We start from the raw sequence: 144,179 nt of genomic DNA, 5'->3' as shown, positions 1-144,179 counted from the left end.
GGAAATACAAGATTCAAGCAAAGAGAAAGTTTTCTAAGACTGCAAACTAAGCTGTTACTGTAACACTATTTCTTGGGTATGTCTATTCACTTCTTTTTATTAGATAATTTTTTTAAATATCGCATGATGTTTCAATTACATTAAGAAGCACCTGAGGTAGGGGATTTTCCATGCACTTTTTATCTTCCCAAAGTAAAACTCTGTGCCCATTAAACAATAGCTCTCTATTCTTCCAGCCTTTGGCAACAACCACTTTACCTTTTGTTGCTAAAAATTTCACTAACTAGGTACTTAATATGAAGAAGATCATACAATATTTGTCCTTTTGTGACTGACTTATTTCATTTAGCATTAGATCCTCAAGGATCATCCATGTTGTAGCATGCGTCTGAATTTTTTTTGTGTTTTATGGTTTTAATTTCCGTTGAATCCAAACTAAAACGAACTCCAAGAACCAATGAAGTCAGCATGACAATATGAATCGGGGCCCCAGTGAGAAAGACCTGAGAAGAGGAAACTCAGGCGGATCAGAATCAAACACTTAGAATTAGATAACCACCTTTTCATATTGCCTCCTCAAATCTCTAGATTGGCCACAGAGGTTCTGTGTTCTGCTGTGCTAAGGGAAGCAAAGTTCTCCTATATGACACTTTTTCTTTGCAAGAGAGAAGTTTTCAAAATGTACTGGACTCTTGTTTAAATTTTTGAGTCCACGTTTATCAAAGAAAAAAGTAGATACTTCAAATGTCAAAAAAAAAGTTATGCTGTGCCCTCTTACATACTTTGCCAAACCAAGTTTGCTTAGAGTACAGTTTCATTCTCACAGCATACACACTCTTGTCACAAGTTCAACTTTCCGCTTGGCTTCAATGAAGTCCTTTGTAATATTAGAAGTAAAACTTCCAGAATGAAAGAGAGAAATCCTAGTGTGAAAGGGACTCTGACTCTGTTGTCTCTTCTTCTTCTCCTCCTCCTCCTTCTCCTCTTCCTCCTCCTTCTCCTCTTCCTCCTCCTTCTCCTTCTCCTCCTCCTCCTTCTCCTCCTCCTTTTTCTCCTCCTTCTCCTTCTCCTCCTCCTCCTCATCCTCCTCCTTCTCATCCTCCTCCTTCTCCTCCTCCTCCTTCTCCTCATCCTCCTTTTCTTCCTCCTCCTTCTCATCCTCCTTCTTCTCATCCTCCTCATCCTCCTCTTTCTCATCCTCCTCCTTCTCCTCATCCTCCTCCTCCTCCTTTTCCTCCTCCTCCTCCTTCTCCTCTCCTCATCCTTCTTCTCCTCCTCCTTCTCCTCTTCCTCCTCCTCCTTCTCCCCTTCCTCCTCCTCCTCCTTCTCCTCCTCCTCCTCATCCTCCTTTTTTTCCATGAAATTCTCTGGGATTATTTGACACTCCAAGCTTTTAGCTTTTATTTAGAAGCTCACAATCCTGGAGTTAGAGATGAGTTATCTTTATCCAAAGAATTTTAAAGGCCATACTACTTCAAAAGTAACAATAGCTACTTGTATCAATTATTAATCAATTTTATTTATCTGTTTGGAACACTTGCATATCCGAATCTACTTGGAGCTTGTTATCTTAAGCTACTAGACAATGATAACACACACACACACAAATAAAAACAGAAGAGATACATGAAATGAGTAATCAAAAATAAGGATTATATTCTGGAAATCCCAAGTGAATATTTTGGGCTTAAAATTCTTCTGCAGAAATTACAAAGAGTAAGATTTTATTCCCATGAAGAGGTAAATAGCTTGCTTTTCTCACGTGTAAGTGTATGAAAAGTCAACTTGAGGAAGCATAAGCATTTTTCCAAAGTTGTGAAAAGGATTTGAAAGAATCATTTAAAAAATGCAGTGTACTAAAGTCCAATTAGTTATAAACAGAAAGTCAAATGACTTGGGGTCAAATCCCAGCTCTTCCACAAACCTAGATTTGTAGATTTAGGGTAGTCATATTACTGAGGGCCTTTGAACATTAGCTCTCCCCGCTTATTTCTTCATGGAACAAAATGAGTAAACTGAGGTTGGGTCGCCATCCTATAAATGGTTGAAACAGGATTTAAACTCAGATAATCAAATTCCAGTGGCTGAGTTCTTAACCAGTAACCTTTAGTACAGACATAAATAGCCAATTGATCTTTTTACGAAGGTGCAAAAATAGTTCTATGTGAAAAAGACAGCCTTTCCATAGATGGTGCTGAAGCCACCAAATATCCACATGGAATAAAGTGAACCTTGATCTTTGCTTCATACCAACCACAAAATTAACTTAAAATGCATCATACACCTAAATATAAAAATTAAAATTCTCAAAATTCTAAAAGAAAATAGAGAAGAAAAATTGTTGTGACTTGGATAGGTAAAGGTTATATTTAGATAAGATAGTAGAAGCACCAACTATAAATTAAAAAATTGAAAATTTGTATTTCATCAAAATTGAAATCTGCTACTTTTCAAACAATACTGTTAAGAAAATGAAAAACCAAGCCACAGACTGGGAGAAAATATGTGCAATACATTTCTCTGAGAAAATTCATAATGAATATATTTGATAATTCATATAGCTCAATAAATTAGAAGGCAAATCAATTGAAAAATGGGGGAAAGTTTTGAGCAGCTTTCTTTATTGAAGAAAAAAATAAATCGCCAAACAGTACATGGAAATATGCTGAACATCTTTAGTTCTAAGGGAACTGCAAATGGAAACTTCAGTGAGATACCACAGGACAATAGCTAAATTTAAAATATGGACAATACCAAGCATTGGAGAGGATGTAGAACAATAGAATGCTCATTCATCATTGGGGGAGGGTAAAATTTTACAAATGTTTCAGAAAAGTTTGTCCTTTTTTTGTATTTTAAATTTTTAGTTGATACATAATAATTGTACATATTTATAAGATACATGTGATATTTTGATACATACATACAGTGTGTAATAATCAAATCACGGTAATTGGGATATCCATTATCTCAAACATTTATCTTTTTTCATGTTGGGACTATTCAAAATTTTCTCTTCTAGTTATTTTGAAATGTACAAAAAATTATTATTAACCCTAGCCTCCTTACTGTGCTACAGAACACTGTAACTTATTTCTATCTAACTGTAATTTTGTACCCATTAACCAATCCCTCCCTATCTTTGCCTCCCCTATTCTTCTTCCCTGCCTCTGGTAACCACTATTCTGCTCTCCACTTCTACGATATCAATTTTCTTAGCTTCCACATATAAGTGAGAATATGTGGTATTTGATTTACTGTGTCTGGCTTATTTAAATTAACATACTTTTTTCCAGGCTCACTTATGTTGCCACAAGTTAAAGGATTCTATTATTTTCAATGCTGAAAAATATTCCATTGTGTATATATATTACGTTTTATTTAACTATGCATCTATTGGTCAAAACTAAGGTTGATTCCATATCTTGGCTATTGTGAATAGTGTTGCAATAAACATGGGAGTGCAAATATCTCTTTGACGCACTGATTTTCTTTCCTTTGGATACATACCCAGTAGTGAGATTACTGGATCATATAACATTTCTACTTCTTAGTTTTTGAGGAACCTCCATTCTGTTTTCTATAATGGCTATACTTATTTACATTCCCACCAACGGGCGTATAAGGGTTCCCCTTTCTTTGCAACCCAACCTCACCAGTATTTTTTTTTCTTTGGTCTTTTTTATAGTAGCCATTTTAACTGGGGTAAGATGATACCTTGTGGTTTTGATTTTCATTTTTCTCATAATTAGTCATGTTGAATATTTTTTTCATATGCTTTTGGCAATTTGTATGTCTTCTTTTGATAAATGGCAACTCAGGTCATTTGCTCTTTTTTTTTTTTTTTTTTTGAGACGCAGTCACGCTCTGTCTCCCAGGCTGGAGTGCAGTGGCGCGATCTCGGCTCACTGCAAGCTCTGCCTCCTGGGTTCACACCATTCTCCTGCCTCAGCCTCCCAAGTAGCTGGGACTACAGGCACCTGCCACCAAGCCCAGCTAATTTTTTGGCATTTTTAGTAGAGACAGGGTTTCACTGTGTTAGCCAGGATGGTCTTGAACTTCTGACCTCGTGATCCGCCTGCCTCGGCCTCCCAAAGTGCTGGGATTACAGGCGTGAGCCACCGCGCCCAGCCCATTTGTTCATTTTTTAATCAGATTATTTGGTTTTCGCTATTGAGTTGTTTGAGTTTCTCATATTTTCTAGATATTAATCCCTTGTCTGATGGATAGTTTGCAAATATTTTCTCCCACTCTGAAGGCTGTCACTATGCTCTGTTGCAATCAACAGAGCTTCCTTTACAGTGTAGAAGCTTTTCAGTTTGATGTATTTCATTTGTCTATTTTTCCTTCTGCTATCTATATTTTTCAGATCTTACCCAAAAATATTTGCCCAGACCAATGTTCTAAAGAGTTTACCCTTCATTTTCTTTTAGTAGTTTTATAGTTCTGGGCACTACATTAAAGTTTTAATCCATTTTGATCTGATTTTTATATATGGTGAAAGATTGGGGTTTAGATTCATTCTTCTGTGTTCATATAGACATTGTTTTCCCAGCACCATTTATTGAAGAGACCGTCCTTTTTCCAATGTATGTTATTGGTGCCTTTGTCAAAAATTAGTTGGCTACAAATGTGTGGATTTATTTCTGGCTCCTCTATTCTGTTCTCTGATTTCTGGGTCCTCTATTGACCTTATGTGTCTATTTTTAGGACAGTATCGTGCTGCTTTGGTTACTACAGCTTTGTATTATATTTTCAAGTCAGGTAATGTGATGCCTCCAGCTTTGTTCTTTTTATTCAAGATTGCTTTGGCTATTAGGGGTCTTTTCAGTTTCATATGAATTTTAGGATTTTTTTTCTATTTTTTGGGGGAAGATTGCCATGTTATTTTGGTAGAGATTACATTTAATCTGTAGATTGTTTTGGAAAGTATAGACATTTTAACAATATTAATTCTTCCAATTCATGTCCTCTTAAATTTCTTCCATCAGTGTTTTACTGTAGATATCTTTTATCTCTTTTGGTTAAGTTTATTCTTAGGGCTTTTTATAACTATTGCAAATAGGATTGTTTTCTTGATTTCTTTTTCAGAATGTTTGCTATTAATGTATAGAAATACTACTAAGTTTTGTATGTTGATTTTGTCACTTGAAACTTTATTGAATTTATTTCAGTTCTATTTTCTTGGCAACATCTTTAGAATTTTCTAAATATAAGATTATAACATTTCCAAATAAGGACAATTTGACTTCTTCCTTTCCAGTTTGGATGCTCTTTATTTCTTTCTCTTGACTAACTGTTCTGGTTAGGACTTTTGGTACTATGTTGGTGAATAAAAGTAGTGAAAGTGGGCATTCTTGTCTTAGAGTAAAGGCTTTCAACTTTTTCTTATTCCGTATGGTAGCTCTGGGTTTGTCACATATGGCCAAAAGAATACATATTTTGAGGTATATTCCTTCTGTACCTAATTGTTGAGAGTTTTTATTATGAAGAGATGTTGAATTCCATCAAATGCTCTTTCTGCATCTATTAATGACCATATGATTTTTGTCCTTGATTCTGTTGATGTGATGTATCATGTTTATTGATTTGCATATGTTGAATCACCTTTGTATCCCTGGAATCAATCCCACTTGATCATGGCATATAATCTTCTTGACGTGCTGTGGAGTTGGTTTGCTAGTGTTATGTTGAGAATTTTTGCATCTGTGTTCATAAAAAATATAGGCATATAATTTTATTTTGTGTTGCCTTCTTGCCTAGTGTTTGTAACAGAATAATGCTGGTTTCATCTAATAAGTGTGGAAGAATTCTCTTCCCTTCAGTTTTTTAGAAGAGTTTGAGAAGAATTAGTATTAATTCTTCTTTAAAAGTTTAATAAAGTTTAGCAGTGAAGTCTTTCAGTCCTGGACTTTTCTTGGTTGGAAATTATTTTTAGTACCGATTCAATCTTGTTTCTGATTATTAGTGTTTTCAGATTTTTTATTTCTTCATTATTCAGTCTTTGTAGGTTTTATGTGCCCAGGAATGTATCCATTTTATTTAGCTCTTTCAATTTGTTGGCATATAGTTGTTCACAATTGTCACTAAGGATCCTCTGTATTTCAGTCATATCATCTCTGATTTTATTTATTTGTATCTTCTTTTGTCTTTTGTAGTCTAGCTAAAGATTTGTTGATTTTTCTTTTTAAAAAATGAACTTTTTATTATGTTGACCTTTTCTATTATTTTAGTTTCAATTTTATTTATTTCTGTTTGGATTTTTATTATTCCTTCTCTGCTAATAATTTTTAGTTTGGTTTGTTCTTGCTTTTCTAATTCCTTGAGGTGCATTCATGAGGTTGCTTATTCAAAATTTTTCTATTTTTCTGATGAACGCGTTTGTTCCTATAAACTTCCCTCTTAGCACTAGTTTTTTCCCCAGGCTTTAAAAATAATCTTTATTTTTTAAAAGTTAACATGTGCATAATAGGAAACTAAAAAACACAAGAAGCAAAGAACAAAGCCATCCACAATCACAAGCAGTTTACAGCTTGATATGTCCTTCTGGGTCCTGTGTGTGTATAGACACAACATCCGATTTTATGGGATTGAGATTGTACGGTATGTATCATGGTTTTTCACGATATATACTAAATACTTACAATGAATATCATGAATATTTACCAATAAAAAGTCCCAAAGCTATAGGAGTATTTTGATAATCAAGAATACACCACACCATTGCCAGGCTCAGTGGCTCACGCCTGTAATCCCAGCACTTTGGGAGGCTGGGCAGATCACCTGAGCTCAGGAGTTTGAGAGCAGCCTGGTAAACATGGAGAAACCCCGTCTCTCCTAAATATACAAAATTAGCCTGGTGTGGTTTTGGGCACCTGTAATCCCAGCTACTTGGGAGACTGAGGCAGGAGAATTGCTTGAATCCAGGAGGCAGAGGCCGCAGTGAGCCGAGATTGTGCCACTGCGCTTCAGCCTGGGCGACAGAGCGAGACTCCAACTCAAACAAACAAAAATAAAATACATCACACCAACTTAATCTGTCGGAAAAAAGAAAACAAAAACATAATTCTGCCTTTCTTGGGGTAAAAATTTCATAGAAGACAAAAATGACAACATGCTTATAGATAAAAGCGTTGAAAGAGTTCAAATTAAAATACTGTATTCTCTTAATGCTCAATTTAAAATGAAACATAATGCAACAGAATATACTAAGTATGTTTCTAAGAGAATTCATTAGCAGATCTATACCATTAAAATATTAATAAGAATGTATGTTTCCACTGAATTAATTAATGTATTCCTATGGTACAACCACAAGAGATGCACATACCTCAATGGCTATTGTCAAAATGTAAATATGAAAACATCTGCATACATCTTTCCCTTTGTATTTGCTTCTGCCCTTCTGATGCCAACCTAATGAACAAATCCTTACACACACTACTCAGAGGCAGTTTAATAATTCTATGTCCAACACGTATCTTTTCTATCAATTATAACAAAAAAAATTTACAAATTGGTTAATTCACTAGCTCTACTTTTTTATCATACATTGTTACCCCAAGACATTTATAAAGCTTAGATGTTGCAAAATAATTAAATTTGTTCACAATACACTTAGGTGCTTTACTAACAATGCTCATATAGATCTACGGTTATTATCTGATATGGTTTGGCTCTGTGCCCCACCAAAATCTTACCTTGAATTGTAATCCCCATAATCTCCACATGTCAAGTGCAGGACCAGGTGGGGGTAATTGAATCATGGGAGCTGTTTCCCCCATGCTGTTCTCCTGATAATGAATGAGTCTCACAAGATCTGATGGTTTTATAATTGTCTGGCATTCCCCCTCCTTAAACTTCTTGCTGCTGCCCTGTGAAGTAAGTGCCTTGCTTCCCCTTCACCTTCCACCATGATTGTAAATTTCCTGAAGCATTCCCAGCCATGCTGAACTGTGAGTCAATTAAACCTCTTTCCTTTATAAATTACACAGTCGTCGGTATGGTTTTATTAGCAGCATGAGAACCGACTAATACATCATCTAAAACCCTCTTCTGTATGTAGAGATACTAACAAACAGCCCTTCCCTTCACTTTTCCTCTTTTCCCTTTTCCACTATCCCAGTGACTAAATATAGGACTACATCTAGTTCCAAGAGTTGGATTAACAAAAGTCACTCCCAGAAGACAGGCCTTCCCAAAAACCAGTGAGAAGACATTTATGTAGGAACTGTTTTACTACCTCTACTTTTAACATACTTTGGGGATTAGGACTTATTTATCCTTTAATACATAACAGTACTAACTAAAAGGCACATATACAACAATGGTTAGAACATCCGACCTAATCAAACTTACAGGCACGGAACACTTCTGCATGCATACTTTCTCCTCCCCTGACTTGCTGCCACCCAATAAACAGTCAGCATACTCTCCAAACATCAAGCTTAACAATTGCATTCCCAAGCACAACCACTCCTAGGAATTAACCAAAAAACTACCTCAGGGTGTTACTTTAGCCCTCTAGTTTTAAACTATGTTGTGCAATTTTAAGCATGTGAAAAGACTAGATATTTCAAATAGGACTTAAGTTTTCCACCATAGACACAGTAGCATTAAATAAGTGGTGCACATAACACAGGTTATATTTGAAAGTGTCTTCTAAATAAGAACATTCTGGCCTAGAACCCTTCCCCTTCCTACCTCTATCAACACAGTTGACAGGTATAAGCATTTGTAATGCTTAGACAAGATTTAACAATTTCACTTCTTTAAGTGTTTTTAAGAATAGTCTTTCTTATGAATTTTAAAACAAAATGTTCTCAATTTATTAGTTTACTAACCTCTGCTTTTGTCATACACTGTCAAACTCTTTAACATTTAGAAAGACTAGATGTTGTAAATTAGGATACGTTTGCCCATTTATATATACTATATACACAGCAAAGTAAAAGAAAATGTAGATACAAGGAACAGTGGTCAATTGTGCCTCACCATAAACACACTGGTGTAAAGGCCTTTGCACTTTCTTCTCCTCCTTCCTCCCTGTACCAGCACAAATAATGTGTACTGCTCAGAGGAGTGGTTTGATCACTTTCCAAGGGACAATATTTTATATCAAAAGGCTATCTATAAAATGTGGAAATTTACTACCTCTACTTTTAACATATTTATGTACTTCTAAATATCTAGAAAGACTAGCTGTTTCAAATAAAGACTTAAGTTTGTTTACTATATACACAGTATTGTTGAATAAACTACACACATGTAACAACTGTTATATCTGAAAGTGTTTTCTAAATAGGAACGTTCTGGTCTAGAATCCTTTATTTCTTTCAACTCCTCTCTACGAACAACCTGGTAAATATGGGCACATGTGTCAAAGCTGATGCTATCATTTCACTTCCTGAAGTCTTTTTCAAAATACAATCTTTGTATACATCTTAACATAAAATGTACAAAATGTGTTAGTTTACTAACTCTCCTTTTGTCATACATTGACAATCTCTAATATCTAGTGACTAGATATTATAAAATTAGGATTCATTTGTCCAATATATACAGTATATACAGTATAGTTAAGTTAAATAAAATGCACTGTCAAGGGCATTTGGGTATAAAGGACAATGGATAAGCTGACATTTTCTAGTACACACTAGCAAAATGCCTTTTGCAATTTCTTCCCTCCCATCTCCCTCAACCCAATGAACAAGTATAGAAAGTACACTGTTCACTGTTCAGAGGTGGATTAACAATTCTACTTCCAAGCACAGTATTTCTCGTCAGTTTTTTGGTTTTTTTTTTTTTTTTTGATGGAATTTCACTCTTGTTGCCTAGGCTGGAGTATAATGACGCGATCTTGGCTCACTGCAACCTCCACTTCCCGGGTTCAAGAGATTCTCTTGCCTAAGCCTCCCGAGTAGCTGGGATTACAGGCATGCGCTACCACACTGGGCTAATTTTGTATTTTTAGTAGAGACAGGGTTTCTCCATGTTGATCAGGCTGGTCTCAAACTCTCAACCGCCTGACCTCAGGTGATCCGCCCACCTTGGCCTCCCAAAGTGCTGGGATTACAGGCATGAGCCACCATGCCCGGCCTCCCATCAGTTTTTAATAGCTATTTATAAGAAGTGTTATTCTACTACTTCTACGTTTAAATGCATCAAGCACTTCTAAATATGTAGAAAGACTGGAAATTTCATATAACTTTTCTGCTATGTTAAAATTGCACATATATAATAATGGTTATAATCTGAGGTATCTTCTAAATATGACCATTTTGGCCTTGAACCATTCTCTCCTCCCTTCCTTCTCTCTGCCTTCAATCCAGTGGACCAGTACAGTATGTGTAATGTTAGAGATGTCTGAACAAATCTGTATTCAAAAGTCATTTACAGAAGACAAGCTTTCCTGTGAATTTCAACACAGTATATAAAATGTGCTAATTTGGCTGGGCACAGTGGTTCACACCTGTAATCCCACCATTTTGGGAGGGTGAGGTGGGTGGGTCACCTGAGGTCAGGAGTTAGAGACCAGCCTGACCAACATGGTGAAACCCTGTCTCTACTAAATACAAAAAAAAAAAAAAAAAAAAATCAAATTAGTTGGGCGTGGTGGCAGGTGCCTGTAATCCCAATTACTTGGGAGGCTGAGACGTGAGAATCCCTTGAACCCAGAAGGCAAAGGTTGTAGTGAGCCGAGATTGAGCCATTGCACTCCAGCCTGGGCGACAGAGAGAGATTCTGTCTCAAAAAAAAAAAAAAAAAAAGTGCTAATTTCACTAAGTTTAGTACTTTTTAAATGTATTCCATAGGTTTTGATAAATTGCATTTCCATTTTCATGTGTTTCAAAAAAACTTTAGTTTCCTTCTCAATTTCTTAACTCACTTTGTCAGTTTCTTTTAAAATTATCTATACAGGTTCATGACCCAGTAATATCAATTCTAGGTATTTAATCCAAGATAAATAAAAGCATATATGTCCAAAAAAGTATTGGACATAAATATTCATAGCAACTTCAGTAACAAAATAAAAAACTAAGGACAATGAAAGTAGGAAAGATTGTGGTATAACCCCATAGTATGAAATACTACTCAGAGACTAAAAGGAATGAGCTCCTGCAAAAACATGAATAAATTTCACAAATATTATGCTGAGTGAAAGTCAGACAATGAGAGTGCCTAGTGCATTATTCTATTTCTATAAAATTCTATAGTGATAAAATTGGATCAGTGGTTATCTGGGACTGGTAGGGGGCAGAGTGACCGACTAAAAATGGGCAAGAGGGAACTTTGGGAGCATAATGTAAATATTCTATATCTTGGTTGTGGCAGTGGCTACATGAGTTGATATCTTTATCAAAACTCATCAAACATGACACTTCAAAAGGATATGTTTTTACTTTGTAGAAGGTATACTTGGATCTTTTTTATATCCTTATTCAGATAGAATACCAGTATAGCAGCTCCTAGGATTTGTCACAAATGGAAAATGACATGTCATCTTCATTTCAAAATTACAGTTCTTAAATCTGGGGAGGAAAGCCAACACCCTTTTGGACCATGAATACTGCCCAGAGTCCATCAGCTACTCCGTTTGGAATTTCAGCAGTTTCACAGACACAGACTCCTGCAGGCAATGCTGCAGCATCCTGAGTTGATTCATTCACTCAGTGAGCCATAAAATATGAGACAATTTCTCACACTTTGCTTCATCATTTGCTGTTTTTCAGGCCAAGATGACAACGAGCCCAGCTGAAGCTGACATCCCAGCAAATTGCATGACAAATTGCAAAGACGACTAACCCACAACCTACTCTTCTGGAAAATACAATTTAAATAAAATAATTTTAAGTGATTTTCACCTGTTTTCAAAGTACATGATACAGTTTATAAGTATTAAATTTAAAAAAAGACTAAAATGTACTTAGTGACTTTTCATCATTATTGAAATAAAATTTTATCAATTTAAAATATAGAGAAATGAAAATATGTTAATTATTTTATGGCTTTTTCCCCTTAATCTTAAAATACGATTCAGAGGTAAAGTTGTATTTGTTTTGGCTCAACATGCATTATTTACTTCAAATTAAGTATATCAAAAAGCAAAAGTGCATGCTTTTAATATTTCTCTAGTAACTTAAAGCAGATTATCAAAATTACTGTATTTATAATCTTTTGTTTATTTTACAATGATTTATGAGATTAATTAACTTAAAATCAACTGTATCCACCTTCTGGAGGCTTTATGTAAAACAAATTAAATAGACATTTTAGGCATTGAACCATAATTTTCAGTAAGCATTTCTTTGGTTTACTAATGTTTCAAATAATACAGATTATACTTTTTTTAACCTCTGAAAAAGATCATACATTTTTGTGTTTAATAAAACTGCCATGGTAAGTGCTAAGGAACATTTATTCAGTGACAGTAAAGGTATTGAAGATAAGTATGTAAGATAGGATCCATCATCTTTATATATGGAGACAAAGCTTTTGCTTCTCCACCCAAAAGTGCACACTTTGACACAATTATACCTTCAAAAAATATCCATTTTATAAAATATAAATGTATTAGGTAAGCCAAAAATAATAAATTAACATGCAGTGTACCATCAGTAAGCAATAGGTAGCTGGCTTTCTTTGGCTTATAAACATTGAGATAGCCACACAAAGTAAGTTTAAGAACAATTTTGAGACCAAGGAAAAGCAGTGCATTAAGTATTAAGCATTTATCCAGGGACAGCAACATGCATGTTTTCAGAATGTTTCTACTCAGCTCCAAAGACACCTGCACCCTGTGGTAAGCAGGACTGGGATCATTGCAAGGCCCACATTGCGGACACCATGAAGGATCACAGACTCAGTGACCTTTTTGGCACTTCTCCAAAAGCTGTGTCAACATCAAAATGTTTTGGCTTTTCCCTTCATCTCTGCCAGAGAAAATAATAACTTCCTTTTAGAACATCTAGTTCAGAATGTAGGTTAATGGAATGCTTTATCTAAACCAGCCAAATTTTCTTTTTTCAGAATGAAACCGCAGAAGTGAATATGGTTTGGAGTTACTAATCTTCATAACAAGGAAGAAGGAAGTTTGGCAAATAAAAGTTCAAAGGGATTTTTGATGAAGAAATGATTTAAATCCCCTTATTTTCCCCTGCCAAAAAAAAAATTCCACACATATTACCCTTTTAGACCTCAATTATAAAGCATTTTATTCAAAAAAGTAAAATATATGTGCATATAACCATTACCTATCTACCCACCTCTGAGATTAGCTCTATTAATATTTGATTATAATTGATTCCAATCTTTTTTAATTAAAAAATACATAGACTCTAAAGTCCCATTCGCCAGTTTTCTCTCTTCACTATTCAAATCCTGTGATGATAGTATCATTCTCTTTAGTGTTCTGAACTTTTACCATAGATTCATGTTTCTCTATATAGTATTTAGTGCTTAACATCTACGTGAATGACATTGTACTGGATGTAGCATTTTGTATTCTTTTTTACTCAGAAGTATGTTTAAAGGTTTACCCTTGTTTAACCAGTTAGATTGAGTAGTTTCATTTTAACTCTATCATTGCACTGTTTATGAATTTTACTCCTGAGGTTCAATAGTTTTTGCTATTACCAACACTGCTTCACAAGCATCCTTATAGCAATTTCTTATGTACATGGTTGAAGATTTCTCTAGTGCAGACGCAGAAGGGATAATGCTGGGGTAAGTTCTGCATATCTTCAGCTTTCACTAGATATTGCCAATTTCCAAAGTTATGTGCATTTATATTTACCCCAGCCATGTCTGAATTTCCATTTTCCCATATCCTCACCAAAATTCAGTGTTACCAGATTTACCAGTTGTTGACCATCTGATGGATATGCAATGCTATCTCATAGTGGTTTAAGTTTGATTTTTTTTGATAACTAATGAAACTAAGTATCTATTAAGTTTCTGTGAATTGCCTATTCATATTCTTGTCCATTTTTCTATTGGAGTCTGGGATTCTTTAACTGATGAGTAGCGGTCATATTTTAGATACCTGTATATTCCAAATACTTATATATTCTAAATACCTACTGCAGATGAATGAAATTTTCACTGTGTTAAGATGAATGTTAGACTGTTTAGATGACACTTTGAATTCCACTGAATCTCAATAGAAATGTTTTACAATTTATTTTACATCTATCCGGAGTGTCAAGCCTTACTGCTCAATATTATATACATGTTCTCTTATTTCAATATACTTTCATGTATCTTTTTACTTATTTATCTCATAGAAAGGCAAGGTAGAATAATGTTTGACAGGAAAAATCAGACTTTGTACCAGACTGACACTTTCTAGGTTTGAATCCCAGCTCTGTAGCTTCCTAGCCATATAATAATGAGTACATTATATAAGTTCTCTTCACTTCAGCATGTTTATCTAACATAAAAAATAATAGTAATTACCTCATAGAGTTACAATAAAGGTAGAACACTTAGAACAATGCCTGGCACAGAATAAGCACCCAGTGTTAGCTATGATGATTAGTCTATAAAATTGCAATGTAATTTAGAACTTTTAAAAATTGTAGTTTTAATACAAATTATATTTAATAAAGGTATTAAAAGTAAATGCCAATAGCCTCAAAGTATTTTCTCTAAAATATTTGTTAATTATTGTTTTGATTTGAACATGTGACCACAAATTCTTTAAGGTGGAACTTAATTTCCAGCCCCTTGAGTGTGGAATACACTTAGTGACTCCTTTCTAACACATAGAGTATAGAAAGCCAATATAGTAACATTACAAAGAAGAAACTTGCCTGACAGCACTTTAACCACATGATCAATGTTAACATCACCAGTTAAAATGTAATGTTTTTATCATGTGCAATGAGAAGGGTGTGGGTGGCAAGCCACCCAGGCACCGAGGCAAGAGACCGAGGACGCGAGCTGTTCCAGTATAATAAAATATAAAACAAGAATAGTTATACCAGATATAGATCTTAGATATATGAATATCATTAATCATTAGTTTGTAGCAATTACTTTTTATTCCAATATTATAATAATCCTCACTCTATAATCATAACCTAGGAAAAGCCAGGCCATATAGAGATAGGAGCTGAGGAGACATAGTGAGAAGTGACCAGAAGACAAGAGTGCAAGCCTTCTGTTATGCCCAGACAGGGCCACCAGAAGGGCTCCTTTGTCTAGACATGACGCCAGTGTCTGGGAAGACGCCCGTTGCCAGGCAGACCATGGTCTAGCGGTAGCAAAGAGTGTCAAGGAACAACACCCGCTACTTAGCAGACCGGGAAAGGGAGTCTCCGTTTCCCTGGGGGAGTTTAGAGAAGACTCTGCTCCTCCACCTCTTGTGGAGGGCCTGACATCAGTCAGGCCTGCCCACGGTTATCCGGGGACCTAACTATCTCCCTGTGATGCTGTGCTTCAGTGGTCACGCTCCTAGTCCGCCTTCATGTTCCATCCTGTACACCTGGCTCTGCCTTCTAGATAGCAGGAGTCAATTAGTGAAAGTACTAAAAGTCTCTGATATGCAGAAATAATGGCGTAAGCTGTCTTTCTCTTTGTCTCCTCTCTCTCTCTCTGCCTCGGCTGCCAGGCAGGGAAGGGCCCCCTGTCCAGTGGACACGTGACCCACGTGACCTTACCTATCATTGGAGGTGACTCACACTCTTTACCCTGCCCCTTTTGCCTTGTATCCAATAAATAACAGCACAGCCAGACATTCGGGGCCACTACCGGTCTCCGCGCATTGGTGGTAGTGGTCCCCCGGGCCCAGCTGCCTTTTCTTTTATCTCTTTGTCTTGTGTCTTTATTTCTACACTCTCTCGTCGCTGCACATGGGGAGAGACTCACAGACCCTGTGGGGCTGGCCCCTACAGAAGGGCACTTTACCTCTGTGATAATTTTTCCTAAAATCCGTAACTGGGGGGTCAGACAAACCCAAATTGAGAGACGTTCTAGAAAATACCTGACCAATGCTCATCAAAAGTGTCAAGGTCACAATAGACTAAGGAATGAGAAATAAGCCAGGCATGGTGGCCCACACCTGTAATCCCAGTGCTTTGGGAGGCTCAGGTGGGAGAATTGCTTGAGGGCCAGGGGTTCAAGACAAGCCTACGCAACATAATGAGACTCTATTTCACACAAAAAATAAAAAATTAGCCAGGCATGGTAGTGTGCACTTGTAGTCTTATCATCCCTCAGGCAGGAGGATTGTTTCAGCCGAGGAGTTTGAGGCTGCAGTGAACAGAATCATGCCACTGCACTCCAGCCTGAGCAACGAGAGAGACCCTGTTTCCTAAAAAAAAAAGAAGATAGACAGAAAGAGAGATGATATGATATTAGTTTTGATAAATATACCATGATTATAAAAGATGTTAACATTAGACGTTAAGTGAAATGTGTATAAGTGAAGTCTGTACAATTTTTACAACTCTTCTTTAAATCTAATATTATTTTAAAATCAAAATTTAAAAAAAACAAATGCCTACAATACATTATTTTACTATTGTCATAATGAAGCAAGAATTTTTATAAGTAGATAAAAATACATAGATAACACACACTTAGGGAGGTTATATATCTTTATTTCCTGTATGTTTGGGGGCCCAGGATATTAGGAATTAAATTTACTGGGTATATATAATAATCCTTAATACAACATGAATTATCCAGAAAGACGTATCTACTTAAAATATATTTAGCATTTAGTTAGGTTTATTCCAAGTGAAAAGAGAAAATATAGACAATCTTTAATGCATTCTTAACTTTTTCTATATTCTTTCTACAACCCCAATGACCCAGACACATTAAAATTACTTAATTATTGTTTATTCCTGGATGTTAGGGAACTGAAACTTCTTTCAAGTTCTCAAAATATCTCCACATAAATGCTTGTGATATATTGCTTTGTGACTATATTAGTACAAAGTCACAAAAATAAATTCAGGAACTCAGAAAATCTATCCAAATTAACAAAGTATAGACAATTCACAGTGATATAACAATAATTTTTTAAAGCCTGCATAGAAAATTCAAGTGGAATATTTTTAGAGGATCATAAAATTTGCGATATTGTCTGAGATTCATTCTGAGGCACTCGGGTTGAAGACTTTAACATATGAATTTAGGAATAGGGGAAAAGTTTAGCCCCCAGCATAGTCCTTGTAGTAAATTGGTGCTATTTCGAAGCTTTCTAAAAATAGCATAAATTAGTAAAGTTGTACTAACTATTTATATTTCCAAAGTGGAAGACGATTTTGACAAATTAGCAATAAATACATAAGTCAGTGGGGGAAAGTTTTAAGAAACACAGTGTTTTACAACTGTTTCATGAAGAGTCACTCAAGATACCTTAATTATTATTCACTAAGTGATGTGTGTGGAACCAGTGAAGGCTCCTGAGTCAAAGGTCAGAGCTCTCCTCTCTGTGTTCCTGCCATACTGCTTTATTTTTATTTATCCTGTAAGAGCATGGACAACAATGATCCTACACCCTTGTAATACAGCACTTAGCACAGTGTTCACTGTTGGTGTTCAATAAATAGCACTTCTTTACTCTCACCAGGAGTCCCTAAGAAGAATGCATGAATTAATTTGAGGCACATTAACATCAGCTATTCAGACTGCTTCTTATCATGTGGACATGTGAGGTGGTAGAGACAATAATAGCTTGCACTACTGAATTAGATAAAACATATTTTATCAACAAAATGGTACATGCTCACCATTGTTTCTGAACATTTATTGACACACTTCTTTTTTGAGAGGAGTGGGTTCAAGATAAATTTTCTATTCTTGAAAGATAGATGATAGATAATAGATCAACATAGTTGATACATATATCTAAGATACAATATATAATATTTATTATATATCTTGTCTTCTCTATGGCCATACATCCTGAACACACCCAATCTCATCTGATCTCCAAATGTTTAAAAATTATTACATGCCATCATTTTGAGCAACATCCAGGTGATCTTACTGTGTCAAAAAGGGAAGAAAAAGAAATCATAATAAGGAACGGTGCAGACCTGGCTTCACTAAGGTGGAGATGGCCAATGCAAGGACACAGAGAAACCATCTCATGTATATGCCACAAGTAGCAAGGATTCCCAGAAAACGCATGAAGAAATAAAACTATCCTCCCTAATAGTTCTGTCAGCCTACTCATGAAAGCATGTCTTTTGGTAGTGAAGAAGAATATTTCCCTGACCCTTTCACAGGACTCACAACAGAGGTGCCTCATTTACTCAGTCAGCAGCTTTCAACTCTTGTGGGAGGGAGCACGCTATCAAATGAGGCAGGAACTGGATTGCATGAGCCCTGGAACCAGCTGGCTGCTTTGGTGCCAGCAGGAGCAAACTCCACTCACTTGCACCTGCTGTGTTCCACCCCTTTCAGGAGGGAGTGCACAGGTGAGCGAGTGCAGGAGCCAGGGCAAGCACATTTAGGCACTGGCAGGAGCAAACTCCATGTGGGCTTTGCAGCAGCATCAATGGGATGGTGCCTGTGACCCCTGAAGTCCCAGAGGACATGTTACAGTATTCTTTTAGCTCTCCCATCCACAGACAGCTAAAATGTTAATAGTTCAGTGGGACTTCTTTCTTTTCATGTGAGGTGGCTGCCTTCTGCCAGCGAGGGAAAAGGGCCAGTATGAAGCCTTTTGTATTCACACTTGTGGCTCCCAAGCTGTTGTCAGGTGTCCACGGAAAATGATGTCGCATGAATGATTTAAAGGATGGTAAATGTGGGAGATTTTATTGCCAATGAAAGTGGCTCTCAGTGGGAAAGAGAGCTGAAAAGGGGAAGTAATCTTCCCCTGAAGTCCAGCCATGTTCAGCAGGATTCTTCTCCAAAGTTACGTGGTCAAGCCATCCCTCTGAAGTCAAGCCACTTCTCTCCAATGTCTAGCTGTAGTCCCCAAGGTCCAGCTGCTTCTTCCCTCTGCTGGCTGAGTCTGGAGTCATTATAGGCACAGGATGGGGTGGGGCAGGGTCATGGGTGACTTAGGAAAAGGCAAAGTTCGCATGGGAAAACAGTTCTCACTTTGGCCATGGTCTCGGGCTTTTCAGCTTGAGGATAGGGCTTCACCAGGGACCTGCCCTTTTTTACCTAGAATTTCTCTGCCTCCTTTCCCCATCATTTCCCTTTTCAAAGCGGAACATCTCACTGCCATTAGAATACAGACAATGACCGATCTTAGCTACTTTCTGCTTACTGGGGACACTGTTTTGAAGAAAACAGTGGTCAGATTTCCCTCAGAGGTTTACCTAAGGGCCTCTGGTAAAAGGGAGCCATTGTCCGAGGCTCCAGTTACATGACCCTTTGGAATTTGATCGCCTTTAGGTGAGAAGAAACAAGTTTTACAGGGATAAGTTTGCATGGATCAAATATATGTATTATACAAAACGGGGTTAAAAGGAGATAATCTGGTGACAAAGTTTACAGAAATAAGAAGTAAAATATACTATTCCTTCTAGACACAATATTGTATCCTGCAGTATAGAACAGAATAAAGGTAAAAACAGCGAACATAGGCAAGACTATAAAGAGGATATCCATGGAAGTTTAACACTTATCTTTTGTAATTTTTAGCTTGAGGTCCCCAACCTCTTCATATTGGTACTTTGGGTACTCTTTGGGTTCATCAGCTTCCCAGGCATTTACATGGGTGTAATAAATTCAAGAATCTATTCCAGTGACCTATTGTAAAAGACAGGTGGCTGCTTTCAGGAGGTTCTCTAAAGTACTATCTGGTCCCAGGGCCTGTTTCTGCAGCTTCCTCCTGATCTCAGGGGCTGCCTGAGTAATAAATTTATCCTTTAGGATTAGTTGTCCCTTAACTGAATCAGGAAGTAGAGAGTTGTGCTTCACCAAGGCCTCTTTTAACCTTTCCAGGAGAGCAGTGGGATTCTCATCAAATACCTGGTCTATCATGGATAACTTAGAATAATTGAGAAGCTTAGTTCTAGTCCTACATAATCCCTCCATTATGCACACCTGAATGTGTCTCCTCTTCCATTCTCCCATCTTGTCAGTGAGATCCCATTTAGGGTTATCCAACGGTACTGCTTCTCTTCTAGTTGGATAAAGTTTGACCCCTTCCCTGACACTGTATGTAATAGAAAGCTCATTCCCCAAATCTCTCTGCCACTTGCAGAGTAGCCTGCTTCTCAGTGTTAGTCAGGCTTTGATTCAAAAGTAGCATAACATCTTCCCAGGAGAGTTCAAATACTTGAGTTAAGTTCTGGAAAGCCTCTATACATCTGTCAGCATCATGTGAAAACTTGCCAAGATCCCCCTTAATTGGCCTTAAGTCCTTTAGAGGGAAAGGGACCTGGATCTTACCAGGGACCAAATTCACCAGGCATCTGTTGGAGGGGCAAGAGTGGGACTGGGGCTTATCTAGGGTGAGGATTTCTAGGAGGGAGCAAACAGGAGAGATAAACTGGATAGGGAGGATGGGGTGGACCAAGAGGAGCAGGCAAGAGGGAGCTGGCTCCATTGCTAGAGGGGCCTCTGGGGTTCACCTCTTGTAGCCTTTCTGTGCATTGCAGAAAGGAAAATGATCAGATTATTTGGGGAATACTGGTCACTGGCTCTTAGCTGACATTCATTCCAGGGAACCCAAAATGCCACTGTGGTCCTCCAGTTAAAGTAGGGGCTTATGTAGGTCAGGTAATGTATGGAGTTTTAGCTAATGTCCCACTTCCAGTCAGTCCAATGGGTACCCAGACTCATCCTGTGGTTATTTCCCCAGTGCCAGAATCCATAATTCGCATAGACATACTTAGCAGCTGGTAGAATCCCCACATTGGCTCCCTGACTGGTAGGGTGAGGGTTATTATGGTGGAAAATGAAAGGCAGCTCAAATGGAAGCCATTAGAGCTGCCTCTACCTAAAAAAATAGTAAGTCAAAACAATATTGCATCCCTGAAGAGATTGCAGAGATCAGTGCCACCATGAAGGACTTGAAAGATGCAGATCCCTGTTCAACTCTCCTATTTGGCCCATACAGAAGATAGATAGATCTTGGAGAATGACAGTGGATTACTGTAATCTTAATCAAATGGTGACTTCAATTTCAGCTGCTGTACCAGATGTGGTTTCATTGCTTGAACAAATTAACACACCTCCTGGTACCTGGTATGCAATCACTGATTTGGCAAATGCCTTTTCCTCCCTTCTTGTCCACAAGGCCCAGCAGAAGCAAATTGCCTTCAGCTTGCAAATTGCCTTCAGCTGTCCTACCTCAGGGATCCATTACTCTCCAGCTTTGCATCATAATCTTGTTTGCAGATATCTTAATCCCTTTCCCTTCCACAAGATATCATACTGGTCCATTACATTGATGACATTAGGATGACTGGATCCAGTAGGTCATAAGTAGCAAACACATTGGGCTTATTGGTGAGATATTTGCATGCCAGGGGATGGGAAATAAAACTGACTGAAATTCAGGGAACTTCTACCTCAGCAAAATTTCCAGGGGTCCAGTGGTGTGAGACCTGTTGAGATACTCCTTCTAAAGTGAAGGATAAGTTGCTGCATTTGGCCACCCCTACAACCAATAAAGAGGCATAATGCCTAGTAGGCCTATTTGGATTTTGGAGGCAACACATTACTCATTTGAGTGTCTTACTCCAGCCCATTTATTGAGTGACCTGGAAGGCTCCTAGAATTGAATGGGGTCCATAACAGGAGAAGGCTCTGCAACAGGTCTAGGCTGCTGTGCAAGCTGCTCTGCCACTTGGGCCATATGACCCAGCAGATCCAACGGTGCTTGAGGTGTCAGTGGCAGATAGGGATGCTGTTTGGAGCTTTGGCAGGCCCCTATAGGTGAATCACAGCAGAGGCCTCTAAGGTTTCGGGGCAAGGACCTGCCATCTTCTGTAGATAACTACTCTTCTTTTGAGAGACAGCTTTTGGCCTGTTACTGGGCTTTGGTAGAAACTGAACATTTGACTATGGGTTATCAAGTCACCATGCGACCTGAAATGCCTATCATAAACTGGGTACTTTCTGATCCATTTAGCCACAAAGTGAGGTATGCACAGCAGCATTCCATCATTAAATGGAAGTGGTGTATACGTGATCGGGCTTGAGCAAGTCCTGAGGTCACAAGCAAGTTACATGAAAGAGTGGCTCAAATGACCATGGTCCCCACTCCTGCCACCCTGCCTTCTCTCCCCCAGCCTTCAGCGATGGCCTCATGGGGAGTTACCTATGATCAATTGACTGAGGAAGAGAAGACAAGTTCCCTGTTTGCAGATAGCTCTCCATGATATGCAGGCACCATCTGAATGTGGACAGCTGCAGCACTACAGCCCCTTTCAAGGACATTCCTAAAGGACAATGGCAAAGGGAAATCTTCCCAGTGAGCAGAACTTCAAGAAGTGTACCTGGTTGTGCACTTTGGTTGGAAGAAGAAATGGCCAGATGTCCAATTATATATTGGTTTATGGGCTGTAGCCAATGGTTGGGCCAGATGGTCAGGGACTTGGAAGAAGCATGATTGGAAAATTGGTGACAAATTTGGGGAAGAGATATGTGTGTGGACCTCTCTGAGTGGTCAAACACTGTAAAGATATTTGTATCTCATGTGAGTGTTCACTGAAGGGTGACCTTAACAGAGGAGCATTTTAATAATCAGGTGGATAGGACGACTCGTTCTGTGGATACCACTCAGCCTCTTTCCCCAGCCACCCTGTCATTGCCCAATGGGCCCGTGAGCAAAGTGGCCATGGTGGCAGGGATGGAGGTTACACATGGGCTCAGTAACATAGACTTCCACTCACTAAGGCTGACCCAGCTACGACTGCTGTTGAGTGCCCAATTTGCCAGCAGCAGAGATCAACTCTGAGCCCTCAATATGGCACCATTTCTTGGGGTGATCAGCAAGCTACTTGGTGGCAAGTTGATTATACTGGACCTCTTCCATCACGGAAAGAGCAGCAGTTTGTCCTCACTGGAATAAACACTTATTTGGGATATGGGTTTCCTATCCTGCACCAATGCTTCTGCCAAGACCACCATCTGTGGACTCACAAAATATTTTATCCACCATCATGGTATTATACACAGCATTGCCTCTGACCAAGGCACTCACTTTACAGCTAAAGAAGTGTGACAGTGGGTTCATGCTCATGGGATTCACTGGATTTACCATGTTATCCATTATCCTGAAGCAGCTGGATTGATAGAACAGTAGAATGGCCTTTCGAAGTCACAATTACAATGCCAACTAGGTGACAATACTTTGCATGGCTGAGGCAAAGTTCTTCAGAAGGCTGTGTATGCTCTGAATTAGTGTCCAATATATGGTACAGTTTCTCCCATAGCCAGGATTTACAGGTCCAGGAATCAAGGGATGGAAGTGGAAGTGGCACCACTCATCATCACCCCTAGTGACCCACTAGGAAATTTTTGCTTCCTGTTCCCATGACATTATGTTTTGCTGGCCTAGAGGTCTTAGTTCTAGAGGGAGGAATGCTGCCACCAGGAGACACAACTATGATTTCATTAAACTGGAAGTTAAGATTGTCACCTGGCCACCTTGCGTTCCTCCTACCTCTAAGTCAACAGGCTAAGAAAGGAGTTACATTGTTGGCTGGGGTGACTGACTCAGACCATCAAGATGAAATCAGCCTACTACTCCACAATGGAGGTAAGGAAGAGTGCACATGGAATACAGGAGATCCCTTAGGGTGTCTCTTAGTATTACCATGCCCTATGATAAAGGTCAATGGGAAACTACAACGGCCCAATCCAGACAGGACTACAAATGGCCCAGAACCTTCAGGAATAAAGGTTTCGGTCACTCTACCAGGTAAAAAACCACAACCTGCTGAAGTGCTTGCTGAAGGCAAAGGGAATACAGAATGGGTAGTAGAAGTAGTCATCAATACCAGCTAAGAACACATGACTAGATGCAGAGATGAGGACTGTAATTGTCATGAGTATTTTCTCCTTATTTTGTCAAGAACATGTTTGTGCATGTATACACTTGACTAAGAAAATATTTTCATTTTCTTTTTTTTCTTTATCATGTGACATAAGGTTTATTGACTTCATATCAGCATCTAAGTGTTATTAACTTTATGTAATAGCATTTGGGTTGGGGATTGGTGTGTTTCCAGTTGCAAAAGGATAGCTGTACTATGTAAGGCATAATTAAGACCTTATTATTGTCTTTATTTGAAAATTATGTATAATTTCAGGAGATGTATATGAGTTCAAGTTGACAAGAGGTGGACTTGTGATGGTTAATATCGAGTATCAACTTTTGATTGGATTGAAGGATGTAAAGTATTGTTCCAGTGTGTGTCTCTGAGAGTGTTGCCAAAGAAGATTAACATTTCAGTCAGTGGACTGGGAGAGGCAGACCCACCTTCAGTCTGGGTGGGCACCATTTAATCAGCTGCCAGCATGGCTAGGATAAAAGGTGGCAGATGAATATGGAAGGACGAGATTGGCTAAGTCTTCTGGCCTCCATCTTTCTCTCATGCTGTTTGCTTCCTGCCCTTGGACATTGGACTCTCAGCTCTTCAGCTTTTGGACTCTTGGGCTTACACCAGTGGTTTGCCAGAGGCTCTCAGGCCTTTGGCCACAGGCTGAAAGCTGTACTATTGGTTTCCTTACTTTTGAGGTTTTGGAACTTGGACTGGCTTGCAGATGACCTACTGTGGGACTTCACCTTGTGATCGTGTGAGTCAGTACTACTTAATAAACTTGCTTTCGTATACACAATGTATCATATTAGTCCTGTCTCTCAGAGAATCCTGACTAATACAGATGGAAATCACATTGTTCTGAATCGCATATCTGATGGCTGGGCCAAAAGCTCATTCTATCTAGTAAAATGTCTGCTGTTTGCAGTAAAACTCTTATTATTACGAAAAAAGATATAGGAGTCATGTCAAACTGTGAAAGAAGAAAGGGAAAGATACCATAGAAAAGTCTAGGGTCTTGGTTAATGTTCTAATGGGCAGTTGGGGACTGGAGCCCCTCTAAGGGCCTTCTGGCAACACTGAGTAGTGACCTTGGCCAGTAGCCTACAGTTGCCCCAGGACTTTATTCTGGTCTGACACGAAGTCCAGACCCCCATGAAGGTAAAAAGAGCCAACATTCCTTGCACCAGGAAGAGAGAGGTAACAGGGTTGCATCCTGTCCCCTGCAAATAGCATAGCTCAGAGGAAAGTCTGAGGACAAGAAATCTTGGAAAAGAAGTGAAGAGAAAGATCCAGCTGATCCGCATTTACTCACCCTTCTTACATATCCTGTATAGGCCCCCACATGAAGCAGGATATTTCCCTGACCCCTTCACAGGACTCGCAACAGGGGTGCCTCATTTACTCAGCCAGCAGCTCTTAACTCCTTGCAGAAGGGTGTGCGTGAGTGAATGAGGCGAGAACTGGATTGCAGGAGTGCTGGAAACAGCTGTCCACTTCAGTGCTGGCATGAGTGAACTCCACTTACTCAGACTTACTGCAGGAGGGAGCACACAGGTGAGCGGGCAGGATTTGGGGTGAGCGCTTTTGGGTACTGGCAGGGGCAAACTCTGTGCAGGCCCCACAGCAGCAGCATCTACAGGGGGATGCCTGTGACCCTTGAAGCTTCAGAAAGCATGTTACAGTGCTCTTTTAGCTCTGCTGTCCACAGACAGCTTAAGTTTTAACAGCTCAGTGGGTCCTCTGCCTTAGACAGCCTTTTGTATCCACACTTATGGCTCCCAAGCTCTTGTTCAGCATCCAGGAAAAATGAGGTTGCACAAACGAATTGAAGGATGTTAAATGTGTGTGATTTTACTGCTGATGAAAGTGGCCTTCAGTGGGAAGAGGAGCTGAAAAGGGAACAGGGAAGGAAGATAATCTTCCTCTGAAGTCCAGCTGTCTCCGGCAGGATTCTTCTCCAAAGTTATGCCATCAAGCTGTCCCTTTGAAGTCCAGCCACTTCTCTCTGACATTTAGCTATAGTCCTCAATATCCAGCTGCTTCTCTGCTTTGCTTGCTGAGTCCAGGGTCTTTATAGGTACATGATGGGGTGGGGCAGGGCCATGGGTGGCTTAGGAAAAGGCAACATTTGAATGGGAAAACAGGGTTATAAGTTCTCACTTTGGGCTGTGGTCTCAGGGTTTTAGGCTTGAGGTTGAAGCTTCACCAGGGATCCGCCGTTTTCTGCCCAGAATTTCTCTGCCTCCTGTCCCCATCAGTAGCTTTTAGACAATCATTTTACTTTAGGAAAAAGTAAAACATAAGACTTTCTATTGTGAACATTTTCTAAGGTTTTTGCTCTGATAAACATTGGCTTTTGTTTTGCCTGTAGAGTCAAACTTTACAAGGAATGGTATGCTGGAGCTGGCTGATACTATGTCATGAGAGCGGATTATCAGACATTCAGAAGTTTTACCAACCATTTGCAAAACCATTTTTAGCTTGAAAAACAGCGTAGTGAAAATATTTACACCAAGGAAATTGTCAAATACTAAAAGTCAAAGCTTTTATTTTAGAGACACTTTTGCCAGCAGGCCATTGTCACAGGTTTTGTCTTCTTCTTGTGGCAGTCATGAAAATGTACCTCTGGATCCCTGACTACAAGGAGCATAATTGACTGGTGGCTCTACACATTTTGCTTTAAAATTCATCATTACTTTTGTCCCAAGACTAAGCTTCCCAAGCATTGCTCCTAACTGATAAAGAAGCATGGCAGAATACTAACATAGACCGCTTCCGGGGAGACGCAGGTTTCCTCTAACAGGTGACTTGGACTCTATGATTCCCCAGTGACCTTACTGAACTTCCCCTTGAACTGCACTGCAGTCCAAGATGTTCCACCCAACCTACATTCACTTCCCCCTTCACTCAAGGTTAATCCCGCATCGTGGTCTGATGTCTTTGTCGGCCTCTCCCAGCTGCCTCCCCATTTCCTCTCACATACACTTACTTTAATAAACTTCTTGCATGCCTAATCCTATCTTGATGTCTGCTTCTCAGAGAATCTGGACCAACTCCCACACATACGTTTTCAGCTGCACCTTAGCTTAGTGTTTCTAAATTGTGACACTGCCCTGTATTTTATAATCCCAATGCTTTTCCACACACATTCACCCTCAATCCTATCCCCAGGTCCATGTTCCATGATGAACTGTCTTTCCTGTTTCTGCACATTCTATGCTATACCTCAGAGAATGTTTACTCATTATTTTTAAAAGATTTTTATTGAATGTAACACATAACTTAAAAGTGCACGTATTTCAATCTCAATAAGAGTTTTTACAAACTGAACTAGCTCCCATATCAAGAAACAGAACATTACCAGTACCCTTAAATCCTACTCCATGTTCCTTTCTAATCACATCCTGTGTCTCTAGGGTTACCATGGTTCTGACTTTCAAAGGCATACATTGTTTTTGCCTGCTTTTGTTTGTTAAGAAATTGAATCATGCAGCATGTGGGTTTTTGTGCCTGGCTCTTTAAACTCAACAATATGCTTGTAAGATTCATTAATATTTTTGTGTATAATTATACATAGCTATTCTCAATGTTTCTGCAATGCTATATAGTATTCCATTATATGATATATCATATTTGATTTATATTTTTTATTGTTGGCAGACTTTTGGGTAATTTTCTAATCTAGGACCACCACAGAGGGTACTGCTATTAACATTCTACTACGTGTCTTTTTAGGAATATATGTGCACATTTTCTGTCGAGTTTACATAAGGGACTTACTGGGTCAAAGGTAATGTGTATGTCTGCTTTGGTAGATGCAGCCGGTTTTCCAAACTGTATTATTTACACTCCTATCAGCAAAGTCTGAGAGTTCCAGTTGCTTCACATCTTCACCAATAGTTGGAACTGTCTGGTTTTTATTTCAGCTATTCCAATGAGTGTGCTAGTTGTTCATCTGCACACAGTTGAGTTGGTATTTAGATGGTGTCTTAATTTATTTTCTGTTGATTTATAAAAACTGGGTAATTTATAAAGAAAATAAATGAATACTTATCGTTATGAAGGCTGAGAAGTCCAAGGTTGAGGGGCTGCATCTGATAAGGGCTTTCTTGCTGGTGTGGACTCCCTGCAGAGTTCTGAAGCAGCACCGGACATTACGTGGCAAGAGGGCTGAGCGTGCTAGCTCTAGTCCCTCTTGCTGACCTTCTAAAGCCACCAGTCCTGGTCCTATAATAATCAATTAATCCATCAATACATTAGTCAGTCAATTAATTCATGAGTGGATTAATCCATTCATGAGGGCAGAACTCTCGTTACCCAATCACTTCTTTTATTTATTTTTATTTTTTTGAGACGGAGTCTCACTTTGTCGCCCAGGCTGGAGTGCAGTAGCTTGAGTTGAGCTCACTACAACCTCCGCCTCCCAGGTTCCAGCGATTCTCCTGCCTCAGATTCCCAAGTAGCTGGTACTACAGGCACATGCCACCATGCTCAGCTAATTTTTTATTATTAGTAGAGACAGAGTTTCACCATGTTGGCCAGGCTGGTCTTCAACTCCTGACCTCAGGTGATCCTCTTGCCTCGGCTGCCCAAAGGGCTGGGATTACAGATGTGAGCTACCGTGCCCAGCCATGTTACCCAATCACTTCTTAAAAGTCCCACTTCTCAATATTGCCACATTGGGGATTACATTTCGACATGTTTCTTCTTTTTTTTTTTTTTTCTTTTTTTTTTTAGAAGGAGTTTTGCTCTTTGTTGCTCAGGCTGGAGTGCAGTGGCATGATCTCAGCTCACTACATCGTCTGCCTCCTAGGTTCAAGCAATTCTCCTGTCTCAGCCTCCCAGGTAGTAGCTGGGATTACAGGCACCTGCCACCATGCCTGGCTAATTTTTGTATTTTTAGTAGAGGCGGGGTTTCACCATGTTGGCCAGGCTGGTCTCAAACTCCTGACCTCAGGTGTTTCTCCCTCCTCAGCCCCACAAAGTGCTGGGATTACAGGCATGAGCCACCATGCCTGGCCCAACATAAGTTTTAGAGGGGACAATTATTCAAACCATTGCAGATGGATTTCTAATGCCTGTGTTTCTGAACCATTATACCTTGGAAAGTGATTGTTATTGATTCTAATTTTTCTCTTTAATTAAGTTCTACCCTTTCTTTGAGTCACAAATATTATAATAGGATAAATAAATAAAGATAACAATAGTTTAGCTACCAAACATAGGGTAGCAGAAATGCTGTATTTATCCTACTCTTTTGTCCTCAGTCTTACTAAGACAAGAGAATAATCCAGGTGGTTCCTAATACTGTTGGTTTTACAAGTGGTTTCTCTTTCCAATCAAGCTGCTTGAGTTTTTTGCTATAAGAGTGTAAAATTAGCCATGTGTACAGTAAATGCATCCAGCTTTGTTTCCAAAAGGACTGAAATTCACTTTAATTTCTTAAATTGGATAGCAATAGAACCTGGAATCATGAATACTATCATCCCTCGCACTGGAATTTCATCTACAGAATTTAAAGACTTTCAGATATCGGTCTTTGAAATCTCATAAAGTGTCCCATTTCTGCTTTTTCTATATGATTTGATTTCAGATTGGCAAATGCAAATTCTGCATTTTGGCCAGAAACAGCCAAGAAAGAAAGGAAGGAAGGAAGGAATTTTTTAAACATTTTAAAAACTGGGGAAGTGTAGGTGTTTCTCATGGCAGTACAACTTAGTTTCAAGACCCAGGGCTATAAGATATGCAATCAGTCAAATTATTACAGACTAAGCTCTGCATTGGTCTCAACAGGTTTTTCCAAACAATTAGCTTTACTACTGGAGTAGACGTAGACTACGTGCTTGGAGAGAATTTTCACAACCATGTAGGAAGGACTATGTTATCAGTCTAACACATGTCACTCTTCCCAAGTGAGACACAAATGATTTATAACTTTTTGAGTTCCAACTCTGTATTTTCATGATTCAGTGCTTGGCAAAATCCCAAAAAGATGCATTTGCCTGAAGTTTCCAGCAAAGAGATTAATAGTTGTTTGTTGATGAATTCCTATGAAATTGATTTGAATGATTCTGGCAAGATTCTGTGGTGTAATAGAGAGGGGGCTGATTTTGGAACCAGACTTGGTGACAAAGGCATTACTACCTTTTAGAAGAGTAAATACTTACATGTACGAAAATAAGAAAAATTTATATGTAAAGCATCTTTGTCACTAGCTCTTTCCATTAATTCAGTGTTTGCATATGGTATCTGCCATTATTTACTCACTATTTTTACAGGAAAATAAAAAATAACTCTTGTTGCTATGAGCAGCATATACCCCCAGTGGCTGTGGCCTCCTTAGACTTTTAGAGAAATTTCCACCCTTTTAGAAGGACAAAAACTGGTCAGCAATACAGAATCTTGGGAGAATTTAAAGGTCTCATGATGACTGGCACCATGGAGTTAGGAAATGATACATTCCAAGCTCACTCAGAATGATAATATTTTTGAATTTTTATATAACATAAAATGCTTTTTATAGCAATATTTTTAACCGTACTATCCTTCTTTCCATAACAATCCATATCCAATAATTCCTAGCAAGGGAATTTCAGGAGAGATACGGAAATTTGCATTTCCTCGGAGGGCTTATTTGGTAATTGTGTCTTTTTCTAATGAGCTACTGGTACTTGGATCATATAACAAGCACCTATGAGCAAGGGAACAATCCCCAGATGGATCCTGGAACTCCTTGCATTTTGTTTCTCAATATTTTAATCCTCATAAAAATACATTTTCTTTAAAGTCTAGAACATAAGATAGTATAAATTCTGCAGATCATATTGGAAAAAGATCTAATATTACAAAAGTTTTAACACATATGGCACCAAAATCACACAAAACAAAAAAGAAAAAAAGGGTAAATTTGACTTTATCAAAATTAAATATTTCGTGCATCAAAGAACACTATCAACAGAGTAAATTTATATAATACTTTTGTGCATCAAAGGACACAGCAACCTATGGAATAGAAGAAAATATTTTCAAATCATGCATCTGATAACTGGTTATTATCCAGAATGTATTAAAAACTCCTACAACTTAACAACAATAAAAGCAACCCGATTTTTTAAATGGGCAAAAGACGTGGATAGATATTTCTCCAAAGAAGATATACAGATGACCAATATAAACAAGTAAAGTTGACTCAAAATCATTAAACACTATGGAAATTCAAATTAAAACTACCTTGAGATAACACTTCAATATCCTTAGGATGCCTATTAGAAAACAAAGTAATAAACAAAACAAACAAATACAAATCCAGAAAATAACAAGTGTTGGTGACAATGTGGAGGGAGAAATTGGAACTCTTGTGCGTTGCTGGTGGGAATGTAAAATAAAGCAGCATCTGTGGAAAAGTGTGATAGTTCCTCAAAAAAAAAAGAATTACCATATGAACTAGTAATTTCACTTCTAGGTGTACACCCAACATAATTGAAAGCAGGGACTCAGACATTTGGACATCAATGATCATAGCAGCATTATTCACAATAGCCAAAAGGTGAAAACAACCCAAATGTTCATCGATGGATAAATAGTTAGACAACATATGGTGTGTATATATAGATATATATATGTGTGTGTGTGTGTATATATAGATATATATGTGTGTGTGTATATATACACCATATATATGGTGTATATATATGTGTGTGTGTGTGTATGTATATACACCATATATATGGTGTATATATATATGGTGTGTGTATATATATATGGTGTGTGTGTGTATATATAGATATATATGTGTGTGTGTGTGTATACCCCATATATATGGCATATATATATGTGTGTGTGTGTATATGTATATACACCATATATATGGTGTGTATATATATATATGGTGTGTATATATATATATGGTATATATACACACACACACACCATATGTTGTCTATTTATCCATCAATGAACATTTGTGTTGTTATATATATATATATTTACAGTGCAATATATACATATATATATAATGCAATATTATTCAGCCTTAATAAGGCAGGAAATTCAAACACAAACTACAATCTGAATAAACCTTGAAGACATTATGCAAGGTGAAATATGCCAGTCACAAAAGGACAAATATTATATGATTCCACTTTATTAAGTATCTAAAGTAGTCAAATTCATACCTACAGAGAAATAGAATGGTGGTTGTCAGGGGCTGGGAAAGAAGGGGGAAACAGTTATTGTCTAATGGGTACAGAGTTTCAATTTGGGAAGATAAAAAGGTTCTAGAGATGGTTAGTAGTGATAGTTGCACAACAACCTGAATATACTTAATGCCCACTAAACTATAAACCTAAAAATCATTAAAATCATAAATGCTGTTATGTATATTTTACTATAGTATTTTTAGAAAGTTTTAAAACAATAGGGAATGCAGACGATGACAGATAGATAGAAAGATAGACAGATAGAGAAGTTTAAAATTATATAAAAATTTTCTAACCTGGATAAAAAAGGGTAAAAAACATGGATAGGGTAGGCTTCAATTCAGACTTTGCTCCTCAAGTTGAGAATCCACTTTAGCTTATCCAGCTTCCCTTTAATATACCTCTCCTATGTCTATTCAACATATAACCCTTCCAGAATATCTGCGACTCAGGATGCCAAGTTTCTTGTTTTTAGCGCTGAATAGAAGATCTTGAGGTTATTTTAGAAACAGACTAGAGGTCATTCTGAATAGTCAGAGGCAGACACAGTGCAAGGGGGCAAGTACAGCTAATAGTCAAGGAGGGGAGCCAAGGGTCAAAACCAGAAACCCAAACCCAGTTATCACATCTAAAGAATACATCAGGGCATGCAGTTAGGAGGAAACGAGAAATAGCGAGAAGCTTGGGTTGCCAAAACAGAGTGTAAGGCAAGAAAAGGTTGTAAGGTTCCAGAAGCTCAGCAGGCCACTGACTGGGTTGGTGGAACGCGGTTCTGAGGGAGTCTGATTTAGTGTTTGTCGTTTTATTTATCCTGCCACTGTTACCGCAAGAACTTCGTCAGACTCAAGCTCAGACTTAGCCCACCTATTAAGCCAATTACAGGTAGCTGGAGGAACATAGTAGAAATGAGGCAGTGACTAACAATTTATTCCCTTGATTTCTTTTCGTCTCTGTTTTGTTGCATTTCTTTTTAATCAGGCCTAATGTAAAATTGAAGAACAATTTAGCTTTTGAATCATATTTATTGAATAGCATTGTTGTATTTCCCAACTCTCCACCATCCCAGATACCAGAAAGCTAAAACGTGGCCTATGATACATATGGTCCAACATTGATTATCCAACCCTAATTGAAGGAAAGTAGCCACAAATGGAACCATGAACTTAATTAAAAGTGGAATACCTGTGGTGTCAGAGTTTACTATAGCAGATAAAACAAAATTCCTCTTAGGAGGATGGTGGTCCAAACTGGCATTCCACAGAATTTGGCTTGCCAAGTTCTGTGTTGTAAGATATTCTGAATTATTAGGAGACAAAGCAGACCATGTGTTGTCCAGTTCACCACAATCTCTACCACCTTCTGCTGATGGTCCTGAGCTGCTACATATTTTTTTCTAATATGCTCGGTTCCTGAATATGATTATATTATTATGGTGGATGGACCTTTGACATTTTTTAAAAAATAGATCCAGAGATTGGACAAGTTCTCAAAGACCAGCATACTCTAGTAGCAGATCTCAAGGAAGGCAAGACAAAGCTGTACCAATGTACGTGGTGATAAGTTTGGCACTGTCACTACCTAAGGCACATGCTCTCCCCACATCATCTTCATAGCCCATGTACCAGTGTTATCATTATCGCAGAAACTTGCAAATTACTACACACTGTGATTTTTTTTGTCTCATATGTTCACTTAAAAAAATAGACTTTTTAAAAGAACAGTTTTAGATTTACAGAAAATTGAGAAATTATTACAGTTTCTATATACCCCCACCCAGTTTCTACTGTTAGTCACATTTACATTAGTAGGGTAAATTTGTTACAACTAATGAATCAATATTGATAAGTTATTATAAATTAAAGTCCATACATAGATTTTCATAGTTTTACCGAATGTCTTTTTTATGGTCTAGGATCAATCCAGGATGCCACATTACATTAAGTTGTCATGTCTCCTTAGGCTCCTCTTAGTTGTAACAGTTTCTCAGAATTTCCTTGTATTAGATGACCTTGACAGTTTTGAGGAGCACTACTCAGGTATTTTGTAGATACCTCCCCATTGAAATGTATCTGTACATACTATCAACATAGTTTATCATTTATGATGTTGACTTTGATCACATGGTCAGGCAGTATTTTTCAGGTTTCTCTACTATAAAACTACTCTTCCTCCTTCCCTTTCCATACCATAGTCATTGGAATTAAGTCACTAGGCTCAGCCCATACTTCTGCAGTGCATAGTTATACTCCACCTCCTAAAGGGAGCATATCACAGAAATTATTTGGAATTATTTTGCATGGTAAATGAGACTGCAAATTTTAGTCTCTTCATAACAATTTATTTATTTATTCAATCATTTATTTAGATCCATTTGGACTCATGAATATTTACTTTATATTTTGGGTTATAATACTACTTCATTTTGTTCTCAAGTTGTTCCAGCTTTGGCCATCATTCTAGCTTCAGTTAGCTCCTGGTCCTCTTTGACATACCATCATCAATTTTTTAATGGGGATGGGGACACTCCCTTATTTTCTGGCGCTAGAAGATGTTCATGGATCATCTTGTAGATTTCTTGCCTCAGTCCTACACTCAGCTACACTCATTTCTTCAAAGGTCCCTCATTCATTCATTTCATTGGAAAATGATTTTAGATACCAAGATTTGGGTTCTAGTTGTGCTTGTTGCTACTGGAGTGCTATTACTTCTAAGCCCTCTCAGATAACAAAGGAAAGAAATATATGTGTGCATACTAACCCAACTATATACACATATCTACAAATATTTCTATATGTATCCACCTGTATCTATATTAAGCTAACCATGAATTCATACTGATGTGTCCAACTCTAATTCATTACTCAAATCATTTTATCTTCCCCTCCTTGCTTATCTGAAAATGCTTAGAGTAACAGTGAGAAACCTGGCTCCTACCATTAGCCATCAATTATTCAATTAAAATGTTTAGAATACATGTATAGCAGCATCAGAATTGTGAACCCATAATACGTTTACATGCCATAGATTTTTCAGGAGTCAAATATTCAAAAGTTAAATCTTTAAAAGCTAATGTACTATGTTACATGGAAATCAAGTGCAAAAATGGCATTTATTCTATTCCCAATACATACCACATGGAGTACACCACATTTAAAATCAGAGTCATGTAGTTTTTCTCACTGTAAAGTGAGGGGTCAGAAAACCTATCACACTGTGCATGGTAAATACATACGATTTTATATCTCAATTAAAAATATATGAATAAACACAAGGTTTTAAAAGATTTAGATAATAGGAAGGATATAGATGGAAACACATATAAACAGTTTGTATAGAATCTATGTGACATTACATGTGAAAGATATAACAAATTTTACTCAGTACATATTACTACTAACTCTTCTCTCCATTTTGAGATAAGGAAAAATGAGACAATTTTAGTTAACTAGGAGATTAGAAAGATTATTTTGGGAAGAAGTTTAGTGCTAGAAAAGGGACTTAGAAGTAGAAGTCATAGTCCTTTTCATAGCCGCACAGAAGCCTCTAAAACTAACCCACAACATAAGATGGATAAGATGGGTCAGGAAGATAGAAAAAGAAAGAAAATGCTAAGATTTTCCTCTCTCTTCAGAATAAAGCATTATATTTTACAAATGTCCTTCACCAACTCTAAGGCTCATTTAAGATTTACAAAAAGATCTTGGAATATGATATTTTTTAATATTCAGAAATTTTTCAATGAGCTCAATAATAACAAAATATTTCTTGTTTCCTAAACAAGAAAGTTTAGGAATGAGTTTTTCACAAAACATGACTAGCACATACTAAGGAAAATAAAACAAGTTGGGGAGAAGGATGATTCACCTACGTCATAGCAGAGCTGCTGGAGACCTGCAGAGAGGTGACTAGAAATGAGTTGTCTCTTTAATAACATGTTTCAAAATGGGATTCCTGTAAGAGGCATGGTGGATACCTTTGGAAGCATATAGAAAAAATAAATCTAAGCAGAAGTATCTACTTATAGAATAGTTTCCCCACAAATGCTTCATTTAGAGGAACACTAAAAATGAAAGTGTAAAGGCAAAGTAGCATGCAGTAAGTGGCAGATTAAATTAGGATCTAATTAGTGATCCTAATTTAGGATCTATTTAGATAGTGGAATCATATCACAACATGATTAAAATGTAAGGTAAACTATCCCCTATGAAATACAATTGCTTGATACCTTAAGTTTATTCTCATCTGTTGCACTATAATCTTTTACAAAGTTATTGGAACATTCATCCAGATACATCTGAAACAAACTTTGGGTGGAAACTTCTGTGAATGTTTTCATATCTTTGTTTTTCATCAAGAGATACCTTTGTGTATCTATTTAATTTAATTTTTATGGAATGCAAAGTACATAGAAATCCCTCTTTCTCCATTCATTGTAAGAGCTGGATTCTTTGACTTAAGTAATCATTTAGAGGATTCTTGATTTTCTGTTTTGAAAATCTTGTGAGATGGAATTGTCGATTTACTCTGATGCATTGGAAAAGTTTCTATCTGTTGTCTGTGTTTTCAGCAAACTCAGCTGATGGTTACCAAACTTGAGACAATTGCTATCTGGACGTCTTTTAAAGTGAATAATGGAGAAATGACTGGTTTCTTAGACTTTTTGTTGTTATTGCAGAGTTAGTACATTCTTACGCAATTTTCACTTGCTGTATTATTATCACAAGCCAAAAGCAAAATAATTTTTTATCCTTCTCAAGTTTTGAAATATAAACTGAATGTAAAAATAGGTGTATTGTAATAAAAAATTATTACTTATTTAACAAAATCTTGAAAATAAAATATTTTTGCCTAGGTACTTCAACTGATGAATCTATTTCTGGATGCATTTCTAGCAAAACAAATGTCATTTATGAAAATTCTTGATTTTGTATGTTGTATGTACAACATATGTATTATGGTATTTTACATGTAATGCAATTTTAGGGTGAACACTTTATTATCTTTATATATCTTTTATTTTGTGTGTTTCTGTATATTTAAATTCATGCTTCTATTCAGTAAAATTAGACAAGTGATTTAAGATCACACAAATGGATCAACGGTATGTGATAATATATCTTTCATGTAGTTTGTTTCTAAGGCTGGGTCTATACAAATAAATACATATTTGTATACATAACTATACATATACAACTATCTATATACATCCTTATATACATTACTATTATCATTGAAGAAAAATAAAGCAAAAAATGTTAATTCAGCAAATTGCTTGACCTTTCTCTCTCACTCACATGCTCACATTCTCCCTCTCTTTTTCATTTTTCCTTTTTTTGGCTTATTTACATGATGGCACATTTTCAATTTGACCTACTTGATTGCCTTTTAGATGGAATACTTCACTGTCTTGTAGACAGTGACAATATAGATGAGAAAGTAAAGAAATAATCTGGCATATTTTAAAGGTGATAAAGATGGAATTGAGAGGTAGTGCTTAAAAGTATTCATTATTAAGATACACTGAATTGGTACAGATATTCTCATTTTGCTTTTAGGGTTGGATACTGATGATATTAATATGATGTTAAAACCTCACATTAAGAGGTTTTGTTTAGAGTCAGAAGTTAGTTCTTTGATTCAATCTCCAAATGGCACGAAGAAGTTTCTAAGATTAAGCACTTTAGGTTGCTTTTGTGGCCTCCCACTTCCATCTGGAAACACCTCGGAGGAAGAATGGCATGTAGTGTTCACAACTCAAAATTAGGCAAATTGGAGTGCACTAGAAGTTTTCCATTCTAACTCTAAGCCCTTTAGAGCAATGTATTGTCTATTGTCTTAGCTTTAGCTGTTAGCACTTGTTCTGTTTCACGCCAAACTCTAGTCATACTGAAATTCTTTCACTTCTTAAATCATATCAAGCTCTTGCCTACACATTACTTTTTCTCACTGTCTAGACTCCTTTCCTACACATTCTTCTTCCCTTTGTGTGGCTAACTCCTACTCATGCTTCAGACTCTAAACGTTCTCATGGAAATCTAGGCTAGTTAGATTAGATAACCCCTGCTTGCCTGCTTCCAAATGTTAACCAAAGACCATGAGATCTGTAGAGGGAAAGGAGTAGAGCTTTATTTTTTATAATTTTTTTAAATCTATAGATTGGGGAGGCATGCTTTTTAGTACAAGTGGAAGTGTGCTTTCTGGATAACAAGGAGAAGGTTCAAGATTTTATGAAATGGGAAAATGTTACATATTGCTCTTTGAGAAATTTCATTAGCACTAGTAAGATTTTAAGGTTCTAGCAAACTCTGATAGGTAAGTGACAGCAGTGGGCAAAACTAGTCAGAGAGTTTGAGCAGCTTTCAGCAGTTAGATCAAACTGGTTTCAGGTTATAGCAGGCAGCTTTAGCTGCCCAGCTTGCAGAGAATTACATCTTTTGAGCAATGTTTTGTGCTGGGTGCTTTCCCCCCACCCCACCCCCTCCCTGGCCTCCCAACTCTGTTTTAGTTGAGTGACAAAAATGATCCAATTCATATGATCAACTTTCATGCAAATAACTTTGGTACATCTCCTAGCAATATTTTATTAAACTTACTTATTTCTATCTGTTTTATTTACTTATCAATGAGATACACAAGATGAGAAACTGAAAAATGGGAGTGGGACAAGGGATCTTGAATGTGAAGAGGAGAATATGGAAACGAAGATTAGGCAGAACCCTGAAGAAAAAGAAGCCCCGCAACATAGCAAGAGAAGAAATATAGGCAGGAAAAAATCCTCTTCTAAAGGGAAACAACGAAGTTGTTTCTAAACAGCGAATACCAGGTAGAATTTTCAGTTGGTTCCTACTGGTGTGTCACTTTTAAATCTTGCATTGATTCTATTATGCTGAATACCTATGTGTTAATATGCACTGGGAGTTATAAAAGAGACCAGAGAGATAATAGCAACTATAGGTACCCAGAGCAATTGTTAAGAAGCTAAATGACATAGGAAAAGCAGGTTGCAATGTGAACTAACTAGTGAGAAAATAAGAGAAGACTTTCTTCCTCACTCTAAATGTCCTATAGCATATTTTCTAAATACGAAAGAAAGAGGGAACCCTTTGTGACTTCAGATCATCTGGAATATGCAAACCTGATTAATGAAAGTATCTCAGCCTATGTCTTCCTTGCAGTCTTTAGATGTCTTACTAATACCAGTGTTTTCACATAGATTGATTGGCTTTGAATCAATTCAATAAGCCACCTCGTCTAACTCTTCCCGTCAAGGCTAACAGCTATAATTTTCTCTAAAGGCTACTGGGAATGAGACCCCAATGCTTTAATAAGAGTGTGTCTCAACTTGTTCTTCTTCAAAGATGTCTCAGATATTCTTGAACCTTTCACTTCAAGACAAATTTTAAAATCGTCTTGACAAATTACATACATAGATTTTGGAAATTATATTAGAACTTCATTGGATCTGTAAATTAATTGGGAAATAAGTGACATCTGTTTTACAAGATTTATTTCCAATTCATGCAACATGTTATATTTACCTTATTTTTAGGTTTCCTTTGATGACTTTTTTTGTAACTTTTATTTTAGGTTCCAGGGGATGTGGGCAGGTTTGTTACATAGGTGAACTCCTGTCATGGGGGTTTGTTAGACAGATTATTTCATCACCCAGGTATTAAGCCTAGTACCTAATAATTACCTTTTCTGCTCCTCTCCCTCCTCCCACCCTCCACCCTCTGTCTACTCTGTTGATAGTTTCTCTTGCTGCACAGAAGCTCTTAAGTTTAATTAGATATCGTTTGTCAACATTTGCTTTCGTTGAGATTGCTTTTGTTATCTTTGTCATGAAATCTTTGCCCACTCCTACGTCCAAGATGGTATTGCCTAAGTTGTCTTCTAGGGTTTTTATAGGATGATCTCCAATCTTGGGGATTTAATAAAGTATAATAATATTCTTCACACATTTCTTACACAGCTTTGTTAGATTTATTTCTTGTTGATTTAAATGATGATGCTAGTTTATATAGTATGCTTTAAGCTGCCTTTTCTAATTGTTCCTGGTATACAGAGAAGCAATTTGTTTTTATAAATTGTTTTCATACCCAGCAAAATTGTTTAAAGTTAATCAATTATCTTTATATAATCTTTTGAGTTCTACCTTTTATTTTTTTCTTTCCCAATTGTTACTTTTTAATATCTTTGTTCCTATCTTCCTGCATTGCCCAGGACTTTCAATAAAAAATTGAATGGAAGTGGTGATAATGGAAACCTGTTTTGCTTCAATTGTATATATTACTATTTTTAAATTAACTCTTAAGTCTTGAGTATGCTGTGATTTTTGTTTGTTTTATTGTAACTTTTATAGGTTTAAAGTAGTTTCCTCTCATTCCTAGAGGATTTTTTTTCTTTAAAATGATTGGATGTTAAGTCATATCCCAGGTTATTTCTGAATCCATTGAGATGATCAAGTTTTTTCTCCTTTACTACCTTAATATCATTTGTCAATGCTTGTGAGTTTCATTAATTGATCTTCAGTTATTTAAGTTGTATTCAGTTATTAAGTTGTATTGTTTGTTATGATGTATTAAAATCTTTAAATGTTTTTGTCTTAATACTGTGTTCTTTAAAAATTTTTGTAATGTGTTTTTATGAATGAGTTCTGATAAAATTGTGTGGCTTACTTATTTTTTTCTTAGTAGAAATATTTTAAAATATTGATTAATATGTCCTTGATTGTTATTGAATTCTATAGATTTTTTTTAAATTCTTGAGTTAGATTTGGAAATACAATATTGTAGAAATATGTCCATTAATCTCTTTTCAAATTTAGTGCTGTTAATCATAGTTTGTTTTATTTTCAATTCAATTTTATCAATTTTATTACTCTTTCAAAACAACCAACTTGTGTAAATCCTCTGTTGATGTATTAATGCTTTGCTCAGTTCTTTATTACTTTTCTATTTTTATTATTTTACTATCTTTATTCTTTTTTCTAATATAATCACTACAGTTGTAAGTATAAAATACTTACTAGTAATATTAAATTAATTTCATTAAACAGTTTATGTTTTCTATTGCTGCTAAAGAAAGTTACCATAAACTTTGTGGCATAAAACACCACCAATTTATTATTATAAATCTTAGGATTCTGAAGGTCAGAAGTTCTCAATCCAAAGTGTAGATGTGTTATGTTCTTTCTGGAGCCTCTAGGAGAGAATCCATTTCCTTGCCTTTCCAGCTTCTAAAGGCACCTGTATTCCTTGACTCCTGGGCTTTTCCCTGTAACACTTCTTTCCTTTCCATGATCACATCTCTTTCTCTGTATCTGACCATCCTGCCTTCCTCTTATGAAGACCCTTATGATTATATCAATTACATCAGGCCCATACAAATACTCCTGGATAATTTCCAATCTTGAAATCTTTAACATAATCACACCTGCAAAGTCTCTGGCTGTGTAAGGTAACATATTCAAAGATTTCACGGGTTAGAGCATGAACATCTCTTGGAATGCCATTACTCTATCAACTGCACACATGTTTTGATATACAGTATTTATATAATTGTATTCTAAAAATTTTTGAATTTTCATTCTGATTTTCTTTGCACAGATAATTTATTTAGAAGTGTTTATTGTTTTCCAAACATATGGGCTTTTTAGTACTTATATTTTTGTGGTTGAATTCTAAATGAATTGAAAAATATTTGGATGATGTGGTCTATATAACATGAATTCTTTGAAATTTGTTGAGACTTGTTTTATGCCTCAGAATGTGATAAATTTCATAAATATTCTATGGGCAGGGTCTGCTTCATGGGTGTGGGACCTGTATACTTGTACAGGGCTCATGTTCAGAAGGGTTCCATGCATGTGTTATTGATTTGCTATCACAACTGTTACTATTACATTTTTAATAATTTTTGAACACAAGTTCCTACATTTTTATTTTGCATTACACTCTTCAAATTATGAAGCCGGTCCTGTCAATGGGGACTTACACAACAATGTATATCCTAAAGTTGTTATCCACCATGTCTCATACATATCTCTTAGGTCAGGCTTGATAATGTGCTGTTAAAATTTGCTAAGCCCATGTTGCTTTCTGTCTTCTTGGACAATCAATTACTAAGAGTTTATTGTAAGTCTCCTATTGCAATGGTTTGTTTATGTGTTGCCTGTTCCTTCTAGTTATAAGAATGTATACATTATATATTTTTGATATTCTTTTATTAAGTGCACAAAAGTTTACAATTGACAAATATTCTGACAAATTGAACATATGCCAGCAAAAATACCTCTCAAGAACAAACTTGGAATTAAGCTTCCTTTGGACAACCAATGAGAAAATTTGTCTTCACCAGACCATCACTAAACTAAATTCTAAGGATGTCTTTGTGGCAGAAAGAAACTGGTATAAAAGGCCTGAGACATAACATGAGAAAGAATGGAAAACAAATGAATTGATAAATATTCAGGTAAATCTACATACCTACGTACAAGCAGACTTGTGGAGCTCTTAAAAAGAAGTGAACTTAGAGCTATCTATGACAAACCCACAGCCAATATCATACTGAATGGGCAAAAACTGGAAGCATTCCCTTTGAAAACTGGCACAAGACAGGGACGCCCTCTCTCACCATATCTATTCAACATAGTGTTGGAAGTTCTGGCCAGGGCAATTAGGCAGGAGAAGGAAATAAAGGGTATTCAATTAGGAAAAGAGGAAACCAAATTGCCCCTGTTTGCAGATGACATTATTGTATATCTAGAAAACCCCATTGTCTCAGCCCAAAATCTCCTTAAGCTGATAAGCAAATTCAGCAAAGTCTCAGGATACAAAATCAATGTACAAAAATCACAAGCATTCTTATACACCAATAACAAACAAACAGAGAGCCAAATCATGAGTGAACTCCCATTCACAATTGCTTCAAAGAGAATAAAATACCTAGGAATCCAACTTACAAGGGACATGAAGGACCTCTTCAAGGAGAACTACAAACCACTGCTCAATGAAATAAAAGAGGATACAAACAAATGGAAGAACATTCCATGCTCATGGGTAGGAAGAATCAATATCATGAAAATGGCCATACTGCCCAAGGTAATTTATAGATTCAATGCCATCCCCATCAAGCTACCAATGACTTTCTTCACAGAATTGGAAAAAACTACTTGAAAGTTCATATGGAACCAAAAAAGAGCCCGCATCACCAAGTCAATCCTAAGCCAAAAGAACCAAGCTGGAGGCATCACGCTACCTGACTTCAAACTATACTACAAGGCTACAGTAACCAAAACAGCATGGTACTGGTACCAAAACAGAGATATAGATCAATGGAACAGAACAGAGCCCTCAGAAATAATGCCGCATATCTACAGCTATCTGATCTTTGACAAACCTGAGAAAAACAAGCAATGGGGAAAGGATTCCCTATTTAATAAATGGTGCTGGGAAAACTGGCTAGCCATATGTAGAAAGCTGAAACTGGATCCCTTCCTTACACCTTATACAAAAATTAATTCAAGATGAATTAAAGACTTAAACGTTAGACCTAAAACCATAAAAACCCTAGAAGAAAACCGAGGCATTACCATTCAGGACATAGGCATGGGCAAGGACTTCATGTCTAAAACACCAAAAGCAATGGCAACAGAAGCCAAAATTGACAAATGGGATCTCATTAAACTAAAGACCTTCTGCACAGCAAAAGAAACTACCATCAGAGTGAACAGGCAACTACAGAATGGGAGAAAATTTTCGCAACCTACTCATCTGACAAAGGGCTAATATCCAGAATCTACACTGAACTCAAACAAATTTACAAGAAAAAAACAAAAACCCCATCAAAAAGTGGATGAAGGACATGAACAGACACTTCTCAAAAGAAGACATTTATGCAACCAAAAAACACATGAAACAATGCTCACCATCACTGGCCATCAGAGAAATGCAAATCAAAACCACAATGAGATACCATCTCACACCAGTTAGAATGGCAATCATTAAAAAGTCAGGAAACAACAGGTGCTGGAGAGGATGTGGAGAAATAGGAACACTTTTACACTGTTGGTGGGACTGTAAACTAGTTCAACCAGTGTGGAAGTCAGTGTGGCGATTCCTCAGGGATCTAGAACTGGAAATACCATTTGACCCAGCCATCCGATTACTGGGTATATACCCAAAGGACAATAAGTCATGCTGCTATAAAGACACATGCACACGAATGTTTATTGCAGCACTATTCACAATAGCAAAGACTTGGAACCAACCCAAATGTCCAACAATGATAGACTGGATTAAGAAAATGTGGCACATATACACCATGGAATACTTTGCAGCCATAAAAAGTGATGAGTTCATGTCCTTTGTAGGGACATGGATGAAATTGGAAATCATCATTCTCAGTAAACTATCGCAAGGACAAAAAACCAAACACCGCATGTTCTCACTCATAGGTGGGAATTGAACAAGGAGAACACATGGACACAGGAAGGGGAACATCACACTCTGGGGACTGTTGTGGGCTGGGGGGAGGGGGGAGGGATAGCATTAGGAGATATACCTAATGCTAAATGACAAGTTAATGGGTGCAGCACACCAGCATGGCACATGTATACATATGTAACTAACCTGCACATTGTGCACATGTACCCTAAAACTTAAAATATAATAATAATAAAATAAAAGAAAAAAAAAAAGAAGTGAACTTAAAATACCCAGCAACAATAGCCTATGAGCTAGAAGGTGGTTAAACGTAAAAGTTCCAAAATCCTTGTTTTTTGAGTAGGAATATAAAGGTAAATGTTGATACATTGGATTTGTTGAAACATCGATTGTTATTTTTCATCATTTCCGAAAGATTTTTGCCATTGTCACTTCAAATGTTGTCTCTGACCCTTTCCTCTCTCTTCTGCTTGTGACAATCCAATTAGACATCTATTAGAGCTTACACCTGTATCCTCTACGCCTTTCGACTTCTTTCTCCAAATTTCTACCTCTTTATCTCTCTTATAAGAATTCCAGAAGTTCTTTGGTTCTATTTTCTAGTTTTCTAATTTTATTTTCAACTGTGTCTAATTTGTTATAAAATTTATCCACTGAAATTTGTTAATTAAATAATTATGTTTTTACTTCTCAGAGTATTGTTTGATTTGTTTGCAAATATGCTTAGGCTTTAACCATATTTTAAACTTCTTTGCCTCACATTTATCAGTTTTACTCCTCAGTTACTGATAAGCAACTTATAATATGTACTCTCTTTCCTCTTTAAATGTCCAGCTATGCTAAAGCGCACAGACATACAAACCGGTTAATCGAAATCTGAAGACAGACTTATTAGCAAGATAGTATACAGTGGGGAGTTGAAAACATTTCCAACATTCTGTGGAGGACACTACTGTTTGTAACCTATTTCTGGAAAGGAGTTCTGTTTTCTAAAAATAAAAGTTTGTAATTTTCCATAAACAAAATGCTAAGGGGAAGCATTTATGTTTTCTAAATCAAAGTATAATTTTAAATATAAACAAAGAGAATCCCAATAAGCTAAAACTAAAAAAAAGACAAACACTTGATTACTTTGACAACAAATTATATTTTAAATGTTTCATATTTACTTTTATATTTCCATACAATCAGAAACAGTAAAAAAAATTTGGAGAGCACATAAAAACATCTTAAAGTTAAAAATATAAAGCCTTGTATTTAAAAATGCAGTCATTTAAATAATATTATAAGAATCTATTTGTACATAATAAACAAGTTTCAACCAGCAAGAAATTACTAATATTGACTGTGGAGTTTTGGCTGTTTTAATAGTTCTAACTCATTATTCCGTAATTCAACACAGCACTACCAACACAGCTGGCAATGACAAGACTGGGAGTATCAAACTAGGATTGTTAGTTCAATTAAAATTTCAGATAAACAATAATGTACTTATACTAAAAAATTATTTGTTGTTTATCTGAAATGAAAATTTAACTGGGTACCCAATTGTTTGTTTGTTTAATCTAAAAACCCTGATTGAAATTTATCTAATAAAACATCATTTAATATCTAAAATAAAATAAATTTACTATAACATCTTTATAACTATTCAATCAATGATTCATCTTCTATTTTTCCAAATTCTTGCACAAATATTTGATGCTTAAATAAATACATAAATAATAAATAGGTTAATAAGTTACACTTGAAAATAATTTATGTTATGATGAAAAAACTTAAAGTGCTTCCACATGTCCTCACAACATCACTGTGAGGTAAGATGGTGGCTAATACTTTTTCCACTTAGAAATAAAGGAGAAACCAAGGCACAGTGGAACAAGGACTTGTGGATCCTGGCTAGCAGACTAGGGTTGCCAGATTTAACAGAAAAAAATCCAGGATTTCCAGCTAAATTTGACTTTATGGCAAAATTTATTGTCCCATCATTTTTATGTGATGCTTCAAATATCACATTCTAGCAAACCCATTCAATTCCTGAAATTAAAGTTCGGATATTCTCTTGGCCCTTGGCCTCAATTTTGCTATTTGTATATTCTCCCGTGCAATATCTAGGAAAATCCTTATATTTAAAAATTATTTGTTGTTTTTTGTAGATTCAAATAAATAATACTTTACATATAAGTATGTTCTGGATATTTCATGGTACAATGAAAAACTATTCATTGTTTACTGAAATTCAAATTTAACCAGGAATCTTGTATTGCATCTGGCAACCCTACAACAGACCCACACAATACATGAAGTGTTGAAGTAGATTTGCTTGAAGTTTCACTGGCATCTTCACTGATTCTTGGATACCACAGAGAATGAATTTTTTTATGAATTCTCAGCCCTAAAATAAAATTAAAAATATAAAGATGAGCTATGTTTAATAAGAAGGAAAGTAGGGTTCTTGAAAAGTCAATATAGTCTTTGACATTCATGTGTTAGAAATGCTCTATATTCTCAACTATAAATAGGGAGATCAAAGAAATTATCATCTAAAATAGGACACTACTGGGAGTGACAAAGAACTTTACTAAGAGTATAGGACACAAGCTTAAACCCAGAATTTCCTGGGCAAACTATGTATGGTCTTTCTGGTCATGAGTACAACAAACTCACTATTGATGCTATTCCTTTTTTTTTTAACCAAAAAGGCAGATACCTAATGACGATTTTTAGCAACAGAAAGAAATTTATAGGCTGACTTTGGATTATATGTCTCAGGATAAATGAAAAATTTAAATTAAAAAATATATAACTTACCTCTTCAAAAACTTCTCCACAACCCTCTGCACCCAGTTTTCCTTGGGGTCCAGACAGAGCTCTCTTCCATCAGAAAGCTTTACACTGAAATAAGAAAGAAATGGTTCAGATTAATATTTAGTTTTTGCATTCAAATCATGATTCCTTAAGTCAGGCATAAAGTCTAAGTCCAAAATAACATTTATAGTAGTTGTGGAAGCTACCATATTTAAATGTCATGTAGACAAATATTTTTATTTTGTTTTGTTTCATTTACTACTGTAATCCTAACACCTGGAACTTTCCTAAATATTTCCACCTTCCTTAATTTTAAGTTTGCTAAAACAAAATATCTAATCTTTTTTAAAGTACTTACATAATTTCTGTGTTGGCGCAGTGTGGTCCACTCTCAATCACTCTCAGTTCTTTGATAAATTTGGGGTGGAAAGGTTTGGAGTATGTCTTTATGCACTGACATCTAAGTTCTTTAGCACTCCTTGGCAAAACTGCACCTGTTGGGGGAAAAAGTGATTAAGGATTGATTTTATCAACAGGCACAGCTCTGCCAGCTACTTCCTTTCTAATTCCAATATGATTATTTGGAGACTATGGAAGGCATCATGTTTCTAGTGAACTCATTCCTGAATATTCTCCTAGCCCTTGACCTCAGTTAGTTCTTTGTTTTAAAAAACAGTCATAACTGACAACATTGAACGACTTCCTATATAAAGAGTTAGAGTTCTTTTTGTACAATATCAACATCTTCATGGTATTTTTATCTGGTCAATATTGCATAATCCTCTGTGATACCACAGTGTTATTTATAGTAGGCAAGCTAAGACTCTCCAGCATAGAAATTGCCTTCAGAAAGAATTAACAGAAATATATAAATAAGTTATACATGCCTGGTCTATAATCAGGGTATCTTTAAACCAGACAGGAATTAATGACAAATCTGAGGCTTGTCAATGAAATACTACAAGGAGTGGAATTGTCTGAGTTACCTTGCTCAACTCAATATTAATACATAATATAGGTAACCGTGGTTCTCAATAGGACATACTATAAATTACTTATTTACGTTAAATATATGCATGCTACATGGTATAAATTATAAAAGCAGAATATCTATATTGATCAAACTTTATACTTTCCTAAGTGTTATATATAGTTTTTTCTAAATCTTCAATTTAACATTAATTGACTGCTAAGATTATATTCTGTTTCTGAATAAAAAGGATGTTTGTTACCAAAGCATCAAGAATAGCTTTGCTATCTAAGGATCACATTTAGACATAGGAAAACGCTGTAGGTCAGAAAGATGTGCTTACCTTCACACAGAGCTGCAGAAATCAGGAAGGCTGCCAAGAGAGCCACGGCCAGCTTGGAAGTCATGTTTACACACAGTGAGATGGTTCCTTCCGGTGGTTTCTTCCTGGCTCTTGTCCTAGAAGCTTGTGTGCTCTGCTGTCTCTGAAAGTTTGTGCCTTATGGAGTGCTCCGGTGGCTTTTTATATCATCACCCTACTAGAGAACTTATGCACCCTCATCTTTTCATTATGTCAGAGGAAATTCCACGATTTGCAACTGATGGCCCATCCCCTCAGGGCAAACCTGAGTCATCACACTTCCTATTTGTTCCTTATCAAATACGGAGTATGACGAAAGTTTTCTTTGATCTTTAAAATAATTTAATTTTAATATACATTTAAAATACTGAAGCTCCACAATTTGGTGAATTATCAATTGTATGCTTTTTTATTTCTAGATAACTTTATCATAGTACCATGTGACAGATATAGTACTAGAGTGGCAGGTGTTAGAACAAGATCATGGATGATTTTCTTTTAATGGCATAATTATTTTTTTTCAGTTAATTACAGATGCTATCATGATGGTGAAGATAAGCCAGCCAATCATTTTATTGGGGAGGTAATTTAAAATAAATCTTTTTCTAAGCATTTTAGAGAGTTTCTAGGAACTGTTACTGCTCTTAGGGGGCATACTACAACTTTTCAAAAGATTTAGTTTTCTAATGCATGTTAACAGAGTGAAGGGGCACATGTGCTTCACATAGAAATCAGTTCCACAAACATTTATGGAGTAACTTTCTGAGTAATGTGGGGGATCTAGAAATAGATAAGACTAGGTACTTGTCCTTAAAGAGTTTGGTCTATCAGAAGAAGAAAGCAATGTAAGGACTGACTATATAGCAGAATAGACAAGTGGTACTAAGACATTAATTCCAGTGGAGGCATAAGAGCAGAATCTTCCAAAGGCAGTTGGAGCAAGGCATTGAGGAATAGGAGGGCTTCAATAGAGGAAGATGAAAGAGAACAGCACATTCCAGATAGGAACAGTATTCAAGGCCACTCAAGTTGTAAAGTTAAGGTATGTTTATGCTCCAGAAAGTGGTGCACTGGAGCTGCTTGGTTGGGGTGGGAGGGAGGTGTTATCTAATGGAAAGTTGTATGCTTAGTGGAAAGAGCATCTGGGTTCCAACTCTGGTTCAGCCACTGTTGCTTCATGCTCTTTATCCAAGGACACCAAGTCTGACCTCTGAGGACCCATGATCACTAGCAAAAGGGATGGAGTGAGAAATTTCAACAAATCATAAAAAGGTGGCTTTATGTCCTAGTGTCCTGAAGAAAAGAATCCAAGACCTTTCTTGAAAGGTCTTGGATTCTGTAGATAAAGAGCACCAAGGAAGGGTTCTTATGATAGTAAAAGTCTGTTCGCTTCTGGGCAAGTACATAATTTATAAATAATTCACCTTGGTGTAACAGTTCTTCATTTTCAGAAAGTACGACAGAGCAGTGAATTTGCCCACACTGTGAACACACTGTGGAGGGGGAATGCCATTTTCAAATGCTTTCCAAAAAGGTTTGTCTGTTTCTGCACAATCATGTTTCTTTTTGTTATCTTTCTCCAACCAACCTAAGACTTGAGGATAAAATAATGCCTGGGTTACACTGAATTCTATAGCAAAGTAAATGTTTATTCTATATAATGTAGCTCCTATAGTTTTCAACTGTAGTATTTCAGAAACTTCATTATTCATTTAATATGTGTTGTTTATCTGCTAATGTCCCTTATTGTAGGAGATGTGAATGCTATGTAAATAGATATAGTACCTGACTTAAAGGACTTTGTTGTCTAGTGCAGAATATGGAAAATTAGTTACACAAGTAAGTAAAATACAGTGATGAGTGTTACAATAACAGGTAATTACAGGAAGTTCTGGAATCAAACAAACATGATCTTTGAGGCAGTTTTGATGAATGAAGGTTTTCTGAAGAAACAACATCAAAAGTGTTACCTTTATTGTTAATGAGGAGAAGAAAGACCAATGGGACTGCTTTGCTAGTACAGGACAGGAAGTACAGGACAATGAAATGTAGGCGAACATGGCCCATTTGGGTTTCTCAAACTATTTAGCATACGGAACACAGTGCATGGAGTGACAAGAAGAGAAAGCTTGGGCCGGATAGGTAAAAAAGACCTATATCTTAAAGAAAACTCCAAGTTTCTTTGCTTCAGTGATGTTGGCATGTTTAGCAAAGACACATTCTCATATGGACACAACCTGGCTTGACTGATTCAGTTCACTATCATTAAGACTCACTCATACAGCATCACTAAGACATTCAGAGTTCTGAGGATGTGCAAAGACTTCTTTGCTTTTCCCTAACGGTTGCCTTTGTATTTATGGTGAGCCCAACTTACATAGACACCTCGTTTTCCTCCTTATTTTCATGTCACTATATCTCCCTCTCATTCTCTTCTCATGGGCCCAACTTTATCCTGATATCATCCTTAAAGTTTGAGCTAATGAGGTCTACTTAACCTTGATGCTCACATTTTTTTTTAAGAATGAAGCCTTTCCAAGGCAAAAAGACCTCTTTTGCAAATGTTGTTCATCTCTCACAATGTAACCTTCAGTGCATTATGTCCTAGAACCCTCTCCATCAGAAGTGGGAATGGACAAAGATGAAGTGACTACAAGAGCATTGATTCTATCTTGTCTCACTTCTGTAAAGATAACCATTTGAGTCCTTGCATAATGAGTAGAAGGACTAAATGGGCTTAGGCGGAAAAAAAAAAGCAGGACTAAGTATCCTTTTTAAGGATATTCTGCTTTAAAATAGAGCAAAGTGGGGTACAAAGTTTAACTAAAGTGCCACGCTACACATAAATACAAATGTTTTGTCATCTTCTAGAGATGAATGCAAAGTGAGTTCATGAGACTTAACTGTTTATTTACGTCCCATTCGGCTCCTGAGCCATAAGAATCATTTGATGAGCAGAGACTAGCACCTAGATATCCTCATTAGACGTTGACGAAGTCTATCACCCAAGAAAAGGAAGAGTTCAAGAAAGAACAAAGACGGCCGGGCGCGGTGGCTCAAGCCTGTAATCCCAGCACTTTGGGAGTCCGAGGCGGGCGGATCACGAGTTCAGGAGATCCAAACCATCTTAGCTAACACGGTGAAACCCCGTCTCTACTGAAAATATAAAAAATTAGCCGGGAGCGGTGGCGGGCGCCTGTAGTCCCAGCTACTCAGGAGGCTGAGGCAGGAGAATGGCGTGAACCCAGGAGGCGGAGCTTGCAGTGAGCCGAGATAGCGCCACTGCACTCCAGCCTGGGTGAAAGAGCGAGACTCCCGTCTAAAAAAGAAAGAACAAAGACAAAGATGGCCTCTACTTTTCCCATATTAGTACATAACTCTTCCATCAAACTCCATGAAACTGGGTGTTTCTTGCCTATGCAAAATCATCTAAATCCCCTCCCACCCACGCCATAGGAATTTTAGAATTAGGACTTTTTTGTAAGCCTGAACTAAGTTGTAGTCATATAACAAAGCAAAATATGGTGGGCAAAATGTGGTATGAGCTTTGAAATGAAATGAACTTGGGTTTAAATCTTGTTCCATGGTTTATTAATCAGGAGATCTTGGGCAAGCTGATTCTATGCCCATTGTTCAACTCCTGCTGCTAAAATCTGAGATCCCGTCAGAGCTGCCTTTCTCAGTCTCAGGAGCAGTCTCAGCTCTCACCTGGGTTTTTTTCCCATTTGAGGAAATTAGTCCCAGCTCAACAATCCTCTAGGTTAAAAGAATCATAAACAGAATGCTTAACATATATTAGTGAGTTTGACTTACGATGTTGTTAATGTTAAGAGTCATAAACATAAACATACTGCCCACTAAAATTTTAGTCAATAAAAGTCAGAGTTAGTGGAAAGATTTAAAATATGTTCTCAGCTCTGTACTTTGTTTATGTGATAACTTGATCTTCTCTAGTACCGCAAGACCATTTCAGTTCCATCTCCAAATTCAAATGTCTCCAGTTAACAGTTTATAACAATACTGAGCAAAGTTGGTTCGTGTTGCCAAAAGTGTCCTACCTTTTAAAGAAAAATCTTGGTAATTGGAGAAGCAAACAGCTGAACACATTGGATTTGAGCAACACAAGTCAGAATAACTTAAATTTAAGGGTATGTATGGGTGTTGGAATAAGACAAACCTGCCTTCAAGCCTCACCCCTCCACTTATTATTAGCCAAACAATCATAGGCAGTTCTTTAATCTGACTGTCTCTCAGTTACCTCATCTGTAAAAATGAGAATAACACAGTTCCAAAGGATCACCATGAGAATTAAATGAGGAAACATAATGAAAATGCCCAGAATGGCACCTGGCACATTGGAGGTACTCAGTAAATGTCTGCATCTTTTTCCTCTAGACTATCACTTCAGTCACCCTTATCTTTTCCTGGAGTTAGAGCACCACATTTCTTTTTAAAAGCTTACCACTCAAAAAGTAAAGCTGTATTAACACAATAGATCTCTTAAAGCTTATGTCTAGATGCTTTATTTTCTTCCACTATATAAGCTTTCTTTTTTAATGCCTAACAATTCCATTTGCATTCACATGTAAAAAAATGTACTATAACCATTAATATGAATGCCATTTCTAATACTATCCAAATCGGTGGAGTTTGGAGTTTGAAGTTTGAAGTTTAGGTTTAGGGGAAGACACCAGTTGTGTAAACAGGCATTTATTAAGGACTTAGAAAGGCTAAGATCAGCCAATCTTCAATATGAAAAAAAAAAGTAAATATTTACTTGTAGCTATTTCTTTTCTTTGTTAAATTTATTAAAAAAAAAAAAGGGCTCACTGTGGTGGCTATGCCTGTAATTTGGAAGGCCAATTCAGGTGGAGCACTTGAGCCCAGGAGTTCAAGACTAGCCTGGGCAACATGATGAAACTCTGTCTCTACAAAAATATACAAATATTAGCCGGGCGTGGTGGTGCATGCCTGTAGTCCCAGCTACTCAGGAGGCTGAGGTGGGAAGATCACTTGAGCCAGGGAGGTCGAGGCTGCAGGGAGCTGTTATCATGCCACTGTACTCCAGCCTGGGTGACAGAGAGCCTGTCGCAAGAAAAAAAAAAAAAAGTAAAACAAAATTATGTGTAGACCTAATTTCTTTATTAGATTTATTCTAAAACACTTAGGCATTATTTACTCCAATGTTTACAAAAAAAATGTATCTTTGACATGGCAGTGATCACGTTACATGTTACTAGTATTTCTTTCCAAAAAAATAGGAAATGAGATCACTTGGCAAAAAGGGAAGTTGCTATGTTAGAAATGACTGAACTGATGCGTGCATTTAATTGTGTCTTGTGGTAAACAAGACTCACACCAAGCAATAAGTCAAATGACTAAGGGAAAAAAAGAAAAGTTTTCATGCTGATTCAAAGGTGGTTATGATTCTGTAGTGATATGTAGTGATGTTTTTCTTATTTTCTCAAAAGTTTCTTTATTATTTTGATCTATTATTTTTATAAATAGATGTAAAATTTTTAAAAGCTCAGTTGAGATAAAACTCTTAGCAACTTGAAGAAAGTGACTTAGGGAAAAAAAGCAGTTACTATGCTATAATTTCTATATTTTGTTTCTCACAACTCTCCTAAAACTTTTATTTTTAAAGTTTTTGTTTCACAATATGAGCTTCATCTTAACTGCATCTTTCTCCTCACTTTGGCCTTGGGGTGACTGAAGTATTTAAGACAAAGTTTAACCCACATAGACATTCCACATTGATGGATTCCATTGAAATGATGAGCTCTCCACCCATTTGTGTAACCATTTATTGATATTTGTCTCACCCACTTGACTGGAAATTCCACAAAATCAGAGACTACAACTGCTTTATTTAGACTGTGTTCCAGCTTCCAGATTAGTGCCTGCATGTAACAATGTTCTACAAACATTTCTTGAATGAAAGCAGAAATTTCCCAGTTCTTGCAACCTATCCAAACAAGAACAATGTCAACGAAAGAAAACGAAAATGCTTATCTTTGTTTTTGTTCTCCCTTGGGGACAATTATTTTATTTCCATGAACAGAGAAGAACTTAGCATGGAAAATACAGTTTTAGTTAGTGCTCTAATTTAGCAGTGGTGGATAGATAAAGCAGTAAACTGTGCAGCCAAACAGCAGTTTCATTCCACTGGTGAATTAACCATCCGATATCTTCTAGGCTCCTTGAAGGCAAGGGTAAGAAATAACAGGTTAGGATACAGTGGCATAAAGGATGGTGAGCAGCATGCGGGAAGTCCTGGCAACTGAAGTCCACCACTGGGGGAGAGGCTCTGCTGCTTGCTCTTTCCCATCAACTGCATTTCACAGAACTGTGGAGACTCCAAGGGACCACACACTGTTTCTGGAGGCCAGAGAGTGAATATAAATGGTGTTCTATAGGTTTTGTCTAATTAACGTTGACTGTGCTAAGACTAAAACAGTTTAGCTTCCATTTTAAGTATTATCTCAGTGGTTCTTAACCTTTCTTACTTTAACCATTTAAGTCTTTGAAAATATAATGAAAGTTTTATACCTTCTGCTCAGCCTCAAGGATGAATGCTGGCATGAAGTTTCAGGGAGTTTACTGAACTCCCTTATAAACCCCTAAGGGCTAAAATCAGTAAAGGGTAAGTTGGAGGTATTACATTTGACAATAATGAGCTAATCCTATGTGTACTACCTTTAAGTCAAATCAATTGAAAGAGAAGTGGCATTTTCTGAATGGTGCCTGCTCTTTCTGGATATGTCCTGGACAGAATTCAGAAAACGTTTTTTGAAGTTTTCAAAAGAGAAAGTGGAGATGGATAAGGAGCAGAATGAGGAGGAAGAGAACACTCATGGTATATAAAGGCAAGATTTGAGTGACCTTTCATATTCTTGTGACCTATAAGAGTAAGACCCAAATCCATCTAGAAAAAGATCAAAACTGAGTACTACTTTCAACTGAGGTAGCCTCCTTCACAAATCTACTGAAAAGCAGTGTCAATGGCAAAAGGAGGCTGAAGAGAAGGGTTACATTTTAGTTCTTCCATAATTCTCTTCATTTCCCCAAAATAGATATATTCAAGAAAAGCTACATAATTATTTCACATAAAAAGAAAACAAAATTAAAAAATAATTCAGATTGTGTATGAGTTTTGAGATACTGGCCAATCTCTCAGCATTCCTCAAATTTATGGCAAAATAAGGACATAAAACTTCTTTATCTCTTTCAGTATAACCTGGTGCCCCCAAATTGTCTGATTTCCAGATTTGAGCCCTTTTCATTTTTAGGTGGCTTATTCTCTCATCTAGCATTTATCTCAAAACTCATTTAGAATGTTTTTTGACTGCATCACCTTACTTGTCTATATTAAATCACTCCATGTGGTCCCTAAACCAGGAAGGAGGAAATCACCACTCACAGATGCTATTGGAGTTTTGAAACAAAGGAAAAGCTGTCTGCTCCAAACTTGCTGGATGAACTTTTTATGCACTTCCTTTCCCCCAAGAGTGGGAGGTGGACCTGGAAAACACAACTGGCACCATCTCCTACAAAGCTGGATATAAAAGCAAAATGGGAAGGGTGGGTGGGGGAGGTAGGTAAGAAATAACACAACCAGCCAGAAAAACAGGACCATGAAAGCACATCATCAAGAGACCCAAAGATAAATGAAGCAGGTACTAGAAAGCCAAGGTTAATGAGAAAAGTTAAAAATAGCACATTTCTTTTCTAGGTTTGACTTGCTTGGACTTTAGCAATGGGTATACAAAGTTCTCACTCAAGAATAATTGTACTTACAGAATCTTATTACTGAGTACTTCATGTTTTATTTTTGTAATATTCACAACAACCCTATATTTTAGTATTAAATATCGCCATTTAAAAGATAAGAAAACAAACTTAGGTTAAGTATTTAATAACTTGCAGAAGGTCATCCAGCAAGTAGGAAACAGAGTTAGGATTAGAACCTAAGCAGAGAGTCCAGAATTCTGTGCTGTCTCAGGGGGTTTCTCTCATGTGTCTGTAAGACTTACAGACTTTCCTTTGAGCACATTTATCTTCTTTCTCCCCTCCTCTCCTGCCAGATTAGACTTAGAAGACTGGAGAAGAGAATCTTGATTCAGTGAGGGGAGAGGGACATCATAACCCAGTAGAAGGACGAGTCCCTCCTATCGAGGCCTCAGGTTTTTCATTTGTAAAATGATGGGGTTTGCCTATACAGCTCTTCTGACTGTTTTATTACCCTGTAAGCTAAGGTATGTGAAATGGAGAACTTCCTCTGGGAAACTTGCCCACTTGTACCAGCAGAGGACACTTACCCAACTCTCAGATTTAGCAAAACTGTAAGAGAATATGTACTCGTCCTTCAATGTGGCTAACTAAACATTGCCATTTGCAAAGTTCTCTTCAACCAAGAGGAGAAGGGCATGGGTTCAATGAAGTAAGGAGCTGTAATTGGAGGCCATGGTGATGGTGTGCATTACCATCAGACGCCTATTCCCTGCCCCCAAGAAAAGAAGGAAGTGCTTCCTGCGCTCTTCTCTTGCCGACACTGTTTCCTCTTGCCTGATTTCCTCATGACTCTCAGACAAGTTGCAACCGTTTAACCTGTCGTTGTGAAACAAGTAATGTGGTTGGAGTTGGAAAAATACTAAGAAAAAAAAGTAAGAAAGAAGGAAATAAACCCAACTGATTTGCTCTGAAGCAAAAGCATCAAACTTAGTGAATATTGCTTGAAAATATATGTAGAGAGGCTTAACTTTCCCATCACTCATCCATTTAACAGATATTTACAGAACACTTTCTATATCCCAAACACTTTTCTAGGTGCTTGGGAAAGGTTAATGAATATCACAAATAGAAATGCCTACCCTTAGGAAGTGCCTTCGGTGAATAAATGTTATGAAAAAATAAACATAAAACAGATGGGGGAATTAGGGGAGTCAGGTGTGTGAGGAGTGAGCAGACTGCAGCATTGGAGAGTCAGAGGAAGCCTCCTTGAGAGATTGATGCCGAGCTACAAATGGAAGAAAGTAGGAATTGGCTCTGACTATGTGGGCGAGCATTCCAGGCAAAGGGACAGTGAGAGTTAACAGTTAGTTGGGAGCATGACTGGCGTGTATGAGGAACAGTAAGGAGGCCAGTGTGGCTGGAGCAGGGAGAGCTGGTGAATGGGAAAGGAGGACAGACAGCAAGTGGCCACACTAGATAGGCCTTGCGGGTCATCGCAAGGATTCCAGCTTTCACTCTGTGGGGAGAACCATTGCAGTGTCTTTGGAAAATCAGTGACATGATCTGACACTCTGACAGCTAGGGTAAAAAGGAGTATGGCAGGAGGAAGGGAAGCAAAGCAGGATAACCAGTTAGAGGGCATGATGGAAATCCAGGAGAGAGATGATAATTGCTTACATTAGACAAGCGTGGTGACTAGTGGTCAAATTCTGGATAATTTAAGGTAGAGACAGCACAAAACCCTGAAGGATTAGGTATAAGACATGAGAAAAAGACAAAAGTCACAGACGATGAAGACTTCAGGTGTGAGCAATTGGAAGGATGGAGCAACTAAACTAAAGTTGCAGAATTATTTGAATGTGGGGCAACTCTTGCTTGATAGAGCTCTTCTGACCACATCCTCAGTGGATATCCTCAATTAGGCAATTAGGCCCATAGTTGTGTGACCCAGTGGCTATGGCTGGTGGTGGAAATAATGAGGAGGCACGGAGGCAGATAGAGGGGTGGGGGGCAGGGTAATATTTATTGTCTTCCAGCTCCTGTACTGGGTTCTTTATAAAAGTTAATTCATTTAATTCTCATCACAAATTTATGTGCTTGGCGCTATTATCTCCATTTTTATGTTTAAGAAAACAGGCTCAGGGAGTTAAAATTGTACACACATAGCAAGCAAGCAGCTGGACCCAAACCTGAATTTAAATCAGCACCCAGGTCTCTGGCCCCAAAGCTTGAGCTCTCTTCCCTCTGCAGAATGAAGTCCAGCCTGGGTAGAGCTCTGGCAGCCCACTTAGTGTTCATGTCCCAGTGGCCCAAGTCTTGAAAACTAGTTTAACAAAACTCTTTTAAGCTTAGTAAATAAGGTTGCAAGAGCATCAGGAAAAGTTTCTGACGGGTCTGAATTTTGTGCTTAAAAGGGTGAAACATGCCCAGTGACCTCACCTCCATTAAATCTATTCAATGACATCTGTGGTTTGTAAACAGTTCATCAAATGGGCGGGGTGGGAGGAGTATATTTGTCCAGGGCTTTGCATTCACAAAAACCCTTAAAGCTGATCTTCAGTGTTATTAACAAATAAGGTCAAGCTGCCAGCCAGAGATATTTTGATAAGATTGAAAACAGAAGACACATAATACTTAACTTTAAAATCTTATCCTGTCCTGAACATAGAATCTGAGTATACTACGAAGTGCTTATACTTTTAATACCACAAATACATTGCAATATATTTGTGCAATCTAAACATGTTAATTTATTAAATATAGGCAGTTAATGTATTTGTAAAAGTTTTATAATTTTGTTGTGACATTTCTCTTCTTTCTCTTTAAAATATTGATATTATTTAAAAAGAAGAATAAGAAAAGAAAGGCGATGACTCAGGCCCACCTTGACCTTCACAAGGGCTCTGTAGTAGAAACTTACAACACAACAAGCCACCACCTACCTTAATAAATATACCACAGTGAGGGAAAAAGAAATTCAGGAAAAATGACATATTTTTCTCTTTTCTGTGGTAAGTAAGTGTCCAAGTACAGGTCTTAAGCTCTGCACAAATTCCAACTTGGATGTTTTTGGAATCTTGGAGCTTGGTAAGGTAACGTATAGTAAGCCCTTAATCATATCTAGTTGGCAATATAGAAAGATTTCTAAAAGGAAAAGGCTCAAACAAGAAATCCTTCTGATAGTCAGTGTATCCCAGTATAAGCCCCACCTTGTGGTCAGAAGGCAGCACTGTCACACTCCCATCCACAGAAGAACTGCTGAAAGGCAGGGCTGGGAGAGTTTCAGTAAATGCAGCCAGAATCTTAGGCAAGCACGTTGTCCTCTATTTCTCAGCTTTTCTCATTTCTGTGGAATGGTACCAGTTCACTTGCTCATTTCCTCTGTGTATGTGTATGTGTGTGCTGTTGTTGGATTTAAACACTGGAGCTTGTCATTTTCTGCATCCACCTCCTCCCAGTTTCATCTTCATTGGAACTTCCACGTCTCTGAAATTAGGCCTCCCAGCAGGGCCCAGTAGCTCACACCTATAATCCCAGCACTTTCGGAGGCCGAGATGGGTGGATCGCCTAAGGTCATGAGTTCGAGACCAGCTTGGCCAACTTGGCAAAATCCCGTCTCTACTAAAAATACAACAATTATCTGAGTGTGGTGGCAGGCACCTGGAATCCCAGCTACTCAGGAGGCTGAGGCAAGAGAATCACTTGAACCCAGGAGCCAGAGGCTGCATTGAGCCAAGATTGCACCACTGCACTCTAGCCCGGATATCAGAGTAAGACTCCATCTCAAAGAAAAGAAAAAGACAAAAAAAAAAAAAAGAAAGAAAGAAAGAAATTACACCTCCCAGGTTAAAACAAACCTGTTTCTTCTTCCATTTACAGTGTTAGGATCAAGAGGACTTGATCAGAATCCCCTTAGTTTGTGAACACCACGAAGACTGAGGTGCAGCCTCAGCAACACTGGCTGGTCAGAGACACTTGTGGCTGTGGACTCTGTGTGTGTGTGTGTGTGTGTGTGTGTGTGTGTGTGTGTGTGTGTGTGTGTGTTGGGAAGGAAGGCAGTCTATCCATCTGTTCAGGGTGAGGAAAGGTGAAAGAAGGATGTGAGAAGGGACAGAAGGAGAATAATTTTTAAAAAGATGGAGAGGGGAAAAAAGGAGACAGAAAGGAAACCTATGCTGAGGTTCCTTGAGCCACTTTAGGGAGGGTATTAGGACCCTGTTTTCTTTCCATTTAAGGGAAAGCAGGCAATTCCTTAATGTGGGGTCTATCATAATAGTAACATCAAAATATCTTTGGAATATGTAGCAATGTAGTATACAAGGTATAGACTTTCTTTTTTAATTGTAGTGAAATACGTGCAGCATAAAATTTATAATCTCATTCATTTTTGAATATATAGTTCAGTAATATTAAGTCTTCACATTATTGCGCAACCGTCATCATCATCTGCCTCCAGAACTCTTAGTACCGAATAAAAGTCTTTGTTCAAATTGAGGCTCTGACACTTACAATCACTTAGTGTCTGAGGCCCCAGTTTCTCTCATGTGTAAATGCTGACTTTAATGAAAAAAAACAATGGAAATGAGTTGTCGTGAGCATTAATAACAATATTTGTAAAATGCTTAGTATAGTAATAAATGATAGTAGCCATTATTTTATTATGATGATTTCCTGGAACTCTTTGTTTTATTATGATGATTTCCTGGAATTCTCGCTGCTTGTTTCCTCTTCATGAATAACATGATCCTAAACCTTCCCATAATCACCTAGTGAAGCTACTTCCCTCCCCACTAGATCAAACATACCCTATTACCCCATAGATTTCTTACATTATTTTGTGTATTGTTTTTTAGAGCTGTGTATTATTTCCTATGGCAGGGAAATGGGACCAGAAAAAAAAAAAAGTAACTACCAAGGTAACCAAAGAGTACGTCTTTAGCACAACTGTGTTCCAACCTATGCAAATTATCAACTCATTTTCATAGCTAGAACGCTGAATGCTCAGAGTCAGTGAGGCCCAGACTGGAGGAGGGCAGGGTCAGGGAAGCCAGTCACCGGCACAGCTTTCGCCCAACAGCCTCCAAGAAGTCAGACTCACAAGACCTTCTTCCTTGTGTACACATCCCCTTCTTGTGAAAGGAGTGGCTGGACCGGTGGGTAGTCCCTCCCTACCGATTGCCCCAGCTCTGGCTCCTCGCATGTCCAGTGCCCCTCCTGCTACCCGCTAAATACCTCAGCTCCCTGTCACAGCCTGTCAGGCTGGATTTGTAGGAAATTTTTAAGACAGGTTAAGTTTAAAAGGCTCCTGCAGGAATTGTAATTTCCGTCTATTTATGGAACCATTCTGACTTCCCATACATTATCCCATTCAGCTCTCAAATATAACCCTTCCTTCCTTCCTTTCTTCCTTCTTTCCTTCCTTCCTTCCTCCCTCCCTTCTTTCCTTCTTTCCTTCCTTCCTCCCTCCCTCCCTCTTTAACATTTGCAGTTCCTTATTATAATATGGTTCTCTTTTAGTGTAGCAAATTTGGAAAATAAAATATAAAGAAGGAAATAAAAATTGGCTGTAATCTCACTACACAGAGATAAAGATTTTAATGTACATCTTTCAGTATTACATGTGTATTCATGTACATACATTTTTAAATTGGCATTACATGGGGCATACCATTTTAGGTTCTCTGCCTATCTCACTTTCCAATCTCATAGGCATTTGCTGCCAGTCAGTATACTACCTCATGATTTTTGGCTTCTGTGATGTATTATAACATGAGGTTCTACCAACTCCCTTTTCTCAGCTGTTCTCCTGTTTGAGACCCTTCCCCTTCCTAGCCCCCTGTGCTAGGTGAGTCCTGCTTTCCCTGGCCCGAGATCACCATAGAAATCTCCTAACTGCTTCAACTTTGAGCTTCCTCCCCTCCACTTTTCACTCACATCTGCCAAGTGAGCTTTCTAAAATCTGAAATTTTATAGCTTTTCTACAAATCTGAGTGTGTCTTTCCCAGACTTTAGCCTTCAGCCTTTATCCCAGTGCCATGGTCTTCATAATACAGTTTATACTCCCAGCCCTGATAAAATTCTCTCCCCACTTGGCCCCTTCTGGCCTCTCCAGACTCTTCTCTGGGTCTATCTTCCTCCCTGTCACCCTCAGCTTTAGCTTTTCCATTCTTCTTCCCTCTGCTGGCTTTTTTTTTTCTCAAGAATCTTATTAATCCTTTAAAAGGTCTAGGCACCACCACCTTCTCAACCTTGTCCTCAACCTACTCCCATGTTATTTAAGGCCTCCAGAACAACTCTCTCCTCATGCCAGGAGGCTTCCTTCTAGCCCAGTGGGTTCTCAGACTTTACAGTATGTCAGAATCCCCTGGAAGGGTTGCTGAAACACAGCTCACTGGACTCCACTCCCACCATGTCTGTTTCAGAAGGGAAAAGGAGGCCTCCAAAATTGTCTTTTCCAACTAGCCCACAGGTGATGCTGATGATGCTTGTCCAGGCACCAGAACTTAAGAATCACTGCTTTAGTCCAATGTGCTGTATCATAAGTGATTTCTTGTGTCTCCCTTCTGGACGGTGACCTCTGTGTAACAGGGTCTGAATTGGATCCTAAAATCCTCACGTATGGTGGGTACATTAAAAAATCTCCTGAAGAGAGGAACTCTTCCAGAATTCTTCTGGCTCAGCAAGTAAGTGGTAACTGTGACCAAGGACACTCAACTTCCTTCTCCAGGCTCCATTCAGATCTCAGATTCCAGAGAGGTGACTCAGTATAAAATCCTGTGCAATGTCTTTGGCTGACATGCCTCAGGAGTCATGGGTATGAGCCCCTTGACCATGTGTGGAATTTCCCAAGGATTTTTTAAAATCTCCCTTTGAATCCCCTTTCCTTATTGAATTTTCCCTCACAGATGCCTCAAGAATAATAATAATAAGGCATTGTTTATCTGTAGATAAGTCACAATTGCAGAAACTTCTCTCCTTAACTTTGCCATTAGGAGCCACAAAATGACATACAGGAAGCTATATAAGGTTTACCTTAGAATTTTGGTAAACATTTTCTTCACATAAAAATTATTTGTGTTTCTGGAAGAGGGTAAGAAGGAAAAAAGGTGAAATTTTGTGTCAACGCAAATATGGTATCGTGGGAAGAAAAGTTCCTTTGAATATGACCTAATAGAAGCTCTTTCTGGGAAGAATTCTGTTCTATCCACTACCCTATTAACCACATCTGCTTTCACACACATGACATGTCCAATCTAAACCTAAATCTACTAAATTCAGGAAAACCATTGTTCATGCAGCTTCCCAGAATCACATGAAGTCAGGGAGCAATGTGCAGTTTCCCTAAAGTGCTCTTGTTTCGTTTTACATGTTAAACTTCTAGGTATTGAGACAGTCTTTCAAAATACGCTAATAATTTGTACATTAGTAACTTCATTTACAAGTGCTAACAATTTCTATAGTAACAGAAAATAAAAGAACTCATGGTGGCTCCATATTTTTTAGGAACCCTGTGAAATAAAGTTTATATTTTAAGGCAAGCTTGGACTGGCTAGGCTTAGAAGATAGTTTTCCTTCCCGGTAATGAAAAAAATCAAGGCAGGCCATGGGAGTGTACTCCCTAAGTACATGTTTTTCTCTAATTTCATTGGAATTGTTACCTAGCCTTTATGAGGCCATCCAATTCTGATTGTTTTTTTCCTTTATTAACACCATGATCAACAGGGCACAATGATGGTACATGAACACATGTGCAGGGAGCTGAACTCAAAAGTGAACATTCAGTGATGTACCCCATGGATGATCAATAATTAATGGATGGCTTATAGATATTTAATCAACAAAAAAGAAACAGCCATAAGCAAGACACATTTCAGCTAATTCTTACCTATAAAGAATATTAAGTGTGGGATAAAACAAGACATTTTTCCCCTCCCTCCTGAAACATCAGGATAAGATTTATCTTGAACAATTCCAGTGACATTTTCTTGAGTTCTAGCCTCTTACTAATATTGCATATTCTACTAAGAATATGCAATAATTTAATAACCAATCAATTAAAACTCAGGAGTTCTAACCTGCCATTCTAGTAAAAAGTGGACAATTCTATGTTTCAGCCAAAAGAAACACTCTCAACATTATTCAACTCTGTGCTGGACTTCAGAAAACCTAAAAAGCTGTACCATTCAGACAGACACAAATGAAAATGTTTTCTCGTCACAGTTGGCCAAAATTACAGAATGATAAAAAACTGAATTATTTCTAGAGAACCATTTCTTCGAAGATTTTATGAATTGATCTTGTAATATTTATTCACCAAAATACACCAATGATAGAAAATATCATGAATTTACCTACAACATAATCACAGCAGTGCTTTCATTCATGTTTTTAAAAGGGATTCTGTGATTAATTTGCTTTTTGTAGTATTTCATTCATCCATCCATTGAATTAATGTTTATTGAATGCCCATTAAGTGCTAAGCATGGTGTTGGGCACAAATAAATTCTTGTTAAAAGGTGCTAACGCTGTCCAGTAACATTTTTAAATTAAAAACAATCTAGCTGAGTGTGATGGCACACACCTGTAATCCCAGCTACTTGAGAGGTTGAGCCAGGAAGATCACTTGAGTCCAGGAGTTCTGGGCTATAGTGCACTATGCCAATTGGGTGTCCACGCTAAGTTTGGCATCAATATGGTGACCTCCGGGGAGCAGGGGAACCACCAGTTTGCCCAAGAAAGGGTGAGCCAGCCTGTGCAAATTATCAACTCATTTCCACAACTAAAACGCTGAACACTCGGAGTCAGTGAGGCTCAGACTGGAGCAGGGCAGGATCAGGGAAGCCAGTCACCGGCACAGCTTTCACATGACAGCTTCTAAGAAGTCAGACTCACAAGACCTTCTCGTGAGTCTAAGCAGGTCAAAACTCTTTTGCTGGCCAATAGTGGGATCATGCCTTTTAGTAGCCACTGCACTCCAGCCTGAGCACTATAGTAAAACTCCATTTCAAAAAAAAATTATAATAATTTTTAGTATCTACTGAATTTGAAAATATTTGTGACATCAATATTACTTTAAACAAAAAAGTTACACTCATAAAGTTAAACATAAAAAAGCCTTGAAGTACAACATACTAGTTCTGCCCAGAAATTATACAAATTTCAATGTTTTCTTTGTTGCACAAACAAAAGCAATTAGAATACGTTAGACAAAACTCCAACTAGTTCAAAAGTGGGAAGGAAAATGAAGGGGAGTAGAGAATGCTTCAGTTTAGCTTTATTTATTTCCAGAGTGGTTAAAAACTAGTATCTCCTTGTTTATGTTGCTTAGAACAGAAAAAAAATAAGCCTTATTAGTGTTGTTAGTGTTATAGAATCCAAATACTATGAAACTTTAAAATAGCCTGAAAATAAAGACGTTTAGATAAATCTTTCTTAAATAATTATTATTGCGAAGATTTCTGAATCTTGGATAATCTTGCATATATCAAAATATTGGACTTCAAATGGGAAAGCCAGGCCCTTACAGGCACACTTGACAATGTTAAGGTCCCTGTAGGGTTATGATCACCATGAACCTCCTACAGAGACTTAATTTTTCCCCAATCCTTTTCTCTCTCTGCCAGTTATTGATTCAAATGGTGTTGGAATATCAGCAGGTTGTAATTGGTGTATGGAAAAGAAAGCATAGGCCACTCTATCCCTTGCTTCCTTCCAGACTGTGAATCATAGCTTCTAATGGAATTATGTAAGCAGTGGTGGGTGATGAATGACGACATTAACGCAGGAAAGGTTCTAGGTGCTAGGTTGCACACTTCCGTACACCTAAGCACCAGACTAAGTCACCCTGATTCTCAGGGTTACAAGGCATTATATCTGCTTATATAAGAAGCCACAGGATCAACGTGGCATCTCCCTGGAACATAAATTTCCATGGTTGTAAAGCAAATTAAAATACTGATTTGATGCTCCATTAAAATAAACAAGAAAAGAAATAGATGCTTTGAAAGGAATTTCACTCTTATATGGGCCGTCAGGCTTCTTCTGCATGCTCTCTCCTATACCATTGGAGGCACTTTGCTTGCAAGGGGGAGAAGTGCAGGTCTGTCATCTCCCACTGACTTCTGCTCATTTCCATGCCTCTGCTGTGCTTAGCAATTTATTGTAGTTACATGTGCATGTATTTTGTCTGCTACTAGATTGTACACTCTGCAAGGACAGAAACTGTGTCATTTCAGTCTTCTGCCTCCTTTATCGTGCCCAGCATATGGCTTAGTGCACTGAAAAGAGTCAGACTCATTCATTCCAGGATAGATGTTGTTTTAGGAATATTGAGGTGGAAAGCTGATTACAAGGAAAATTGTGGAGAATGGGTATAATGTATGTTATCTGGGTGATGGGTATCCTAAAAGCACTGACTTTGCCACTACATAATCTATGAATATAACAAAACTACATTTATACCCTGTAAATTTATACAAATTAAAAAATGTGGGGAAATCTGCTATCAAAGTTCCCAGACCACTTCAATTGGATGGTTCACTTGTAGGACCCGGAATCCTCATTTTCTCTTCTCCTTTCCCCTTTATCAAAATCTATCTCTTGAATTGTCTTTTACAAGATTATAGAAATGATTTTTAAAAACTCAAATTGTTATTTCTAATAGAAAAATGTGTGTTTCAACAGGGGACAACTCCTTAAACTAAAGAAAACTGCAGACATCAGTCAGTGGGTGGAAATTATTTTTGACAAGGGGCATTCCCAGATCTCCTAAAGACACGACATAGACAGTTAGATGTTCCAATGACTTATAAGGCCAGCCCTGGAGTGACCCTGTACTGGACCACATGAGTCAAACTGAACTCATTCTTTTATTGAAAAAAAAGTTATTTTCAAAGTTCAGGATGAGCTGTCATTATTCACTGTAGAATACAGTGAGATTTATCATACAGATTTATATCTATGACAAACAAAGCTCTATTCTCTGGAATATAAAAAGTGATTTGCTACTGATGACTTTCACTTTTTCATCTTTTAAATGAGAATCCTGGCCAGGTATAGCAGAGAATATTTAACACTGTATTTTCTATGTGCCAGGAACTATCCTCAGCGCTTGCCATGTATTAAGTCATTTAATCCTCTCAATAACCCTATGAGATCAGTACTATTATTATCCCAATTAGCTAATGAGTACATTGAGGCAGAGAGGATATGCAGCTTGTTCAAGGTCCCATAGGAGTATATGACAGAGCAGGATTCAAACTTTAATATCAAATTCCAGAGCCTGCCTTCTTAACCACACTCCATGAGCTCCAAGGCTTTTCCAGAACTGAGAATCTACAAGCTTTTCTCATTTATCCATGATACACATCTGCTATTGCGTCATTAGCCCATGAAGCATTGTAATAAGGAAATTGCACAATACACAACACTAGCATAATGAAGAAATTATAAAGATACTGATTATCCAAGATTCAGCAATCTTCTTAATAATAATTATTTGAGAAAAAATTATCTAAATCTCTTTGTTTTCAGACTATTTTAAAGTTCTATGGTATTTGGATTCTGTAATACTAAGACCACTAATAAATAATTGTTAATATTGAAAGTTTTTTCTCCCTTTTGCTGATCCTTTCTCTTTTTTCCGAATGAGTAAATTTATCACACTAATCCCATTGTACATAAGATATAGCAATTACTCAATTATTGATATGTTTTGGCTGTGTCCCCACCCAAACCTCATCTTGAATTGTAACTCCCATAATTCCCACGTGTCATGGGGGGAACCTGGTGGGAGGTGATTGAATTATGGGAGCGGGTATTTCCTGTGCTGTTCTCGTGATAGTGAATGAATCTCACAAGATCTGATGGTTTTAAAAGATGGGAGTTTGCCTGCACAAGCTCTCTCTTTGCCTGCCACCCTGTAAGATATGACTTGCTCCTCCTTGCCTTCCACCCTGTTTGTGAGGCTTCCCTGGTCACATGGAACTGTAAGTCCAATTAAAACTCTTTCTTTTGTAAATTGCCCAGTCTTGAGTATGTCTTTATCAGCAGCATGAAAATGAACTAATACAATCACTTATTGTCATACCTAGGATTTGAGAACTATAGGTGTGTTTAGAAGTCATCTCGTCCAAATCCTACATTATAAGATTCTAATCTCCATTTTTAACTTGTACAAATGTTGTGTATTTCAAACCTAAAATAGAACTACAATTTGAAGAGTTGTAAATATTTGTTCATGTTTTTATGGGCAAGAGATTTCTACTTACAAAGTGAACAAAGATTCTAAATGTCAAAAAGGACAACATTTTTAGTGGCACAAGAGCTAACCTATGTGTTAAGACCCCTTTAGAGGGCTCTTATCAAGGAAACTCATATAAAATTTGGAATTTTATCTATGGACTAACCTAATCATTTGATCTTCTATTTCCCTTTGACTGAAAGATGTAGACTACAGTTTTCATGGTAAACCATTTATAAAACTTGATTATTAAAATCATCTTGTTGCGTGCTTAGCAGACCAGATAAATCTCAGTTAATAGACTCTGTCCTGCAATATTAAAGGCTGATAATTAAGCATATTAATTTATTTTACATAATTTATCCTTGCTTTAAAGCACTTCCCAAGTGGTCTAAACTGAGCAGGACTTCAGAAAATTGGGTTCTGAGCACTGGCTCCATTGCTTGCTTGCTCTGTGACCTTGAGAAAGCCGCTTAATCTCTTTGGACATCAGATTCTTCATCTACTAAACTAGTGGCTGGAGTTACACTCATCCTCTTTATCCCTTTCTGCAGCTGTCTTAGTGATAAATTTACAAATGGAACTTCAACAGTGTTGGTCTCATTTGAGGGATATGTCAGAAAAAGTAAATAGGTCCTTTAAAGTTCCTCAGTCAAACACCCACAAAAAGTTGAGATGTCTCAAAGTATAGCTATGATAAGGCCATGATATGCTTTGCCTTTGTGTCATCTCTCTCAAAAAACGTGAATTTTTTTACATTTCAGAATTTAAATTCAAATTTCTGATAGGAATATGTGCTTGTATTTAAAATCATAAAATCTTTGAGATATATGAGCTGTTACAAAACTAAGCTTCGATATGCAATTCTAAAGAATAACCATGTATTACCAAGAAAGTTTTCAATAATCTCTATGTTCAGTCCAAATATGATATTTATTTGAGCTACCCTATTAGGTCAGCTTAATGGTATGTCATTTTGACACTTCACTTTTTAACTCAGCATACCTTGACCAGCCTTACGAAAAAATAAACAAAAAAAAATGAATTTAAAAAAGAGAAAGATTACAATCTATCTAGTAGAGATTAGCTGAATGAATCCCCAGATTAGATATACTTTAACAAGCAAACAATTATTGCCAGCATCTTGAATTTTGAGCAACTGCTAAGAATATAACTAACGTGGCTCTAGGGAAAATTTTTATGAGCAATTCATTGTTGCTCTGAAAACATGTTTTCAGAATAGATTAACATAAGCAGGCACCATAATGTTTCAGCATCATCTTTAAAGGGGAAAATGATCAACACGCTCCAAATAATAACCAATTTTGAAGAACATTTTTTGAAAAGGGAGGTAATGCCAGAATATTTCATGGGAGACTTGAGGTACTTCTGTTTAGTAATAACATTCTTACTTAACTTCCTCAACTCAGGTTCACTTGATCCCACTATTGGTATCTTGTGATTATCTTTGGCAGAGTAGCCACAAGTTTGCCAGACATATCATTATCACATCTTCTTTCTACCTTTTACCTATGTACTCATAATAACATTGAAATATTGTGAAATCCTGCATCCAGGGTCAGGAAGATTTTCTTCCCCAATCTGTGAAAGATATGAGTATTAAGGATGATTTCTCACATTAGCCCATTCTCACATTATATAAAATAATTGCACCATTCAATTCCACAGTTCTGATTCACCAATAAATGAGAATCTTCCTTTTGTAATCCCTTTAGTAGTTCTTTGTAAATATCTGTGCTCAGAATAGTTCATACATATAATTTACTTCTCTTCCATCTTCTGGTGATTAGGCCAGGGTGTAATTCTAACCATTCTAGTCCTTCCACAGTGACTGTGTTAAAGGAGGAAATTGCCACAAACCACTGTCATTTTGCTAGAACACTAATACTCAAAACAATCTTTTAAATTTGAGTCAGCTTTTTTCATGGCTCAATGACTTCACATTTTTCTCTTTAGAAACCAAAATACTTACAAGGTAATCTACTCTTTAGACTTTCAACATCACATTTTCTCTGAGACAATAGTTTTCCTTCCTCCTTGGGTTACCACTAGATCATAACAAAATGACAGAACTGAAGTTATTATTCTTAAAAGAGACCAATAACTGGAAAAATGGAAACAATGCTTTCAGGTATTTAGGCAACATGCAGCAATGTGCAATAAAAATAACACAGAGTTTGGAGTTAAGTGCATTAGAAAAAAAATCCTAAACCTGCTGCCCACCATGTGACTTTGACCAAGTTATTTAATCTGTCTTCTCCCCAAGTTTCTCATATATAAATTGGGGCTAATAATTACTACTTCCCGGACTGTTTTGAGAACTGAACAAGACAGCATAGGCAAAAATATTTAGTTAAGTGTTTGGTCTACTATATGTGGTCAGAAATATCTCAGTTTCCTCAGTCAACATAGAAATATCAAACTCTATGGAAATTAAGAGAGTCATCTGAGCAGCCTAAGGAGAGGCCCATCGGTGACTGTTTCTCCCAGCTTTAGCAATCTCACTAAGAGTTTAAAAAACAAATGAAACAAACCACATAGTTGAAGAGAGAGAGAAAAACAGGTTCATTGTGCAAGTTGTGTGAGGGGAAAAAAGAGTGAAAGCATAAAATAAAAACATGGACATGTGCCTTTCCACACACAGCCCTAATTCGGCTCTAAAGAAAATGGTGGCAAGAGCGCAGACCGTATGGTCATACAAAGCCGGCTTCCAACCATGAATCTGACACACTTACCAGTGGGGTGACCTCAGCCAATTATTTAATGATGGAGTCCACGGTTCCTTGTGTACAAAGTTGGGATAATTGTAACTCCCTTGAAGGATTAACTGATATAATTACTGTATGTAGAGTAATCAGTATACAATATGCATTCAACAAAGAGTGCAACTATGGTCACTATCATTTACAAAGAGAATTACTCTTAGTTGCTTATTTGAAAGGCCTAAATCAAAACAAATCTCAAATCAGCTTCCAATGGGTAAAGAGCAGCAATGAGCCACGCCAAACATTCTACTTATTTGAAAGTATAAATGTTTGTAATTTTCCAGGAAGTTGCTAAGGAAGACAGCCTGACATCGAGGACAATATCCTCTTACCTCACACATTATTGGCATAACCATTTGACAGCATTTCTTCTGATGATGTAAAAAGCCTGTTCCACATGTGAGAACACAAACACTGCCATTCTGAATCGGATATGCCATCCATTCCACCAGAATTTTCTCTTAGAAAGTGTAAAAATTTGTGGCTATCTTCTTTGATGTAATGAGTCTAATTTTAGAGGTTAGCAATGGGCTATAATTTTCTTAGTTCCTTTTTTATTTTTTTTTTTTGAGACGGGGTCTCACCTGTTGCTCAGGAGTGCAGTGGTCCAATCACAGCTCACTGTAGCCTTGACTTCTTGGGCCCAAGATATCCTTTTGCCTCAGCCTCCCAAGTAGATAGGACTATGGGCATGTGCCACCACACCTGGGTAATTTTTTTTTTTTTTTTTTTTTTTTTTTTTGGTAGAGACAGGACTTGCCTCGTGTTGTCCAGGCTGGTGTTGAACTCCTGGGCTCAAGTGATCCTCCCGCCTTAGCCTCCAAAAGTGCCTGGATTATAGGCATGAGCCACTGTGCCTGGTCTGTTCTTTTTTTTTTTTAATTTCAGCATTTACTTTAGCATCATAGGCATTTTCATGTATGCTAAATTATTTCATCCTAACAACTCTGTGAAATAGACATTCATTATTACTCCCCATTACTGATGTTGGCTACTCATTGCCAGTGAGCTATGAGGGGAAGGAGGTGAGGTGCAAGGACATTTCTCCAGACAAGGACATTTCTCCTGGCAAAGTGGCAACTGTCAGCCATTATCAGCCAGCACTTCTGGTAGCTGGAGAGTGGGTGCACTGGTCTGGGAAAGGGAATGGGGCTGGATGGGCACCAGCAGAATCTACTATATCCTCATTTTGCAGTGGGGAGTGGAGTGGACAACAAGGATTAGAACATTTAAGTGACTTACCATGCTAATACAGCTGATAGTGAAAAGCCAGATTCTAAATCAGACTGCCTGATTCCAAGTCAAGTGCTATATCTCCCATACCATTGGTTTGCTGAAGGAAGAGGGGCAGCTGTGAATGTATATAAACCTCTTACAAAGTGGTAAGTTGGAAGAATGACTTCATTAAGAGCATTAATCACTATAAAAAGTAGTAATCTCCTTAGGTGTCTCTACATTTAGTCCTTCTCAACTTCAGCTGATGCCCCGCTCATCTCATTTTCTGAGAACTAAAAAGCAAATCCATAGGCATTCTCTGCAGGTTAGCCACAACTTCATGCTCTTTGATTTTGAGTCTTTTCAGAAATTTATTTTAAACTCAAGTCCTGTCCTTTGAGCCTGATCTCACAGAGGAGTTTTTTTATTTCTTTGGAATAATGGTCAATGCTAGGGCTTGACCAGGTGATGTCTGATATCAAACAGGCTTGTTCTCACATGAAATAGGTCCTATATCTCCAGTTTAGAATGACATATATACCCAGCGCTTGCACTGTGACCACAGCAAGGCATCACAGTGGTGGAATCACCAGCACTCCAGTTCCTCTTTGACGTCTTAGATCTAACATCACAGGTTAGCAGTGGCTTATACTATCTTAGGTTTTGTCCTTCCTTCCTTCCTTTCTCTCTCTGTCTCTCTCCTTATTTATTTATCAGTTAGTTAGCACCTCTTATGTACCTAATGACCTAGGCATTTTCGTGTTGGAAGAAATCTACTTTCAGCTACTCCAGCTTCCTGGTTGAGAGTAGTAAGGGAATAAGACAAGGGGATAGGCAGAGGAGTAAGAAAGAGATACTAAGTGTCAATCATCAGAAGGCATTCCCTTCAGGGAGCTGAATAGTCATGATGCCCAGGCATAATGTAGCTGGAAGTCATGATTCAGGGTTCTCAAAAGGTGAAACAGGTGGAAGAGAGAGGAGTGGTGGGAAGCAGCATTTATAGAAGCCTATTAGAACCAGGTGCTATGCCAGTTATTTTACTTGATCGTTATCTTCATTTAATCCTCTCATGTTACCAGTTGGTAAGTTTCCAAATGTAAAGTTTTACAGAACAAAAAGTGATTTTTTTTTGCTTGTTTTCTTGTTTTGTTTCATTTTTGTTGCAGGCATCCAAACTGAAGAGCAGCTCAGCCTGGCATTTTGACCACTTTGCGGGTCTTCACTGACCCTTCTTGAGCTCCACCTAACAATTAAGAATTACTCCCTTATGAGCTTAAAAAAATCATAAAAGTTCCAGCCTGAGCAATGGAGTGAGACCTGTTTGGAAAAAAAAATATATATATATATATAGTTGTATCTTTATGTAGTTGAATAGGAGACACAGCTTGATTTATGGGCTACTATTCTGTTCTTATTGGGCTATTATCCATAACTGGTTCACAAGTCTAAGAAACCATTGGTATAACAAAGTATAACCATATACAGTTCCTGAAGATGAATGAAAGCTGTTACTGATTTTACTGCTTCTTCAACGTTAAGAGACCCTATCAGACCTCAATGGGGTCACTATCAGCTCTAAGTTTGTTTCTATCCAAACGGACATAATTAAACATTAAAATGTTAATTTTACAAATATATTATAAGACTACTTACTTTCTACAGTGAGAATTAAGATCTAGTTTAGTTTTTGATTAATCACTATGTAGAATATAATTCAATAAAGATTTGATATTTGAACATTTCAAGATATTATTTAAATGGCCGTAGTTTCACAAATCCATTCTTAAAACATTTGTTATACTCGAGATATTACTACATAATTTTTTTTAATTTAGAAAATCAAATTCTGAACACAATTTATTTATATGAGCTATCCTATTGACTCAGCAGTTTTCTATTAATTAAGAGTCTTTTGGCTTTCCTGGTTTTCTTTGAGTATAGTATACCTTAAAATAATATTTCTTGGGTATCTGCTGTGTCCTGTGATGACATTCATTGTACAAAAATGTGAAGAAGAAAAATTCCCCCCAGTGGAGCTCATTGCAAGCCCCTCATGACTGTCTTTACTTCTAGCACTTAAGACTGAGTAAGCCCTTTTTTGTCACTGCTGTTTAATCAAACACATTGTTTAATAAGTTAGGTATTTAAAAAACCAATTATTGAACAACGGATATGGGCCAGGTACTATGAAGACTCTTGGGATTAAATATGACTGAGATAAATACAGTTCCTGCCTTTACAGACTATACAGTTTAGTAGACTCAACATTCGCCTCTAATTTAAGATTCTGAAGTTGAAGGCATGTGGATCTATACTTCTTGAGCAGTAATTCAGCATCTCTCTGTCCACTGATCTAAACTGGTGAAAATGGAAGTCACTACAAGTATTCTATGTGAGCAGCTCTTCAGCCTATAGTGAGATTAAGAATTGGCAGGCCTCTGGAATGAAGCAGAATACATTCCCACAGCAAATGTTCACCGTGTACCAACTCTTTACTAGATGATGGGGGTTACAATTTTGGTAGCAGTAGACATATTCTCAGCTCCTCAGAGAGTTTTGCATTCTAGAAGGAGAGATGTTTTAAAAATAAGTAATTAAAAGGTCATGTAAAATAGCACAGATTTCAATAATAGGTTTTCCTCTCTTCTCCCCCAACATAGTGCTGTAAGCACAGCATGACACAATCACCCAGTGAGATTTTACACCTGCCATGGAACCTCATTTAGTGACTGTGGCCTTAGAGAAACTAGTGCTCTATGGAAACTGGATCCGCAAGTCACTAGGATTATTCAAAATGTCTATGTTCAATCTTTGTATTCAACTCCACAGGGAAAGCCTTACGGTCATTTCTCACAAATGCTCTAGTCTTGAGAAAATCTGTAGATGACACATGATGAGTGCATTTCCTGGTAGGCTGAGTGCACCTGTTCACAGGTGTTGTGTGTGGACATCACAAGCCAAAAACAGACAGATCTGATATGCCTGGTTGTGTCTCCAGAATAATTTTCTGTCATTTGATTACGTGATTTGGCCTTGGTTATCTTCAACTAAGAAATGAAGAACTTAGGCCAGAAGAGATAGAAAATTCTGATTCTGCATTTACTTATTCACATCCCTTTCAAACTTTGTTTGGAGGGGTGGCTGAAGACATTGTTTGGGACAAATTCCTATCTCCAGCCTTGGGTCACTTTCATTTTTGAGGGCAAATAAGTAATAGTGTCTCCGTTCATATAAATTGTTTTCTCCAAATTAGCATTTGGAGAAAATACTCACATGGAAGGCACCACAGTAGCAGATACATTTGGGCTGCTCTATCTCCAGTGTTTGAGAGGAGCCATTTCCAACTTGTAGGGTTAATATGCAGACTAAAAAAGATCCACACATAAAGCGCCCTGCAGAGCGTGTCACACAGAGTAAGCATGAAAAATGTCTTGTTCTTTTCCTTTCATCATCCCTCTCTCCTTCTAGCTATCCTTTAATATATAAGATAATTTATTTCTAAAAATTTGATTATGCAACAAAATTCTATGTATTAGATCTGATTTTCTCATTATTACCTTTTATAAAATTATACATAAATTTTATAAGGAAAAATTATTATACATAAATTTTATACATAAAATTCATCCCTCTCTCCTTCTAGCTATTCTTTAATATATAAGATGACTTATTTCTAAAAATTTGGTTATGAAACAAAATTCTATATATTAGATCTGATTTTCTCATTACTACCTTTTATTAAATTATACATAAAAGTTATGAGGCAAAAAGAGTCTATCTTAAGCTTTTATGAAATACCTCTGAGAAGTATTTTATTTTCTCACATTTAAAAAGTTTCATTGTGTTTGAGAAAATGATGTCCTGATATTAGCAGATAAAATGTCTTTATGAAATTATAAATGGGATTACATTTTGCTTTGAGAAGTCCAAAATATATTTTTAAATATTCATTTAAAACTTCATTGTAGAAAATGAAAACAAGCTTTACCTGCAGTGCTGTGCCAGATATTATGCTGTTTTGTACAAATAGCATTTTATTTAACTCATGCAGTAATGCTGTGAAGAAAGTAGCTTATCTGCAACATTTCACGTAGAAGCTTACTTTCTCTTCCTCTTCCTTTGGCTTCCAGGATACTACACATTCCTGAATTTTCTCTACCACCCTGTTGCTGGTTTCTCTGTCATTCTGTTGCTGGTTCCTCCTAGATTTCTAAACAGTAGCCAACTCCAATCCCTTGGAACTGAGACCTCTTTCCTTCTCTACCTATCCCCACTTTTTGTGGCTATAAATATCCTCAAAAGCTGACAATTTGCACATGTGTATGTACAGCCTGGTCTCCTTTGCTGACTCCAGATATGACTATCCAAATGGCTCCTTGACAACTCGCTTGGGCAGCAATAGAAATCTCAAACTTAACTTGTCCAAAATTATATACTCCTCCCAAAGAGTTTTCCATTTCAGTAATCAGTAGCTCCATCTTTCCAGTCTCTCAGCCTAAAACTGCAGTGACATCTTCAACCCCTCTGTGGTTTCTATGGCCTCTTGATTTCCATTCAGTCTGTTTCAGCTACATTGATTTTTTTCCCTTTATCTCACAAGGCGTTGAGTCTTTGCAATAGCTCTTTCCTCTGTTGAAGACTGTTTCCATCTGCTGAAACAGTCTTCTCTCAGATAGCTACCTGACTCCCTCCCTCTCCTGCCTTAGAATTTTTGCTTCTCTGTGAAGGTTTTTTTGACTGTCCTATTTACAATTCTAACTCTCACCATCTTCAGCTCCTCATCTCTTCCTGCAGCAAATACTTCCTTTCACCTTCTCTGCATTATTTTATTCTTTAATACTTGTAAGCATCTGACATACTATATATTTTCCCTTTTCACCAATTTAGTACCTGACTTTCCATGTTCCCCTCCTTCCTACACACACACTAGAATATAAACTTAAGAAGGGCGAAGATTTTGTCAGGTTTTTTTTTTTTTTCACTGCTCTATGCAGTACCTAGAACAGTGCTTGGAACATTCTAGGCATTCAATATATATCTGTTGAAGGAAACCTCATTTCACAGTTGAAGTAATTGCAGCTCAAACCTTGGCCTAGGTGACACTGGGTGTGAATAACGGCTTGAATGACAAAACCCAGTTCTGTCTGTCTCAACACACATCCTGAGCCATCAGCATCATTTTGCTGTTAATATTTTCTATGTATGTATGTATTTATGTATCTATCTATCTAGTCGGTATCAACTGACTCAAGACTTGAATATATCCAACTGCCAACATGATATCTCACTGGGGAAATAATAGATATCTCACATTAACCTGTCCAAAATCAAGTGTGTTAATTTTCATTAGCGGACAAACAGTTCTGAGAACTAGAGGCTACCAATGGCCCTTCTCTTAGAAGTGTTAGGATCCCTGCTCTGGGAAAGGACAGGACAGGACCAGAGTTCCTTTCTCATGGCCCCAAGTGACTTAGTGTTCCCCTTGCCCTCCTGCCATGAAGCTCATGACTGTGCATGCCATATGCCTCATTTTTCCAAGAAGTCTTGTTTGCACATTCTTAATGCTTTGAAGAAACAGTATGCATATACGAATTAAATTCTAGGTAGGAACGATCTATGAACTGCAGAGTATGTTGTTAGAGGTTTCATCAGTGTTTGGAAAATCTTCCTCTTTATACGGGGCCAGTGCAGTGGCTCACACCTGTAATCCCAGGACTTTGGGAGGCCAAGGCAGGCGGATCACATGAGGTCAGGAGTTCAAGACCAACCTGGCCAATATGGTGAAAGCCTGTCTCTACCAAAAATACAAAAAAATTAGCTGGGCCTGGTGGTGGGAGCCTGTAATCCTAGCTACTTGGGAGGCTGAGGTGGGAGAATCGATTGAACCCAGGAGGCAGAGGTTGTAGTGAGCCAAGATGGCACCACTGCACTCCAGCCAGGGCAACAGAGGGAGAATCCATCTCAAATAAATAAATAAATAAATAAATAAAGAAGACATATGGGACAGTACACATCCATTTTTTATTATAAATTAAGACTTTACAAGATAAAAATGAAAGCATAAATGTTAAAGTTGGAGGACTAATAAAAGCCTAGAATGCTTATGTTGTAACAATTTTAAAAATATGCACAGTAAATCTTTAAAAGAGCTGCACATATATTTATGTCATACTAATTAAATTTATAACTCAGAGGGACAGAGTAGAATTGTGGTTAAGAGTGTGGCTTTAAATCCCAATTCTACTACCTACTCCTATGTGATCTTGGACAAGTTGCTTAACCTCTCTGCATTCAGTTACTAATCCATAAAACTGAGATAAAAAGAGCACTTACCTGGAGTGTTGCTGCGAGAATTTGTATGTTAACACAGATGAACTGTTATGAAAGTGTTGTCATTGTTATTATGGGTCTTAATCTCCACATGTATAATGTGACTGGAAAACCCGGTTCAATGACATCATAAAGGAGCTGCTTAAAACTTATAGAGTAGTGCTTAAGAACACACTCTAAAGTCGGATATTGCTAGATTAAAGACTCATGTCCAAAACTTACTGTCAATGTGGATTTGGACAACATCTTATCCTTTCTACATCTCCTTTCTCAGTCTAAAAAATGGTGCCAGTAGTATCTACCTCAAAATATGGCAAAGAATTAAGGTGACTCTTGTCAAGCCTTCAGATGGAACCTGGCACACAATTAGTGCTAAATAATTGAGAGCTCTCACTCCTACCACACAGAAACAAAAGTAAATTATCAGATGAAAATTTTAAAATGTAGCCCAGAGAATTATCTGATATATATAGTCTTACATTCTATCCCCCTGCCAAAAAAAAAGTGGGGGAAGGAAAGAAGGAAGGAAGGAAGGAAGAGAGGGAGGGAGGGAGGAAGGAAGGAAGGAAAAAAGCAAGAAAGGAAGGAAGAGAAAAGTTATTTTACTAAAAAAGCATTGCACTTTCCATTTTATACAACTCTGTTTTGTGATCTGAGGCCTAGATGAAGCCAATTGCTCAGGACACTGGTCACAAAATTCAAGAACTCTTGATAGTCTGAGGTTTGTTCCCCAAACCTAGCCAGAGAACTCATTTCCCTTTTTACAATGACATCAGTTCAATTCAGCGTCCTGGAAAGAAAACACAATGTTTTCACACTTGTCTCTCGTCTCATAGTTATTTACCTTAAAATGAGGCTACATATTTTGGAATAAGTTAAGCAATGGTGGAAATCAGAGAGACCAGACCTTTGTCAGAGTGAACCTGACCCTTAGCAACCTTGCCCAATCTCTCTATTCTTTTCAATAAATCAATTAAATATTAATATGTATTGATATTTATTAAATTAAATATCAATATGTATGGTAGTTTTTATTATGTACGTTGTCAGAGATTTAATCTTTTTCATAAATGAATAATCCACCAATTTTTGCTAAACTATAATCTAAAGGAATGTAATGTTCTGAACTAAATTCTTAAATCTCCACTGGAGTTTTCTATTGTTGTTTTCTATTTTCTAAAAGGATCACAGGCAGAACAATATTTTTTAAGAAGGTAAGTGATCCTTGTATACTTTTGTATAGTCTCAGAATGTCTCTCCTGGCCAAAAATTGTCGTTCTTTGTTCAGAGAAATTGCATTTTAGTGAAACAGTTACCTAGAAGATTCTCTGATGGTGTGATTTATTGTGTGGCAGCAGCCACCTAGTCCAGTTGAAAGAGCACTGGTATAAAGTCAAATCGTTTATAAGTAGAATCCCAATCCCTCTGTTTGCTGCCTGTGTGACTCTGAATAACTGAGTCCTCATTATTTTACCTATCAAATATAACTAATACTCTCTTCTTATAAAATTGTATTAAAAATCAAATAAATAGAACCATATATAAAGCCAGCACATGCCTAGCTTAAAGCAGATTCTTAATATATATTTGCATTTTCACCTTCTTTGTAACATTTGCTTTATTATACTCTCAAAAGTCAGCAATCTAGACATCAATATGCATATTATAATCATCCACATCAGTGTAATGAGTTAGATTTTACAAATTGTTTGCATTTATGTCATTGGAAACTCAGGCTCTGGGAAATGATCTTTTGCAAAGCTACTAAGACACAGAGCTGAGACAATGGGCCCAGTTCTCCCTGTGAAATTGTTTTGTGGATTGGTATCATCAGCTCCCTGAAGCACCTTCATTAAAATAGATTTGGAAAGTAGCTAGTTTGGGAGCCATGTCTTTGGTTTTGAAAGCTGCAAGCTGGAAGAGCATGTGCGGGTTGATACAGGATCTGAAGATGGAACAATCACATGCCCAATATTATTCCCAAGGAAAGAGCCAGCCTGCTGGGCTGGATAAAGAAAATCCACTATAAAGTGTGTTTATCCTAAGAACCGGGACTGCCCGGCTTCCCTATAAGTGCCAAGTGGAACACCACTAATAAAGCAGCTGACATTCTTTATATGCAAGTTGTGAAACTGGCTTTAAAAGTTTATAAAGAAAATAAAAAAGAGAAAGAAATGGAAAAGAAAATTCTAACAGAAATTCTTAAGACACGATTGCAAGAGGAAGTCGTTTTTGCTTTCCTGTGCTAGCAGTTTCTTTCTCAGAGTGGTTCTTCCACCTAGTTCTGGTGACTCACATCCTTGGCTGCAGGCACTTTGCTTATCTTGAGTGCTATAAAGCAGCGGTTCCCAACCGTTTTGGCACCAGGGACCAGTTTCATGGAAGACAATCTTTCCACAGACAAGGGGTAGGGAGATAGTTTAGGGGTGATTCAAGCACATTACACTTATTGTGCACTTTATTTCTATTATTACTACATTGTAATATATAATGAGATAATACTTATAAAACTCACCATAATGTAGAGTCAGTAGATGCCCTGAGCTTGTTTTCCTGCAACTAGATGGTCCCATCTGCAGATGATGGGAGACAGTAACAGATCATCAGATATTAGATTCTCATAAGGAGCATGCAACCGAGATCCCTCCCATGCACAGTTCACAGGAGGATTTGTGCTCCTATGAGAATCTAATGCCACAGCTGATCTGACAAAAGGTGGAGCTCAGATGGTAGTGCAAGCAATGGGGAGCAGCTGTAAACACAAATGAACCTTTTCTTGCTCACCCGCCACTCACCTCCTGCTGTGCATCCTGGTTCCTAATAGGTCACACACTGGTCCAGGCCCGGGGACTGGGGACCTGTGCTGTAAAGCATCATGAAATGTGAGCCCTCATGGGATCAATCAAATTAAATAGCTAGCAAACATCTATACTGAGCACCTACTATATGCCACATAGTAGGTACTCAACATAGATGTTTTAATCAGATATTCTACTTAACTCAAATAGGATCCTGATTGTGACTTCTCAAAAGTCTGTAATCTAGACATCTTTATGCATATTATAATCATCACATCAGTGTAATGAGTTAGAGTGTACAAGTTTTCTGCATTTATGTCGTTGGAAACTAAGGTTCTGGACTTACTGTGGCCTTTAGTCTGATTTGCTACTAAGAATATCTGACCAGGAGTATCTATCTCATGTTGTCTCTCCATCTGGATATAAGCTACCCTAGGGCAAGGACTAGGTCTTGTCTGTGGAGGACAGACTACTTAGCATGGCATATGTGGAACACATGGATAACTTTTCTTTGATGGATTACTTTTGTCTAAATTATCAAGTCACTGTTATAGACACAGTTGCTGCCTAGAAGAATTCAGACAATTTGGTTTATATATATAGTGGCATTAGTAATATTTTATTTAAAACCTTCAGAATGCCAGCGTTCTACGCTGTAATCCAGTCAGTAGAATGTTGTGGGTTTTTTTTGTTTGTTGTTTTTTTTTTTGAAAAAAGCTTGAAATCAAAGGCAAAAAAGGTCTGAGGGGTTATTTTACCAGGGTTAAGGCAAGGCCTTTCTACAGAGAAGCTGCCTTCCAGTGGCCACATTGCTGGAGTCTCTTCAGTGCTCCCCTCAACTCCTTTATTTTCTATTTCATGAGGTAATTAATTTTTTACAAAAAATATTTACAGAAAACTCTGATTTACTATAACTCCTTAGCAAAATATATATATATATATATAATCTAAAATAGTATAAAACAAATTTTCCCAACTGGTTTTGGATAACTTTCTTCTTTGGCTTTCTCTCTGGTTTCCTCCAGTTGCTTGTTGCATGCCTTCTAAACAGCCTACCCTGCCAAGTGCCATGATTACTGTGACCACATCTTCAGAACCAGAAAACAGGATACCTGGCCCTAAGCATGCACTCATGGAGCAGAAGAGTTTTAAATCTGGAATGCCACAGAAGACAGAAGATAACATGCTTACTACACTTGTAAAGCAACATGCAGCCAGCCATTTCCAGTGCAAATTATCTCATTGCATAGTGTGACAACTAAAGGTCATAACCATAATACAAATCGTGTTTTTCTTGTAATCTATCCTTGGGTTAAATGTGAACTCCAGGAGAGCAAAGACTTTGTGGGTATCCCCAGCACTGACATCTGTGACCAGCATATGATAAACTGTAGTTGTACATAGGAGAGAATCAATAACTATTTGTAGAACTGAATATATTTTATTGCAACCCTTTTCATAATGTTAAGATAATAGACATCATAGTGTAACTAACAGTGCCTTAGAAGTGGATATCAGAGACTTGGCTACCACCAACAAGCAACTGTGAATGAGTAACTTCTCTGAATATCTCTTTGTTCATCAGGAAATTGAGAGAGATGGGGCAGATTTATTTTTTAGGTCCCTTCCACCTGTGAAGTGCTATTTCTCTCCACCTTCACTTATGATCATTCATTCACCAGGGCATGCAGACATTAGTCATTGCTCAGAACTCAGTGTTTCCAGTAGACATGGATTGGGAGCAATAAAAGTGGACCCAGAGCTAATTACTGGGAATTCCTACTTGAATACAGAATGCTATAGCAGTTCAACACATGGAAAAGGATGTCTAGCCCATGAGGAATAAATACTCGATCTTTAATGCTTCATTTCTAGAGCCACAGCTTGTGTTAAAAGAACCACCTTCACCAAGCAGTCCAATGAGAACAAACTCTAGGACAAACATTCTCTGCCAACAGAGCTAACTAGATGGAGAAAAAGAAAATGAATGAAATCTAGGGAAAAAAATGGAGCCACCCAGTTCAAGACAGTGCAGGTGGAGGAGCAGTATGTTTAGACCGCATCGCAGGTAGAATTCAGAGGGACTGTAAGCGATGCCTGGAAACGCTTGTTGACCAACAATGGGCTCCTATAGAACCAAGGGACTATCATTCTCCTATTGCAGAATAATTTTTCTAGATACTTTATTTTATTATAATGAAAGTTCCTTCTAGTATCTTAATGACCTTAGGGAATTGGTATTCATATCCTGTTAGTTGAGAGAAGAGAGTTTTTCCAGTGGGAACGTGAATAAATTTAAATGAGTCACCCCTCAAGTACCAAGCACCACTGTTCCCAGGTTTAAATGACAATTACTATTCCTTCAGTGAACCATGGCCACTCTGAGATTGGGTGTGGGGAGGAGAAAGGAATGGAATGCCAGTGAAACCATCTTCTATTGTCATCCTCCTCTGGGGCCTCACTCAGTTGTAGTCTTGCATCTGAGACCTTGGCCTCTTTGTGAAATAAACATTTCTTGGCCCTGTCTTGCAGGAAAATTGGAAGCCTGACCCTAAAATAAGCTAATATCATCCATAGACCAGACCAAAAGAAAAGCAGGGAGAATTTGGCACAAAGCAGCTCTCTTCAAGAAATTATTTTCCATGTCATATTTGCATAAATTAGTCATGGGCCCGCCAATTCAATGAAAGAGGAAAAGAGCACTCATGACCCTAGTGTGCTGGCATCCTGTTGTCCTTTATAGCTAAGGTCAGACTGTTTCTCCTTTTGCCTCATGTCGGCTCCTCTTAGTCGACTAAGACTGGCAAATCTGAGGCTACAGATTGTGCTATGAATGAGCAGCTGGAATTGCGCAACATTTTACTTGGCTAATATTTCAGTTTGTTGAGTCAGTGGCCTGACAAGTAGCTACAGCCCATGAAACAGCATTTTCTGACTCAGTGCATGTGCGAAAGAAGTAGTAGCTAAAGGTTCTGTTGGCACAGCCTTCTGACTCCACAGCATTGTTCTAGGATCTAGATTCCTCTCTACTTAACTCGGTTTCATTGCTTCCTATAAATTCTATGTAAATCTCAGACCCTCAGTAACATATCCCAAGACACATGATGAGCAACACTTGGTATTCAGTTTTCTCCAGCGCTGTGAAAGAGTCCCACCAGGAAACAATAAGGCCTTTTAGCCTATTAATTCATGAGCAATTTGATGCCTCTTAGGCGATAAGTGCAAGTTGAGAAATGAATTTCCTGCTGCTAAAATTCCAACGCTTTAGAAACTCTTCAGTGAACAAATAAAAGTTTATTCTTTGCAATAATGATGGAAACAAAGACTTTCATAAAACCAAACAATTGAAATGTCTTGATAAATGCCTGCAGAGTTGGCTAGGTTTCTAAACTATCAAATAATGAGTTTACCTCTTCTTACACTTTTTCAAGAATCCATTGAAGAATCAAGATAGGAAAGAGTATGATTCTTCATTTTTCCTAGCCATGCTCCACTGCTCTATGTTATCATAAAAGGACTTTAATTAAAGTGTTATTCCATTAATTGCCCAAGAAGTCATATTTGAAAGAAATAAATGCTTATATATGTATGCTTACATGTCCCTTCTGGAAGTCTTAACCTTTAAAACTACTCCAGCCCCTTCCCCAAACGTCCTTCCCCAATTCCTTATGCACTTACTGGATTCAAAGCACGACACTATAAAAGCTGTGAGAAGAAAAAAATATAAATTTAAAGAAAACTTTTTTTCAGAAAGATAATTAAATTCAATGTAACAATAATAACTACTCGTTTTCAAAACTCAGCTCTTCAACTATTTCTCCTAGAATTTTTTTCCAAAACTCTTACTTCAAGTCTAACACTCCTTCATCTCAGTTTTCTCTTTCATGATTATGTATTTTAACTCATAGGTATACTCTTTAAGACAGGGGCTATCCCTGAGACCTATCCCACATCCTGAGAAGGGCTTGGCACTCTCCTTGTCAGATAGCCTGTTGCCTCCTCAGCCACACTGTGAGCTCCTTGATAGAAAGAATTGTGCTATCTGTGGCTTTCAGAGCCCTATTCAGATACTTGATGCTTAACATGTGCTTGTAGAGTCGGTAAACTGAATGTATGTGGAGCCTCCAGAACTGTGTTCCCATTGAGGATGACAGGGAACAGATCAATCCTTGTCCTACATGGCCTAAATCTTAGTTTGACAAATATCTGGAAAGAATTACAAAAATATAAGGTAGGAATGACTTGGGAGTCCAGGGTGGTGTCTGAACCCTAGTCACTGCCTTGGGCACACATTTCTCATACTGTTGCAATATCACAGTTGTTGACTTTCAGTTCACTCAGTTGGTCAACTCCCTAAAGTTGGTTAAGGACCCTCATACCCCTCATCCTACTCTTTTCTTCTACCCCAAACCCCCTTTGCTCAGGACTTCCAGTGGTTCCCTCCTTTTAACCTCAGTATTAGCCCTTTATCCCCAACTCTTTGCCTGCCAAATGACATAGGAGCAAAGGATGAGAGGGAGCTGTCCTGGAGGGAAGTAGTACCTGCAAGGTAATCAGACCTTTCATACTACTCAGATCTTGTGGCCATCTCATGTGTGATTATGTTACAAGGATGTTTGTTTTCCTTATGATTTCATGCTATATGAACTCAATCTCAGGAAGAAAAAGAAAGAATTTTCAAGGCTCATCCTGCTACTGATGAGTTTTGTTTTAGAATGTTGCCTCCGAGATGCCTAACGCCATGCAGGAGAGAAAGCTAGGCAGGCAAATTAAAACATGGGCCTCAAAGCTCCCCTGGGAGATGGGAAGTTCAGCTCTCTGTGGCTCCATAGTGAAAAGAGATCAGAAGCAACACCTCTCTGGATCACCAGGACTTCAGAGTTGCTTGCTCATAACCAGACAACTTGTGAAGGCTTCTGCAAAATTTTATGGTGAAGGCTGAAGAGAAAAGAAGTAAAACCCTCTCTAACACTTATACACAGAGCCCTGTGACCCTGACCCTTAGCATATCTTTCACAGGGTTCTCTACTGCAGTCATCTCACCTCTCACCATGGATTTCTCTATTCCAATTTTTTAATTGTAAGATATGTCACATTCACAAAAAAAAGTGAAAAGAACACATATCTGGCTGGGTGCAATGGCTCACACCTGTAATCCCAGCACTTTGGGAGGCCGAGGCAGGTGGATCATCTGAGGTCAGGAGTTCAAGACCAGCCTGGCCAACATGGTGAAACCCCATCTCTATTAACAATACAAAAATTAACCGGACATGGTGGCACATGCCTGTAAATCCCAGCTACTTGGGAGGCTGAGGCAGGAGAATCGCTTGAACTCGGGAGGTGGAGGTTGCAGTAAGCAGAGACCTCTCCATTACACTCTAGCCTGGGCAACAAGAGCAAGACTCCATCTCAAAAAAAAAAAAAAAGAAAAAGAAAGAAAGAAAAGAACACATACCTATAGTTTAAAACCATTATTATAAATGTTAAACACAAATAAATGGTAAATGTTCATATGTGTAACCACCATTCAGATGAAGAAATAACACATTACCAACATTCTCAGAACCCTCTCCCCTATTTCACCTCTTCCTGTTCCCTTTGAGTAATCACCTCCTGATTTTTTCCATAGTCATTCCTTTGCCTTTCTTTATATCTTTACTATCTGTGTATGCATTTCTAAACAATCCAACTTATGTTGCCTGCTTTTGTGCTTCACGTAAGTGAAATCATACTTTTTGTATTTTTTTGTGCCTTGCTTCATTTGCTCCACAATGTGTTTGTGTAATTCATCCATGACATTCCATGCAGCCATAAGTGGTTTATTTTATTTGCCATTAGGGATTAAGAGCAGAGACTCTAGAGCCAGACTTCTCAGGTTTAAATCTCAGCTCTTTTCTCGTTCAGATGTATAACCTTGTGCAAATTATTTCCATCTTTCTGTACTTTAGTTTTAATTTACCTGGAGCTGATTGTGGGGTATGGTGTAAGTTAGGGGTCTTAGGTAGACCTCCCTGGGAAGATCTCTGAGATGGTGATTTGTAAACATGTGGTTTATTGGACCATGAGCATGGGAACTGTACCTGAAAAAAGGTGAGGAAGGCAGATTTGGGCAGAGGAGAAACGAATGGTGAAGCATATGCAGTGGAGGCCTTGGCAGGTCCCATAATAGCTTTCAGCTTGTCTCAAATTGATAGAATTTGTATCCCCACATCAGCTAGTCTCGATGTGAGCTGCCTTCAGGGAGGGACCACAGCCTTCAGCAAGGCAGCTCCTTTAGGCCAAGGGCAATTCCTGAGGAGTGATTCAGCTGCGACCTGTCAACCAGCAATATTGCAGCTGGAACAATTAGTGTCATCACTCTGAAGGGGAGAACTGGGAAGGGCACCACGGCATACAATACAGGGTCCAGTTTGATTTTTTCCCATACAGGTACTCAATTGTCCCAGCACCTTTTTCCACGTTATATGATGCTACCTCTTTCATATCAAGTGTTCATACAGTAGTCTATTTCTGAGGTTATTAAAAGTTATGTTTCCAGCCGGGCGTGGTGGCTCACACCTGTAATCCCATTACTTTGGGAGGCCAAGGCGGGTGGATCACGAGGTCAGGAGATGGAGACCATCCTAGCTAACATGGTGAAACCCCGTCTCTACTAAAAATACAAAAAAATTAGCCAGACGTTGTGGTGGCCCCCGTAGTTCCAGCTACTCGGGAGGCTGAGGCAGGAGAATGGCGTGAACCCGGGAGGCGGAGCTTGCAGTGAGCTGAGATCGCGCCACTGCACTCCAGCCTGGGTGACAGAGTAAGACTCTGTCTCGAAAAAAAAAAAATATATATATATATATATATGTTTCCTCGGTCAATTATCTGATTAAAACAAATTGATATCAACATATATATAGAAAATTACCCAATGGAACTAAGAACAAAGAAAGAGGACTTGACATATTAAATATCAAGAGTTGCTGTAATGATCTCTTTTTTTCACAATCTCTTTCCTTCCTTTTCTTCCACATGAAATGTCCTCAACTGTCTTGTCCACCAGGGATGCAGAGTTTACTGTGCATTCTTCAAGACTAAGCTGAAACATGATTTCCCCTCGGAAGCTGTCATTGGCTTCAGGTTCTTCTTCCTCTGTCATTCTTCAGAACTTCAAGTGCTGTCTCATAAACCGTGCCAGTTCAAGCCTTGAGTAACATCCTATAGTTGTATGATCTTGGACTACTTTATTTAAACAATATATTATAGACATGCTTCACAATTTTCTGTAAAAATTGAAATTGAAGTGTTAACTATTACCACTTAGCTCTATAATATAGCTCAAATTATTTTTATTTGCCATTACTGACAATGAGTTTCTTCGGTGCAGGGATCATGGACCATTCAGCTTTGGATCCCTATCACCTAGCATAGTTTTATCATATGGATATGACTGAGATTCAAGATGGTAAGGCTCATAATCAAGAATGCAAGTAGTACATTGGCTTACTGGAAAGAATGGTCAGACATTCATATACAAGTCACTTATTTCTGGAAATAAAGCCACAATATTGAATAATGTAGCTTCAAGCTAGGATGCTAGCAATTCTTTTCTTAATTCAAAGTTCCCATTTTCCACCTACTCTTTTCTCTAAGTAAAGGATGCCCCCACTCACCACCTTCACTGCCCTACACAGAACCCCAGATTTCCCTGTAGGCTGGGGGAAACAGATAATCTGAAGGAGAAGGAGAAGCAGGGGGAGGAGAGGAAAGAACAAGAAGACAAAGAAGGGGAAGAGGAGGGAAAAAAGAAAAGGAGGAAAGGATGGAGAGAAGAAAAAGAAGAAAGAAAAGAAGGAGAGGGAGGAGGAAAAGTGGAGAAAAGAGAAGGAGAAAACTATCGCCATATAATATTTATGCATACCTTTCCCTTTTTAAGGTTCTAAACAGGATGTTTCATAATATTCCAGTTTGAAACCTTTGGAGTATTTTTCAAAACATCTAAGATTTCCTAAGGAAAAAGAATCAGTCCCAGAATTGACTTTACCTGTCTAGGGAGCGTGCCACTAGAACAATGAACAAGTATGCCCCCCACCAAAAAAAATAAATAAATAAATCTATGTTTACTACGGAAGCTCACGAAGTAAGTTTTGGACAGTTTTTTGTTTTGTTTTGTTTTTGAGATGAAGTTTTGCTCTGTCACCTAGTGACAGAGCTCAGTAATATTAGCTCAGTGCAATCTCTGCCTCCCGGTCTCAAGCGATTCTCCTGCCTCAGCCTCCCAAGTAGCCAGGATTACAGGTGCCCGCTACCATGCCTGGATAATTTTTGTATTTTTAGTAGAGACAATTTCCCCATGTTGGCCAGGCTGGTCTTGAACTCCTGACCTCAAGTGATCCACCTGCCTTAGCCTCCCACACTATTGGGATTACAGGTGTGAGCTACCATGCCCGGCCTTGGACAGTTTTAAAATAATTACTTGATCTTGCTTCCAAGCATTGATCATTCAGAAATACTGAGGTCTACTTTAAAAAGAAAGTCGATTTATTCTGCTTTCAAATTTTTATTTTAACAAACAGGAAGCTAAAACATTGGACTGCTATTATAATGAATGTGTGAACTATACTGGCTTATACTTAGGAATAGAAAACCAAACACCGTATGTTCTCACTTATAAGTGGAAGCTAAGCTATGGGTTTGCAAAGGCATAGATAGTGATGTAATGGACTTTGGAGACTCAGAGCAGGGAGGGTTAGAGGGAGGTAAGGGGTGAAATAACTACATCTTGAGTACCATGTACACTACTTGGGCGATGAGTGCACTAAAATCTCAGACTTTACCACTATGCAATTCATCCATGTAATCAAAAGCTACTTGTACCCTAAAAGCTATTGAAATCTAAAAAAAAAATAAAATATATAGCCAATATCTAAAAAATATAGTACAGAGTTGGAGAAACTCAAGAGCCTATCTCTGAGTCTGTTCACAAGGTCAAAAAGAGTTTTTCCGTTTGTTATAAGTCTTATATTGTCAGCCCCATGAATTAGGAGGTTTATTTTCCCCTGAACCACATTTGTCTTCACTGAAAGCACCATTAAATGGAGATTCTGGCTCAACTCAGTGAAGCAGAAATGTGCTTCCTCCTTTGGAGCTTGATCTCCTGAGCAGCTGTTATTGTAGGTGATCTTATGACACAGCTCAGAACCTCAGTTATTTTAGTAGGCCAGTAGGGCATTAGAGAAGTAGGTCATTCTGGCTGCAGTCCTGCCAGAACAGGCCTTTGGAATTTGCTATTGTTTTCTTCCAGGAATAAGCAATAGGGTACATTGTTAGTCCTGCTACGTGCAACTGGATGCCACAGTAAGTTTTAGTGGCAAAGCTCTAATTAGATATTACCCTACTCAGGTGAATAACAGCATTAAGAATGAGAATTTCAGAATGTGCTGCATTTGTTACTCTCCTGCAGCACATGACTAACTGAATAGCAGGTAGGTCAGGGCCAAAGCTCAGATCAGCATGGAGATGGTCTTTCCAAGCTTGGGGAGCATACTTTATGGAGTCATTGTTTTACGTTTTGTGCTCCCTGCCCACTTTGTACTCTCTTGCCCTAGGGGAGCTCCAAATTAATTGGGTCTAAAGCAGAATATATCTAAATAAAGCATTTTATTTTTTGTAAAAGCCTAAAGTAATTGAGGTTATCATAGCAATTCTGGAGTGGAGAGGATAAAGAGAAGAGTATCTTTGAGCAGAAAGAGACCTGAGAAGGAAAGAGAAGGTACATTATCCAGGACTAAGAAATACATAAGCCTGGATGCGGTGGCTCAAGCCTGTAATCCCAGCACTTTGGGAGGCCAACGCAGGTGGATCACGAAGTCAGGAGTTCAAGACCAGCCTGACTAACATGGTGAAACACCATCTCTACTAAAAATACAAAAAAAATTAGTGGTGGCTCACGCCTATAATCCCAGCTACTCAGGAGGCTGAAGCAGGAGACTCGCTTGAACCCAGGAGGCGGAGGTTGCAGTGAGCTGAGATCGCACCATTGCACTCCAGCTTGGGCGACAGAGCGAGACTCCATTTCAGAAAAGAAGGAAAAAAGAAAAAAAGAAAAGAAGTACATAAACATATGACTTTCTACTCAGAATGAGGACCATGGACCTCTCCTGTCAGGTCCCTAGAGAGGTGACAGGATTCTGGGAAAATGGTTGTATTTTATACATAGGAAAGTTAGACCCAAGATTGGAGTTTTCAACTTGGCAAAAATTTCTGAACTCCAACTGTGGTCTCCTGATCTGTGTTCCATGCTTTGGCTTTCGGTGCTCCAAACATGCAGCTCTGCAATTCAATGGACACTGTGGGTTTGGAAAATGTGTCTTTTAGGAATAGCAAGACAACGGGGACATTCTCCAAATGTTTTTTGTGATTTTGTTTGTTTGTTTGTTTGTTTTGTACACGTTTCCTGGGACCTTAGAAGTGTCTAGGAAGTAAGGTGATAGAAACCAAGGAGCCCATTAAAGACTGAAATGAAATATCCCATAGTTCTGGTGGAATGGGGAGTAAGGGTCAAATTTAATATCACTTGAATGTGTAAAAGGAATGTGAATTTTCCCATATACTTAAGATTTTAATGTAAAATTCATATTCGTCACACAAACCTTGAAGATACTAAAAAGGCCTTGACTCAGAAGCAACAAGTGTTTGAGAGGCAGTAGATAAAAGATGGACTTTTTATTAAAGGCAGGTTGGGAACCCAGAATTGTAAACTTATGGTATTGATTTTGCTATGGGTCTTGATCTTAAATATGACAGGTATACAACAGAGCTAATGACCACTTCTTATCTCGTAAAAGCATCATCTGTTATTCCATGTGCTTTTGTGACTCAATAACACAAGATAAGGCAAATTGTCTGCATAAAAGTGTGTCATGAAAGGGTTGCACTCCAGATACATATGTGTAAATGAAGCTCTGTGTACAATTCAAAGATTTATAAGCCTTAACAAATGACTCGTTTATGTAAAATAATGTTGATTTAATTAAAATTTTATCACCAAACAAAGTATGTGAATAGTTCTCAGTAATATGTATAAATAATATTTGACCTGCAGGATTCTGAGAGTACAAAACTGTCCTTCAAAACACAAAGCATTAAACAGGGTGCATACATATCACAAAGTTAGTAGAAACTGGAAATTTGCCGTTTTTCTAGTATTTTAAAAATTGGACAAAATTCACTTGGAGTGGATTCCTGAAAACAACCATATGGAATCCTGAAACAACGAATGCAAAAAATCCAAAATTCCCCTGCAACTGTTACCGTAAAAAAAAGGAAAAAAAACTGTTGGACCATTGATGATAGCAAGAAACACCTAGAATTTCATCTTCAAAATCTCCATGTTGAGTCATTTATTTAATAAGGTAAAAGTGTTTACAATCCATTATTCCTCTACCTTTTCACTGTCCTTTATCTCCTCATGTTCTTGCTTTGCTCCTAACCAGCTTAGCCTCCATGGTCCTTCAGTTTAATCTTTCCCTTGCCCCTTTTCCTTTGATTAAGTTTTCTGCCAAAGTCCTAATTCCAAGTAAATTCAGCTGCACCTTGGCCTCCTGAATATGAGTGGAGAAAAACATAAAACCATAAAAACTGGTGTCTCTAAATTCGTGACCACTAATCTCAAGGAGCTCTTTGGAAAACCCTTCTACTCTCTATTACTCCAACACTGCTTTTGTACTGTCTCACACAGCCTAGAGACCTTGCTTCCTATTTCACTTAACAAAACAAGCAATCAGAAAAGAAATTTCGTCCACCCACCACCACCACTCTACCAACATGCCAGTATCTGAACCAACTTCTATACCTTCTGTTACAGTGAATCAACTACTATGCCCCTTTTTAAGGCCAACCCCTTCAACTCTATGGGATTTCTTTCACTTTCAGCTATTCAAGGTTATCACTGCAGCAGCTGACCTTCTCTCTTCTGTTTCATTAACTTTCCTCTCTTTAGAGCTATGCTGTCCAATTCACTAGCCACTAACTCATGTGATTATTTAAATTCAAATGGCCTACAATTAAATAAAATTTAAAATTCAGTTTCTCAGTTACACTAGCCACATTTCAAGTGCTCAGTAACCACATGTGACCAGCGGCTACTCTATAGGATAGCATGGACATGAATGATAGAACATTTCTATCTCACAGAGAGTTCTGTTGGATAGCGCTCTTCTGGAAGATTATTCCCATCTATCCACAAAGTTCTATAATCTCACATCTTAAAAAATCATAAATAAAAACCAAAAACTCTCTGGGCCTCTTCCTTCTCTACTACCACTTGCAGCACAATTCTTCAAAAAAGGGTCTACACTTACTGTCTTAGTTTTTGTTTCTCTTTTGAACTTACTTCATTAAGGCTTTCATCCTCGCTATCCCATAAAAACAATTATTGTCAAAGTCACCAAAGATGTGTTACTAATGACAATTGTCAATATCAGTCCTCATCATGACCAATCAGAAATGCTGGACACAGCTGATCTACAAGCATATATCTTCACTGGATTTCCAGAAAACCATTCTCTCTTGATTCCCTTTATACGTTTCTGCTACTCTTGCTCAGTCTCCACAAATAAATCCACTTCATTAACTTCAGGCCTTCTCCTCTTCTCTTTTCTCCTGCATTCACTCCCTTAACAATCTCATGTCATCTCATAGTTTTAAATACCATCTTACACTGATAAATCCAAAATTTATATTTCCAGCTCAGACCTCTTTCCAAACTCCATACTTCTTTATCCAATTACCTCTTCACAATCACTATTGGAATGCCTAATCGCCATCTCAAATATGGCAAATTCAACTCCTGTTTTCTCTCCTGCACACAGCCCTTCTACTGCTTAAGTCTTCCATTTCAATAAATCCTAGTCCCCTCCTCAAGTTGCTCAAGCCTCAACCTTGGTTTCAGTCATGACTCTTCCCTTTGTCCCATGACCACACACAATACACCAGCAACTTCTATCTGCTCCTATTTAACATATCTAAATTTCAATCACTTATTAGTTCCTCTCCTGCTACCACTAAGGCCCAGGCCACCAGCATCTCCCACTTGCAGTATTGCTATAGTCTACTAATTGGTCAAATTGGTCTACTTACATTTTCCTTTACAGCCCTACACACTATTTTCAAATATAAACGCATTCATTTTTGAACCAATGAAAGAAATAGAAGCTCCCGTAAAAATGCAATGCTTATCATGTTACTACTTAGCTCAACATTAAATTTAAGTGGCTTCCCATCTAACTAAGATAAGAGTCAGAAGTTTATACAGTGGCTTTCAAGACACCATTTCAAGACTCCACTTCCAGTACTCCCCACACACCTCTCTGCCTCATCCTCTGCCACAACCACACTTTGTGTTGGGCTATCTGCTGCAGACTTCTTGAGCTGGCCTCCTTGTAGTTGCTTGGCACATGTCAACACACTTCTTCAGAGTCTTCCTCTGCTTTAGACCATCTTTTTTGCTTCTTTATGTTCTCTGTGCAAATGTTCCCTCTTGAGAGAGGCCTTCTGATCACACCATAAAAGGCAACAACCCTCCTAGCTCTTGCTATTTCATTTATATCCCCATGGAATTTGAATTACCAATGTGCTCACTCTGCCAACATTTTTTTTCAAATGAAGTAGTAAAAGCATCCTGATTAAATAACATTTTTCAAAGAAACAGCAAATAAAGCTGTCAAAGTCACCAGAGATGTGTTCAACACATCTCTGGTGACTTTGACAAAAACGTCATACTAATTTTCTTCATTTCCTTTCTTTTGTCACCTACAAATCAGCCAGGTCTAATATTAATTATCCCAATTTTTTTTTAATTCTATTGTCCACACTCAGATTTCTAGGCTTTCTTTTCTGTATACTTCTTATGTTGAGTGGCTCTACATGCTTCTCTCAAATGTAGACTTATTATAAAAAAGCTCAAGCATCTGTCTGCTTTGTTATGTGTTCCAGAATGTTTATATAATAAAATACATATTATTTAAATATAAATTGCTTTCCCTTTATTTCTACCTTATAGATAGATTATTATATTCAATTTCACTAAATTTTGTGTGCACAGAGATAATATTGCTTCTGCAGTATAATCTGGATAGTAAATAATAATATAATTATTATAATATAATATAATTCTGGATAGTAAAGAATAATACAGAATTTTTATTATGCTAAGGAGGAGTTTGAATTGTATGGTTATAGACAACTAATCTAACCCAACTCCTTCATCTATCTGATGAGGAAATAGAAACTCCAAAGATAATAGCACTGGCAACAGAGGCAGGGCTGGTACAGGGGAGGGATGGAGTGCCTTTCATACATTTCTCTTTTTCTACAACAGATTGCCTCAATCTGTTCTGATGCTAATGGAATTAATAGAAATACTTGTTAAATTATCCTTCTTGCCCAAGAATTTTTCTTTGAAAGGAAAAGTTTAATTCTAAATGGCTTCCCTGAAATCAGTTTAATTCTTCATCTCTTTACAGAAGACTATAATTTAAGAGACTTCACTTTTTATAAAAATTAAAGTGTATCAGCTCACAAATAGAACTTTTCAAAGAGCCATTGCACACAGTCATATTGTTGCATTGTTTGTTTTAGTGTTTGATTTCTATTGATTGTTTAGTGAAGTCACCCCACAGACACTCTTGTATTTCTTTGTCAAATATACTCAAAATATTTACCTGGTAGGAATGTTTCCGGTTCCCATAGAATAACTCAATACTGTAGACATGAAACCAACTATTGCAAAGAGAGATCTGCAAAATACAAGCTTTTCAAATTTTAACAGGTAAATATGACAGTGTCCAAACAGACGTTATAAACTCAGCCTCAGAACATGGATTAAGAGGTATTTTATTGTTGAGTCCCTGTAACATGTGTAGCTTTGACATAGTTTGAAACAAGAATGTATCTAAGATGATCTTAAAGGTATTTTTGAGTTTCACATCATATGAATCTACAATTTTATTTGCTTATTATTAATATGAAGTAGATTGTGTTTTGTGCCTGTGTTCAGATATCTGAGTGTTTCCCTGCAGATATTATCAGCAATATCTGTGCTGCTTTTACAGCATGAATCACAGTGTCTCTATTAAACTTACTTGGATATGTGCCTGGCCTCAGTGCAATACTCGTATGTTCATTAGGCAAATATTTTTAAGCACCTTTTATGTACTAGGTGCTGGGAGTATAGACATAAATATGGTGGATTTTGACACTGCCTTCATGGAACTGTCTGCTTTTGAAGAAGAAAAAGCCATGCCTTTCATCTGTGTTCCTCCATATGATGGCATAAAGTGGTTTTGCACAACTTGTGCTTGTAGAATCGAACAAAAGAAAATAGCAAATACGGTTAAGAAGAAAACAACACACGTGCTGTTGGCAGCTGGATCCACTAGGCCTAGCATAGTCCCAGAGTGTGAGATCTGGGGTCTTTTCTGTCTTCTCTTTTTCAATTTCTTGTAATTAAAAAATGATAATAATATCCAGAAAGGTAGTGAGAGATTCTACCTCCCTCTCTGGAAGACATAAAAAAGGCAGGGAAATGTTCCAATTTTAAGCCATTAAACACTCTGGCTTGAATCAAATCAAAAACATTATCTAAACTGTCATACACTAAATACCCTTGACTCTACTAGGGCTATTTATCACTGAAAAGCACTGGATTAGTGGTGTGTTTCTTTGCTTCCTAAGGATTATTGATGATAAGAGCATACAAGACAGCCAGTGTAGAATGCCAGAAAGAGACACATTGCAAGTCATCTCTTTCTTTTTTTTTAATTATATTTTTAATTACAGAAGTGATATGCAAATACATTCTCTTTTTTTTTCTTTTCTTTTTTTTTTATTATACTTTAAGTTCTAGGGTACATGTGCACAACATGCAGGTTTGTTACATATGTATACATGTGCCATGTTGGTGTGCTGCACCCATTAACTCGTCATTTATATTAGGTATATCTCCTAATGCTATCCCTCCCCCCTCCCCCCACCCCACGACAGGCCCCAGTGTGTGATGCTCCCCTTGCTGTGTCCTAGTGTTCTCATTGTTCAATTCCCACCTATGAGTGAGAACATGCGGTGTTTGGTTTTTTTGTCCTTGCGATAGTTTGCTGAGAATGATGGTTTCCAGCTTCATCCATGTCCCTACAAAGGACATGAACTTATCCTTTTTTATGGCTGCATAATATTCCATGGCATATATGTGCCACATTTTCTTAATCCAGTCTATCATTGTTGGACATTTGGGTTGGTTCCAAGTCTTTACTATTGTGAATAGTGCTGCAATAAACATACGTGTGCATGTGTCTTTATAGCAGCATGATTTATAATATTTTGGGTATATACCCAGTAATGGGATGGCTGGGTCAAATGGTATTTCTAGTTCTAGATCCTTGAGGAATCGCCACACTGACTTCCAAAATGGTTGGACTAGTTTACAGTCCCACCAACAGTGTAAAAGTGTTCCTATTTCTCCACATCCTCTCAGCACTTGTTGTTTCCTGGCAAGTCACCTCTTTCTCCTCCAGAATATTATCCTTTACCCTCCTTCAATTTCATTTAAGTGTTGACATCAGCTTTCCTCTTCGGCTCCTGCTGGGGATCACTCCCAGTTGATGAGCTAATATGCCTGTCTATCCCTTTCTCTCTACCAGCCGTGTTAATTGGCTGTAAGGGGAGTTCAGAGTTAGGAATACCCCTATACCTCCCTTGCCCCTCACTATGGAGAGTGCTTTGTGCCCTGGCATCCCACCTCTGACATCTTTCCATGGCCCTTCCATTCCATACTCACATAAGTCAGTCTCCAAATCTTATCAATAACTTTCTTCAAATAAAATATTATGTGAGATTCTTACCACCTAGGCAGTGGTAATTATAATTGTTCTCAGTGTTTGAAAAACTTATGCTTCTAGAGGTATGTGAATATTCATATTGATTAAACTAGGTAGGATGAGTGTGTATACAGATCTAGTACTTCTTCTTTCCATATGACCACTCAGAACTGTTGACCCTGCTGCCTACACTCCTATTCCTGTACATCTTTCTTCATTTGCCTTCCCTGACATTACACAGTTCTGATTACACTATTTCCTCTGTGGCTACAATTGCCTCAGTTTATTTTGCAGAGTCTTCTTTCTCTTTCATTTTATTTTAATTGCTGTTCCTCAGGCTTCTGTCTCTGTCTTTTTCTTTATTCATTCATTCAAATTCCTTTACACAAGTAACCAATTATTTACTAATAACTCTTAGACTGCTCCTGAATTAAGAAACTGTGTTTCTACTGTCTCCTGGACATATTTATTTACATGGCTTATGATTCACCTCCCTCAAGTAAATCCAAAGCCAATGCATCATCTCCCTCTTGGCTCCAGATCTCCCCTTCTCTTGTTGTGAATGAAACCACCAGCTACTTCATAATTCAAGCAGGAACACTGGGCTCTCTTCTGGACTTGTCCCTGTCTCACCACCCAAATCCTATCAATAACCCTCCAAACCCTATTTGTGTCCACTGACATTTTACCTGTCTACATACTCATCATCCCTTGCCTGGATTACTAGAAAATCTCATTTTCTGCCTCAAGTCTTGGTACACTCCAGGCCATTCTCTACACTGCAGGCAGAGATGATCTTCCTAAAACACATATCAGATCATGTTATTTCTCATCTCCAAATTTTGGGACGGCTTTCCCATTGCTCTTAGGATAAAGGCTAAAGTTAGGTTGGGTGTTATAAGGCCCTCCATTAATAGGCTCCTACCAAGTTCTGCCTAGACTTCTGCTACACTTACACTCTAACATTCTATCATTTCTGCAGTTCTTAAAAGTTATGTTCTTCAAAGTGATACATTTTCTAGAATTCTGTGCTTCAGTAAGCTTATCCCGTTTCTGGGAACACTCTCCCTTCACCCACACAGGAAGGCTTTCCACACATTTTTACAATATTTATATGAGTTCTTGGATTAAAGTAGTTTAATTTTTTCTTCTTCTTTTTGCTATTTTATTTTAAATGTTTAAATGCAATGAACATGTATCACTTTTATTACTAAACAGCTAGTCATCAACATATGCATACCCTGTGATTCCACTCTGGATATATACACAATAGAAACGAATATTTTTTCACCAAAGGACTCAATTAATTGTGGGAGAGGTTTTCCCTTTCAAATTAAAGGTAAATATATTCATAGTTTTAAAATACTTTTATTTTATGTTGAGGGGTACTATATGCAGGTTTGCCATATAGATAAACCAGTGTCATGGGATTCTTTGTACAGATTATTTCATCACTCAGGTACTAAGCCTAGTACCCGATAGTTATTTTTTTAGGATCCTCTCCTCCTCAAGTAGGCCCCAATATCTGTTGTTTGCCTCTTTGTGTTCATGAGTTCTCATCATTTAGCTCCCACTTATAAGTGAGAACATGCAGAATTTGGTTTTCTTTTCCTGCATTAGTTTCCTAAGGATAATAGCCTCCAGCTCCATCTATGTTCCCGCAAAAGACGTGATCTCATTCTTTTTATGGCTGCATAGTATTCTATAATGTATAAATGCCACATTTTATTTATTCAATCTGTCATTGATGGGCATTTGGGTTGATTCCATGTCTTTGCTATTGTGAATAGCATTGTAATGAATATTTGTGTGCCTGTGTCTTTATGATAGAACAATTTCTATTCCTTTGAGTATATAATTATTATATAACCCAAGTTCTACAGTATTTCTGTGTTGAATGGTATTTCTGTTTTTAGCTCTTTGAGGAATCACCTCCCTGCTTTCCACAATGGTTGAACTAATTTATATTCCCACCAGTAATGTATAAGGGTTCCCTTTTCTCCTCAGTCTTACCAGCATCTGTTATTTTTTACTTTTTAATAATAGCTATTCTGACTGGTGTGAAATGGTATCTCATTGTGGTTTTGATTTGCATTTCTCTGATGATCAGTGATGTTGAGCTTTTTTTCATATGACTGTTGGCACTGTGTATGTCTTCTTTTGAGAAGTATTTCTTCATGTCCCATGCCCCCCTTTTTTAATGGAGTTGTTTTTTCTTGTAAATTTGTTTAAGTTCTTTATAGATACTGGATATTACACCTTTGTTGGATGCATAGATTGTAAATATTTTCTCCCATTCTGTAGGTTGTCTGTTTATGCTGTTGATAGTTTCTTTTGCTGTGCAGAAGCCATTTAGTTTAATTAATTAGTTTAGCTCTATTTGTCAATTTTTCCTTTCTTATAATTGCTTTTAACGTCTTTATCATGAAATCTTTGCCTGTTCTTACGTCCAGAATGGTATCGCCTAGGTTGTTTTCCAGGGTTTTTATAGCTTCAGGTTTTATATTTGTCTTTAATCCTTCTTGAGTTGATTTTTCTATATGGCGTTTGAAAATAGTCCAGTTTCAATCTTCTGTATATAGCTAGCCAGTTTCCCAGCAACATTTATTGAATAGGGAGTCCTTTCTCCATTGCTCATTTTTGGAAGCTTTTTCAAAGATCAGATGGTTATAGGTGTATGGTCTTATTTCTGGAGGCTATATTCTGTTCCATTGGCCTATGTGTCTGTTTTTGTATCAGTACCGTGCTGCTTTTGGTTATTGTAACCTTGTAGTTTAAAGTCAGGTAACATTATGCCTCCAGCTTTGTTCTTTAACTTAGGATTGCCATGGCTATTCAGGCTCCTTTTTGGTTCCATATAAATTTTAAAATGTTTTTTCTAGTTCTGTCAAGAATATCAATGGTAGTTTGATAGAAATCACATTGACTCTGTAAATTGCTTTGGGTAATATGGCCATTTTAATGATATACATTCTTCTTATCCATTAGCGTGGAATGTTTTTCCATTTGTTTGTGTTATCTCATTCCTTTGAGCAGTGTTTTGTAATTCTCATTGTAGAGTCCTTTCACCTCCCTGGTTAGCCACATTTCTAGGTTATTTATTTGTTTATTTATTTTGTGGCAATTGTGAATGGAATTGCATTCCTGATCTGGCTCTCAGTTTGGCTGTCATTAGTGTATAAGAATGCCAGAGATTTTTGTATGCTGATTTTGTATCCTAAAACTTTGCTGAAGTTGTTTATCAGCTGAAGAAGCTTTGGGCCAAGACTACAGGGCTTTCTATATATGGAACCATGTCATCTGCAAATAGGGACAGTTTGACTTTCTTTATTCCTATTTGGATGCCTTTATTTCTTTCTCTTGCCTGATTGTTCTGGCCTGGACTTCCAATACTATGTTGAATAGGAGTGGTGAGAGAAGACATCCTTGTCTTGTATCAGTTTTCAAGGGGAATGTTTCCAACTTTTCCGCATTCAGTATGATGTTAGCTGTGGGTTTGCCATAGATGACTTATTATTTTGATGTTTGTCCCTTCAATACCTAGTTTACTGAGAGTTCTTAACATAAAAAGACATTGAATTTTATCAAAAGCCTTTTCTGCATCTATTGAGGTAATCATGTGGTTTTTGTCTTTAGTTATACTTATGCGATGGATTACATTTATTTATTTGTGTATGTTGAACCAATCTTGCATTCCAGGGAAAAAGCCTACTTGATCATTGTGGATTAACTTTTTGATGCACTGCTGGATTTGGTTTGCAAGTAGTTTGTTAAGGATTTTTGCATTAATATTCATCAAGAATATTGGCCTGAAGTTTTCTGTTTTTGTTGTGTCTCTGCCAGGTTTTGGTATCAGAATGATGCCGGCCTCATTGAATGAGTTGGGAGGAGTCCCTCCTTCTCAATTTTTAAAATTAGTTTCAGTAGAAATGACACCAGATCTTCTTTGTACATATGGTAAAATTTAGCTCTAAATCCATCTGATCCTGGGCTTTTTGGGGGGTTGGTAGGGTATTTATTATTTGTTCAATTTCAGATCTCATTTTTGGTGTGTTCAGGTAATCAAATTCTTCCTGGTTTAGTTTTTGGAGGTTATATTGTCCAGGAATTTATCCATCTTTTTAAGGTTTTCTAGTTTGTGTGCTTAGAGGTGTTCATAGTAGTTTCTGATGGTTATTTTTATTTCTGTGTGGTGAGTGGTAACATTTCCTTTGTTGTTTCTAATTGTGTTTATTTCAATCTTCTCTTTTCTTCTTTATTAGTTTAGCTAGCAGCCTATCTATCTCATCAATTTTTTCAGAAAAACTACTCTGGGCTCACTGATCTTTTGAATGGTTTTCCATGTCTTTATTTCCTTCAGCTCAGCTTGGATTTTGGTTATCTCTAATCTTCTGCTAGCTTTGGGGTTGGTTTGCTCTTGCTTCTCTGATGCTTTCAGTTGTAATATTAGGTTGTTAATTTGAAATATTCCCTTTTGTTGTTGGTGTTTAGTGCTATACATTTCCCTGTTAACACTCTTTCAGCTGTATCCCAGAGATTCCACTATGTTGTATTTTTGTTCTCATTAGTTTCAAAAAAGTCTTGATTTTTGCCTTAATTTCATTATTTACTCAAAAGTCACTCAGAAGCAGGTTGTTTTATTTCCATGTAATTGTATGGTTTTGAGCAATTTTTAAAGTTTTGACTTCTATATTTATTGCACTGTGGTCCAAGAGTGTGTTTGTGTGATTTTGGTTCTTTTGCATTGCTGAGGATTGTTTTATGTCTGACTGCTAGTCAATTAATAGAGTGTGTGCCATATAGCAATGAGAAGAATGTATATTCTCTTGTTTTGGGGTGGAGAGTTCTGTAGAGGTCTGAAAATATAATTCTCTACGATCAGATTTATTTTAATGTTGAGTTCAGGTCCAAATATCTGTTAATTTTTCACCTCAATGATCTGTCTAATATTATCAGTGGACTGTTGAAGTCTCCCACCATTATCGTGTGGGATTCTAAATCTTTTTGTAGGTCTCTTAGAACTTGCTTTATGAATCTGGGTTATCCTGTGTTGGGCGTGTTATATTCAGATTTTTAAAATAGTGCCTGTTACCAGATTAAAGGTACACTGTACTCCTCTGTACTATCTTTGCTATTTCCTATGTGTTCCACAATAAAAAAATAAAAAAAATATAGTTACTGACATAAATATTATCTAGTAATTTAAGATAGCATTCCTCTGAAAATTAAAATTCAGTTGGCAACTGAGTACATAATAGAAAATACATCATTCATGATCTGTCTTCAGTGTTACTTTATGGTTTTAGAAAATACTTTAAATAAATCATTCAAGTTATACTTACTGAAATATAAATATCAGAGTGGTAAATGTCAACATATTAGAATAAATATTTTCTTTTCCTGGCTCCTAAATCTAAGTGAATCTAGAAGTTCATCGACTAAGAAGCTTTAATATGACAACTGGAATGGGAATATATCAAGTGTGATAACATCTCAAAGATAAATGAGGATTGCATAAGAAAGGAGATATGGGCCAATTATTGCTTACCTTTTTTGAAAAGTGCCTCATTTCAGTCCCCATAAAGATAGTCAGAGGAGGACATGGGAGAGGAAAGAGAACTGATATTCCTCTCAGGGGTACATGGCAGAGCCAAGGCTAGATTCTGCATGGCAGTCACCAACAATCATCTCATCTTTGAGCACATTCTCCTTCCTGCTTCTGTGTCCTCTCCTCTCTTCACTTACGTCTCCTTCATGTCCAGCTCGCCTCATCTGCCCATGCAATCAATCCATCAGTCACACAAATAGAAATTGTAACAGTGTATGATATAATCTATAAATGGAAGGTATCATTAGCAATAATGCTCCACTTAGAAGTCTTGGGGTCTCCCCAGGATCTTATGGCCAACACAGAGCTCTTTCCCTCTGCAAACCAGCTCACACCCAAGGCTTCCTCAGTTGGGTACATGAGACCATTATTCACCTAGTTGCTCAAGTCAAACACCAATAACTTATCCTCAGTTTCTCCCTATCCTTGCCACAATGCCACTTAATAGATCAAGTCCTCGTATATTTATATTCAAAATGCATCTAAAACCTGTCTGCTTTTCTCTGTCTTCACTGCAACTACCTTATTCTAAACATCATCCTTTCTTACTTGGATTATTACAACAGTTTCCTTGCTTCTATTCTACACAACAGCAAGGGTGATCTTTAAATTAAAAAATAATAAATAAATAAATAAATAAAATCACTTTGTTGTCCTGCTTCAATTCTCCAACAACTTCTTACTGTAGCTAGAATAAAGTACAGACCCTTTGCCATGGCCCCTCAGGGTTCTCAAACTCTGGCCTATCCCTGCCTATCATGTGGCACTGACTCTGCTCCAGCTGCTCAGGCCTTCTTTCTCATCCTCAAGCATGCTAATCTCCCTTCTGATGGAGAGTCTTGTGCTCTGCCTGGAATGCTCTGGCCCCAGAGTTACGCATGGTTTCAAGTTACAGTTAACTACCATCACCAGCTGAGGTGTTTTCAGAATTCCCAAACCAAATGAACCCCTATTATATGAAATAATTACTGTGTCCATTTATTTATTGTCTGTTGCCTGCCCATGCCATGTAAACTCAAAGTGAGTGAGGATCACTGGTTTTCCTGGTCCCTAGAATAGTCTGGCATGTAGCAGACTCTTTAAAAGAATGTGGTGACAATTCATTTTGTCAATTTTTTCCTCTCTTGACTTTCATCAAGATGACTAAGCTTGGAGAAAATGAGAAGAAAATAAAAGAAATCAAGAAATAATAATCTCAAGACAAATAGAACAGTTCTAGATTCAAATGTTTAATATGAAATAAAAAGTAAAGAGTTGAGTGTTATTCTTGAATGAGATCTATGCAAGTCATGTGCAGGCAGAGTTCAATGGAGACACCTATTAATTTTTCTTATCATGACTATTATGCAAACGCTTTTGTTTTCTTTTTATTATGAGTATTATTTTCCATAGTAGATTTGGGTTAAGTAATAACTGTGGGGTTTTTTGCAAGGAGTATTAACATTTTATACTTGAGCAAGAAAAAAATGAAATCAAAATATTGCTTACTCTGTAACTACTGCCACACTGCCCAACTTCCCCTGATTGCTGTGAGTCTATTTCCATCTGAGGAATCAAAACTTCTTTTTTTGAAAAAGAGACCAGTGGAGAAGGAGAGGGGGAGATTTAAGTAATCATTCATTGAACTTTGCATATAAAATAGTACTATACATTACCAAGGCCCACCTTAGGATTGGGGAATTTCTCTGTCTCATTTTTTAATGTATATTTGTTATTTATGAGTCATATATATTAAAAGTTACCCTTTATAAGACTTCAGTCAAAGCTATGAATCAAAATCTTTGCATTTGTTTTTGGAGCAGAGAGGTTTCTATTTACCTAAGATGTGTTCTTTTGTCTGTAGAAAAACGATTGCCGACATGAATAGCAGCTTTGTTACCTTATTACCCAATGCAAATAAAAGAATAATGAACAGTCATTTTATGTGACTAGTAAGAAAGAAATTATTTACTATGCTTAAAATATGAACTGAGCTATTATTCTGTCATTCCACAGAACTCTGAGCCAGTTGTTGAAGAGCTCCACTCAGATTGATCATAAGTTAGAAAAGCTCGTCAAGTTCTATCTGATGACAAAACAAGTTCGGTCAAAGAACAACCCAGGTAGTCAATATAGTAAGAAAGAAAAGCAGGCATCTTTTGTTTGTCTGAAATAACTATTTGTTTGTAACACCAGGATATCATCTTATATCTAGCCTCAGCCTTGGGCCAAATTATGATCCAAAGGTTTAGTAAAAAGAAATTTGTTCTCTCCAGAATTTCAGATTTACTGCTGTATGTTTTCTCTCTCTATTTTCTGCTCAAGAAAAGGTAAGATGCTTCTGGACTATGAAGCAATCACGGGAATCCATGAAGGGCAGAATGTTGTAATGAAAAAAAAACCCAGCCTGAGAATCAGGAACTTGTTTTCTAACCCTATATAACTTCTCTGGAGCTCATATCTCTGGATGCAAAATAAGCATAGGAATCTTTTGGGTTCCATTAAGCTCTAAAAAGGAATGAGTCATTGCAGTAGAGCTTTCCTAGGTGGTAAATTAAGATTATATCTACACTGAGTTACTAAGAGAATAACAAAGACATTATATATTTTTAATAAGTATCTCATTTACAAAATTGTCCCAAATGTTGCTGTTATTTACTGGAGGTACTTATTAAAAAATATTATTTGCCAAAAATGCAACACAAAGAGTAGAAAATCTGCCAAAGTTCTGTTCAATGTAACCAATATTTATTGAGATTCCAATTCCTGGGAAGCTTTAGCTTGACCTTAGACAACAGCATGCAGAGTTGTTTCTCAATATTGTGGATTTATTATACATAGTGGATTTATTTCTACAGTTAGAAACAGTTTCCCTCATTCTTTAGTAACACACATTGAGCTCTTTCAGAAGGCAGGAGAGGGGGACAGTTTTGAATGCCCTAAATTTTCTAAATTATACCCTTTGATTCAAAACCTTTACTTTCATCAAATGCACTTTATATTCTTATATATGGAGGAAACCTTGGGGCAGCAGAGTTAGTTCATATACAGAGAGAAAATCTTTGCACCAAGGTTAGATTAACTGAAAGAAAAAACATGTAGAGAATATGTGTCTATAAGGAGACTGAAGCCAGTGATAAAGCGGTTTTGAAATGGTCAGAACCCAGACAACATGTTTAAGCCTGAAAGTCTGAAATCTGGGACAGCACAGAGATCTTTTGGTAAGTAGGTCAGTGGAAGAAAAAAGACTTTTGCAGTGTACATCATGGTCTCAAATGAGTATGCTTGGATTTGCATACTTACGTAAATTCAAAACCCTTTTTTTCTTTTATTTTTTAATTGACAGATAATACTGTATGCATTTATAGTGCACAACATGATGTTTTGTAGTTCATATACGTTGTGGAATTGTCAAATCTAGCTAATTAACATGTGCATTACTTCACGTAGTTATTTTTGTGGTAAGGGCATATAACATATACTCTAGATTTTTCAAGAACATAATATATAATCATTGACCATAGTCACCTTGCTTTATAGTAGATCCCTTGAAATTTATTTTTTCTATCCTGCTGTAAGTATGTATCCTTTGGCCAACATCTCCCCCTACCCCCACCACCCCCAGGCTCTGGTAACCACCACTCCACTCTGCATCTATGTGATCAAATTTTCAAGATTCCACATATAAGTGAGATGATGCAGTATTTGTCTTTCCGTGCCTGGCTTATTTCACTTAACAGTTCATCCATGTAGTCACCAAGGCTGGATTTCATTCTTCTTTATGGCTGAATAGTATTCCGTTGTGTATATATACCACATTTTCTGTATTCATTCATCCATTGATGGACACTTAGTTTCCACCTAGGTTTCTACCAATACCCTCTTTGGTGTATTCTATACCAACCCTGGCTAGTCCCACAGCACTGCCACCAGATATTACTACTTAAGTGGAAATGAGAGCCCATTTCCTTCTATTAACATGCCATTAATACACAGAGAGTCGCTGCAGAGCATTTGCACATTTGCTGTTCCCTTTGCTTGGAATGTTTTTCACCCAGATATATATATGCATGCTCTCTCTCTCACTTCCTTCAAGTCTGAGCTCAAATATTGAATGAGAGGCCTACCTCCCTCCTTTTAAGATAAGCATTCTCCTATGAATGTGTATTTCTTCCTCAGCTATATTTTTTTCACAGCCCTGGTAACTCCCAACATATATACTTATCCAAATATATTCATTTGTTTTTATTTTTTGCTTGTGTCTGTGACTAGAATGCAAGCTCTAGAAGAGCAGAGACATTTATTTGTCCATTGTTGTATCCCAGATCCTATAATACTGCTGGCATATAGTAGGTGTCTAAAAAACACACACCTGTCTAATTTGTTGAATGCATTAATTAAATACATCCAATACATTTGATCATCCTTTAAAACAAGCTAAAACACTGGGCAGGTGGAAAAATAGTCAAGGTCATTTCTGCCACCTGGTTTTTCCTCTGCTATCCCTTCCAAAGGCTTGAAAATGGCTTCATCTCAAAAAACAATTACAGATCATGGACAATGTAAAAGCATATTTGTTCCTTATTTTCTGGAGATGACTATAAACCTGTAATTTTCCTAGAAGGAACATTTATAAGGTGTGTTTTAAATCTTTAATTGTTCTGATAGTGAAGCAGTGGCTAAAGTTTAGGGATAGAGGCTCGATGAGGAGGTAGCTGATATATATAATGACCTGCATCTCTCCATCCCTCCTTTATAAAAAATTCCAACCTTGGTTTTGTCAGTCTAGCTTAACTGGTCAAGTTCAGGAAGCTTGATAAAACTTTCAAAATATGAATAAATCTAACAGTTATTTAGATATTCTTCTCTTCCTCAAGCTCTGCTGGAGGTCACAAGAAATGTGCAGTGTAATTTCTTAGCTTGAGAGATCCCAAAGAGAATAAAACGAGAAGAGGAAGAAGATCATGTTGACTTGATCCTTCCCTCTTGGGTTTGGATGCAAGTGACTAACATTCTGGGAGCATTCCCAAGTTTTAGTCTCCTGAATGATCCTTGATAGAATACCCCCTCAGAGGAGATTTGCAAGGTATTTTATTGAGTTCCTGCTTGAGTCAGAAAGTATGTTCTGTTCAGGCGACTTGAAATCATTATTTCCATTTCCACGCCTAGTTTCTAGATAGCCTGGTGAACTCATCTGCCTGAATGTTCCATTCACATCTTGATAATTCCTTAGTCCCTGCATTAAACTACAGGGGGTCATGGGGCTGCATATACTCTTTGCGTGTATATATTAAATAATACTGGGCCAAGCAAAATAATTTATCTGCTTCATCCAGGAAATACCCTTTCCTGAAATTTAAGGCTGTGAGCCAGACAGCTTATTTATGAAGACTAAATAATTTCTCATCCAGACTTGCTTCAAGACTTTTGCTTCACTGTCCTCACTCATCTCTACTACCCTCCTTGCAGAACCTGCCTTAAAATCACTTAGCCCAGGTCCTGAAATGCTATAAACTCCTTGCCTGAATTTAGCATTTTGAGATATCACTAAAAATGGATAGTGCTTTAATAAACTTAACATTGTATGATCAATAGGAATGAATAGCCAACAGCCAAAGTGCAGTTTTAATCTGACCTCATTATTTCCTCTCCGAACTTACTCTTTCTCCTTTGATGACATTAGAATCCAACCAACAGAGTCCATGAAACAGAATTATTCTTCACTACTCCCTCTGACCTTCAATAACTAACCAATCCTGAAGTTCTACTAATTTTGTCAACTTTTCACTTTCAATATATTCCTGCTGTCTTCCCACTCTTTTTCATCCCCACTCCCCCACCCCCCGAATACTCTATGTAATCAACTCCACTTATGGCTGGTATAGTTGCAGGCTGGCATCATGTATGCTGCCTAAATCCTATTAAAAGAAAAACTTCAACCAATTTTTTTTTTCGGCAGTCTCGCTCTGTTTCCCAGGAGGGAATGCGGTGGTGCCATCTTGGCTCACTGCAACCTCCGCCTCCTGGGTTCAAGCGATTCTTCTGCCTCAGCCTCCCGAGGAGCTGAGACTACAGGCGCCCACCACCACACCTGTCTAATTTTTGTATTTTTAGTAGAGAGAGGGTTTCACCAGGTTGATCAGGCTGGTCTCGAACTCCTGACCACAGGTGGTCCACCCACCTTGGCCTCCCAAAGTGCTGGGATTATAGGTGTGAGCCACTGCCCCCGGGTGCCTAATCAAATTTCAAGGAGTTTAATTGAGCAATGAACGATTCACGAATTGGGCAGCCCCCAGAATCACAGCAGATTCAGAGAGACTCCAGCACAGGCACATGGTGGGAGATTTATGGACAGCAAAAGGAAAGTGAGGTACAGAAAAAGGAGGTGAAGTAGAGAAACAAGTGGATTGGATAAAGTTCTCCAGTTGCCTTATTTGACCAGGATTTGAGTAGTTGGGTGCATTTGATTAACCAAAACCCAGTGATTGGCATAGTTGTGGGCTACGGTTGGTTTACAACTCCGCTTGTTATAGTTCACAATGTACAGAAAAATCTTTAGGCCGAACTTAACTATGTAAGGAGGCAGCTTCAGTCTCATCTTGATTTAACAATTCCATAGATGCTATCTAAATCGATATCTCCAGGGATGAGAGTTTTGGAGACTTCCTACCCCTTCTCCTTTCCCCGTGGATTGGGAAACAGGAATTGCTGGGCTCTCCTGTGTGAATGATATATTCCCTTTCTTATACAATACCACCACCTCACCTTCACTTCCGTGGTTGCCGTTATTGCTGCTGTAATACTGGTTGTAACATGGGGGATTTTGCTTAGGCCATGGTGGAAGGAAGATGAGTTTTAAGCACTAAAGATGATTTTGAAGGAATAAGTGGTATTTATCTACCTATAGTCCCATGGCTACCTCCTCATTTCATTTGCCACAGTTTTTAATATTTTTACCAACAGCTTGACATCCCTTGATTTGTCCTCTTTTTTCTAAAACAATCTGTGATCTTTTTTCTAAAACAAAGTGCCAATTTGATGTCTGGAACTGCAGTGTCTAGACCTTGGCTTGCAGAGTTCTCAGAAGAAGGAGCAACTGAGGAGGGCTTCAGTCTCTGCCTACCTAGGCAGCCCTGCTAGACAGCCTTCTCATGGAAGAAAATTTGAGCCCCTGGTGAGAAATTCCCAGGTCCTGAGAACTCAGAATTACAGACCTATAACACGAACTGTATGTAGGCTGGGAGAAGAACCACATGGACCTCTCTTCTCGTTTAAGAAAATTCTTACTGATCTTAATGCTTACATTTTTAGGTCAATAGCAGGATGGACATGACCTACCACAGAAACAATGATTTGATTTTTTTTTTTGTTTTAAGGGCTTCTTTTCCTCCTATATCAGCAGATGACAATACGAGAGGAGATTAAATTCTATGGGGGTGAAGAAACTAACCTCAAAATTTAAAACTGAAGTACCATTTTTTAAAGATAACAGTTAACATCTGTTGGATGCTGACCATGAGCATATTTGCAAGGCCTTAGAAGATAGATGTCATTATGACATTAATTTTACTGATGATGAAAGAGAGGTAGGACAGAGTGTTGAAATCACTTTCTCAAAGTCACACAGCACCTAAATGGCAGAGCCTGGCTTTATCCCTGAGCCTACGTGCTAAAGCATTTTTACCAGGGTTTGTGAAAATGTATTCTAAAGGAAAGTAGTCCCACAAGATGCTCCAATAAAAAAATGATTTTAGAGTCATTTGAGCTCCCTTAATACTTAGCAATTCACTATGAACAACAGCAAATAAAGGCTCTGAAGAAACTTGTTTAACTTAATATTACACAGACTTTCACAAACTTACTGGAGCATGGCACACTTTTCCGCGTGACTACCACCAATACGTTAGCAAACACATAGTAGCAGAAACACCTGTCAGAGGACAGTGTCTCAGATTCCCTTCACATCCTTTCTGGCTCCAGACCCAGCATATTACAAAGGTGCTCCATATTTCCCAAGTGAGTCATGAAATAGAAACTCTGTCAGGAGTCTCTAAACACGTATGGCAGATTTGTATGTGTGGTCTTTAGTTTTACCCGGTTGCAAAGTCCTCCAGGATAGGCATATCAAGTTCCATTTATAAAAGCTCAAGGGAAGTGCTAGGCAAGGATCAGAACTGCTCTGTGCCTTCCTGAAAATCTGTGTCCAGCTGGCTGCCCTTTGAGGTCAGCCAAAGTGTCTACTGGCAGGCAATGTGAAAAACTCAGCTAGTGAGTCTGTAAAGAAGAAAAAGGCAAAGTTTAGCAGGCATTACTCCTTTTGCTTTCAAAAATATAGGCATCCTACAGGACTCAGAGGGACAACAATTATCAGGCACAAAGTTCTTGCATCTCACATCACAGAGTGTTCAGAGCACACAGTGGTGCTTATGAGTTGTGCTGATTTGGACTTATTATTCACCTCTCTTTACTTTATTTGCACAAATTATAAACCTTTCTTTAGCTTCTTCCAATGAATATAAGTAATGAAAGTCCTATTCCAAAAGGCTGTTATGAGGGTTAAGCAAGATAATGCAGGTAAGGTTCCAGCACACAGTAAAATGCTCATTAAATTTGGCTATTATTAAGGCAGTCCAAGCAGCTGTGCAGAAATTCAGTTCTACATGGACTCAGGCAAGTTACTGACTCCTTTCAGGAGCCTGCTCTCAAGTCTTGAGAGTTTTCCCAATAGCTCCTTGGCCTTTCAAAGAAAATGGTGGGGAAAGAGTGGTGTCATTAAGTGGAAACAATATAGGAAGGTGACAGCTACCCTGAACCTGACTCACAGGTTCTGACAGAAAGAGGGTGGGTATCCAGTTCCAGGACTTTCTAGTCTCACCAGTATTCAAAGCATTTAATGGAAATACAAATTAGAGTTCCCTGAATAAAGGAGAGCTTGGTGCCAATCAGGAGCAGACTTCTTTTAATCATTATGTTATTTACCAATGCAAGGTCACGGTGGGAAGTGCCTTCAAACGATAGTAAAAAGTAGCAATAGCTAAAATGTAGTGAGCTCTCACTGTTCAGTCTCTGAGCTAAGCACTTAATGTACATTTTCATATTTGATGTTCTCAGCAACCTAATGATGTAGGTACTATTTTTATATCAATTTTCCAGACAAGATAATAGATCCTTAGGTCAAGGAAGTAGCCTGAGGCCACACACCAGGTAAATGTGTTGGTGCCTTGATCTGATTCCAGGAATTTCCATTCTAGAGTCAGTACTTTTAATAACTTTGCTCTGCTGCCTACTCAACCCAAACCCACTACCCTGCTGAGATAATTCCGTTTAAGTGGCTTCTAAGAAGCTGTGTACATGTGATGTGTAAGCAGCTTTTTAATGACCAGAGAAACAGCCGAAATGTTATCTTTTAGCTCAAGATGTGCACCTGTGTTTCACCAACACTTTATCCACATTATACTCATTTCCAACCATCAGAAACTCTTGTGTTACTTGAGTAGTGCCAACTGGATAATTCACTTGTCAAAAAATAATCCTGACTGCATATTCCCTATTTGTGAGTCTTCCCAATCTCTAACTAGGGTTAATTCCTCAGTACTACAATCGCTGTTTTCAGCTACACAGGTAATAATCCTACCAGGCAGTGCTCCTTAAAAGAAGAGGCGGTGATGCCGTTGCCCACCCCAAACTCATATGGATGTTAGGTGGATATATTATGTAATAAGGTAATTAGATCATTATACTGAAAGCAATCAAAACCAACCCTAGAATTTCTATCTCCTGAAACTAGGGGTCTTGTGACTAAATTGATTGGCTATTTGCTTTGGTATTGGAAAAGTCTTGCCTCTCGATAGATTTCTTTTTTTAAATTCTGAAAAGAGTCCATTTTTTATCTCACATATGTAACACTTCTGCCTCACATATATAAAGAATTTAAAAGAACAAAATCTTACATTTTAATTTGAAAATAAAGTATAAGATACTTAAGAAAATTTAAAACAAAAATGTTGATGAAAATAGTGATCACAACCAAGTAGCTATAATATTGCCTCTTTCAGCCCCTATCTTGTGCAGCCCAGCAATCTTCTTAGTTGATGTTACTTGTCATCTAGATTTGCTAAAGTTGATATACAGCATGTCTGAATTGGGATGGAGGCAAGTGATGATAGTCTTACTTACATAGTGTTTTCTATGTGGCAGATACCATTTTCATTTAATCTTTATTACAGCCCTGTGGCAATGGCAAAGAAAGTGAGGCTATGAGGCAAAGGGACATGCAGCAACTCCCCGAGGTCACATAGCTTGCTAGAGGCAAAGCTGGGAATTAAGCCCGGAACATGTGGCTGCGAACTCTGAGCTCCTCATCACAACTCTCTGACTCAGTGTGACTCTCAAAATATCAGCTTCAAGCCCAAGGCCACTCCTTGGAAATATGGGGCCCTAGGTAAGAAAGTTCATGCTCTGGACTTCCAGTCAGGAAAGATTTCAAGAGCTACCAAGATTAAGCATGACTGGAAAGATACAAACTGACTGGCCTAACCAGAGCCTGCCAGAACAAGCCCGCCTCACAGAACTGCCTTCCCCCAAGAAAACATTAGGTCAGGAGGACAGCCCAGAGGTGCTGATGGGTGCACACCCCGCCTTACTGGCCTGCAGTGTTCATGTTTCAAGACAGAAGAGTCTGTGATGTATCCGAGACCCTCTCCCTGCCAGGGTAGTCCCTAGAGAATGTGCAGTGTTACATCAAGTGACTGATGGAGACTGAGGGTAATCATAGCTTCCCGTTTTCAAAAAATATATATATATATATATACGTGTATATATATATATACGTGTATATATATATGTATATATATATACGTGTATATATATATGTATATATACACGTATATATGTATATATATACGTATATATATGTGTATATATATATATACGTGTATATATATATACACGTATATATATATATATATACGTGTGTGTGTATATATATATATATATTCTAAAGTTCCTTATTGGTAGCTATTCTTGATTTTCACTTCCTTCAGGCTTGCCTAAAATATCTTTTGTGTTTTTTTCTTTTTTTTTTTTATTTTGAGATGGAGTCTGGCTCTGTCGCCCAGGCTGGAGTGCAGTGGTTCGATCTCGGCTCACTGCAAGCACTGCGTCCTGGATTCACGTCATTCTCCTGCCTCAGCCTCCCTAGTACCTGGGACTACAGGCGCCCACCACCTTGCCTAGCTAATTTTTTATGTTTTTGGTAGAGATGGGGTTTCACCATGTTAGCCAGGATGGTCTCGATCTCCTGACCTCATGATCCACCCACCTTGGCCTCACAAAGTGCAGGATTACAGGCGTGAGCCACCGCACCTGGCCAAAATATCTTTACATACTTCATTTTCATAAGAATTCTAGTATTACACATTGATTTTGACTTTTCAAACTGGGAAATGTGTTGACCATTAAAGTCAACTGGTTAACCCATGAAAACCAGCCAAACAAGTTACAGTGGATACTGTGCACGTACGCCTTGCTTTGACTCAGACACAGGGCATCGCTGAAGTTTAAGATGTGATGAGCTGGCCCCTAAATCCCTGATATTCCTCAACCGTGGTCGCTGGGACTGATGTGTACCAATAAGCTTGGGAAGAATAGGGGCCTTTGTGCTATGAAAACAGACTAATCTCTACGCCTACTCTATGCCAAATAATGTCAGTTCATGAGCTGACACTGCCAACACCACTTGTTGCTTTCACAGCAAACTGGAAAATCATTGCTAAACTGCCTGAAGTATAATAATAAAAAAAATTAGAAAGTGGCCGGAAGTGGTGGCTCACGTCTGTAATCCCAGCCCTTTCTGAGGCTGAGGCCAGCGGATCTCTGAGGTCAGGAGTTCGAGTCCAGCCTGGCCAACGTGATGAAACCCCATCTCTACTAAAAATACAAAAAAAATTAGCTAGACGTGGTGGTGGGAGCCTATAATCCCAGCTACTTGGGAGGCTGAGGCAGGAGAATAGCTTGAACCCAGAGGGCAGAGGTTGCAGTGAGCTGAGATCGTGCCATTGCCCTCCCGCCTCGGTGACACGAGCGAAACTCCATCTCCAAAAAAAAAAAAAAAGAAAAAGAAAAAGACAAAATTAATTAATGCCAAATCAAGAATCTTGTCTTATGACTTTGCCAAGTAACTTTGAGTGAAACTATGTGTACAGAGATTATTTTCAATGTAAACTTTCTTGAACATCTGTGAGTGAGAAAACATGTTAGCTTCTTGGAATATAAAGTAAGACACAGTCACCTCCAGTAAAACACTGGTAACACAGTGTTGGTGGAAGCAACAAATGTTCACAATATTTAATTAAAGGGGAGCAAAACTGTCTTCTTTCCTCTCTGATGGAGACTTAATTTGATGTTAACTTAGAGTGCTGATTTATAAATAAACAGTTTACTCTCTCAGCCTTAGAATTTGGACAAAGAGATGGAGATCATACTGTTCTCAACTGCTAGGCAAAAACTTTTTTAAAGTTTTTGATGGTGAAAAAATTATAATAGAAATACTCATTGGAAGAAAAAGAATGTTGATGATGCAAGGTAAAGAAATTCTCATGTAAAAACAAAAACAAACAAACAAAAAACAGCTGAGGGGTAACAAGCCTGCTGCTCCTTCCCCAAGGGCCGTTGTCAAATTGCCTATTTCAGAGACAGTCTGAACAGGGAGGCAAGACATTTATCAATGGTGTGATAGAGGCTGACAGTTGTCAAACCAATATTATCCTACCGTTTTTTTGCCTCCTAAAAGGATTCCAATTTGACCATGTGCTCTTTAGTGACAATGTGAATTCTGCCCCTCAGGAATGAATTATGACTGATTTAAGTCCATAGTGATAATCCTACTCTCTTTTGTCAGTGATTGGTTTAGGGGTCGGCCTGTGGCCTATTTCTGGCTAGGTGGATGAGAGGGAAATCTATTAGAGGTTCCTGGGAAGGACTCTTTTCCCTGATACATATGTTCCCTTTCTACTAAGGACTTTGCCCTGTGAAGGTGTGGTGGTTGGAGTTACCACAGCCATCTTATACCCATGAGGAATGACATTGTTAATGTGATAGGATCAGAAAAGCCTCGATAACATGGTCAAGTTTCTGAGCCGCTCTTAGAACCAACCATCTCATGACTTCCTTTTATGTGAAATCATAATAAACAATTATTTACGCAAATAAGCAAAAAAAATACCATGTCTCGAGCTCAAAGGAGCAAAGAGGAAGAGCTGAGATTTCAAACCCAGATACATCTGACTCAAAAGCCATTCTCTGTGGGCGGCAAGCCACCCAGGTGCCGAGGCAAGAGACCGAGGGCACGAGCTGTTCCAGTATAATAAAATACATAAAACAACAAGAGTTATACTACATCTAGATCATAGACATGATTATACATGAATATCATTAATTATTAGTTTGTAGCAATTACTCTTTATTCCAATATTATAATAATCCTCGCTCTACAATCATAACCTAGGAAAAGCCAGGCCATACAGAGATAGGAGCTGAGGAGACATGGTGAGAAGTGACCAGAAGACAAGAGTGTGAGCCCTCTGTCAAGTCCAGACAGGGCCACTAGAGGGCTCCTTGGTCTAGCGGTAATGCCAGCATCTGGGAAGACGCCTGTTGCCAAGCAGACCATGGTCTAGTGGTAGCGTCAGTGCCAAGGAAAAACACCCGCTACTTAGCAGACCAGGAAAGGGAGTCTCCCTTTCCCTGGGAGAATTTAGAGAAGACTCTACTTCTCCACCTCTTGTGGAGGGCCTGACATCGTCAGGCCCACCCACAGTTATCCAGAGGCCTAACTGTCTCCCTGTGATGCTGTGCTTCAGTGGTCATGCTCCTAGTCCGCTTTCATGTTCCATCCTGTACACCTGGCTCTGCCTTTTAGATAGCAGTAGCAAAATCAGTGAAAGTACTAAAAGTCTCTGATATGCAGAAATAATGGCGTAAGCTGTCTCCTCTCTCCGCCTCAGCTGCCAAACAGGGAAGGGCCCCCTGTCCAGTGGACACGTGACCCACGTGACCTTACCTATCATTGGAGATGGCTCACACTCCTTACCCTACCCCTATGTCTTGTATCCAATAAATATCAGTGCAGCCTGGCATTCAGGGCCACTACCGGACTCCACGTCTTGGTGGTAGTGGTCCCCCAGGCCCAGCTGTCTCCAATTTTATCTCTTTGTCTTGTGTCTTTATTTCTACAGTCTCTCATCTCTGCACACAGGGAGAAAAGCCCGCTGACCCTGTGAGGCTGGTCCCTACATCTGGCGCTCCGACATGGGGCTCTCCCTCGCTGTGTGAAGTTGCACCTTGAGTGCGGGACTCAGCAGAGGATTTCGACGACAGATTCCTGAGGATTGCGGTCAATAAGCTTGGTGGTAAGCTTGAGCACTCAGCATTCCGGGGACACCATGGGACAGGCCAGTACTAGGTACTCGGCTTATTTAAACTTTATAAAAACCCTCCTGTATTATCTCAACCCTGTCCCTGTTCAGCCCTGCTGTAGGGCTGTCAACCTTCTGCTTGTTCTACCCAGTAATGAGGCCCTCAACCCTATCCCTCCACAGCCTAGTTTTCTCATGCCTGTTTCTTTTCCTCCTAATCAGACTCAGTTAGAGCCGCAGGCTCCCTTGAAGCCTGGTTCCTTTCCTCCTAATCGGACTCGGCTAGAGTCACAGGCTCTCTTGAAGCCTGGTTCTTTTCCTCCTAATCAGACTCGGCTAGAGTCACGGACTCCCCTGGAGTCACAGGATACCTTGAGGCCTGGTTCCTTTTCTACAAACCGGGTTCCCTTGAAGCCTCAGGCTCCCTTGAAGCCTGGTCCACAGTTGCCGGTGGCAGCCTGGATTTCAGGCCCATGAAAGACCTGCTCAGCAAGTAATCTCGTCTACCCAAGTTTGCCACTCACAAGCAACAAGTTACATACATTCCTCAAAATGGCACTCCTCTTATCAGGGCTATAGCACAGGCAAGAGAATATGGGGATCCCAAAGCCTGGCAATTTCCTGTAATTTTACAGCCTCCCTGCCGTCCTGCGGCACAAAATCAGCTACAGCCCGCTGATGTTGCTCAGCAAGCAGCTGATCTCGCGGCAAATTCTCGCTCTGTGTTAATATCTTGTTTTTCTGCAGTACAAAAAGCAGTTGCAGCAGCCGGTTTAGTTATTGCCCCAGAAAAAATCCAAACTTCTTCTCCTTATCACTATTTAGGAATGCAGCTAGAAGACAAGGTTATTAAGCGCCCCCCCCCCACCAAAAAAAATCATTGTTCCCCTCACCCGATTACAAGTCCAACAGGCTTTTGCAACCTGCATCGCTTGGCAAGTACATTTGGCAACTTTCCCGGGTATAATTGATAATCACTATCCTAATGTAAAATTATTTCAGTTCCTTCCTCACTTCTTGGATTTTACCTAACATTACTAGAAACACCCCATTGGCTGAAGCTGTCACTGTTTTTACTGATGCTTCCTGTAATGGCCGAGCAGCATATACAGGACCAAGAGAACGTGTTCTTAATACAGGAGCTATTTCAGCACAATGAGCTGAGCTACTTGCTGTTATGGCTGTCCTTGAAGATTTCCCTGAACCAGTTAACATTCTTTCTGACTTGGCGTATGTAGCACATGTTGCTCGCAATATTGAAACTGCCTTAATCAAATTTCTGCCTAATGATAACCTATTCTTTCTTTTTCAAAGGTTTTAGTCTGTGCTCAAAGCAAGGTCTTCTCCTTTCTACATTACTCGCATTCAGGCCCACACACCCCTCCCCAAACCCCTCTTGGCAGCAAATGCCAGAGCTGATATATTAGTTGCTCCCATTTTTACAAATGCACGAAATTTTCATACTTTAACTCAAGTCAACGCTGCGAGACTCCAAAAAAAGTTCCCCCTTACATGGAAACAAGCTAAAACCATGTGCGTCACTGTCCTACTTGTCAAGTGTTAATTTTACAGCCACTTTCTTCAGGAGTTAACCCTAGAGGACTTTCACAGAATGCTCTCTGGCAAACGAACGTGACTCATTATCCTGCTTTTGGCAAGCTTTTTTTATACATGTAACTATTGACACCTTTTCTCATTTTATCTGGGCCACTTGTCACACAGGGGAAAGTACAGCTCATGTTAAACAACATATGCTTTCATATTTCTCGGTGATGGGCTGTCCCGAGAAACTGAAAACTGACAACGGCCCCGGATACACTAGTGCTGCTTTTAAAAGGTTCACTCAGACATGGGCAATTACTCACACAGCTGGCATCCCCTATAACTCTCAAGGACAGGCCTTGGTGGAACGAGCCAATAAAACACTCAAAGATCAACTTCGAAAACAGGACACTAAAACAGAGGGATGCTGCCACTCCTCATGCTCAGTTAAATCTGGCTCCTTTTACACTAAATTTCTTAAACCTAGCAAGAAATCAACCTTTTACAGTGGCAGAACAACATTTCACTGGAAGTAAATTTGATCCACAAAAAGGAATGCGGGTATGGTGGAAGGATGCAACTAACAAATAGGAATTAGGCACAGTCGTAACATGGGGTAGGGGTTTTGCTTGTGTTTCCCCAGGAAAAGGACTACAGCCCATGTGGGTCTCCCCCACCGACAACTGAAATTGCACCATAACTCCAAAGATGAAACGTTCCCAGAAACAAAAGGCAAAGACCCCTCAAAAACCGAGGAGGAAATTTCGCCTCCTGACACATAAACTTCATGACCTCGACATTGAGACAAAATCTCGCTGTGTGACCTACAACACCACTCGTTCAACTCCACCAACATGGGGTCAAATAAAGGTCTTATCCCATCACACAGAAAATTTATTAAAAGAAAAAGGAATCCCAAAAACGACCAGTAATATAATTCTGGCTGTCTTTATGGTAGTCAGTGCAGCAGTAAGTATACCACCAGTTGGGGCAACTCAAAATTATACCCACTGGGCATATGTTCCTTTTCCCCCTTTAATTTGGTCTGTCTCCTGGATGGACTCCTCAGTAGAAGTTTACACTAATAATAGTGCATTCATGCCGGTCCCTAATGATGATAGGTTTCCAGCTCAACCGGAAGAAGAAGGTATGCACTTTAATCTGTCATTTGGCTATAAATACCCACCACTGTGTATCACCTGGCTGTTTAGCTTATTCTTACCAGAATTGGATGTGGACCGTACCATCCTTAACAAATGATTCTTATCAAGTACATAATGTGTTCAGTAGCAATTCTTTTCAACTTCTCACTGTTAAACTTAAGCCTCTTGAGGAATTGAGGGCTCCTGTCACTACTAACAGCAATAAAACAAAAGGACTGCCAGACTGCCCAAAGAAACCTACAAAGGGAACTTTTCTACTGAATTCAATTTTATGGAATGATTGTAATGCTCCCAAGGCCATTGTGCTGCAAAGTCTAGCCATGGGAACTGTTATTGATTGGGCTCCAAAAGAGCATTATTCGCAGGATTGCTCCAGCAAAAATACCTCATGCTCGGAGTATAATTATTTGTTAGATTATATAAAGGATGGATGGCAGTCATACAGGTTGAGACAATAGGTGTCTCCTTACCCATTTAAATGGATGGACGCAGGCATTGTTCCTCCTAGACCAAAAATGATTCATCCCATTGTTACCCCAGAACATCCTGAATTATGGAAATTAGCTGCAGCTATAACAGGAATAAGGATATGGAACACTACTTATCAACTCCTTCACACTAATACCAAAACACCCACATTCAACATCACCTTGATATCTAAACAGGTAATACCCATCAGGAGTTGTGTCAAAACCACTCACCTGCTGTTAGTTAGAAATATAATTATCATTCCCAGTACACAAACTATAGAATGTGATAATTGTAAGCTGTTCACGTGCATTGATGCTACTTTTAATCCCACAACAAGTATTCTCTTGGTAAGTGCTAGGGAGGGGGTATGGATACCAGTTTCTTTACATCATCCGTGGGAGTCTTCCCCCTCTATATACATAGTCAATGAAGTTCTTAAAGGTATCCTCAAAAGAACAAAGAGATTTATTTTTACTCTTATTGCAGTCATTGCAGGTCTAATTGCGGTTACTGCAACAGTGGCAACTGCTGGAGTTATGATTCACAATTCCGTTCAAACCACTCAATGTGTTGAAGCATGGCAAAAAAACTCCTCCAGACTTTGGAATTCTAAGGCTCAAATTGATCAAAAATTAGCTAATCAAATTAATGATCTCTGCCAACGTGTGATATGATTGGGAAATAGAGTTATGAATTTGGAACACCGTATGCAATTACAGTGTGATTGGAATACTTCTGATTACTGCATAATGCCTTATGCTTATAATAAAGATCAGCATAGCTGGGAAAAGTTCTCAAGACATTTAAAAGCCTGGGATGATAACTTAACCTTGGATATTTCAAAACTTAAAGAACAAATTTTTGAGGCTTCACAGGCTCATTTATCCACTGTTCCTGGCTCAGACATTTTTGAAGGAATAACTAAAGAATTATCTGATCTTAATCCCTTTAAATGGATCAAACCCCTTGGAGAATCATTGTTGTCACTGGCATTATTAATACTGGTATGCTTATGTTGTCTCTTTTAGTCTGCAGATGCCTCCAAGGAGTCCGGAAACAAGTCCAAAGTCAACGACAAGCAATGATGGTGATGGCGATCCTAGTTAATAAAAAGGGGGCAGATGTGGGTGGCAAGCCAATCAGGTGCCAAGGCAAGAGACCGAGGGCACGAGCTGTTCCAATATAATAAAATATATAAAACAACAAGAGTTATACTAGATCTAGATCATAGACATGATTATACATGAATATCATTAATCATTAGTTTGTAGCAATTACGCTTTATTCCAATATTATAATAATCCTCGCTCTACAATCATAACCTAGGAAAAGCCAGGCCATACAGAGATAGGAGCTGAGGAGACATGGTGAGAAGTGACCAGAAGACAAGAGTGTGAGCCCTCTGTCAAGTCCAGACAGGGCCACTAGAGGGCTCCTTGGTCTAGCGGTAACGCCAGCATCTGGGAAGACGCCTGTTGCCAAGTGGACCATGGTCTAGTGGTAGCGTCAGTGCCAAGGAAAAACACCCGCTACTTAGCAGACCAGGAAAGGGAGTCTCCCTTTCCCTGGGGGAGTTTAGAGAAGACTCTACTTCTCCACCTCTTGAGGAGGGCCTGACATCAGTCAGGCCCACCCACAGTTATCCGGAGGCCTGTCTCCCTGTGATGCTGTGCTTCAGTGGTCATGCTCCTAGTCTGCTGTCATGTTCCATCCTGTGCACCTGGCTCTGCCTTTTAGATAGCAGTAGCAAAATTGGTTAAAGTACTAAAAGTCTCTGATATGCAGAAATAATGGTGTAAGCTGTCTCCTCTCTCCGCCTCAGCTGCCAAACAGGGAAGGGCCCCCTGTCCAGTGGACACGTGACCCACGTGACCTTACCTATCATTGGAGATGGCTCACACTCCTTACCCTACCCCTATGTCTTGTATCCAATAAATATCAGCACAGCCTGGCATTTGGGGCCACTACCGGTCTCCATGTCTTGGTGGTAGTGGTGCCCTGGGCCCAGCTGCCTTTTCTTTTATCTCTTTGTCTTGTGTCTTTATTTCTACAATCTCTCATCTCCACACATGGGGAGAAAAACCCACCGACCCTGTGGGGCTGGTCCCTACAATTCTCTTGGTCTTCTGTTCCAGCTCTAATGAATTAAAAAACTAAGAAAGTAAGAAATGGATATTTAATATCCTGGCTATGTTCTTTGAAGGGTGTCTCTGCAGACCACTAAAGTGAATATTTCTATAACATACACTGGGCAAGTCCCAGATTTGTCCCGGAGTTTCTGCTTCCTATGCCCTAAGTCAAGGTCAGATGTAGAGCAGCAAGTAATATTCTGACCAGTGAAGTTTAGCCAAATGATCCAAACAGACAGTTTGGTTTAAAGCTGCTTTAGGGATTCAAATCCAAATATCAGAAGGATCAACAATTCTTGATCGTTTTGAATCTAAACAAACACTACCAGTATCCTTCTTGATTTTTGGTTGTGCAAAATGATTGTCTTTAAAAACTTTCCAGAGCAGTCAAATAAACTTCTGGAGGTGTTAGAGTTATGTCAAATACTTTAACAACTCCCTTTTTCTGATGAAATTATGATCATTTTGTACTGAAAACAGAAGCATACATTTCTCATAAATCAAAATCACTTTAAGAAAAGTAGAGCAATTTGAAACACTCCAGGGGAAAGGAATAACATTCTACTCTCATGAATAAAAATTACTGGGGCCTGTCTCAGCAGAAAAAGTAATTCCTGGGAAGAGAAGTATCTCTTATGAAAGGCTTTTCCCCAAAACTGGATGGTTGTGTGGGAGAGGAGTTGGAGGGTGCAGAGGAGGCACAGAAAGGAAGAAATAAGCATAATAGGATGAGTGAGAACCCCAAACAGAGCCCCACTCAAGGCTGCTGTCCAGGAACTGGCAGCATCAGCATTGCCTAATGTTGGGAATGCAGGATCTCAGGCCCCACTTCAGACCTCCCAGGACCAGAATGTGCAAGTCCACAAGACCCCAAGGTGATTCCAGCACACATTACAGCGTGAGAAGCAATGGTTTAAAACAATGGTTCTCCACCTTGGCATCACTTTGAATTTTCTGCAGAACTTTAAATAAGCACTGATACTTGGGTCCAATCCCAGAACTTCTGATTTAATTTTTCAGGAGTATAGTTGGGGCACTGAGGATTTTTAAGCTTTCTTAAGTGATTACAATGTGCAGCCAAGATTGAGAACTACAGATTTAGTGGACTGATAATGGCAGTTTCTGTTTATTTGCTCTCCTCAGTGGCACTAGGATGTATGTAAATTTCTGTTTTAGACTTGAAGCCATGAGACCCTGTAAGAGGAGAATTTTTTATGATCGGGTGTAGGACACTCGACAACAGGTCATGGAAATCTGAGTGGTTTGCATTATATAACAGATCTTTCCTTACAAAATGTACATGTACAATAAATTTTTATAAATAAGAATTATTTTGCACTCTTAATATTTCCCATACACTGTACTAGACAACCATGCCCATTATTTCTAATCATCCCATAAGCTCTACAAAGATAGTGTTATTATCTCTCTTTCACAGATTTGGAAACTGAGGCTCAGAGATGTCAAGGGATTTCCAAGGTGACACATCTGATAAACAGTGCTGTCAGGACTTGAGTACAGGTCTTCTTGTCTCCAAAGCTGAAGTTCTTTACTCTGCCCTAACTGCTTCCCTTAAAAACACAAATCACATTTCAAAACCACCAAGTTTGTCATTTTAGTAAATACACAAGATGAATTATTTTGCAAGGCAGAGTTACTTGATGCAATCTCTCTTAATTTGCCTACTTTACACATTACAAAGTTTATGTAGATTTTCCCAAATGTAATCCAAGCTTTGATTTTAGCCCTCACATGGTGAGTTTTAAAAACAAATAACTAACTAGTTATTCCTCCTCCTTTCTTCCTGTTTTCCCCACCTTAACTCCAAGTCTTTTATAGAGTGAAGTTCAATTAAAATAAAATAAAATAGAGTATTGCCATGTAAGTATATTTAGCCTTCCAATTACCTGAAGGAAGTAATAAAGGAATAATTAAAACATTATGGTTCTGTGTGGGTTTAGTGGGCTTGGATGGTAATTTTCCTGACAGGAGCACACAAACTGATGCCCAGTAAGATGCTGCTGTACCCTGTTCTCAAACCACTTAAGAATGATATTCACGTTGCAAAGGAAACTCCCTATTGGGAACCCCTGGTGGGGCTTCCTTTTGAACATTTATACCACGATGTACCAGAACACACTGCTTTTATAGTATCAGACCACCCTCCAGTCTCTGGGTCAAAAGTCTGCTTAAAATGAATCCAGTAGCTGATAAAAATGACCTGAGGATGGAAAGAGAAGCCCCCAAATCACACTGGGCACCACACAGATGCCCAAGCAGATAAAAGTGATGCCTTAGAGAGACCATCAAGTGGCTAGTTCACATGCAAATGTTGCTCCAAGTACTTACAAAGTGAGGAGCTCTATACTAAGTGCTTTATATGCATTTTTCCATTGAATCTTCATAGAAACTCTACAAGAGTCTGTTAATTTTGTTTTACAAATAAAAATGCTGAGAAATGGAGAAGTTAAGTGACTTTCACAAAACCATGTTGCTAGTAAGTGATGAATTAGGAATTCAATGGCCACGATCTAAGTCCAGAGCCCACGTTTTTAGCCCAATACTGCCACTTATAGGTAGGATGTAATATCATTTTCTATAGAGATATTAAAATGGCAGATGCTTGACAGGTCTAACCAGCACCTACTCCCCCTGTTCCTCTCCAAACGGACCCCTATTTTCCTTTAAGGAAATAACTGTAGTGACCACCTGGTAATTACGCAGTAACCATGATTTCTTAGTGGACTGACCCACTTCCAGCTCAGGGGAAGGTCTTCAGCATATTCTTACACCCCTTGCAATGATGGTCAATTTACCTTGGTTCAATCTGAGTAAAGATCTGGAATTATCATTTGGTGATTGTGAGAAGTGATGCTTTCTACTTGGGAAATGAATAAGGAAGTGTGCAGCCTTAGCTGTTACGGCAGCCATCTTTGTGACCATGAGGTTACAGCCAGGCTGAGGATGAAGCCAGCATGAAGACAGAGGCCAAAATCTTGACCAAAAGAAGTCTGATGCTGGCTCTTCCTTTGGTTTACAGTTTTATGAACCAACAAATCTACATTATTGCTTAGTTCCCAAGGAGTTGGGTTCTCTGCAACTGAAAAGTCTTATCTGATACATGGATACCAATACTGTATGCTTTGTTGTCTTGAAATAATTCTAAGTGAGGAATTTACTTTCAGCATGCTATGGTCTTAATAGGAGCTCCATTGTGGACATCTTCCTGAAGATAAAAATATAGAATAGTCTCTAGACAAGCTCACTGCTCAGATAATTGCTCTACTGCTAATCTAGACTCTATAATTTGAAATTCATCATAATAGGTTAATATGAATAAAGGCATTCACAATGAGTCAATTATATTGCTATTCATCAACTTGTGTAAGTGCCTGAAGCACAATTTATGTCAAACTCAAGGAACACAAGCTTCATATCCTGAAAATTTGGGGAAAACGTTATTAGTCATAGGTACCTTTTAAACTAAAAACAGGAAATTTTGTTGTGAAATAAAACATGACCAAACTAATTGTTTCTCATTTTATTCAAAATCGTTTCCCCCATGAAGCTTTCCTCAGGAATTGAAAGAATGATATATACACTTCATGACTCAAGTCTTTCCACTGACCTCACTTACCAAGAGCTGCAGAATGTGGCTCCCCACATTGGCTATGATGCTCACCACAGCCCTTCTTATCATAACAGACCTCTTTCCTATCCACATTCCATGTGCACCTCAGCATGTTTCCTGTGGGTGTCCATTGGTCTTTCTGTTTACTCCCAGATAGTTGGATCAGCTGTACTCAAGATGGGAGGAAACTTCAAAATGTCAAAATGCCTATATAAGCAAATGGCAAGAAGTGTACCAGCCAAAGGCAAACTGGATTGTCATCTCCTTGAAAGTAGTTCTATACTCAAATTGTCTAAAGTGACAAGTATACAAATATATAATGAATATGCATGTATATGTGCTTATACATATATATTAAAATTTATTTGGGAATGAGGAAGATTGTTGAGCATTTGAAAAAATTTCATTGGACTATTAACTTGTCTGAAGAAAAGTATAATGGAAATTGAGGAAATCAGGAAAGGAAATATTGTACAAGTTAGGAAAGTTAACCTGGAAGGCTAGCTTATGATAATTGTGGGTTTTGCCATTGAAACTACTGTTAAAAAACACAACTATTTTTGCATCAACCTAATACATTATCCCATAATTATCCCTTGGAAGTCACCTGAGGGAGAATTGTTTTGCTCTCCAATAAATCTAACCAAGTTAATCTGAAATTACTAAAAGGTAAATTTTTAAAGTTCTCAATGTCCTCCTCCAGGAACACACATGGTGCGGGGCAGGGGGTGGGGTGTCTTACTAAAAGGGCATTAGAAAGAACTTACAGAATGTGGCCTTGTGTCACGTGATTTGGAGGAGGGTTTGAGAAGCATGGCTTTGCTCTAGATCGGATGTTGTTAGGAAGTGATATAAGGTCATGACTGGATCTCTCAATAATTCTTATCTAGGAAGAGGGAAGACTAGAGTCAAGCTAAAACTGTCAGCAATAAACAAGCAATAGCCACTCTAATTAGCCAGGATTGGGAGATATTGGGCCATGTTTGTGATTTAAACAGATTTCATTCTTTGCCTGTGTTCATGCATGGTTACGGAGAGGTCTTGTTTTTGTCTTGATTCACCATGGTCATAGGGTGGCATTGTCTGATGTCGGTATTCTGTGAAATCATTTATTTGAAGAGGAGATCGCTAAGACATAGCTGGAGTGCCAGGCCAGCTCCTGGATGTCAGAGGCATCTTTTTCTTTCCCAAAGCCATACAAATTTTTCAATGTCTAATCATATAAAGCAAATCTTTCCACTAAACAACAACAACAACAAAGTCCAAAAAGGCTGAAAAAGATATGTGTAGATTTATTGTATGAGTAGGAAATTGTTTTTTCATGTTACCAGTAACTTTCATTAGAGAAAGTTGATAAACTGTCTCATCTTCCTCATTCAAATTTGGATTAAATTTTTAGACTTTGTGAACACAAGTTTTCAAAATTAGCTAAACAATTCTTCATGCCAAGAAAAACTGAGCAGAATTTTTGAGAGTCTACAAATACTTGAGCTAGAAAAGTCAACAAGGTGTGGACTATACAGAAGCATATATGTTTATGTATGCCACAGCAAACCTGTGAGACTCTTTTGAAAAGCAATTAAGCCAGGCATGGTGACTCACGCCTGTAATCCCAGCACTTTGGGAGGCCGAAGCGGGAGGATCACCTCAGGTCAGGAGTCCAAGAGCAGCCTGGCCAATGTGGTGAAACCCCGTCTCTACTAAAAATACCAAAAAAGAGAAAAAAAAAAAAAAGAAAGAAAAAAAATTAGCCAGGCGTGGTGGCAGGCACCTGTAGTGCCAGCTACTTGGGAGGCTGAGGCAGGAAGAATTGTTTGAACCCGGCAAGCAGAGGTTGCAGTGAACTGAGATTGCACCACTGCACTCCAGCCTGGGCAAAAGAGCGAGACTCTATTTCAAAAAACAATAAATAAATAAATAAAATAAAATGAAAAGCAATTAAGCAATGGAGGTCAGGAGGTATAAAAATATACATGTGCCTTGAGTTAGTAACACTGCTCTTAGGACTTTATCCTGTAAATATTCTTTCAAGAGAGAAAAATTGCATGCTTAAGATATCTCCATCATATTATTCATAGTAATGAAAATTTAATAGCATTCTAATTTCAAACAATAGCAGAAACTTTAAATAAATGTGCATCTACTTCTCCTAGACTGTCTATTAAGTCGTAGCTTAAATGATCATTCCTGCTGCTTTAATGGCACAGCAGAGTTGTTCTGCCTTGAATCAAATGGGTCTTTGTCCCTTCACTTTTATCAGTTACTGGGTGTGGGCAGGCCCCAGAAGGGCATGACCTTGGGTGAGGTGACTCTCTAGCTGGTGTGATTGCTGAAGTGCTCCAGTGGCAATGAAAGAGAATCTGGGTGGCACAGCTGCATGTTCACTTCCGTCCACCCCTAGCACTGCTGGGATCCACTTTTTTTCAATATATGGGGAATAGCTCTTCCAGAATTCTATGGCCTCTCTTCCTGGGGCAAACTTAGGAAAGACAATTAAGTGGGAAGAACTATAGTCCTTGCCTCTGCAACTGGCTGTGGAATTTCAATTGATTGTCTCCCTCCTTCATTGTTCACTGTAGATCTCCCTTCTTTTCAGCTGCCACCGCTGTTTGTCTTAGAGGCTTTCCTGGTGACGTGACCCAGAAACTCGTTCTCAATGAGCCTACATCCCTGATCGCAGTGCCTTTCTCAAGCCAGGATTGCTACACTTGTCTATTTACCATCAAAATTGGGCAAGAGAGCACCAAGAGGCACTAAAGTAGATCTTCTGAGTTCAGTGCATGGGTATGGGGTGCCACCTAACATCACGCTTAATCAGAGACACACACAGGAGACAAAGGAATTGGCTCATGGCCGTGAGATTCACTGATTGTATCAAAAACTGAATCACCCAGAGGTCAGCAGCCCAATAGAGCATTAGAGTGGCCTGCCAAAGGCACAACTGAAACACCAGCCTAGAGGTGATATCTTACCACAAGAATGGGAGCCATCATCTAGGTAGTATATGTACCTTGAACCGAAGACCTTATATGGTGCAATGACCTTAACCAGATGACTGCATGAGTTTGAGAATAAAGAGGTGAAAGCAGAAGTGGTCCTGCTTAACATCCATCCCAATGATGCACTTGGGGAATGTATGCTTTCTTTCCTGGCAATTCTGGAAGCTTCAAGGTTAGAAATTTTGTTCCCTATCAAGAACACATTAAATAGGCCACAACTAAGCATCCTATTGAATTATAAGATATGGCCTCTGAAAGCACTTCAGTCTTTTTCTGTGCAGGCACCAGCAGGCAAGAAAAGGAGTCACCATCATGGCTTGGTAATGCTGATCACGGATTTGACCCCGACCATCAGGAGGACGTAGAAGGAGATAGGCCTACTGATACATATGATAGGGGCAGGAAGGAATATGCTGGCACTGGTATGTCAGGAACTTAAATCTTTGAAGGGTTTCTCTTCTACCCTCCGGAGCACATTTGTCTTAAAGCCTCCAATGTGCCAGCCAATTCTTGCTCATCTGACCTGATTACCATGATGTCATTGACACAGTGGATCAGTGTGATATTCTGGAAGATGTCTAGACAGTCCAATTGCTTTAGACTATATTATTACAAAAGATGGGGCAGCCTCAGGGAAAAACTCTGAATATATATGATTATCCATTCTATGTGAACGGGAACTCTTTTTTGATAGGAATAGAAAAGAACACTTGCCAAATCAGTAGCTCCCCACCACATATCTGAGGCCAGGTTCATCTGCTCGGTCTGGCACAGTGGCTGCAGTTAGGGGTGTTGCTACCACCTGGTTGAGTTTGTGGAGACAATAGTCCACCAGTATCATCTGTTTTCTTCAGAAGCCACACTGCTAAATGAAATATGACAGGAACAACCCCCACCATGTCTTCCAGATACTTAAGAGTGGCAACAATTTTCAACTGCCCTCCCTCCTCTAATATACTACCCTGCTTTTTACTTACCATTTTGACCAGGAATAGGTGGGTGGAGGTGGATCATTTAAGTGCTTGTATTTGACATTCTCATCTGTGACAGCTCTTACCCTACCCACCAAGGACATAACATAAGATTTGTACCAACTATCATGTATATCAAGCCCAGCTACATATTTGGAAGTAGGAATGACTCCCACACAGGTGGGTTAATTAATGGGTTCCAGTATTAAAAACAGGCTTAGGTCTGGAAACTGGGAAAAGGACCAAGACATTTTATTGGCACAACCGCACTCAATCTCTTGACCATCCAACCTTGATTTCTTCTGATGGTACAAGTTGAGTACTGTCCTTGTTGGTGGCCCCGCTATTCACCTCTAGGATATACCATGTTCTATTAACCGTCACGATCATTCTCTGCAGGTCAGGGTCCTACACCGACCACTCTGAGCTTGCCACTCATTATATCGATCACATCCACTTGTTCTTGATGGCTAAGTACAGCCAGATGGCCTTATGCATCAGCTCCAGCCAGCCTGGGAGATATACCACTGAATCTACTGATGTTGATGCCAATCTCACCAACATGTTCCCAGTGGCCTTCACAAGTGATCTACCCACCAGGACGTTCTATGCGACATAATCGTCTTGTGGGGTTTTCAGTCTTACACAGTATGTCTACTCCAGCATACCCACTTCCCTGACTCCTTTTTGTAAAAATAAACTTCACTGAGGTAGAATTCACATATAATCAAATCACCAAATTTACAAGAACAATTTGGTGAGTTTCGAAAAATGTTTACAGTTGTATAACCAACACCACAATAAAAATATAGAACATATTATTCACCTCAAAACATGCCTGTAATCCCAGTAGTTCGGGAGGCCGAGGCAGGCGGATCATGAGGTCAGGAGATTGAGACCATCCTGGCTAACACGGTGAAACCCCGTCTCTAATGAAAATACAAAAAAAAAAAAAAAAATTAGCCGGGCGTTGTGTCCGGCGCCAGTAGTCCCAGCTACTCGGGAGGCTGAGGCAGGAGAATGGCCTGAACCCGGGAGGCGGAGTTTGTAGTGAGCTGAGATCGTGCCACTGCACTCCAGCCTGGGTGATAGAGTGAGACCCCGTCTCAAACAAACAAACAAACAAACAAAAAACATTCTCTTGTGTTCCTATTAGTTAGACATCTTTCACCACCCTCCGCCTCTGACAGCCATTCTTCCTGCTTTCTATTACTACAGTTTTGCCTTTTCTAGAATTTCTTATAATTGGAATTATATAACACATTGGTTTTTTTGTATGTGACTTCTTTCACTCAGAATAACGTTTTAAGATTAATCTATGTTGTGAGAATTAGTAGTCTACTTTCTTATTGCTGAAAAGTATTCCACTCTATGGATATACAACAATTTCTTTGGTTATTCAATATTTTTTAGACATTAGAGTTGTTTCCAATTGGGGGCTATTATGAGTAAAGGGGCTATTATGAGTAAAGCTGCTATGACCATTTTCATCCTAGTCTTTGTGTGAACTTAGTGGGAGCACACTAATATTGCATTAAGATTTTATTTGCTTTTATCTGATAACAAGTGATGTTGAGCATCTTTTTATGTCTTTACTTGACATTTGCATGCCTTCTTTTGTAAAATATTTGCTCAATTCTTTTGCCCAGTTTTTAAATGGGTTGTTTGTTTACTAATGTTGAGTTATAAGAATTTTGTATATATTCTAGTTCTTTATCACATATATGTTTGGTAATTATTTTTCCCAGTCTTTACTTACTATTCTCTTAAAGCATCTTTCCTAATGTTTACAGTGTTTTTAATGCTTAAGAAATCTAGTTATTCAGTTTTTAATTTTATGATTTGTGGTTCTTGTATCCTATTTATTAAATCCTTGCCTAACTCAAGGTTTTGTGTTTTCTTCTAGAAATGTTTGCAGTTTTAGTTTCTCTGTGATCTTTTTCTAGTTAATTTTGTATACAATACAGGATAGTGATCCAAGTTTATTTTTGTATATAGAATACCCAATTGTTTCAACACCAATGCTTAAAATACTTCTTTTCTCCATGGTCAAGATCAATTGATCATAAATATATTAGTCTATTTTTGGACTCTATTGTTTTTTATTATCTCTCTTTTTGCCAATACCATAGTTGTGATTATATTGTAGTTTTATAAGTAAGTCTTAAAATCAAATAATGTGTCTTCCATCTTTGTTCCTGTTTTTCAAAGATTTGTTTGATATACTTAGCATTTTCATATAAATTTCAGAATCATTTTCTAAAATATTTTCTAAAAAGAAAAGCAAACACAGTAGAATCTGAAATTCTCATTGTTCAAAGACGCCTGGACACTCAAGGGACTCAAGGCAGGGACGTTCAAGGCAGGGACTCCATTATTTCTGAGTCAAAAAGATCATAGGCGGGGTGACCATATGTGCCAGCTTGTTCCAGACAGTTCCTATTGACACCTATTATTTGGGCATAATTATTAATAGCATCTCCTTTCACTTTCAACAGTGGCCCTGTTTGGATAATAAATTATATGGAACCCTGAGCCTTGGATGCCTTTTCTAAGACTGGAAGCTCCCATGTCTATGACTGCTAGTTGTACTAATACCTCCTTGTTATCCTTCCAAGAGGCTGCCAGGGGATGAGGCACTGCTACCCTCAGGATCCACTGACACTGTTTTATTCACATTCTGAGGAAATGTCTCCTCTTACCTCTTCTTATGCTTCAAAGCTCTGCTCTGTATTTTCCCCCTTCTTTCCTCCCTCAGTACAACTTTTTGGATACCTTATGTTTTAAGAAAGCAAAAAGCCAAATGAAGGTTGCCTCTAGCAACTTATTTTCCACCTCTCCTCAGACAAGGGAACATAAGAGCTGGGAATCCAAAAAGGAAAAACATCTGGGGAAACAGAAATCAGTATCTCACTAAAGTATCCTTCTGTGTTTGTATCTTCAGAGTTTGTTACCAGTGAATAGCACGGAAAGGAGATGCTCTATGAATACTGGAAGGAAGAGAGAGAAAAGGATGACAGTAGGGAGCTCACATTAAAGAGAAATAACACATTATTTAATGAGTTCCCCAGCTGATGCCACAACAAAACAGCCTCCTCTGAACTTTTATGCTCTTTTAAATCCTCAATCTATCCCACCACTCTGCCGACTAACAGGTTCAAATCATGCCCTGCTGCCTACCTGCAGTATTACCTTGAACCTGTTATTGACACTTACTCAGTCTGAGTATCCTAAAATCGTGATGGCGATACCTACCTCATTTGTTGATTATAAGGCTTAAATGAAAACAGCGTAATAAAGTGCTTAATACAGTACCTGACCTCAATAAAGCCCTTATTACCCTCAGCAAGTGTGTGAGAAAGGAAAAGGAGCCCACATGCAGAAAAAATGGCTTAAGGTGTGTTAGCATGCTTGTCCCTGTATTTCATTAGAGGCTGAAGCATACTAGGTATTCAATAAATTATTAGTACGCATGCATATTTCTTAAAATAAGGATTTCTTATTATTAGCATTATCCTTGCTGTCTCCAAATAGCAAAGGAGCAGCTGCTCTTCAACCATGGAGAGGAGATGACTGTATATTAGAGGATACAGTGTTTTATTTCTGTTATATTCTATTGTCTATTCTATTTGTATTTGTTTTATATTAATCTTCATAGGGTTTCTAATACCCTTGTATTGTCACTCCAGCCTCCTGTTCTGCAGGCTAAAAAATCAAGCTGATTACAGTTCTTCTTTTATTTGTCACAAATCAAAAGAATGTAGTGAAAACAGTTAATACTATGAAAAGCACAATTAGTTACTTTATCACTAGGTCAGGTGGCAGCTCAGGAAAATCTGTTAATCTAGAATTTCTGTTGACATATAACATTGGAGTCAGCTGGGCCTCAGCTCGTTCCCATTTGAACAGGCTGTTTGTTGACAGTTATTCCGTGCCAGGTGCAGCTGTAGCCACTACAAACACGCAAAAAAAAAAAAAAAAAAAAAGTTTACGTCACTAGAGGGCGCTGCAGCCCAAGACCTGAAATGAGGACTGCGTTAACCCCACTGCACTGAAGTTGCAGTGCGGTTTGTACTACATTACATTGTGTTTTGCTGTATTGTGCTGTAATGTATTGAATTGCATCAAATTAAATTACATCATTTGATATATATTTGGATTTATATGGTTTTTAAATGTGTTGCCTTAGAGAAAGCACAATTTGCTATTATATTTTTTGATGCCTATAGTTATCCTTTTCTTAAATAACAGTGGCTGAAATAGATGCACAGCAAAACATAACTCACCTCAAGAATTTACCAGAGTCATTCGCAAAGAGACAGCAAGTTGTAGTTGAAAGAGAATTGGTCATTTGGTCGATCTTGCCTCTTCGGAGCCTAAATATTGCTTGTGCACAGTGCAAGAACATATTTGAAAGACAGACATGATTTATATTTATTGTATGCCATTCTCTGGGCAAACTTGGGTCAAGTATGTAATCAAATATATCTCAAAGTGGATCCTCTGATTACTATGCTTAAATCATCTGGGTGTTTCTTTAAAATGCTGTTTCTTAACCTACCATAGACCTAAGAGATCAGGACTCTTGTGAGGCAATGGTGGAAGTGGTGGGGAATCTGCATTTTTAGTAAGCATTCCATGTGCACACTGAACTATTGGCTTAACCCATTCCCTGTCTTAGTTCCCTCCCTCTCTTCATCTGAGGAATTAATGAATTAGCTCAATCAATTATTTGGTACAGGTGCTTCTATGGAGTAATCACCACTACCAAGGGAGAGGAAATGTCAGTTCTCCTAGTTGCAGAAGCAAAGCTCAGCTGGGAAGGATGAGACTTCAGCTTACTGCCATGCATTCTTGTGTAGCCCTCACTCTCAGCCATGGCAGGGTCCCTGAATGTGAAGGCGAGCAGGCCAGCGCACAGGCACAGAGTTCAGCAGTGAAGGTGCAGAAGTGGTTTGTGTCAAGCCATAGAAAAGAGAAGCAGCAAACAGTGGTCAACACCCTATTCCAAAGTCTGGTTCCAGAACCAGCAACATCAGGATGCTCTGGTATATTTCCCCTTCCTCTCCTGGAAGCATGAGTGGAGTTTTCTCCAACATTTACTGTAAGAACCTGGTGGAGCTCCTAGAGTTAAAACTCACAGAAAGTGAGAACCTCCCCATGACTGTCCCCTACCCCAGATTTTTAACTCCCAGGCTTGTCCATGCTGAGCCTCCAGCAACTCATCAATGCAGTTCAGGTTTCCATACCCAGCACAGGTGCCCAAGGTGGTTTTCTACTAGTAGATTTCTGCTTAGGTAAGCTGTGATTCCCTGTGTCTGCCTATCTGTCTCTCAAATTTTGGGAGCAGCACTTTACTCTGTGACTTCACTTCTCTAAGAAGAGTTGTTGATTGTTCAGTTTGTTCAGATTTTTACCTGTTGTTAGGACAAAGTAACAAATTCTAAGCTCTTTACATGCCAGACCAGAAGCCAGACATCTCAATTTTATTTCTTAGATGCATAACAGATTTTTGACTGAAGAGAAGGAGTGCTAGAGGCAGAGGAGGGACCTTTCTTCTCCAGGAAGAACTCTCTGAGGCCTTGGACTTGAGCAGTATGATTTGGGCCTGGTAGCAATGTGCACAAGGGAAGCGGGAACCCTCTCCTCACTGATGTATGGACCACTTGGGCCTTTCCAGGGTTCACAGTTTTGAAAGCCTCAGGATAAAACACCTTTGTCTCAGACTTGGATATGAGCTTTTCCATAAAGAAACCCAACAGCAGAGGAATTGGTATGGCCTAAAATGTTGCAGATGGGGGGCAGGGAGAAGAATATGGGAGGACTGGGTTGAAATCTCCCAGGAGAATCTAGAAAACCTTAGAAGGGATTTTTCTGGGGACTGACTTCTCGTGCTATGTAGTTAAGGAACAAATGTCAGTGAAATATGGGGGTTACCATTAACCCCAGGTAGAGCCCACATTTCACTCATACATGAGTGTCAACATTTCCTTTTATAGGGGTTTCTAGGGAAATACAAATTATTAGAGCAAAGAAAGTTGGGAACATGACAAATGTCAGTGGTGGCCAAGAAAATGTGTTGAATTTGGCAATGTAGAGAGCCACAAATAGGACTCAAGTAGTAACATGTATGAAAATGAGAAATGGTTGATATGTGTGCTGGAACTGCAGCTTCAACAAAACTGAGCACAAGCTCCTGCAGCCTCAAGTTCTCCAACTTCATAAAAGAATGGCAAAAAAACAGATCCTCACAGTGACAGATTGACAGGAAACAAGGTGACCCTCTGGCTGTAAGGTTGCAATGGAAATGTGAGCTGTTTCGGATAACAGCTGATGTGGAGTTTGGAGAAGAGGTGCTAATGTGTCCGTTAATCCCTTCTTGTGTACCCAAAGGCAAAATTACTCAGAAACCTGAAGACTGGAAAAAAACTTGAGTTCTTACTCAGGAGAGCTCAGCCTTCTGCAAGCAAAGGTGGTCACGGGACCTTAGTCTGGACACAGGAAGCACAAGGAATACACTGGCTTCTCAACCCCCCTCCCTGCTATCTTCTGTAATTTCTCCTTAGGGCTTCATTTTGCTGGGGTGGGTGCCAGGGCCACGGGACAACTGGTAAAGTTGATGTGGATTGATGTTTACACATATCAGGAAAGGGAAGAAGAACTATCCCCAAAATAATCCTCTCCCACTCCTTTCCACCTCATGCACTAACTGTTATGAAACAACACTAGATCCTAGAAAGATGCTGTAGAAATTAAAACATGTTCTTCCTTTTGTCTGTTGTTTTAAATAACTATGGTATTTGAAAACTTACTAAATTCAAAGTCTTTTCAATTATACGACACCCTGAAAACATATCCTTCCTGACAAGATCATAAAAATCTTGTGTGCTTATATATATATATATATATATATATATATATATATATATATATACACATTATTTCTATTTATATATGTATATGGACATGTGGGTGTGCAAGTGTATATGTTGGAAGGAGGGAGGGCAAAACTGGCAGCCACTTCAGGCATCATAACACCAGCTAACACCTGCACACTTGCACATACTTACTCTGTGCCAGGAGCTGTTCTAAAGGCTTTACACATTTACTGTGTTTACTCATTTAATCCTCACAACAATTCTATGAAGTAGGTATTACTATATTCATCATTATCCCCATTCATCTGATTGGACAACTAAAATACAGAGAAGTCAAGAATGAAGAAGGGATTTGGTCTGAGGCTGTGAGTGCCGCAGTTCCTGGGCTACAGGCCCCTCTCCTTGGAGTCCATTTGAATGTCACCAGACAGGCAAGACTACCTGACTATGCAATTGAATTCAATTCCACTGATAATGCCAGAAAAAAATTCCTATATTAGCTTCCTTGTTCAGAACGTTGCTTGCAGAAACATGTTGGGAGGTTTAAACGTTTGCCTGAAGGATAAAAAATGACAGATTGGAGGAAAGGAATGTCACATTTCAAAACATGTCTGGGGAGAAAAAAGACTTTGAAAACTAAGTTTATTTGATTTCTTTCCTCCTTCCTTTTAACCACACCTTCCCAACATACCTTTTTCCACTGACAGGCCTCTACATAGTCCAAGACCGAAAGAAAACGTTCCATTTTCTCCACAAACTACAGGTCTGCTTGGCATTGCAGGGCTGTAGGGACTGAGATATATTTGTCTGCCAGTGGTCTGATTTGATTTCTTTCCTCCTTCCTTTTAACCACGCCTTCCCAACATACCTTTTTCCACCAACAGGCCTCTACATAGTTCAAGACCGAAAGAAAACACTCCATTTTGCCCACAAACTACAGGTCTGCTGGGCATTGCAGGGTTGTGGGACTGAGACACAGTTGTCTGTGAGTGGTCTGCCTTAAAGGGTGAGTACATCCAAAGTGTTAAAGAGAAGGTAGATCTGACATTATGTGTTCAAAGAACAGTCTTCACCTCTTCAGCAATTATAAAATGATCCTTGTAACCACCATTTGATGTGTAGCCACTAATGGTTGGAGATTATCATACGCTGTCACTAATCCATTAAATAACCTTGTGTGCTATTGTCCCTAGTCTACACACAAGAAAGGCATCTGTATTCTCACTGTCTTCACCTGCTCTTTCTCAGGCTTTTAATGTTCCTTGCTCCTTCCTGACACAAATCTTTCGCATATGCTGTTTCTTCTGACTATAGCACTCCCCACACTCCCATTAATAAAACCTAGAAATTATTTCAATGTGGAATTATACATTCATTTGTGTCATTATTAAATAATGCCTATGTCCCACTTGATACCTAAGGTCCATAAAAGCAGGTATTATAGGTGTCTTTTGCTCACTATCATGTCATTAGAAAGTAGTGCAGGCACAGATAGGAACTCAATAAGATAGGTCACATTAATTAACTTTCCCAAATTGGCTGAGCTGAGGGTCAAATTTTATTCAGCCAAGATCCAAAGCTGAGCTCTCTATTGAGCTGTACTGCCTCCAACATATTCATGGCACTTTAGGAAAAGAAATCAACCTTAAATTAATAACCTATAAAGAAATGCCAAGAAAATGGAGACTAGCAGATGACATGACCACCATAGTTGCAAAACGCAGGCCTTGGGCTGAGTGATATTGCAAGGTCTTTCAACTTTCGAGCTTGTAAAGATGCTCCATCTTATGTACCTGTCTTCTGTCATAGCTATCTCTCCATATCTATCTAGAAATCTGTAGTTTTCGCTTTCACCACTCTTCCTTTCCTATTCTTTCCTCATCCCACACTTAATTTCAATTGCCCTAAGTTTATGTTTGTCAGATAGATAGACAGATAGATAAATATGTGTGTATATGCTTTTGAAAATAATTAAAATGGATATTTGAATCACAATAGAAAAACAAAATCTTCAAACTAATTTTTTTCTAAAATATTTTTCTTTCTATTGTTCACATCTACTTTCATTTTTCTTTTAGTTCCATCTCTCAGTTATAATTCATAACTTCTTTGCTGGAGTCATAAATTTTGAAAGCATAAGTTTCTTGCTTTTGAGATCGTTGCCCTCTCTATCTCACACCTCAGTAAACGGCAGTAACAATTGCCATTTATTATGCACCTATTATGTAAGGCAGGTGGTGTTTCAATTCCATCTCTCTGTGTAATATGACTCCTACCTGAGGTCTGTATCAAAGTCTTCATTTTACAGGCGAGGAAATGAGGGCTTCAAGAGGTTGAGTCTGCCTAAGGTAATGCATTCAGTATGGAACAGGGCCAGAATTTAAATCACTCCTGATCCTAGTGTCCTTGTTCCTTTTGCCACACCACAAAATATCTAGAACAGTTAAACTCAATTTAAAAGAAATAAGAAAACAAATGATCTCTAATGCCAATGACTACTTGAACCTATGAATCAGTAAGGGCAGATGTCAAGCTACACTTACCTCTCCATTGTCTCTCTCAATCTAACATTTGCCACCTCTCACTTCTCACCACTTGCTCCTACAGAAAGAAAACTAAGAGTACCTGACTAAATAGTCACCTGAAAACTGTCTAAAGAACTTATTCTTTATTATCCCCCAGAAGAAAGATAAATAAATACCATTTACTGAGTTTCTACTTTTGCCAAGTACTTTGTAAAGGTTAACTCATTTACAATAATGCATATAATAGTATTCACATTTTGTAAGTGAGAGAGACTTGGACAGGTTAAAAAATTAAATCTCAAGTTTTAGTTATGAGTCCTTTTGTTTCCCTTTATAAACTCCTTCTGAACAGTTTCATCCACATGCATGTTTAAGTCACCAGATAAGTGCTGGTTACTCCTAAATATAAAGCTCAAGGTCTTACCTTTCTCTTTGTTTCCAATCATGGATTCTTAATTGTTTCAGTTTATGGAACCCTGTCTGCTCTTCAGAATTTTTGAGGACCCTAAAAAACTTTTGCTTATGTGGATTATATTTATTAATGTTTACCATATTAGAAATTAAAACTGAGAAAAGTTTCAATATTTACATATTAATGTATTTAAAATAATAATAAACTTGTTACATGTTAATCTTACAACATATTTTGTGAAAAAAAAACTGTTTTCCAAAACAACAACAGAGAAAAGTGTACTAAAAAAAGACCATTGTCTTATGGTTTGAAAATCTTAATATCTAGCTTAATAGAAAGTATCTAGATTTTCATATCCATTCCTGCATGCAATCTGTAATAGTGAGAAAAACTGGCCTCATATACATATGTACTTGGAAAGAGGAATATTTTAATTGTTCCTCCTTTTTAAGATTTTCAGATAATTATGGATATTCTTTTTTGATATTACACCAAAACTAAAAAGTAGTAGTTCCTTAAGGGTTAGTTGCAATGTGAAACCTGAAACCACATCAGTGAACTTTTCATACTCTATTATAATAAAATATGCTGGTCTATTTTGAAATTTGAATCGATCTTTTACCCATGCAAGATTTTGTGACATGCATTGGTCATTTGGAAGACATTGGTTTACTGAGTTATGCAGATGTTCCGAATGTTGACAGATTTTTCACATCATATGAAAAAATAACATTTGTTAATATGGCGACTGATCTCACCAGACAAGTGTTAAAGTATAGGTAAACCTTTCCAAATTCTATTTTTTAATTGAAAACTCAATTTTCACATGAGCAAAACATGCAAAGGAAACACTGCATGTTTCCTTTGAAGTGACAGGTTCATTTTGTTCATTTTTGAGAAAATGTCAGCCAAAGATACAAACCATAGTTTACCTGTCTGTTGTTCTTCCAAATAAAAATGGCATTCCATAAAAAGTCGCCAGCTCAAATGGCGATTCAAACAATTTTCACAACTGTTATTCCTTGCGATAAGCATTATAGACTGATATGCAGCATAAATGACTCATGAAATTTCTAGAAATACAATTTTAAAAGCATAAACATATGAAATATGAGAAGATAAACCAGTCAAAAGTTGTACATAACTTGATATTGAAAACTATGAACTATTATTGAGAGAAACTAAAGATTATTTTAATAAATAAAGAGAGAATCTATGATCTTAGGTCAGAAGACTAAGTATTATTTAGATTTTAATTCTCCCCAAACTGACATATAATATTAACTCAAACTCAAAATATCAGCTAGAGGAAAGAGGTGGAGCAAGAAGGCCAAATAGATGGCTCTACCAATTGTTTCCCCATGTGGGAATACCAAGTTTAACAACTATCTACACAAAGGGAACACCTTCATAGGAACCAAAAATCGAGTGAGCACTCACAGCGCTTGGTTTTGAATTCCTATCACTGAAAGAGGCACTAAAGAGGGTGGGAAAGACAGTCTTGAATTCCTGATGCCACACCTCCTCTATTCCCCAGCAACAACCACTTCTATGCACTTGGGAGAGGGATGGGGTAGCGATTGTGAGCCTTTCCATTGAACTCAGTGCTGCCCTGTCACAGTGGAAAGCAGAACGGGGCTGTACTCAGCTTATGCCTGCACGTGGAGCAAACATTCCGGGCAGGCCCTCGCCAGAGGGGAATTGCCATCCCAGCAGTCAGAGCTTGAATTCCAGTAAGTGACATAAACACAAGCTGGAGTGCTCTGGGGCCCTAAGTGAACTTAGTGGGCCGTCCAGGACCCAAAGACTGCAATTCCTAGGCAAGTTCTAAGTGCTCTTGTTCCTCAGGGAAGAACAAGCAGCCATACCCATATAGCATGTTGTGGGCTTTTGAGACTCAGATGTGCGGGCTTGAGATAACAACCAGCACATTCCCAGCTATGCTGGCTATGAGAAGTGACTGCTAAAGCTTGAGGAAAGCAGAGGGAAAAGTAAAGGAGGGGACTTCGTCTTGGACCTTAGGTACCAGCTCAGCCATAGTAGGATAGCGCACCAAGTGGGTTCTTAGGGGTTCCTGATTACAGGCCTTGGCTCTTAGACTGAATTTCTGGACCTGTCCTAAGCCAGAGGGGAGCCGACTGCCCTAAAGGGTGAGTCCCAGGCCTGGCAACATTTAATACAAGTTAACTGAAGAGCCCCTTCCTTGGGCCTTAACGGAATGTGAGTAGTAGCCTGGCAGTACTCCATGTGGGTCTGTGGTGGTGGTGGCAATGGGGTGAAGCTCCTTGGCCTGTGGCAAGTGGAGGGAAGAGTGGGAAGGACCGTGGCATGTGATTTGAGTGCCAGCTCAGCTGCAGTAGAATAAAACATCAGGTAGATTTCTAAGCATTTGAATCCAGTCCTTAGCTCCCAGAAAGCATCTCTGTACCTCTCTGGGGTCTTGGGGAACTCAGCACCCTGAAAGGAAGGAAACGAGGATGGCTGGCTTCATCACCTGCTGACTCTAGCGTCCTGGGACCTTGCACAAACATAGGCAGTAACTAGGAGAAAGAGAGATATGTGACCTTTCAGAGAATTCAAAATAGCCATTTTGAGGAAACTCAAAGAAATTCAAGACAACACAGAGAAGTCATACAGAATTCTACCAGATAAATTTAACAAAGAGATTGAAATAATTGAAAATAATCAAACAAATTCTGGAGTTAAAAAATGCAACTGATATACTGAAGAATGCACCAG

At 38.2% G+C, this 144,179-nt stretch overlaps 1 protein-coding gene and 2 long non-coding RNA genes across 5 annotated transcripts, besides 4 other annotated features; 1 reads left to right on the top strand and 2 right to left on the bottom strand.

Moving 5' to 3' along the window:
* Positions 45,747-48,894, bottom strand: CXCL8 (C-X-C motif chemokine ligand 8). Of its 2 annotated transcripts, NM_000584.4 has the most exons (4): positions 48,741-48,894; positions 47,786-47,921; positions 47,431-47,514; positions 45,747-47,014 (listed from the first exon to the last, which is right to left on the bottom strand). In NM_000584.4, the coding sequence occupies exons 1-4, from the start codon at positions 48,802-48,804 to the stop codon at positions 46,999-47,001; spliced, it is 300 nt and encodes a 99-aa protein (NP_000575.1). In that variant the 5' UTR covers positions 48,805-48,894; the 3' UTR covers positions 45,747-46,998. The 2 variants fall into 2 exon arrangements, with proteins under 2 accessions (NP_000575.1, NP_001341769.1); NM_001354840.3 differs by having other exon boundaries at positions 45,747-47,514.
* Positions 50,137-50,431: a silencer, noted in NCBI's record as "tiled region #5404; HepG2 Repressive non-DNase unmatched - State 24:Quies". NCBI's record gives its function as "represses a minimal TATA promoter and a strong SV40 promoter by Sharpr-MPRA in HepG2 cells {active_cell/tissue: HepG2}" and the evidence as "EXISTENCE:reporter gene assay evidence [ECO:0000049][PMID:27701403]".
* Positions 68,393-89,108, top strand: INKILN (inflammatory MKL1 (MRTFA) interacting lncRNA). 2 transcript variants are annotated; one of them, NR_185098.1, is made up of 3 exons: positions 68,393-68,479; positions 82,888-83,126; positions 88,908-89,108. It is a non-coding gene; the product is annotated as an inflammatory MKL1 (MRTFA) interacting lncRNA (long non-coding RNA). The 2 variants fall into 2 exon arrangements; NR_185097.1 differs by lacking the exon at positions 88,908-89,108 and having other exon boundaries at positions 82,888-83,141.
* UMLILO (upstream master lncRNA of the inflammatory chemokine locus) lies at positions 74,936-79,116 on the bottom strand. Its single transcript, NR_186371.1, has 3 exons — positions 79,068-79,116; positions 76,008-76,126; positions 74,936-75,297 (listed from the first exon to the last, which is right to left on the bottom strand). It is a non-coding gene; the product is annotated as an upstream master lncRNA of the inflammatory chemokine locus (long non-coding RNA).
* Positions 81,177-81,471: an enhancer, noted in NCBI's record as "tiled region #6280; K562 Activating DNase unmatched - State 5:Enh". NCBI's record gives its function as "activates a minimal TATA promoter and a strong SV40 promoter by Sharpr-MPRA in K562 cells {active_cell/tissue: K562}" and the evidence as "EXISTENCE:reporter gene assay evidence [ECO:0000049][PMID:27701403]".
* Positions 91,971-92,167: a silencer, noted in NCBI's record as "fragment chr4:74563013-74563209 (GRCh37/hg19 assembly coordinates)". NCBI's record gives its function as "represses an EF-1alpha promoter that drives an FKBP-Casp9 reporter gene in an ReSE screen in K562 erythroleukemia cells {active_cell/tissue: K562}" and the evidence as "EXISTENCE:reporter gene assay evidence [ECO:0000049][PMID:32094911]".
* Positions 127,631-127,836: a silencer, noted in NCBI's record as "fragment chr4:74527344-74527549 (GRCh37/hg19 assembly coordinates)". NCBI's record gives its function as "represses an EF-1alpha promoter that drives an FKBP-Casp9 reporter gene in an ReSE screen in K562 erythroleukemia cells {active_cell/tissue: K562}" and the evidence as "EXISTENCE:reporter gene assay evidence [ECO:0000049][PMID:32094911]".

The sequence above is a fragment of the Homo sapiens genome, chromosome 4 (assembly GCF_000001405.40).
Source record: "Homo sapiens chromosome 4, GRCh38.p14 Primary Assembly".
Classification (NCBI taxonomy): Eukaryota; Metazoa; Chordata; class Mammalia; order Primates; family Hominidae; genus Homo; species Homo sapiens.
This window is presented reverse-complemented; position numbering and strand designations above follow the sequence as displayed.

Coding starts and splice junctions, on each gene's coding strand:
- CXCL8 (NM_000584.4), bottom strand. CDS start 48,804: ATGACTTCCAAGCTGGCCGTGGCTCTCTTGGCAGCCTTCCTGATTTCT. Junction 47,922..48,740: donor TTCTGCAGCTCTGTGTGAAG/GTAAGCACATCT, acceptor TTCCCCCAACAG/GTGCAGTTTTGCCAAGGAGT. Junction 47,515..47,785: donor TGCGCCAACACAGAAATTAT/GTAAGTACTTTA, acceptor TTCTTATTTCAG/TGTAAAGCTTTCTGATGGAA.